At 39.8% G+C, this 144,179-nt stretch overlaps 1 protein-coding gene across 1 annotated transcript; it reads left to right on the top strand.

The window, feature by feature from the left end:
• The first annotated feature begins 27,841 nt into the window (after positions 1–27,841).
• Positions 27,842–143,945, top strand: LAMC1 (laminin subunit gamma 1). The gene is made up of 28 exons (XM_014850315.3): positions 27,842–28,396; positions 105,253–105,557; positions 109,477–109,607; positions 110,894–111,060; positions 113,381–113,569; positions 114,359–114,476; positions 114,852–114,950; positions 115,042–115,178; positions 115,528–115,650; positions 115,746–115,935; positions 116,248–116,360; positions 118,414–118,635; positions 118,757–118,945; positions 122,033–122,278; positions 122,770–122,923; positions 123,508–123,650; positions 124,624–124,802; positions 126,085–126,241; positions 129,653–129,858; positions 130,303–130,382; positions 132,128–132,265; positions 132,809–132,953; positions 133,988–134,137; positions 134,399–134,513; positions 135,531–135,730; positions 136,841–136,999; positions 139,234–139,333; positions 140,919–143,945. Exons 1-28 carry the CDS (start codon positions 27,982–27,984, stop codon positions 141,173–141,175), a joined length of 4,827 nt encoding a protein of 1,608 aa, XP_014705801.3. The 5' UTR covers positions 27,842–27,981; the 3' UTR covers positions 141,176–143,945.
• The last annotated feature ends 234 nt before the right edge of the window (positions 143,946–144,179 follow it).

Genomic DNA, 144,179 nt, shown 5'->3' with positions numbered 1-144,179 from the left:
ACCCTGGGCTGCCAAAGCAGAGCACGCGAACTTAACCACTATGCCACGGGCCGGCCCCTCGGGGGAAGCTTTGAAAATTACTGTAACTTATTATTAGTTGAAAGAAGAGTAAACCAAGATTCTGGAAGTTTTTTAGAACAGCTAGCGCAGGTAACTTTTCTGTTGATTTTTTTTCCCTCTTTCACTTTATTTTTTCTCTAGTGATTCACTTGACCATTCATAAAATTGTACTTTATGTTGACTTTTTGATCTCACTATTTATCTTCCCTACTAAAATGGAGATTTCCTTGAAGGTCAGAACTGTATACTATTTAGTTTCTCATCTTCAGCACCTAACATATAATAGAGGATCGCTAAATATAAGGACTAAACAAATGATTATATTCAAAATAAATAGCAATAATTATTTATACTTAATATTACATTTCACCTAAGAGTGCAGCAGTATTTTAAAGCCTTTGATTGAGTGGCCAGCCCTGTGGCCGAGTGGTTAATTTCATGCACTCTGCTTTGGCGGGCCAGGGTTTTGCCAGTTCTGATCCTGGGCATGGACATGGCACCGCTCCTCAAGCCATGCTGAGGCAGCATCCCACATGCCACAACTAGAAGGACCCAAAACTAAAATATACAACTGTGTACTGGGGGGCTTTGGGGAGAAGAAGGAAAAATAAAATCTTTAAAAAATAAAAAAATAAAGCCTTTGATTGAATAAGTCCTAATAATATTCTTTTTGAGAGTTAAACATTATTTTCCTGTTTCACAATCAAGGGCTTAATTGTCAAAAGGTCAAGTGGCTTACCACAAGTTATGAGGTCAGCCAGTAGAGGAAAAAACAGAATCTAGAGTTTCTTTTCTTATTACAAAACGATTACCCACAAGTTAAATGAACGCACATAAGAATACACAAAAAAAACCCCACAAAGATACTTTATCAAAACCAAGCAATATTGAAACACAAACATTAACTTGCGTTAACTTTATGTGAATAAGTTATTCTGAAAAGCAGCTAAAGATTGTGTTCAAAAACTTCTTTCCATGCTATTTTTGTTTTCTACACATTATTTTAGTAATAAAGGCGATATCCTCCCATGAGATCTACCGGGCGGATATGAGATAAGCCACAGATGAGTTAACTTGTTTTGGCTTGCATAAGGAAATGTGGCTGCTCCAGATGCTTCCATGCTCCAAACACATCGCATCTAGTAGGCAAAAAACTGGGCTAAGACTCAAAGAAGGGGGGGGGTGGTTTGAGCTAAAAGCAAAGTCTGCTCCTTCAGTGTTTCCGTAGATGAGGATTTTTTTTAAAGAAAAATATTATTACAACATAGTTATAGATTAGTTCTTAGAAACTAACTCTGACAAACGATGATCCTAGCATCTTGAATTTCTAACTGTACAAAGTTATTTTTTACTCTTAAATCTATTCCAATGACTATTTTTCCTCCCTCTGTTCATGGCTTCACCATCCATTGAACCAACCAAGCTAGAAACCTCAAATTTATTCTCCACAGCTCCTTCTCCCTCACCCTCACATGTCAATGGTTTTCCAAGTCCTGCCCATTTTATCTTTTAAGTAGGTATATCTTCATTGCATTTTCCAAAGGTTGAACCTCTTCACTTCTCTTGTGGACTATATGATAGTCTCCTAGGTGTTTTTCTGCTTCCAGTTTCTCCTCTTCCTACTTGTTTTTCACCAATCTGATAAAATTATTTATTTACCCAAAAACTCCCAATGGCTCACTCTTGCCTACAGATCAGATACAACTTCCTCCACATGATATTTATGCCCTCCTCAATCTTTATAATCATCTTATTTTCTTCTACTTCCTTGAAACCCTCCACTCTAATAGCAAGTTTCTTCTTGCCATTTCCCAGACACCTCCAACATCTCAAGTTCTTTCATGCTTCACTGTCCTTGCACATGATGTTCTCTTAGCCTGCAAAGTCCTTCCTCTGTATTCATCACATGGCCAACTCCTAGATGTCCTTCAAATCTCAGCATTAATATGGCCTCCCTGTGAAGAATTTCTTGACTCTCCCATATAATTAGTTAATCACTCATTTCACATCTATGGCAGAAACTCTTGCTCCTCACTGAATAGTCTTTTGGTGCCCCACATTTCCCAACTCTCTTTTAATGAGGTAGGGCTATGTGACTTCTTTTAGTCAAAGAGCTGTGAGTGGAAATGAGATGTGCCACTTCTGGTCCAAAACACTTAAGAATTGGTACATGACCTTCCACCTCTCTCTTCTCCCATTGGCATCTATGAAGGTCTTGTGATGAGATGGCAGAACCACAAGATGAAAATGGTCAAACACACCACATGAGACAAGCTGCTCTGGAAAGCCCTTTGAACCTGCATTAAAGTTCATATAAACAAGAAATAAACTTTGTTAGTTAAGTCACTGAGATTTGGTGTTCACTCATTACCACAGTATAACCTCACCTATCCTGACTAATTTAACATTTTACATATCTGTATTTAGCCTTTTATTATGCTGAATTATAACAGTGTGTTAATTATTTTTCTCCTATACTGTGAACTCTCAAGGTCAGACACTATGCCTTATCTTACACCTAACATAGTGTATGACCAAAAATGAACTTGTTGAAAATTGAATTCAGCATCTTCAAACTTTACCCCTAAACCTGTTCTCCTTCCAGTGTTTCCTATCTCAGTAAATGATATCACCATTAACCCAGTCACTCAATCCAGAATCTATAAGTATCTTTCTTATTGTCTTCTTAATCTTCTTAAGTAAAAAAATACCTAGGTGGTACTTATTCTACCTTCAAGTATTTCTTGAGTTTGCCATGATTCTCTATCCCCTTATCGATCATTATCTATCTCTTCTTGGGACAGAAGCCACCAGCTTTCTAAATGGCCCTCTTCCATTGCTCTTTTGTGATTCACTTTTCATCTGCAATAAGAGAAATGTGTTTTAAAACTTGAAAATAGCATCTTATTACTTCCATTCTTAAATAACTTCCAGTTATTTACTATTTAATATTTCCTTCAGTAACTTCCAGTTATTTCTATATTTCTTATATCATATCCCATCTTACTTTTTAATAATTATTTATTTAAATTTTTATCCTCCTCTTTTGGATGTTTTGAGACTCAATTTCTGTTACCACACAAAATTGGAGTTCTTCTACCTGATGCACACACAAAGAAGCTATTACGGCATCAGCTTTTGGAAAAGGAAAACAGCTTTATTGCTAGATCAATCTTCAAGGAGACAGGAGGCATATGCCCTCAGATCTGTCTTCCCTATCCAGAGCTTGGGGCAAAATTTATAGGATAAAGGGCAAGGTGGTCTAAAGTGTGGAGATAAATGATTGGAGGTAAGGAGAAGTGAGGTAATTGATGACCTGCACAAGCGTAGTCAAGCTTAATGACTCTTCATAAGATGCATGTTCATAAAATGGTGTTAGCATGATTTGAGGGCAGAGTTTTCAGCCCTTTCACACCGAAAAGGTCACTTATCAGGCATTTGTGTAGGCCCAGTTGATGGGTTGGTGCTCTCAACTGTCCTGAACTAGACAAGGGGTCTCAGTTCCTGAGAAACCACTCTTAATTACTCTCTTGATAAGATAGGGTCAGTTGAACTAGTCCTAGAGGACCTGTGGTTACAAATCCCCCCTTTTTGTTGTTCATTCCTCAATTTTGAGGGAAATGAGGTGAAGACTGTTCTAGTTTCTTCCTGCTGATAAGGGGCATAGGTTGTTCCATCTCATTGAACCAGTCTCTTAGTGAGACAGTGATGCAGGTGGGCTCCCAAAGTTAGGCCTATACTATGTAAGCAAGTGAACAGGTATTTAATAAGAAGCATTTCTAGAGAAACAAAAAGAAAAACAAAGCTAATGGTTGGAACAAATTATAAACCAGTTTCTGAGCCCAGAGGGCAGCCAGTCAAGAAGATTTCTAGATGTCAGGGTTGAAGCATCTTTTGCAGTTTGAAATGTCTCTGATGATGTCATTTGGTGTTCTGGTATCTTTCTGAGTGGCTTACACAGCAACAGGTATGAATCCCTCTTAAGTTTATATCAAATTGTCCAGCTTCAATTTGCAGGGCTTCAGGGAAAAAGGTGGTTTCAGTTCTGAATGATTCCAAATGAAAATCATGGAAAAAATTGAAAATGTTAGTTTGGAGATTTGTAGCCAGATAGTTCAGGAGACTAGAAGAATTCAAGATCCAGTCCAGTTTACAGATAGAAAACAAAAACCTCAAAGACCATTAACAGAATCTAATATCCATGAATGTGTACTATAACTTTTATTGAAACATAACTTTTCTCTCTAGAATCACCCTCATTTTTACCAAAGATAACCTAATCAAGACTCATTGGTTGGCAAAATAAATCTAGTTTAAATAAACTTGGCCCAACTATTTACCTAAGAACCAAGAATAGCAGTTGATCATATAGGCTCTTGTAAATCTGCTTTGCTGGAACTTTTCATAAGGAATCTCAGATTGAACTTTAAAGGCCTCTTGAGGCCAGGAAAACCAAGCCAAGGACTTGTCCTCAGACTCTACCTGCAATACCTGTAAATTTGGGTGAATTCGTCTCTTCTCTTGAGGTTCCCCAAAATATCCCAAAGTACTTTGCAGCTGCCAAGGAAGTGACCTTCTTTACTCACCTGGCAATGTTGCTGGGCTCCCTATAAGCAAGGTACCAAGCCAGTATTTCCAAATGGCTTTATTCCATTAAGTCAATCTTTGTTCCTCAAAGCTGTCTACAGCAGACTGCATATTCTTCTCATCCTGGTTTGGAGATATTTGTATTGGTCAATTGAAGTTGTGTGTCAGAAAGAGAGTTGAAACTCGCTCAGCCTGGTACCTAGAGATCCAAGAGTTTCCTCAATTTTTGTTGCTTTTCCTGAAAAGTAACTTAAGATCACTTAGAGGTTCACAGGAATACTCTTGAATAGAAATGCCAGCCATAAGCCTCCATGGCCACCCAATATTTGGATGATTTGGTCCTTCCATTTCCTGTTGTCTGTGAAAGGTGTTACCAGTTTGAGAATTATAAAAGGGACAAGGGGTTCCTGGATAGAAATTGGTACTATTTTTACTTGTGAGTGGTGTATGCAAGGTTCAATTCCTTTTAATTTTACTGAAGAATGTGTAACCAGAAGGACTTCATAGGATCCATTCCACTTAGGTTGCACCTGGTCCTCAGGGTGTGGACTTTTCCAAATCTTGAGGAGGACTCAATCCTCTGGGCTTATGCAATGCAGGGAAAAGTTGGTAAGAAACATTAATGAGCTAGAAGCATATTTATGTAAAGCAGATAAAGTAGCACCTAAAGATTGTACACATTTTATAGCATCCACTTCTTTTACAATATGGCTGTTTTCAAGATTTCCATAATACTTAATCTTAAGGAAGGGTTTCCCATATAATATTTCATAAGAGCTCAACTGAAGCCTATTTCTAGGAGCTACTTGTGCCCTAAGCAGGGTAACTGGCAAGACCTTATCCCATGTTAGGTTGGTTTCCTGACATATTTTGGCAATTGTTTTCTTTAAGGTATGTTCATCTTTTCAGTCTTTCCTGTAGACTGAGGTCTCCATGAAGCATGCAACTTCCATTGTATTCTAAAGGCTCCAGACAACTCCTGTGTTACTTAAGCTATGAAAGCTCCTCCACTGTTGCTTTGAATTGAAAGAGGCAGCCTGAAACAAAGGATAATTTCTTCTAGTAATGCCTTTGTTACTTCCGAAGACTTTTCTGTCCTGCATGTAAAGGCTTCAACGCATCCTGTGAAGATGTCCACAAATATCAGCAAATATCTAAAATTTCCCATGGCTTTTGGCATAACAGTAAAGTCTATTTGCCAATCATCTCCTGGTTCTGTCCCTCAGGTTTGCACCCCTGATTATTGGTGGTGTTCCAGTTTTAGGATTGTTTCTGGCACAAATCAAGCAATTTTGCACTACCTTTTGGATAGTCCTTTGCATCTGCAGACCAACAATAACCTTTTGTAGCCAATGACAGGTTATGTCTCTCCCATAATAGGTTCCTTGATGTAGGTGAGTAATGATTTTTTCCATTAAGTGCTCGGGTATAAGCACTAGTCCCTGTTCATTATAAATTCAGCCTTCTTTAGTTGTTTGATATTGATTACTATCTAAGCCCTGAGAGTCAGTATGAAATCCCCATTTGTATGCTCTGTTTAAATCTGTTTCTGAATACTGAAGCTTAAACAGGGAGAGATCCATGCTCAGGATGAGTGCTAGGGCCTTAGGACTTGGGATTTTGGTTCTGGCTGCTTGTTTTGTGGCCTGATCAGCCAAATTATTTCCTTTAGCTATATAACTATCAGTATTTTGGTGGCCCAGGTAATGTACTATGGACACTTTTTCTGGCATCATAACAGAATCTAATAAGGCCAGTGTCTCTTCCACATATTTAATCTCTTTTCTTCCTGATGTTAGTAGACCTCTCTCTTTCCATATAGCCCCATGTGAATGCACAATAGAGAAGGCATACTTAGAATCAGTATAAATGGTTACCTTTCTGTTAGTTCCAAGATGCAGGGCTCTCATGAGGGATATGAGTTTTGCCTTCTGGGCAGACGTACCTGGAGGGAGTGTCTCTCCTTCTAAGAGCTCCTGATGAGTGTCTATTGCATACTCAGGCCTTTTTTCTGTTGTTGTTGTTGTTGTTGTTGTTGTTTTTGAGGAAGATTAGCCTTGAGCTAACTACTGCCAGTCCTCCTCTTTTTGCTGAGGAAGCCTGGCTCTGAGCTAACATCCGTGCCCATCTTCGTCTAGTTTATATGTGGGACGCCTACCACAGCATGGCTGCCAAGCAGTGCCATGTCCGCACCCGGGATCCGAACCAGCAAACCCCGGGCCGCCGAGAAGCGGAACGTGCGAACTTAACCGCTGTGCCACCGGGCTGGCCCCCATACTCAGGCCTTTTGAAGTCCGTGGTCCATGAAGCTGCTCCTGTCAGTAAAAATTTCCATATCTGGATTTTCCAAAGCCTGGTCAGTCACATTGGATCTGCTAGAATAAACTTCTTCAGTTATTTATATACAATTATGGACAGGTTCTCCTGTCATACTGGGAAGCAAAGTTGCTGGATTTAGGGTGGATACTGACTTTAATTTCACACTCTGGCTGTCCAGTAGTATGGCCTTATATTTTCCCATTCTCCCTGAAGTAAGCCAATATCCACCCTTTTGTTCAAGTAGAGGTAGTGCAGTGTGGACTGTGCGCAGCAGTAGGCTGGCAGAGGGTAAGTTTTCAGCCTCTTGTAAAAGGTCACAGGTCATGGCTATAGCCCAGAGACAAACTGGCCACCCTTGAGTTACGACGTCCAGTTGTTTGCAAAAGTGAGCTACTGGTCTTCTGGCAGCACCAAAATTCTGAGTTAGCACACCAAGGCTTACATCCTGTCATTCATGTACAAAAAGTTCAAATGGCTTTCTAGTGTCTGGGAGACCAAGTGCTGGGGCTGTTAAAAGTTTCTCCATGATGGTATGAAATACCTTATGGCATTCTGCAGTCCAGTTTAATGGTTCATTGTCATTTCCTCTAAGAGCTTCATGTAGGGGTTTGGCCATGAGTCCAAAGTTAGGAATCCAAAAATGACAAAACCCAGCCATTCCTAAAAATCCCCACAATTGTCTTCTTGTGGTGGGCACAGCCACCCTAGCTAATGCCTCCCTTTGACAATAAGTTTCTTTGTCCTTTTGATAACTCAAATCCTAGATATTTTACAGTCACTTGAGAAATTTATGCTTTTCTCATCGAGATTTTATATGGTTTTTCTGCCAGAAAGTTTAAAGTAAGGATTGCATTTTTGTCTGAAGCTTCCTTAGTTTTAATGGCAATCAGTATGTCATCCACACATTGGTGTAAGAATCCCTCACTTAACTGGGGATCCCGTGAGTCCTTGGCTAAGGCTTCCCCGAAGATGGTGGGGGCATTTTTAAGTCCTTGTGGAGGTACCATCCAACAATATTGTTGTTTTACATTCGTCTCTGGATATCTCATTCAAAGACGAACAGTTCCTGGACTCAAGACTTAGGAGTATGTAGTCAAAAGGCGTCGTTTAAGTCTAGAACTGTAAACCAGTAGAAGTCTCCAGATAAAGTTTTAAGCAGAGTATAATGATTTGGTACCACCAGATGTAGATCCTCTACAATTGGTTAATGGCTCTCAAATCCTGTACAAAGTGGCAGTCTCCGGTCCCAGGTTTTTGTACTGGCAGGATGGGAGTGTTATACGGAGACTGACAAAGTCAGATTAATTGGCATTTAAGAAAGGTGGCTATCAGAGGCTTTATACCCTCTTTTGCATGTCTCTTTAAAGGGTATTGCTTCAAATTTGGAGTCTTGGTGTCTGGGCGGAGCTGAACTACTGTTGGATCAACTGTCTTGGTTCTTCCCGGCCTCCTATCAGCCCAAACATCTGCTCTTACCTCTTGCAGAATTTCTTCAGGGATTGAGGCTGGTCTCCCAACTGCAGCAGCACTGCTTGGAAGGCATAGGCTTGACCTGGGAGGGCTTTATGTCTACCTTTTCTGGTGAAAGAGTCACTTTGGCATTTAATTTTGTTGATAGATCTCATCCCAACAATGGGATGGGGTACTCAGGCATATATAGAAAGCTGTGCTTTAGGTCCGTCTTCCCTGTGTGACACTCTAGTAGTTGTAGGAAAGGCTTATGAGAGACCTCCTCAGATACACCAGTAATGGATGTGGTCTTGGGGGAGAGGGGGCCCCGTCTGGTGTTTAGTACAGAATAAGTAGCTCTGGTGTCAGTTAGAAAGTCTGTAAGTTTCTTTCCCACTGCTATTTTTACCCAGGGTTCCTTGTGGGAAATGTTGATGGAGCTAATGGAGTTTAAAGGAGCCCCCGGACCCTTTCATTCCTGGTCATTATTCCCAAGCTGTGGCATCGGGTTGGAGGTTTTGAGGCAAGCCTCTTCTCTTTCCAGCAGAGGAGGGTTGGGACATTCTCATTTCCAGTGTCCCTCCTGCCTACAAAGGGCACATTGTCTTGGCTCAGGCCTGAGTATCCCTTGTGGTTGGAAGGTGGGGGTCCTGGGGGTTTTACCCACGGCTGTCTTTTCTCATTGGCCTTGGCAGATTGTGACTGAGGGCTGCTGTGAGAAGAGTGGCTTGCTTTTGCATCTCCTGCTGTTTTTGTTTCTCTTGTTCCTGGCAGCTCTTGAACACCTTAAAAGCAAACTCAGCAAGCTGTGACATAGGGATTCCTAATCTCCCTTCGAATTTTTGTAAATTTTTCCTTATATCAGGGACACTCTGGCTGATAAAGGTCATACTGATCAGTCTCATGTTATCCAGATGCTCTGGGTCAATGTCAGTGTACTATCTGTAGGCTTCAAAGACACTCTAGAAAGGTCAAAGGATTTTCTTTTGGCCTTTGTTGTTCCTCCTGGACCTTACATATGCTCTTCAGTTTTGGGACCCCCTTCTGCATTCCAGTTATTAAACATGCTTTATAATGGTTTAATCTTGCCTGGTCTCTGGGGGTAATTGGGGTATGAGCCTGGGTCAACTCCAGGTACGGCCTATACCACTAGAGCCCTGATTAAATTGTTAGGTTGTAACTCATGAAGTCCCTCAGCCTTCTGATGAGCTTCATCCAGTGTCATCCTATGCTCCTCTGGGGAGAGAAGGGTGTTCATAAGGGCCTTAATGTTGGCCCAGTTGGGGTCATGAGTAACAAAGATGGATGTAAATAAATTTTCTATCTTTTTTGGATCGTCTTGATAAGTAGGGTTGTTGTTTTTCCAGTTGTCTAAGTCCAGAGTTGAAAAGGGAGCATGCACGTACAAAAATCCTCCGGGTTAGCCTTGGTCATCAAGACCTGCAGGGACTTGTCTTAGTGGGAATTGCTCTGTCTTGGGTGGAGCATTCCCTGGGCTGAACTGAGCACTCCGAAAGGGATGAGGAAGGGAGATCATTCCTGTCTGACTAGTAGGTAAAGAGGGGTGTAAAGCCCAGCCAGCGGCTTCAGGGAGGGCATTATACCCCTCCTGGTCATCTCCAACTGCACCTCCGGCATATAGTGGTGGCGCAGTAGGGGACAGCAAATGAGGAAAGACAAGGTCATCATCTGACTTTGATTCTTGAAGAACAGGTTTTTTTCTGTGGATCTTCCCACTGAACCATGATCTTACGTCTTTTTTCCAGGTTCTTATTTTGATATAGAGACATAAAATACTGCACATAAAGGATCTCATCTCATTTTTTTTCTCTTTTACAGAATAGGTCTAATTGCACGATGATACTATAGATCAGAGACCTGTTCTGGGGCCATACTTTATCTGACCCCAATGTGAATTGGGGCCAGCTTGTATTACAAAAGAAAATGATTTTCTTTTTCTTCCTGGGCTTATAACTGAACATTGCCCAATTTTGAAGAATGTATTCTAGTGTGTTACATTCTGCTATACAATTTTTATTTCCCATTTTGGAGGGGCTTGTATCAAGGCGGCCGCAAGAAACAAGGTCTTTCTAGGGAATGGTGTTTAAGGTCTGATAGTGTGCATGTGGGAACAGCTCCTCCAAGAATAGCCAAGGGGTCAGCTTTTTCCCTTGTGTGTTCTGGCACCCACAAAGTTTAGGTGATTGAGCCCCAGACAAGCTGCCGCCACTGACTGCCTCACCACAGACAATCAGGGCCCAATATGTTCTTCAGAAGGGGGTCCCTATGAGGCTGTTGCCCATCATGGGCAGATGCCCCGACAGCTCTGTGAAATCCTCAGGCACCTGGGAGTGTCCCGAAGGACCAGAGAGAATAGTGCCTCTTTTCTTTGAAGTCAGAAGATCCTCAGAAGATTAATCTAAAAAGGGAGTTTGTCATGATCACCGAGAAGCTCAGTCCCCAAGCAGCCAATTTTAACAAGTAACACAGTTAGCCATAGACAAACATGAACAGACACAGAAATCCAATATTCTAGGACTCTAACCTAGAATTTGAGCCTCCAACCCAATCCTTCGAGTGCCCTAGCAGCTGTAACCCTTTTACATTGTCTCCCTCGAACCCACAATTCTAGCCTTGGGATTTTAATCTGGAAAAAATACCTCCCACTGGGGAGATATGTTTCTCTTGATGAGATGGTAGACAATTTTAGGCACAGGCGCATTTTAACAAGGTCACTCACCCAATTATGAAGTCACTCATCTGATCCTGGAGCTGTTTCTTCTCTCAAAAGGAAAAAAATTCCTTATAGTCTGGAGTACCACAGTGGGAAATGGGAATCTGATCAGCTGAGTCTCTTCTAGACAAAATTGTCTAGGTAGCTGCTTAGGGTCAATGAAAAGACCCCACACCTGACTGGGGGCTCCAGAGCCTCAGGCAGGCAGTCCCTCTGTGGTCACCAAAATTTGTTACCACACAAAATTGGCATTCTCCTACCCAAAGTGCATTTAGAAAAGCCAATTATTATGGCATCAGCTTTTGAGAAAAGAAAAGTACTTTGTTGCTAAATCAATCTGCAAGGAAACAGGGGGCATTTGCCCTCAGATCTGTCTCCCCAATCCAGGGCTTAAGGCAAAATTTATGGGATGAAGGGCAGGGTGGTCTGAAGTGTGGAGATAAATGATTGGAGGTAAGGAGAAATGAGGTAATTGATGATCTGCACAAGCATAGTCAAGCTTCATGGCTCTTCCTAGGATGCATGTTCACAAAATGGTGTTGTTAGCATGATTTAAGGGTGGAGTTTTCAGCCCTTTGATGTCAAAAAGGTCACTCATCAGACATTTGAATAGGCCCAGTTGATGGGTTGGTGGTCTCAACTGGCTTGAACCAGACAAGGGGGTCTCAGTTCCTGAAAAATCACTCTTTTTTCACTCAGGAAGATTAGCCCTGAGCTACCATTTATGCCAATCTTCCTCCACTTTATATGTGGGTTGCCTCCAGAGCATGGCTGATGACTGGTGTAGGTCTGTGCTCGGGATCTGAACCTGTGAAACCAGGCTGCTGAAGCGGAGTGCATTGAACTTAACCACTATGCCATGGAGCTGAACCCCTGAAAAACCACTCTTTTTTTTTAAGATTCTATTTTTCTCCTTTTTCTCCCCAAAGCTCCCTGGTACATAGTTGTATATTCTTAGTTGTGGGTTCTTCTAGTTGTGGCATGTGGGATGCACCTCAGCATGGCCTGATGAGCAGGGCCATTCCACACCCAGGACTCGAACTGGTGAAACCCTGGACAACTGCAGTGGAAAGCGCGAACTTAACCACTCAGCCATGGGACTGGCCCCTGAAAAACCACTCTTAATTACTCTGTTGATAAGATGGGGTCAGTTGAACTGGTCGTATAGGGCTGGTGGTTACATTTTCAACATGGGGGGTGGTTCCCCACACCAACAAACAATTCTGGGACACCTGCAGAGCGTCCAAGAATTTTACACAATTCTGACACTTATCTACCTGGAGATAGCATCAGATTCCACAGGTTAGGAGTTCAGTCCCACAAGACCCACCCCAACTCCCTTTAGATACCAATCTCTAGTTTAGGTTGTTACCTGTACTTCTGACTAACTAGCTATAAATCAGAGGTTCCCTTGACCCCCTCCATGGGTTTGATAACTTTCTAGAGCTCACAGAACTCAGAGAAACAGTTTGCTTACTAGAACACCAGTTTATTATAAAAGGATATAACTCAGGAGCAGCCAGATGGAAGAGATGCATAAGGCAAGGTATGCGGGGAAGGGGTGTGGAGCTTCTATGTCCTTTTCAGGGGTGCTACTCTCCCAGCACCTCCATGTGTTCAGCAACCTGGAAGCTCCTCAAACCCCATACTTTTGGGATTTCATGGAGGTTTAATCACATAGGCATGATTGGCTAAACTGTTGACCACTGGTGATTGAATTCCATCTCCAGTCCCTTTCCCCTGGGGAGGAGGGGAGGAGCTTGGAGGGGGTACTGAAAGTTTCAACCCTCTACACAAGGTTGGTTCCATTGGCTATCAGCTCCCATCCTTAGGTGCGTTTCAAAAGTCACCTCATTAACATAACAAAAGACACCTTTATCACTCTTAAAACTTAGGAAATTCCAATGGTTTTGGGAGTTGTGAGCCAGGAACTGTGGACAAAGCCCAAATTTACATGAGAAATGTATTTCCGTCATCTGAATGACCAAATACATGTATTTCTTTTAAATCATAATATTGCACCTCCCCTTGGATTTCAAGCGTGTTCAGGGAATAGCCTTGTTCTGCCTGTTCACTGATATATTTCTAGCTTCTGACACCCAAACAGGCAGTAAAAAATATCTGTTGAGTGAACAAATGAATGAAAGCTTGGAAAACAGTAGATGCTCAATAGATGTTCCTTGAATAGATAAACAGCCAACTACTCATATATATTCAGGCAAATGTGAATTTCAATGCATTCTGAATTGCTTCATCAGTGCATATTTTAACTTCCAGTGCTCTTTCTCTTCTTTCACGCTAGCCACAACCCTGGCAACCTTTAACATTCTAGTCCATGGCTCACTTATTTACTATTTTATTGGGGAAGGAGGTTCTTTGCATATATAATTCTTATGCACTTATGTATTTGAGTTACATAAAATCATTTAAAATTTTGTGTTATTTTGTAAACGTGCTTGAATAATTTTTACATTTCTATACTCTATGTTGTTGACTGAATTATAAACTCACTTAGAATTGAAACCATGAACCCTGTTCGTTTTGAAATTCTTGCCTCCCCTCACACCCTATACCCTCCTGGTGCCTAGCAGTGTGTTTTGCAAAAGGGGATCACTTAGTAAGTAATAGTGACTGAAGGATCTGCACGACTTAGCCTACAAGAGTGAAAGATGGATGGGAGAAATGCTCAGCAGACAGATAATTGGAGTGGATTCCTGGCTTTGCCTCAGGGTAGAAATGAACTTTGGGGTTGGCTAATGAACTAAGGCTTGGGTCAGAGGTCTAAGGTACCTGGTGTTCATTGTCTTAGTTTTGTTTAGATCTATCCCAGGATGCATTTTTTTCCCAACAACTCAGTCAATTATGTTTAATGGCCCTATGTTACATGTAAGAGACCTTAAAAACAATATATGAAGAAGAAAATTAAGTTTCTCTAAGGTCCTTTTAAATTTACTGAAAACTGGCTATACCTAGGTAAACTGCATTTATTAATTAGAAATTAGTTAATGTTAAGATCTAACTTATCCTTGTTTTCTTACAACCTCCTTCCCATCAACATTTATTTTTATTTTTATGTATTTTATTTTATTTTTTGAGGAAGGTTAGCACTAAGCTAACATCCTCCATCAATCCTCCTCTTTTTGCTGAGGAAGATTGGCCCTGAACTAATGTGTGTGCCCATCTTTATCTATTTTATATGTGGGATGCCTGCCACAGCATGGTTTGCTAAGCGGTGTGTAGGTCCATGTCTGGGATCTGAACTGGCAAACCCTGGGCCATCAAAGTGGAGTGTACTGGGTTGGCCCCTTGGCATCGATATTTAAAACAAAACAAAAACAAAAACAAAAACAAAAAACCTTGGTCTTTAACTTCAGATGATCTGAAATATAAGACACCTCTCACGTAAATTAAATCAGGCACACATGTGAATGTATTCTCTGTGTGTCACTGACCATTAGTCTGACTCTGCCTGTGCCAAGAGGGACACTTTCTTGGCTGGTCTGCCACGGCAGTGGGAAACACATTCTATTTTTTGTAGCTCCAGCGCTGCTGTGTAATTACATATCTCAGATGAGGGGATAAGACTAATCAGCGGGCAGCCTGATGACAATGATTCTTTCATGTGCTCAACAGACATTGATATGATGTTTTTATAATGAGCTGTCTTAAGACGGAAGTTCCAGAATACGAAATACTCCAGTATTTCAGAATAATCTAAAGCCATCCTGTTACTTAAAGTAATTCTATACACAAAATGTGGGAAAGGTACTATAATTCTTAGTTTTTACAACTTACTTCCATGAAAATGTTCACATGAGTGAAGAAAATCCATTCTTAAAATTACTGAAATTAAGCTTTAAATAGCTAAAATAACAAGATTTCAGAGCCGGAACATACCTTAGTGCTGCAGGCACACAGCATTCTGGCATCTTGATGTTGTGACTACTTGAGCTTTACGGAGTTACTAAGGAGCTACTTTTATTGGTATATTTTAGAGGTCACTGAATATTAGATGGTGACAAACTTGGGCATGTTAAGATATAACTTATTCCTATTTCTAAGTTCCACAACCAGTTACCAAAAAAAGCAGATTCATCTTCAGCACATACAAAGAGTCACAATTTCTGAAATATAATAGGTTCATTTTGTGTCTACTGAAACAAAGGGAAGGTAGTTTTTAACAATTGTCGTAGTCAGCTCAGGCCGCCTTAACAGCTACCATGGACTGGGGGGCTTAAACAACAGAAACTAATTTTCTCACAGTTTTGGATGCTCGGAAGTCCAAGATCATGGTGCTGGCCAGTTTGGTTTCTGGTGAGACCTCTCTTCCTGGTTTGCAGACTGCCACCTTCTCGTTGTTCCTCACGTGGCAGACAGAGAGGAAGGGAGAGGGAAAGAGAAAGAGAAAGGGACAGTGTTTGCTCTCTGGTGTCTTTTCTTATAAGGGCACTAATCCCATCACACTGGGGCCCCACCCTCATCACCTCATCAACCCTAATTATCTCCGAAAAGCCTGTCTCCAAGTACTACCACTTTGGAAGTTAAGCCTTCAACATGTGAATTTTGGGGAGTGTGGGGGACACAAACATTCAGTCCATAACAGTCATTTAAAGGTTTTTTCTTTTCTTGAAGCACCTCTGGCTGTTGGGAGCTGCCATGGTGCCAATCTCCACAGTGTGTTACTTTTCTTTACATTCTGCTGGTTTTTATTCCCCAAGCTTTAGCAATTTGCTTTGACCTTCATCTTGTGACACACTGAGAAGAATTCTTTGGAAGTGGTTATTTTCTTGTTCTGCTTAGGAATCCATATGAAATATTTTTGCTTACTTGCCTTACTTAGTGTTTGAATGTTATTCCTGCTTTATAGCCTGGAGAATTTTCTTTGCTATGCAGTGATGTCACAGAGGTCCTTTCTATTCAGACTGTCCTTTTCATAACTCATTCCAGAATAAATGATCAATGCTTCCATTAGCACAAGTGTTCAGATGCTATTAAAAACAAAACAAGGGTGCCTTTTGCCAAAAAAGTTCTATTGACGCATGTGTAAACCAGACATCCGAAATATCACCCAGATCTTTGAAAGAAAATGTCATTCTTGTATTCAGTGAATACTCTGATGTCAAATTGCTTCCTGGAATGACTTTTCCGTAAAATCAATTTGAGTCAGCGTTCATTCTTGCTTTAGGAAAGCGTATCCTGTGTGATTAACAAATGGGAATAGTGAACACACACCAAAGATCAAGCGAAAGGTTAGTAGAAAACTATTATTACTCTAGTCAACTATGATTGGATAAAGGGTTTAAAGTCCTACACCTAAAATTGTGGCACACTAAGACTTAAAAGCAAGTTAAGGACTTCAATTACTGGATAATTTACTGAAGAGTTTGAAAAAATGGGATGTGTGGGGAAAGGATTGTTCGGGTTTGCTGTCATTAAGCTTAGTGGGTTATTAGGTGACCCTGTCTCTGGACTTGGGTGAAAATGGACCCTTTTCCCTTTCATGTGGAACTAACACCGAATAAGCTTTGTCACTACAGGATATTTATGAAGTCCTTGAGTGGTTTAACATTAAAGTTTAACTTTTAAACTTTAATAATTCAGGTTGCAGCCATGGAAAAAATAACCCGTGTGTGTAATTTAAAGCAAACTGAAGTTTTCTTTCCCTCAGCTGATCTTATCTCTAACAGTCATTTCTTTTTGTCATAGAATTCCATGTAAAAATATGTGTGTTTTTGTATAATAATATTTGTCCTAAACAGCATTGTTTGCAGGTTATTTCTGTTGTACCTATGAATTGTTTTTAAATTTTAAAAATTGGAAAGAACTTTATGAAGACCTTATTTATGAGCAAAGCATCCATTCAGAAATAAATGTCTCATCATTTCTGACATAATTATCAAACCTAGGTTAACGTTAATTACTGACGTGATTGACGCTGGCCATGTCCTTGCTAAGTCAGTATAGTTTGGGAGGCAGTATTATATAATGGTGAAGACAAAGACTCGGCAGCCAGGCTGTCCATATTTGAACCTCTGCTCTGCCACTTACTAGCTGTGTGATCTTGGGTAAACTACTGAGCCTTCCTGTGCTACTATATGCTTGTCTATAAAATGGGATAATAGTAAAAATACCTACCTCATGGAGTTATTGCAAAGATTAAATGAGTTAATATGCACTGAGCGCTTAAAATGTCATTGCTACCTAGAAAACCCAAATAAGCATTAATTATTATTATGCATAGTGATTAGGAACATTGGCTCCAGTGTCAGACATCCTGAGTTTAAATCCAGACTCCACCAGCAGCTGAATGACGTTGGACAAGTTACTTAATATTGCAGTGCCTTTGTTTCTTCATCTGAAAATGGGGATAGTAACAGACAGAAAGATTAACTGAATTAATAGAGGCAAAATGCTTAGGAGAGTCCCTGGCACATAGTCAGAGCTGAGTAAATGTTAACAATGAATATTATAATCACATTATGGGGACTAAATTATATTCATGTCTCCTAAATATCAAATGAAATATGATATGATAAATATGATGTCAAATGAAAAATGTTACATCCTGTTTCACAGCTTGGAGAATAACTTAAGGTCACTATTTTTAGTAGCAATATGACTCCAAACATCTACCCTGCTTGTTTGAGAATGTCTTTTCTTTTCCAGATCCTCATGTCGTGGTAAGTCCAGGAACCAAGGGGTTGTTATTCAGTCTCAAGGCGTCAGTTCCGATGACTGTTGTCTGCTACTGAGAGGCCACTGCTGCTCCTGTAGCGCTCACACCCCCTCAGGGTACTGCGTCAGAGAGGGTCTGATGCCAGCTCTCCTTTCCCAATTTGCTCAAACCACACAGTCCTCTTTATCACCTCTCTAAATCATAGCTATGAGCAGACTCCTTAATCCAATCAAGACAATCACAATAATCAGAATTACATTTCCTAAGGTCCCAGTTATTAAATTTTAAATAACAATATAAGAACAAACAGTATAATAACAAAGATAACTAGAAAATCTCCAAATGTTTGGAAATTAAGCAACACACTTGTAAATAACCCATGGGACAAAGAAATTGCAACGGAAATTAGAAAATATTTTGAATTGAATAATTATAATAATGATATGACACATAAAAACTCATGAGATGTAGCTAAAGTGGTGTTTAGAGGGAAATTTATATCCCTTGAACACATATATTAGGGGGGAAATGGCTGCAATTAATTATGTAAGATTCCATTTCAAGAAGTTAGAACAGGATATCAAACTCAAAGTTGAAGGACGAAAATAATTTAAAAAACCCAGAAATAAATAATACAGTAAACAAATAATAGAGAAAAATTACAAAGCCCAAAGCTGGTAATTTGTAACAATTATTTAAACCAATAAACCCTAGTAAATGAAAAAAGAGAGAGGGGCTGGCCCCGTGGCCGAGTGGTTGAGTTCGAGGGCTCGCTTTGGCACCCTAGGGTTTAGCCGGTTTGGATTCTGGGTGCAGACATGGTACAGCTCATCAGGCCGTGCTGAGGCGGCGTCCCACATGCCACAACTAGAAGGACCCACAACTAAGAATATACAACTACGTACCTGGGGGCTTTGGGGAGAAAAAGGAAAAAATAAAATCTTAAAAAAAAAAGAGAGAGAAAATACCAGTTTTAGGAAGAAATAAAGTTCCTGCTATCATTAAAAAGAGAATAAGAAGTTATCATGAATAACTCTATGGCAATAAATTTGAAATTTAGATGAAACTGAGAAATTTCTTGAAAAACCCAAGTTACTAAAACTGACTGTAGAAGAAATAAAAAATTTAAATAATTCTATATTTATTTTAAAAATTGAATTTTCTGTTAAAATGTCTTCTATCCTACTCTCCTCCTCCCCAAAGAACAGAACCAGATGGCTTCACCGGAATTATTTCAAACATTTAAAGATGAAATAACACTTAAAATAATTCTCCCAGAGAATAGAAAAAGAGGGATACTTCCTAACTTGTTTTGTAAAGGTACTATAATCTTGATATTAAATCCTGACAAGGATGTTAAAAAGAAAGGATGGTGGGGAGAACCTAAGAGGGCAATTTCTCTCATTAACATAGATGGAAAAAAATCCTAAATATAATATTAGAAACTAAATTCAGTGATAGATAAAAAGATAATAGCACAACAAAATGGGGTTTATTCCAGGAAGACAAGGTTGATTTAGCATTTAAGAATTAATCAACATAATTCAGCACATTAACAAAATAATATCATATGGTATGGATAACAGAAAAGTCATACGGGGGCTGGCCAAGTGGCACAGCAGTTAAGTGCACACATTCCACTTTGGCGGCCCGGGGTTCACTGGTTCGGATCCCAGGTGTGGACATGGCACTGCTCGGCAAGCCATGCTGTGGTAGGCGACCCACATATAAAGTAGAGGAAGATGGGCATGGATGTTAGCTCAGGGCCAGTCTTCCTCAGCAAAAAGAGGAGGATTGGCGGCAGATGTTAGCTCAGGGCTAATCTTCCTAAAAAAAAACAAAAAAAGAAAAATCATACGAATATTTCAGTAGATACAGAAATATCATGACCAATTTCAACATTCATTCATAATTTCTTAAAAAAAAAAACTTCTCATCAAATTAGAACTGTAAAGGAAATTCCTTAATCTGATAAAAGGTAAATATAGACAATGTACAACAAACAGTATACTTAATGGTGAAATGTTGAAAACTTTCCCTCTGAGATCACAAAGAAGATAAAGATGTCTACTACCACAATTTCTATTCAATATTATGCTAGATGTTCTAACCAGTGGAAGTAGAGAAGAAAAAGAACTAAAAGGTATTAAAGAAGAAAATAAGAAATAAAATTGTCACTGTGCAGATGACCTGAGTGTGTAGATGGAAAATCTAGAAGAATTTACAAACTATTGGAAATAAAAGTGAATTTAGCAAAGTTGCTGGATTGCTGGATACAAGGCCAACATAAAAAAATTAATTGTGGGGCTGGCCCCGTGGCCGAGGGGTTAAGTTCGCGCGCTCCGCTGCAGGCGGCCCAGTGTTTCGTCGTTGGTTCGAATCCTGGGCGCGGACATGACACTGCTCGTCGAACCACGCTGAGGCAGCGTCCCACATGCCACAACTAGAAGAACCCACAACAAAGAATATACAACTATGTACCGGGGGGCTTTGAGGAGAAAAAGGAAAAAATAAAATCTTAAAAAAAAAAAAAATTAATTGTATTTTATATTCTAGTAACAAACAATAGGATTGAAAAAACCAAGTACCCACCAAAACATTTAATTAAAAATGTGCAAGATTCTACACAGAAAACCCTAAAAGATTACCAAGATAATCTAAAGAAGACCTAAGAAAATGGAGCAATATATTAAAGGACAGAAGACTCAATATTGTGTAGATGTTACTTCTTCCCAAATTAATACATAGATTGAATGCAATCTCAAGCAAAATTCTGGGTAGATTTTTTTTGGTGGAAATTGACAAGCAACTTCTAAAATTATATGGAAATGCAAACAGCCAAGAATAATCATGATCTGGAAGAAACAAAAGTGCTGGAGAACCTACACTACTGGATATTAAGACATTATAAAGCTACAATACAACAGAACACAGATACCTGAAACAGACTACTCGGGCATTTGTTTAGTAACAAAGGTCATACTGCAGAGTAATCTCTTTTGGTGCTTTAGTAATAGGGTAGCCATATGGAAAAATATATTTTGACCTCTATCTCACACCACTCACAAAAATCAATTCTAGGTGGCTTAAAGATTTGAATGTAAAAGATAAAACACAATTTCCAGATCACAGCATAGGAGGATATGATAATAACCTTAAAGATTTTTTAAAATGAGATTACAGCAGTAATCTTCAAGTTGAAAATTAGATTACATTAAAACGAGGACTTTCTTTCATCAAAGGACAACATTTAGCACAACCAGAGGCACTCACAGCTAGAATATACAACTATGTATGGGGATGGGGGGCACTTTGGGGAGAAGAAGGAAAAAAACAAAGAAGATTGGCAAAAGATGTTAGCTCAGGTGCCAATCTTTTAGGAAAAAAAAAATCCAACATTAAATGAAATGGTATAATATCTGTGATTTTGCTTCAAAATAATTAAGTGGTAATGGGAGGGAGCATAGCTGAAACAAGATTGGTTATGAACCTTTTTAGAAGCTGGGGTTTCACTGCTTAATTTTCTCCACTTTTATTTATGTTTAAGTTTTTCCATAATAAAAGTTTAAAAAGGAGAGATTCTATTAAAGAAGGAAAAGACAAAGAGTGAAAGAAGATATCTGCAACACATAGAACCAGAAAAGGGGCCTATATCCAAAATGCATTAAAAATATCAACATATTAATAAGAAAAAGACAGTCAACCCAATAGAAAAATAAGCAAAATAAGTGAAAAGGCACAAAAGAGGATACCCAAACAGCTAAAAAATATGTGAAAAGGATGTAAGTCTAACTAGTAATCAAGGAATTAGAAATTAAAGGCACAATTCAGTACTACACACTCAATGATACAAGTAACCATCATTTGTTCAAATACATATATAAACTGGAGTGAGAAGCCCTTGAGTTTGGCACCAATACCATAATAATTTTAGCCTGGAATGGTTAAGATTTAAAACACTGACAATACCAAATGTTCATGAGGATGTGGTGCAACTGCAACCGTCATACACAGTTGGTGGGAGGGAATATTGGTACAACTAGTCTGGAAAACAGTTTAGCAAGATCTACCAAATTTGAATATGCTTGTCCCTGTGACCCAGCAATTCCATTCCTAGGTATATACCCATAAAAATGTGTGTGTGTGTGTGTGTATTTCCAAAGGACAAGTAAGAATTTTGATAGTAACAACTAATGTTGTTCATAATAGCTTCAAATTAGAAATGACTGATATGTCCACCAACAGTAGAATAAATAAACAAATCTTTGTTTGTTTATACAATAGAATATTATGCAACAAAGGAAAATAATGCTACATACATCAACATGGATGCGTATCAGAATATCATATTGATCAAAAGAAGCCAAGCATGCACAAGATAGATACTGTGTGATTTCATTTACATAGCATTCAAAAACAAGCAAAGCTAATCTGTGGTGACAGAGGTAAGGATAGATATTACATTTGGGGAGAAGGGAGGGGTACTGATTGTCAGGGGACATGATGAGGCTTTTGGGTTAGGGTAACATTTTATTTCTGGACCTGGGTAGTGATAATGCAAGTGTGTGCACTTTGTGATAAGAACTATGGAACTATACTCTTGGAATTTGTCCATATTTTTTCTGTATGTAAACTGTACTTCAGTAAAAGATGTCTATTAAAATACAATAATGATACGGACTAGGAGAGGAAATTCTGATGAATGAGAAAGTCATTTTAGTGTTGTAGAATTATGGATGAAATTTTTAAAATCTTGCTTTGATTTGATTGTTAAAGAAAATTTGGGGCTGGCCCCATGGCCGAGTAGTTAAAGTTCTGAGCATCCTGCTTTGGCGGCCTGGGTTCTCGGGTTCAGATGGCAGGTGCAGACCTACTCCACTCATCAGCCATGCTGTGGAGGCATCCTACATACAAAACAGAGGAAGACTGTCGCAGATGTTAGCTCAGGGCTAATCTTCCTCAAGCAAAAAAAGAAGAGGACTGGCAATGGATGTTAGCTCAGGGTGAATCTTCCTCACCAAAAAGATTAACATAGATAAAAAAATTTGAGTGGGAGAAAAAAGAAATTTAGCATCTGTTGAAATACATATATAAACCAGAGATGGAGGCTCTTGAGTTCCATGCCAGGACCACAACAATTTCAGCCAGAAAAAAATTTTAAAGCTGGTGTTATAACAGCCTCACAAAGAGTCTTGCTCAAAGAGCTGTGAATTACTAACTCTGAACAATAAAATTTCCAGGCAGACCCTCCAAAAAAGAAAAAAAAAGCTGTTGCAATATATATCTAGTAATTGAGGTAATGAACTATACGGCAGTTAAACGTTGAGAGAAAACTACAAATAATAATAACGTTAGCTTTGAATAGATTTGGATTTTTTTATTTGAGGTATAGTTGACATATAACATTATATTAGTTTCGGGTGTACAACATCATAATTTGATATTTGTATATATTTTGAAATGGTCACCACAATAAGTCCGTTGACATCTGTCACTATACATAGTTACAAATTTTTTTTCTTGTAATAAGAACTTTTAAGATCTATTCTCCTGGCAACTTTCAAAAATGCAAGAGTATTATTAACATAGCATGCTATACATGTATCCTTTCTTTCCAACAGTATTTGACTATTCAGGGTCAACAACTTATTAAGGATATTCTGAGTTCCCACAATAAAACCATGTCATCTGCACGTAAAAGATTATTTATCTCTCTATCTCTACAGTGGAGTGCAGCCCACATCTGGTTAGTGGAATAATACAGTTTTGGAGATGTGAAGTTCTCTGTTCCTTTCATGGGAAGATTTTAGGTCAGAGAGGGATTGGGCTTTGTTCCTCATTTTGGGAAATATTTCATTTTTTATTGTCTTTGTAATAAATTAAGTTCTAGTTTAAATGTTATGAATTATGATATGTGTCCTTTTCTCTCATTTTTAAAACCAGTATCACAATGTAAAGATGGTTTAAATTGGGTGTGTGGGGCTGGGTGGGAAGGAAGGGTTTTACTTGACACAAGAAGAGTCCTGTCTTTATCTGAGCATGGCCACAAAAGATATCTTATCTTGTTATGCTTGGACTGGTACCAAGTACCCAAGCAGGATCTATAAACTTAACACAAAGAATCATGTGTAGTTAGTGTGACTTTGAAGAGGGATATTGTAATTCTCTTCTAGTATCACATTAATTTTCACTTAATTTAAAATTCCCATATGATAACCTAAAAACCTTGGAAGTTCGAGATGGCTCTTCCTTTACCCTCTTCTCTACTGTGAGCTTTACACAACAGAAAAGGCAACAGCACTGGACAGGGAGCCAGAACGGGCAGGCTCCCGTCTTGTTTTGCTGCTTACTAGTCTACAGAGGCGACAATCTCTTGGTGCCTTAGTCTCCTCAACTCTACATAGTTAATATCCCTGCTTCAGAGTTGTTACATTTTGAAAAGTGTAAAACAGAATGCAAATATAGGTGAACATCATTATATTACTATTAGTAATTGCTATCTTTAGGTTGCATTCTAAATATGAAAGATAAAGCATATAGTATAATGGTGCTTAGGCTTGGGAAGAACATAAGGAAGTGAGGTCAGAAAGACTAAGGAATGGAAAAATAAACACACTTGTAATTATAAAAAGATAAAAAAAGGCAAAGTTGCAGTCTTACAAGGACAATATAACCTTTTAAATTATTTTCCTAATTATATCTTACATTCTCAATCTTGATGTGTAGACATCTGTTTTTTTTTTTTTTTCTTTTTTTTCCTGCCATGTAACCTGCCCCCTTCTGGCAACCTCTTTCCTTGGAGAACTGCTTTTCCCAGACTCCATGGTTTTCTGGTGGGCTGCTTAATCATAGTACTCTATTTACCTGGCCAGGGGTGAGTAGGCTCAGGGATTTGCAGGTGACCCAAGCCAGAGAAATCAGGGTCCTTCCTTGTGATTGTTTATATAGATCCTGATGGGGGAAATCTCTTTTTTTTAGGGTCCTAAGTGGGATTTTAAAAAATTTGGAGCTCTTTTGTCTGTACAATAAACAACTACATCCCCTCATTGTACCTTTCTTGCTTCATGGAGGCACCAGTGACTGGGCACTAAGATCATCTTTGAGGGATCTGAACCCACTTCTCTGACACCTTCACATTCTTCTCTATGCACCACACCTGTCTATCTGTCTACTAGACAATGGAGTTTCCAAGCAGTTAAGAAGCTGTATTAAAGGTCTCCGGAATTTTTTGAAAAAACAGGGTAACTTGATGTAAAAGGAAATCTCACACACTTTCCTCTTTTTTTTTTAAAAAAATACCAAGTCTATTGTGTCAACAGTGACATCTCCAGGTACCTAAATACTTAATTTGTTATCAAATATCTAATTAGTGTTCAAATTTCCCAAATTGTCTTAAAAAATTTGTTTTAACATTTGGTTTGTTTGAATCAGGATTCAAACAATGGAGCAAAGTTTTTTGTTAATCACCATTGGCTGGTTACATCTTACCTCTCTTCAAAATAGACATTTCTGGGGGCCAGCCTGGTGGCGCAGCAGTTAGGGTCGCACTTTCCGCTTTGGCAGCCCGGAGTTCGCCGGTTCAGATCCCAGGTGTGGACATGGCACCACTTGGCAAGCCATGCTGTGGTAGGCGTCCCACACACACAGTAGAGGAAGATGGGCACGGATGTTAGCTCAGAGCCAGTCTTCCTCAGCAAAAAGAGGAGGATTGGCAGTAGTTAGCTCAGAGCTAATCTTCCTCAAAAAGTAAAAAAACAAAGATATTTCCTTGTCACTGCAATACATTCTCATGAGCAACAGAATTTAGAAATTAATTCAAAGTCTCTTTATGTGCTTTACAAATACCAGATGAGGGCCTAGTAATGAAATTATGGGGTTGATAAGCACAAGTAATAGCTTGAAGTTACCCTTGGACATTAGAACCCAAAAGGGAGCAGTGACAAGGAAAAATTTAGCTGCTTTTGCAGCCTTTGGGGTCTCCTTACCTTTAAGTGTTTTGACTTGGTGGAAAATAAAAGGAGACCCCCCCCCCCACTTGGTTTACCAATATCTAATACTGAAAATTTATAAGGCAAATGCACTAACATATTTATTGAAATATATTTATTAAAAACAACTGTAGCTTTACTTAAACTAACCTCCTTGCCTTTGTTCTATATGCCCTCATTTGTTCTCAAGTACAATCAAGGGCTGAGAGAGAATATCATCCCTTCTAGGTATAAATGAGTATGTTTATTTAGCTTCAACTCAAATAAGAAAGGATTAAAACATGGTTACCAGTAGCCCCACAACTTTCTTCTCCCAAAGAGGAGGTGCCAAGGGTTGAGGAGTTAGAGATTTTTAGTCATGCATAATCTCCACGCATCTCATTAAATAAATGAACAATGTTAAGTGATCTATGTAGCTGCTAAACAAGCCCAGCATATTGACGAGTCCCCTAGGCCCCACCCCCAACAGACCATTATCCTTAAGGTCCTCCTGGAGCTAACACTGACCCCAACGATAGTAACCTAACATTTATCTATTCCATTTATTGCAGATCCCCACTATCCCTCTCTTAATGGGATCATTGGGTCCAAAACCAGGTATCTATTTTTTTTTTTTTTTGCCGTGTATTTATTATTCTCACTTTACTATTAAGATCTTGAAAAGTTTAAAAAAAAATCTGTTTCACGAGCATCCACTTTGTTTAGGAACTCCAAACGTTTAAAAACCGCCGCCCTCGGGCCATTCGCTCTTACAGCACCCTCCCCTCCGTGTCTTTGCTTGTCGTATTAGCACTGGGTAAGTGCCCAGGTTCTGATCTGGGAGTAAAACTCATGATCTTCTGGCTCAGGTTCTGTGAACTGAGTCATTCTGGCACCGAGAATATTCCGTGACTCAGCAGGCCCGAAAAGGAGGATGTCAGATCCAGATAATCTCGAGTCTTTTAAAGGCAAGTTGGGGAACATAAACAACACAATGGAAGAATTTCGCAGTGGGTCTGCGTACCCAGGGGAAAAATGTCATTCCATTCCCAGCCTTTTTACTTCCTTCCTTGCCCCTGTTAAACGACTGGTTACACTTTAATTTAGAGGCAGGAAATCGCTTCAGAAAATTCATTTTGATGCTGCAACCAGGCCCTTCATTCTCCAGGGACCGTGTCAGCCCCCTGGATACCCCGGGACCTCTTCTCGGAATGGGCTGGAGCGAGGCCCGATGCAGCAGGGGGCATTCCCGGGGCGGCCGGGGCGGGGCGAGGGGCCTGGGGGCGGCCCCTACCCTCGGGTCCCTCGGGTGCCGGCCTCGGGGCGCGGCCCTGCTGGACACAAGAACCGACACCTGGCGGGGCGGAGATTCGCGCTGCTTCGGCCCAGCTTGGCGCGGGGCCCAAAGGCCGACTCCGAGCCACCTCACCGACCCGGCGTCGCCCTTTGAAAGTCCCCTCCGCTCCCTCGTCCCCCAATCGGCAGTCTTCTGGGGACGCGAAGCCGGGGACCCCAGCGTCCCACTCGCGCAGAGAGCCGGCTCTCCGCAGCCTCCCTTCCCTCCCGGCATGCACCGGCCGCCGCCCCTCCCTCGCGCCCTCCTCCCGCCCCATCGCCCCTCTCCTCCCGCTCCTCCCTCGGCCCCGCTCCCCGCCCACCCCTCGCGCCCCTCGGGGCCCCTCCCTCGCCGACCGCGCGCCGCGGGCCCGAGCGCCAGATGCCGCCGCCCTCGCCGCCGCCGCGAGTCGCCAGGGCGGACGCGCAGTCCACGGTGCGCGGAGGGCGGGAGAGCGGCTTCAGGGGCCGCGGGAGCGGCGGCGAGGAGGCCGGGCTTGGGCTTTCTCCTCGGCCAGACCCCACCCCAGCCTGCCGACCCCACCCCCTGCGCCTTCCTCCCCGGGGGCGCGCGCTCGGGCACGCGCTCGGAAGTAGGGGGTCGGCGCGGAGAGCGGGCTGTGTCCCGGGTGGGTGAGGGAAGCGCGGAGGCGGCGCTCGTCGGTCAGCGAGCCGCGGGGTCCTTGGCAGCGGCGCCCGGGTCTCCAGCGTGAGCTGCCGCCACCGCCCGCCCCGCGAGTCCGGCCTCCGGGCCCCGAGGCTCAGCCCGCGGAGCGGCCTCCGGGGGCCGCCGCTGGGCGAGAGAAGGCGCCCGCGCCCTTGCCTTTGCCGTGGCCCAGCGCGCGGGCGGCGGGATGAGCGGCAGCGAGCGGGCCGCGCCGGCGCTGCGGCCCCGCGGGCGGCTCTGGCCGGTGTTGGCGGTGCTGGCGGCCGCCGCGGCCGGCTGCGCCCGGGCAGCCATGGACGAGTGCACGGACGAGGGCGGGCGGTCGCAGCGCTGCATGCCTGAGTTCGTCAACGCTGCCTTCAACGTGACCGTGGTGGCCACCAACACGTGCGGGACTCCGCCCGAGGAGTACTGTGTGCAGACCGGGGTGACCGGGGTGACCAAGTCCTGTCACCTGTGCGACGCCGGGCAGCCTCACCTGCAGCACGGGGCAGCCTTCCTGACCGACTACAACAACCAGGCCGACACCACCTGGTGGCAGAGCCAGACCATGCTGTCCGGGGTGCAGTACCCCAACTCCATCAACCTCACGCTGCACCTGGGTAAGCGGTGACAGCCCTGTCTCCTACTACTGCTCGCCTATAGCCCGGCTGCCGGGCCATCTTCACCCCCTGGCCCAGCCTGCGGGGCGCAGATCGGCGCGAGCTGGCTCTCTGCTTCCTAGCGTGGGCCACACAGAAATTGCCTTCTCCAACTTGTAAACTAGATCTAGCACTTAACATCCCGCGAGGGCTAAGATGCTTCGCGCCAGCATCTCTTCTGTTGGCTTTCCTTTTCTTTCTAATTTAACCGAATTCTCGCTCCCTTGATTATTCGCCATTTCGGCTGTTTCTGTCCCTCTTTTCTGAAGTGTTAATCAGAAGCCCACATCCTCGCTTTTCTCTCTCCCAGCAGGGCCATCATAACCCATTCTTGGATCAGAGACAAGAAGGTCCACTTTAATCGCTCTTACCGTGTTTAAATGTCTCTGCAGGGTTGAGGGTGATTGCTGTTTGCTCTGTTGAATGAGTTAGAGAGGAAGGAGTCTAAGTTAAGGGAATTTGAGGGGAGCAAATGCCTTTACTACCGGTATTGCCTATGTGTGATTAAAATAGAAACTCACTTTAAAGTTATTGTTCTTTAGAGTTGCTCAGCCTTAATGAAGAGCCACAAAGCTATTTCACTGCTAATCCTGGTACAGAGAACACAAAAGGAGGTGTCTTTATTCACTGTAATTGCTGGGCACGGTTTTGTCCCTGGGCAAAGAGGCTCCCCTTACTGTCTTTCCTTTTGCTTTGATTCAAAGCAAGTGTAGAGACATGTATAAGTGACCTTTTAGAAATCAGGAAAGGGATGTATTGAAAACTTCATTGCTGGGTGGTAGATGAGGATGGGCCTGTTTATCCTAAAGTATCAAAAATCATGTTTGATGTGGGTAAGTTTGTCTTCTCACTAAAATATATAAACAAGCAGAATGATTCATTATTGTGTTTAAAAGAGTAACATATGGTGAGAAACTGACATTTGATTTGTAGAGCTTCAATCCCCATTGCATTGAAAGACTTGATTTTACTGGGAGCTGGTAGTAATGAACTTCTAGAGAGATCAGACTACCCAAGCCATTCTTCCATCAAAGCAGGGTAGTTCTTGATGGCTAATAACAGTATTTAGTGGCCTTTGAAAGGAACGCTTTGTAGGCAGATGGTTCTTTTGGTCATGGTTTTGTGTTTTTCTTTCCCCTGCCCTCTGGTACACTGAACTTTATTTAATTGTCAAGATTCCAGAGAAAGAATATGACTTCCAAAAAGGGCTTTGAAAAATGGAGTTAAATTACTGTGTGTGGAGTTAAGTTTTAGAAAAGCGTATTTAGCACCTTTGTAGTAAATACCATTTTATTTCTAGCTAAGTCATTAGGAAGATGAAACTTTTTGAAAATAAGTTTATAAAGTGAAACTCTGAGGCACCGTTTTTCAGAGATAGAAGAAGTGAACTGCTGAGTTGAGTTTTTCAGAGGTAGTGGAAACGTATAGAAGTAGCAGTATCTTGGAACAGGTGCCTTTCTAACAACACCACAAGAGGTCTAGGGGCTCCTAAGACTTGGGCTGCTCCGTAGCTGTTCTCTCCTAAGTTTTACATTTTTAAACTTGGCCAAAGTTATTTTTGAAATTTATATCCAACTATTTAAGTTTAAATTTTGGCCTGTTAAAGTTTCTGTGTTGAATTTTGAATGCCCACGAAGTCTTATTTTATCTATTTTCAAATATTAAAATTTTCAAAGCAAAGGCATTGCCTTGATGTCTCAAAGTGCCTGAGATTCAGTTGAAGATTTCTGAACAGGAATCTCTTATTTAGATGAAAGTGGGGCTGTCAATCTCAGCCTTCTTGAGTTTTCAGCTCTGGGCACTATGTAGCAAAAGGTTATTTCAGATGATTGCAGAGGTAGATTGCTTAGTGATTAGTTCTCTGTTACAAAGGTAATGTGGTAGGTAAGACAGTATCAGTCAAGTTAGGTTGCTGCTACTGAGAGGCACATATCTTAACTTTGGGTCGTAGTGATTAAAAGTCAAAAGTGATCATAGAGTTCACCCAGTTAGGACTCTAACATGACTTTTTAACTCTAGAAATGTTATATGCTTGGCCTTGTTTTTTGCTGAAAAGTTCTTCGGTTTTTGGTAATCTTGGCAGGTGAATGAAGTTCATAAAACTTTGGGTGTAAAACTCCTAAGTAAAAAAAAAAATTATTTAAAGTAGCTTTCATACGAGTATTGTGATTAACTGTAAAAACATTTACTTTGAACTGTTCAGATACACAGTTTCTAAAAACTTGACTAGAACTTACTCTCCTTGTTCTTGGACCAGAAATGATGTCTTAGAGGAAATTGTGTGTGATGGAGAAGGTGGGGGGAGGGAGGGGGATCGTGTGTAGTGAGATTGATGTCTCAGTCTCTCTCTCTCCCCACCTTTTTGTAATGACAAGGATATATGTACACACGCGTGTTATGATCTATAATTTATGGCAAATAGGCAAGGCTTTATGTACCACTGTGTGTTTTGATGTTCGCTGTATTCACTCCCTCGCTCCAGTTACTCCGTGGGCTCTAGCTAACTAATTATTTCCCATGAATTCAAGTACCATGACTGTTTGTGCATCTATTAAGTCTCCCGTCCAGTTCAAATTTCACATACCCTTAAACAAGTGATGCATATTGTGCTTTGCCCTTACGGAGCATGTGCAACTCCAAGTGAGCATGAGAAAGAAGCAGGTCTAGCCACCGCTTTTCTAGCCTTCCTTTTAATGTTGAACTCTAAACACAGTAAATTTTTAAAAAGCAAAGTCAGAGTGTGCTTAAATAGTCACAAGAAACCTCCATGTTTTGGCACTGATCATAAGTCATTTTTTTATTGTAAAAATAGAACACGACATGGTGAATTAAAACAGTAAGTATAATGACTAGTGAGTCTCGTCATCTCCAGTTGCCATGTTGCCCCAGGGACCACCGTTCACAGTTTCTGATGTAATGTTTCATGCGTACACCTCTATATGTAAAGTTACATGATCATTTTAAATGGTACCATTTTTTGGGGGATGAGGCATCTTTTAACAGATGGCAAGTACAAATTAGGTCATTGTACCATTAACATTGCTTGTACAAAAGCCAGGAAAATCAGCGTTGATTCTGAAAGCAGCCATGTCTTAAGCACCATATACAGTAATCCAGCGTGCAGTGTATCCTCAGATATAATGAGTTAAAGTTGCTGTGGGAACCAGAACTGCGTTTTCTGCCTGTTGCGGAGAGAAATCTCAGCCAGGCACCCTTTTCTAAAAAGAAGTCTTCCTTATTTTGCCTTCAGCTTCTGGATCTTCTCTCCTAACTTCTGTACGGATTATTCAGTTGCTGTTTAAAAGTTTGGCTTTTGTGTTTTGTAATAAGCCGTAATAAGTTTTATCAGGATCAGTGGGGTATTTGATAGTAAGACTGTAGCTGAGGATTTGCCTTTTATGAAACAGACCCTTTTAATTAACTCGATAGTCACTGTGGATGGAAACTTGGCAGACTGGGTCTTGATCTTGGAGGGAGGTAGGTTCCCCTCTTTCTAAAAACAGATTAAGGAAGAGAGTGCTTATAAAACAACTCAATCAAAGTTTATGGAACTCCTAAAATTTACACCAAGACCAGATTAGTTTTCAAGCTCCTCATAAGCTTTAGGAACAAATAGTGATTAAATGATGCTTTTTAGCTATATGTAAATATCCTTTCTGTGTGTCTAAATCAGAATAATTGATATATAAGCATACTGCATTTTATTCTGTTGGGTCCTGTGAGTATATATTTAACATGAAAAGAACAGCATTTTTTTCCCCCAGGAAAATCTTTGCAAGGTAGGTTCTGACTGTGTCAGAGAATAGTTCACTCTGGTGACTTCAGTGTGGTATTTGTGCACCCTGAGGGGACACTATTTTAGTTTGTCTCACAAAGGCCTGACTTACATTTTGCAGGTTTCAACTTGAGAAGCTAAGGAACTCTCCTTTAATGGCCAGTAGTTGTTGAACAGAGTTTTATAAAGTTGCTGTCGGCTGTTTTCCTGTTCTGCATTCACTGCTTTTTCTGTAAATACCTTCTCCATGTTTCTAAAGCATTCAGAGAAACAATTTACACATCAGGAGAGAACTTGGTAACCACCCCCATTATTTTGTTAGTGGCCGCATTTGTGGAGGGGATAACGTTTGACTATTTCAATTCTAAATCCTTTTGGGAAGTTGGATGTGCCTTATGCTATGCACTCCTTCCCCCTGTGCATACATTCTCATGTTACTGCCAACTAGTCTGCAAACATTTTTTAAATACCTACTAAATACATAGCCCGGTACCTGATAGAAAGATCAGGTGGAATTTTCATACTCAGTTGTAATGTCATTATAATACTAAATAAGTGTTATAATATTTTACAGTTTGTAAAGCCTCCAGTTTATCACTCTTTAGATTTTCACAACTCACTGAAGGCAAAGATGAGGATCCTGAGGTTGTGATTTGCCAGAAGTCACGGTAGAGGTAGGGTTTTGACTCCATAGTCTAATGCACTATCCCCTGCAGCTCTTAGCTTCTCTAACAGATCTCTCAAAAGAATGACTAGTTTATTCCAGAGCTGCTTTAAAATACAAGTTCATGTACACACTCAGTCAGATCCCAGGCTCCCTTGGTTTTCCTTCTTTTCCCTCCGTTCCTTTCCACTTATGTTTCTGCATTAGTTTCTTTTTCATGCTACTCACTCTCCCTGAATGAACACCTCTTAACATCAAGGCTTCATTTACTGTGTGCAAATCAATAAATTCTGAAGTTGTATCTCCAGGGCAGCTCTTTCTTCAAACCTAGAGACTTGTTGGATGCGGTCAACTTGGGATGTCCAGAAGCCATGTCCAAACTAAATTCATTCCTCATCGTCTTACCCAACTCAAAGCTGGATCTCAGTGGCTGTTGACCAGTTTTTCCTAAGTCTTCCACCAAAAACAGCCATGCTTGGTAGGCTCTCATCAGTAAAGATTATTATGTTTATCTATAGGCGAGCAGATAGGATCCACTGCTGGGAGGCTGGTCAGTTCTTGGGCAGCTGTAACTCCATCCCTTTTCTTCCTCACTTGCTCTTGGTGCAGTCTGCCCAAGACTTCACTCTTACCTCCTACATCCAGACCCCGTGTCTCATGAATCTTTACCTCTGCCTTAATCAAGTTCCTTGTTGAATTTCCCCTGGATACTGCAACAGCTTCCTAACTAACTGGTGGTCTTTCTGCCTCCAGTTTTCCCCCTTCTTTTTGGGCAGCCATACTGTGGACTGAGCGGCAGTTCTAACATGCAGATCTGATGGTAGCATTTCGCAGCTAAAAGTCCTGCAGTGGTTCCTCAAGCCTTTAGGCTAAGGTCCAGACTCCTTGGCATGGTGTCTGAGGTACTTTAGGATCTGGACCTGTTTAACCTGTGGGCTGTCTTTTATCATTTCACATGCTCAAAGGGCTTCCCCTTTGGTTTGGCACACTTCTCCCAGGTGTCACCACCTTCAGGACTCCTTCCCCAGTTTCTCTCCCTCTGCCCTTTCCATCCTTCTCCCTGGTCTGGATTAGGTGTCCCAGTCACACTACCCTGTAGGTATTTACCACAACACTTATCCCATGGTATTGTTTGATTCTTTTCTTGCCTATCTCCACTTCTAGATCGTTAGGTCTTGAAGGCAGAGTCAGGGACTTACGCATCTTTTTAAGTTCAGTTCAGCATAACTAACATTAGTTAATTGTTTGTTGTGCCTCAGCACCATACAAATTCCTGGATGAATAGGGATTCATAGGACATTGCCCTGACCTCATGGAACTTGTAGCCCAGTTGTGAATACCTAGGTCTGTAGAGTAGGGGTAGGCAAATTATAGCCCACTGGCCAAATCCAGCCCAGGGCTGCCACCTATTTTTGTATGGGCCATGAGCTAAGAATGGTTTTTACATTTTTAATTGGTTCAAAAATCAAAAGAAGGATAATATTTTGTGACGTGAAAATTATATGAAATTCAAATTTTAGTATCTGTGAAGTTCTATTGGAAGACAGTCAAGTTCATTTATTAATGTATTGTCTGTGGCTGCTTTTGTGCTACAAAGGCAGAGCTGAATAATTGCAACAGACACTGTATGTCCTGGCCCACAAGCCTAAAATATTTACTCTCTGGCCCTGTACAGCACAAGTTTAGTGACCTCTGCTCTAGATCAGTCAGTACATTCAATGTTATACAGTAAGTTCTAAGTGAAAAGTGCATGCGCAGAGAACGTTCGCTTACTGTTGGACGGAGGCTGGAGGCCTTGTATCTCCAGGGCTTAGCAATGTGTCTGGCATAGTGTTCAATAAACATAGAGTCGGCCTTCTGTATCTGCGGTTTCCACATCCTCGGATTCAACCAACCATAGATTGAAAGGCCTACAATGGTTGCATGCGTACTTTTTTTTCTTGTCATTATTCCCTAGCCAATACAGTAAACAACTATTTACGTAGCATTTATATTGTATTAGGTATTATAAGTAACCTAGAGGTGACAAAGTCTACGGGAGGACGTGCATAGGTTATGTGCATATACCACACCATTTTATAAAGGGGACTTGAGCATCTGTAGATTTAGTATGTGGGGAGCTGGGTGGGGTGGGGTCCAGAAGCAACCTTCTGTGGATACTGAGGGAGGACTGTGTGTAGAGTGAGTGAATGAATGAATACCTGAGTAAGAATAAGGCCCCAAACACTGCACATTGATTTAAATTCTTCTCAGCAATGCTTTTCAGCTTGTATTTATCTTTATCAGTGCCGTCACGCCATTTTCTTGAGGTGTATGTCACAGTAACAGCTAATATTAAATGTCGCATGTAGTTGTTTTATTTCTGTACCTTAAAAAAAGTACTAAGTTAGGTATGAAACTGATACCAAATTGAGAGATCTATGACTGTCCTTTTTTGGGTAAAAATTAGGCTTTCATATAATTTGAAGTCAGATAAATTTTATGAGTAATTATGTACTCAGATTTAAATCTCACATGTGAGTATGTATTTCTGACATTTGAATGTTAATATTGTGTTTTTTCTTTAGCACTGGATGTAAATAAATTTTATTTTGAAGTATGTGTTCGCATGTCTACAGTTGAAATAGACTCTTAAAGGGTATTACTAAGCAGTGTGGGGAAGATCACAATGAACTATCTTATTTGCTTATTGTCTGTGGCATCGTTTTTAGTTGATTTAATTCATTAGGGCTACAGTGAGAGGACAGGCGAACTGAGGTATGCCTTCTCTGCAGGATGCTGAAGAACCACATAAAAGCATTTAGGCAGGTGAACAAGAATCTCTTACTTGTCTAGAGTTAACAGGCGACAGAACCAACAGATGCTTCTTCACTTGTTCCTTGTTTCCAGCTGTACTTAATTGACAGCCCTGCTGCTGTTCTGTTTGTGTTTTAGGGAAAAGTGTCAAAGTTTAGAGCCGAACTGTTTGTTTATTTTTACTGCCCAAAATTCCTGAGAAGATTTTTTAAAGTAAGGGATTAATCTGTCTCTTATCTTAAATTGTCAGTTTCAGAGGGTAAAATTTCAAGATGACGGTGTGCTGGTTCTGTTACCTTGCCTAAGTTGCTTGCTCTAAGATTTGTGAGAGGGCCTTGCTGGGGTTTGCAAGCATGTCCTTGTAAAATGATAAAGTTAGATGTTTGCTCATTTGGGCCTAAAATTGACAGCTTGCTCAAAGGGGTTACCAGCAAACTCATTTATAGAAATGTCCCTGAGGTTTCAGAATATCGTGCCAGACTGTGGCAACACTAAGTATATCTGCTGTTCTTTCCCTAGGCTCTTCCAGGGGGCCAGCCTAAAATAATTGGGCCCAGTCAGCCTGGTGCCCCATGCAGCTACATATTCATGAAATAAAATAAAGCCGACTTATCTCTTTCTTAGACAATGGCCCTCTCAGATCTCTTGTGGGAGGAGAACCTTGTCGCAAGGCTGTGAGATGAATTAGGGGATTTACATTATTCCTTTTAAAACTTTAGGAGTTATATTCCCTCAGCTCCCTTCTTTTACTCTTTGTTTCCAACTGTGTGGCTGCTTCCTGTTGTATTGAAGGCAACACTGGGTTTTTGTTATATCATCTTCTTTGGATTTTTGTTATTTTAGCCTCTTTTTGTTTTGAAAGTTCTTGGAAATATTAATCCAGAATCAGCCTCCTCACGTTTCTTTTTTTTATTTCTTGAAATAAAAAATTACAGATGGTCTTGTGTAGAGTGAGGAACTCAGTGCATTTTGTTTCATGATGATAAAGCACAATGTATGTGACAGTTTCTCCCAACCAGAATGATTGCCTATGGCGGTCACTGCAGAGGCGCCTGCCAGTGTTTTCAGAGACGCGGTTAATGATCAGTCTTTTTTTTCTCCTTTACACTTCTGACTTCATGTTCTGTATCTTGACCTGGGTGGAGGTTACATAAGTATGTATACATATGTACAAATTCAGAGCTGTACCTTTAAAATTCTTGCACTTCGTTGTATGTAAATTATTCCTAAAATTAAAAAGAATTAAGAAACTTTTCAAAATTATATTTTGTATTATACAAAATAATGTATAAGTGATTTTGTTTGTTTTTGGTATCCTTTTGGCTTAAAAGTAGGAGAGCACAGAATCTGAGGCTTAATTCTCTCAGATATATGTCTCTCACCGTTTTCCTACCCTACCAGCAGTTGCTGGCATTAATAGACGTAAACAAATATTTGTTGAGTGAACTGACAAACAGGTGAGCCAGCTGACTTTAATAGAGGTCTCAGCTGGTTTTAATGGAAGTACCTGCAGTGCCTTCGGAAAGCGTTCAGGTGAGCTTTGTGGAAAGTCTCAGGACCCCGAGTATGGGCAGGGGTGAGGGAAGAGCAGTTCTCTTTGTGCTTCTCGCTCACCTTTAAACAGGTAATGGTTTTGGTCAATGCTTCCTGCTTTGAAGTGGTAAGATGGTAGTTTGTGTTTTTTGCTGCAGGTTTAGAGAATTCTCTAAGAATGTGTCTGTGTGGCATGTGTTTTAGTTACAGTGTCTGGTTTTTATGTAACTTACTTAAATCCTATGATGAAAATAAATACGAATTACTTATAACGTATAACATGAAGACTCCATCTTCGTTTCTTTGACATGTTCTAGGTAGTGGCTTTCTATCATTGAGCCTTTTAGAAATAATGTCTGAAGCTTGAATTGTGTGGCTTTCTTAGAGAAGTCTATGAAATTTTGTGGAGTATTTCCAACTAAATGAAAAGACCTACGCGGTCAAAATGAGGAGAGTTTATTGGATTGTGATTCTAATTAGTTAGCGGACAAAGGTCTTATGTAAATAAGGCAGCTGCTGAAAGAATCCTTCATTTGTGGGCATTGTAATATGTGATATGTGGGTAACAATGTTGAAGCTCTTTCTTTATCAGGTAATTTGTAACGTGAGATGAGACAAACATTCATGTACAGAAAACCAACGGGGGACTTTAAGGACAGTAAAAATAATTCAGTTGAATCTTCTTAAAGTGCAGAGGGAATATCTGCAGAGCACTTTGAAGAGTGTGGATTGAACGTAGCCAGGAAGAGCTTCTTGGGTCTTGAAGAAAAGTAGTGGACAGGAATGGAGACTTTCCAGGAAGAATGACTTGTTTGCATAAAGATCTAAAAGTAACCAGATAACAGTGAAGGCATTGTTTGCTTTTGTAGAGTAGTAGAGACAAGTAGGATGGGTTCTGGGGAGATGAGAATCTTGAAAATTAGGTGAGAAAAGAAAGTGAGTTACCTTCTGTTGAGTGCCTCCTGGTTCCCTCTTTGAATCCTTAAACAATCTTGAGAACTATTGTTAACCCCTGTGGAATAGTGATAAAGATGACTAGTGACTTCTCTGCAGTTGAACAGGCTGAGTTTAGGTTGGAATCCAGACCTGTTGTGGATAGATTATATTCTTGCTACTATACTATGTTAGACCTGAGAAGTGATAGAGAATTATAGAACGACCTTTAATTGGGGAGTGAAATAAAGTATCCCAAAGCAAAGAACCGAACCTGGTTTCTCTGACAGATCTCTGCTTGAGGATCCCTGGATTTCGATTGCTTCTTTTAAAAAGGGCTTTGCACTTATTTGTGAAGAACAGAGGATTGTTGGCAATGGAAGAATTTTAGGTTTTGCGTACCTATAGTTTTGGAATATTTAGCTGCTAATGCTTCTAGGAGTTTCTAAGGAATTTATTGAATTTCACAATGAGATCCTGGGTTTTGTCAGTGTCTGCTGATGGAAAGTGTACTGCATACCCCATTTCCGGAAGGGTGGTCAGGGGAATGCCACCTTATCTCCTTTCTACCTTATCCATGGCTCCTTTCTGGTTGTTGAGAATTACTGAGTTCAGTTCGCTTGCTTACTTTAGCTGACATCCTTAAAGATAAGGCTGCCAGGTTCATCTCCAGGTTCTATTTCTTTTCTCCTCTACTCCAAGTAGGTTCTTACACCGTGGCTTTTTTGTTCAGATTTGCTAACTGAATAGGTCTTAACCAGCTACTGATTGACAGATAAGTACTGTGGTCTCAGGAGATTTCTTTGTCACTTTTATCTTTCAGGCTGAGAAGTGACTCCCTTCACCTTGATTTCTATGTATCTTAATTTGTAAATCTATAACTCAATCTAATCTACTTATCTATCCATCTATTCAATCTGTATCTCCCTAGTTACCCCAGAGCATCACTGAGCTAAGGTTCAATCAGGGGACTCTTAGATAACTTAAAACAAATTATTTTCTTGCTTTATCTCTGAGGAAAGAGGTCATAGTTCCTGCGTAAGACTTTGTATGTTGTGCTGCTCAGTGACTGCGTACTGTCTCCACTTCTAGATTCAAGATTCTAGGAGTGGTTTTTCTTTACAGGTGTGAGTTGACTGATTAAATTTTAAGTGTTAGTGAATCACGGTCCTGCTTTCTCTCAGACCTGTTTAGTACACGTTGTGTCTGTGTGATACATGTGGTTACATCATCATATCCTAGTGACTGACGATTTTTAAATGTGCATGCTTGATTTCCTTTCTTATGGGGAGGTTGGGTGGGATGCACCCACTGCTAAGTTTGAGCACTGAGTGTTGAGCTTAAAATGCCTGCCCTCCCTGCTTTTTGCCACTTATTAAAATATAGAAGCATAAGTATTTTATCGGGGCTTTTTCATCAACTATCTTCAAAGACAATGAAAGGATCCCAACTATTTCCAAGAGAAGAGCTTCACAGTTTTTGCAGCTTGATGAAAATGAGTTGAACAGCTTTTATTGGGCTTTCTATTCACTGGCAGGAACTGGGAAGTGATGTTTTCCTGCTCTGGCAGCACAAATCCTGATTAGAGGCAGGAATGATCTGCCCAGATGTTCTCAAAATCCGAGGTCATCTTATTATCAAAAACTATTAAGGAATAAGTGACAGTATCTTGGCAATGTGAAATGATTAGATCTAGATATGAATTTTGTTTTCTGACCCTATCCCTTACAACATTTAGTTTTCTGAAATGTTGGTGTCTAATGGACTTTTTAGCATGTGGCTAACTAGAGTAATAAAATTATGAAATTTTGGAGTTGAAAAGAAACTTAGGAAAGTTTAAGCTGTAAAAAATATGTTTTAGGGATGGATCCTGGTTTAATTTATTTAATCTCTTACCCGGGAAGTTAGAGCGTAGCTGTCTTGGTTTAGCCGTTTGTCTGTACACCTGTCCTTCAGTGCTGCTGCTCCTCCTGCGGTGGTTCCTGCTCGCCACGGACCTTATTCTGATAGGACTGATGACTTCTACTGTTTTGCCGTCATTAAGTTTTTAGATTATTATTTTTTTAATGGCAGATCATGATCTCATGGAGTTGAGCGAGCATCCTGGAATTTTCATTGGAATCGTATGCTCTTTTTAGGGGGTGGAAAGAAACAAGGGGCTGAGAGTGAAGATTATGGGGGGAGAGGGGGAGTTGGAAGCCAAAAGAGCAATTGTGTTCTTTGATTGCCTTGGTCATATGATTGCCCCTTAGTAGAAAAAGGGTCACGTTCTGTGGGATTGAGTGTCCAGGATTGACTTTTAGAGTGGCTCTGTACATAGTTTTGAATTAATAGAGAGTATTTTACATACGTTCATGAGGTAGAAAGTCTATTGAAGACTAAATTCTTAGAACTCTACTGCAGAGTGAACGCTTGTGAGAACATCTGTAACGCAGCTGTCGTAAAATTTGTTTACTTTATCAGGATTGCTTTAGAGGCTCATGCTGCTTTGTTTACTGCTGTTTTCAGCATTTTTGCCACATGCCAAGAAATAAGTTAGCATCAACTCTGGGTAGAATTGGGGATCATTCAGCTTTGTGGCTGTTCTAATAAGGTTTTGGTTTTAAACTTATGCGCACGTTAAAGCTCTTATATCCTGGCACAAGAAGGACATGGATCATGAATCCAGGGGATCAAAAGATGGACTGATTCTAGAAATTAGCATGCCTCCCAGATGTTTGGAGAACGTAGGCTTGTTTTCTGTGCTTTTTGTGTATTTTTGTGTGTGTATCTATATCTGTGCTTTCCTGTGTTTTTATAGGAGAGCCCCTTGGAGAAGAGGGGATCTGTGTTTTGGATTGGGAAATAAAATAGATGTTAAATTTTTTCATGAAACTTTTTATTTTTTTATTTTTATTTTAAAGATTGGCACCTGAGATAACAACTGTTGCCAATCTTCTCCCCCCTCCCCTGCTTTTTTGCCCCAAATCCCTCGAGTACATAGTTGTATATTTTAGTTGTGGGTCCTTCTATTTGTGGCAGGTAGGATGCCGCCTCAGCATGGCCTGATGAGTGGTGCCATGTCTGTGCCCAGGATCTGAACCAGTGAAACCCTGGGCTGCCGAAGCCGAGCGCACGAACTTAACCACTCAGACACGGGGCCGTCTCCTCATGAAACTTTTTGAGTTGGTATTGCCATTTCTGTGAGAGAAAGGAGAGGCAGCTTTGTTCCCATGAGGGAGTCTGTTGGGGAGGGTAGTGTTGGGATGACATTGTGGAAGTAACTAAAAACAGATTTATTCACATCTCTAGTGATTTTCAGTTATGAATTGGGCCACTGATGCTCTGAATCAGCAGCCTTTTAACCATGCCTGACTAAATAGACCTTGTTTTGAAATTCACAGTAGAGCCTAGATCCCTGCTGTCTTTTTGTCTGTCCTGCTAACACCCAGCTGTTTTTGTTCATACATCATTTTGTGTTCAACTGCCTGGTTACTTCCTCAGGTCCCTTTTATGGTGAATAGTGGACACATGGGAGTTTGAACACCCAAGTGTGTGGTTCTTCAAACAGGAAGTCTCAGGGAAGCACAGTAACCTTCTCAGAGGAACAAAAGATGGAACAGGAAAGGCCATTGATGATTCTAGGTTTGAAACATCTGCAGGGAAACATCTGACAATTTCAGAGATACAGACATTCTGCAGCTTACAAATGGGATAGTTTATTTGGAACTTGTTCCCTTTTTTTTTTTTTTTTAAACGTGTGGAGTATTAAGTCCTACCTGGTCCATAAAATAGAAACGATGGTGAAAAAAGAAGTAATGTGGCATCATTGGCATTAAAAACAGGAAGGAAGATCCACCCGCGGGGATGTGTGTGGGTGTTAGGAAAGAAGGTGCGACAACTCATCTTTACCAAGGGTAACAATAAGACTGTACCCAGGAAAAAGCAGATGGTGGGAACTTGACGGGGACTGCTGGAGCTGATGAATTGGATTAAAAGGTGATTTTATACAGAGCTTTTGATTATTGAGCACGGCAAGAATATGAGATAAAGAATAATGTGGGTAGTACATAAAGAGCTTACAGTCTAGTGGGAGAGCAAGAATGTGTGTGTCTGGGACAAAATATAAAGTGCCAGAAGAGAAAGATAAAAATTCCCTGTGATTGCAGAGATCTGATTATAGCTGATCGAGATAAATGACTTCCCAGAACATTTATCTGGTGACCTTTCAGATTCCCACCAACTTTGAGATTCTTCGATTCTGTCAGAGAGGACTTTTTAGAACTAGTCAATTAGATCCTGATTTTAGATTTAAAAATGAAAATTAAATCTGAAAGTTAAAGAAGGGAGAGTGCTGGGTTGGCGGCAGTTCTTGTTAAGCAAGGAGGGTGATGCAAATGCTAAAGAAAAAAATTCAGTTTGAGGCTTAATGGAAGCCATAGTATTTGAATCAAAGGAATACTAGTTATGTTCATTGTATGATTGGAATTCTGCCCTTAGTTCCAGTCGTTGTGAGTGTGTTCACACAGCATGAGTGCTGCATCTTTTCCTAATTCATTTCTTTTTTGGTTTGTTTGTTTGGCTTCCTCCTAATTGTCCTTCAGAACTCATGCCAAATTTCAGCTCTTCCAGAAAGATTTTGTTGATTTCTAATTCCTCCTGCCCCTCTGTAGCATTTGCTATGTTGTTCGATGTTCATACATTTATTCATTTCTAAAAATCAATAAACATTTTGCATCCCTGTGATGTGAGAAGTGCTTTGTTTGTATTGTTTCTCTGTTTCCCCCAGTAGACTGAGTTCATTGAGGACACGATGAATTTATTGATTTCTTAATTCATTCACCTAACAAATATCTATTGAGTGCCTGTTATGTAAAAGGCGCTGGAGAGGCTGGAGACGGGCAGAGAAGACCTAGAGCTTAGCTTCTGGGTGAAAAGCATGCAGTGCAGAGGACCTGACCCAGGGAGGATTTCATCCGCTTGCTTTTTCCCTTGGATTTTATATCCCTAGTGTATTGCGTAGTACCTTTTATATAGTAGTAGGTGCTCAAAAGTTTGCTGAATAAATGAATTCCTATTTCTATGAGGCTACGGCCGCAGAAAGCAGATGGGGGTGAGAAATGGCACTTTTGCTTAGTTTCCCAAGGTGGAGTTTGTTTTTTAGAGAGGGTTATTGAAATTGGAGGGGCCAGCCTGGTGGCGCAGCGGTTAAGTTCTCATGTTCCCCTTCGGCGGCCCAGGCAGGGTTCACTGGTTCGAATCCTGGGTAAGGACATGGCATTGCTTATCAAGCCGTGCTGTGGCAGGTGTCCCACATATAAAGAAGAGGAAGATGGGCATGGATGTTAGCTCAGGGCCTGTCTTCCTCAGCAAAAAAGGAGGAGGATTGGCAGCAGATGTTAGCTCAGGGCTAATCTTTCTGAAAAAAAGAAAAGAAAAGAAATTTAACAGGTAGAATGGGATGGCTAGTACATGGTGTAGCTTCCTCACCAGTATTGTTAGCTGAAGACTAGGCACTTGCAGCAGGACCCTCCAGTCAAAATACTCTATTATTTCTGCAGTGAAATGTATTCACACTGAGAGCTGATTAAAGGCTATAATGGCCTCACACTAGTTCGTCATGTTTTGTTGTCAAATGTTATGAAAATCCTCTGCTGTTTAGAACTTTTTGAATTTAGAGTCACAGCTAAAGGATTATGGACTTGTATCACATTTGATTATATGTTTTACCACTTTTACAGATAGTGGTAATAGAATAGCTAAAGACGGTAAAAAATTGGCACACAATACACATTTGATAAATTGGTTATTATCTAAATAAATGAATAAAATTCGTTTAATAGAAACTTTTATTTTATTGAAAGAATGAATTTTAACAGATTTATTCTAAGACAATTTGAGTGGATGGGTTATTAAATTACAGTAAGAATATTTAGAAGTATAAATAGGGCATTGCATATATGTTTAAAAAAGTAGTAGTGGTTGAATTCTAACAAAAAATTACCTGTTCTAAGAGGAAAGTATTTCTTTTTCTCTGTTGACATTTGTTCATTTTTTGTTTGATTTTTTTGTAAAAATGCAGTTGCATCTCCAGTGCCCATGACTAATTTTGTTAGGAACCTGGCTGTGTTAAAGCCATTTCATTTGAGACAGTTTTTGAATGGGAAGTTAGTTCTGATATTCATGTTCTCAGAAGCAGTTAATTTCCCTGATGTCTGTGTCTTTCCTCTCCACACACTTTATGCATCTCCCTATCTACCTACCTACTTGTCACTGATTTTTATCTTTCTGTTGTTTTAAATCAGTGTCTCTAGGAATCTTTAAAGAATCACGCATGTTGAAGATGTCTATATAAATGGTCATAAGTGATTGCTTTTGCCTGTAGGGTTTTCTCAGCTTGGTTTTTGCTTTCTGAAAGATTGTGGGGGCCGGCCCCATGGCCGAGTGGTTAAGTTCACAAGCTCTGCTTCGGCGGCCCAGGGTTTCACTGGTTCGAATCCTGGGCGCGGACATGGCACCACTTGTCAGGCCACACTGAGGCAGTGTCCCACATGCCACAACTAGAAGGACCTCCAACTAAAATGTGCAACTACGTACTGGGGGTCTTTGAGGAGAAGAAAAAAAAAAGATTGGCAACAGTTGTTAGCTCAGGTGCCAATCTTTAAGATTGTGATACCCTTTTTTTTCTTAGTCAAACTCATTGTCTTTATTTGCTCAGAATCCTTTGCTGTCACCCTTTGCCTAACATATATCATGTTTTCCTCTGTTCTTTATCATGCCAATTTCTTTTGGAAGGGAAATTACTGTCTCTATAAATTCTTTTCAACATTCTACAAGTGTCATACAACAGTGCTTATTGTACCACTCATTGGTCCCTTGAGCATACCATGCTGTTCTGAAATCTTTTTTTTTTTAAGATTTATTCTGAACTAACATCTGTTGCCAATCTCTCTTTTTTTTTTTCTTCTCTCCCCAAACCCCCCCAGTACATGGTTGTATATTCTAGTTGCAGGTCCTTCTAGTTCTGCTGTGTGGGCCGCTGCCTCAGCATGGCTTGATGAGTGGTGCTAGGTCCATGCCCAGGATCCAAACTGGCAAAACCCTGGGCCACTGAAGTGGAACGTGCGAACTTAACCGCTTGACCACAGAACTGGCCCCTGGAATAGTTTTAAAGTGTATTTATTTCATTTCTTCATATGAGCTCATTGAGGACAGGAGTGATGTTTTAAACCATTAGGTCAGCAACTTAGGACTAGGGACTTGACTCATGAAATCATAGGCATTTGAATATTCTTTGGTTGTCTCGATGAATCAGAAAACTAATTCTAAACTGCTGGAGAAGCATAGAGCTAAATTCAACGATTAAATATGTCCAGACAATGGGTTTGGGAGAGTGTTTGAAAGAGGTGTGTTCACTGATCTTTGGAGAAAGGCCACAGAGCCGTCTTCTCAAAATTTAAGACATCATCCTTGTGTGGACAATAATAACAGGAGACCTGCCTGTTTGTTCTGCTGAACTTTCTTTTAAGAATAGGAAAATAGCTGAAACCAACCATAAAATTTCTTTTATGAAGCTTCGTCTTCCTTTCCAGGATCCACAATGCCAAGTTAAATGCCTTTCTTTTTTTAGGATAGCGGAGTTTCTCAGACTGAGACTTTAGGAGTTTCTGTTTCACTAAGTATAAGTCTTGTTAAACAGGTATTTAAATTCCTCCTTCATGTCATTTGAAGGTTATTACAATGTAACACTTCCCTTGTAAACTCTTAATACCGATTGCCAGTGAACACAGGGGTTATTCCTCAGGGAGGAAATCCTGTTGTCATATAGGCTAGCAGTTTTCAGATAGTCGCCAGTAACAAACTGAATCACCTCTGGAGTTTTCTGTGTTGTTTTATTTTGAAATAATATGGTCAGCTATGGATTACTATGAAGTGATGTTTTGTATTTATAGGTAAATACAAGATAAAATAGGTAATTCTATTGTTTGTGCAGTAGCTGTTCTGTTTTAGTGCACAGAAATCTGGACTAGAAGTGGAAACTTGTCTATGAAGTCGATGAGTAAGTCTAGGAGCACTTCTTCCCAGCCTCCCCACCCCAGGTATCCACTGCCTTAGATTTTGTGTTTTATTCTCTTGCTTTTAAAATAAAATAGGTTTATCATCCCTAGATGATTTATTGCTTGTTTTTGATTTTTACTATATGTAGTCTTCTGCAACTTGCTTTTTTCACTCAATACATTTCCAAAATGTAGTTGTAATTCATTCATTTTCATTTCTGGGTAGGATTTTATTAAGTTATTATACTAGAGCTGAGTTACTGCTTATCCTGCTGATGGACTTCTTGTGGTGGTGGTTGTCACGAATAATGTTCTGTGAGCACCCTCAGCATGTGTCCTGGTGCTAATGTGTGAGAGTCTCCCTACCTGGGTTGCTGGGTTGTAAATGAGTATCTTCAATTTTATGAGATAATGCAAATTGTTTTCCGGAGCGGTTGTGCTGGTTTAATGCTCACCAACAGTGTTAATAGGCTGTTGATCCACATTTGGTACAGTGAGAATTCTTAAATTTTGCCCATTTGGTGGTGTAAAGTTGTATCTCAGTGGTTTTATTTATAAGGGTGAGTATCTTTTCATGTGTTTATTGGTGTTTATATTTCCTCTTCTGTAAAATGTCTTTTCACATTTTTTGACCATTTTTTATTATTGATTTGTAGAATTCTTCATATATTCTGAATACTAATCCTTAAATTTTCCATTTCTGCTACCGGTGTCTGATTTCCCGTTTTGTTTTCTCTGTGATATCTTTTGGACAAAATTTCTTAACTTTAATGTGATCAAATGTATTAGTATTTTCTCTGGTAGTTAGCCTCTGGTGTCCTATGTAAGAAATCCTATATTTTCTTTTAAGGATCTTCTAAAGTTTTAAAATTTGACTTTACATTTAAGTTCTTAATTCATCTGGAATTCATTTGTGTGTTGTCTTTGTCTCCTACGGCTAGTCCCTTTCAAACTTATTCTTCCTTTTTAGACATATCCTAGCTGTCTTTGGGCCTTTGCTCTTCCATGTAAATTTTATCTTCAAGTTGTCAAGTTCCTCAGTGACCTCCATTTGGATCTTGATTGAAATTGCATTGACTTTATGCATCCATCTGGGTTGAATTGACTTGTTGACAATATTGAGTCTTTCTGTCCATGAACATAGTATAATTTAGGCCTTCTTTAATCAATTCTGGTAACATTTTATAATTCTCTCTACATGAGGCTTGTCCTTTTTCTGTAAGATTTATTCCTGGATACATTTTATTTTTTGTTGCTGTTAATGTTTTTTCTAAATTTACATTTTCTAATCTTTGTTTCTGGTATGTAAATATATAACTGGTTATTGTATATTTAATCTTATTACCACTTGCTTAATTCTCTTATTAATGCTAATGATTTTTCATTAGATCCTTTGTTTTTTATATGGAGATGGTCATCATCTGTAAATAATGACAGTTTGTTTCTCCTTACTGATCCTTAACTCTTTTATTTTTTCTTTTCTTTGTTGATTAGAAAATATTTAAAGTTCCTGTTCAGACAGTCCCCTAAGTACCGTGATTTTACAAAGCCTTGTTAATTTGATAGATGAGAAATGTTTTCATTTTAGGTTACATTTCTTTTGTAATTGTTGAGGCTTTTAAAAATTCTTTGCAAAGAAAGAATTTCTATAAGCTACCTCACTTCTTTTTTTTTGTAAAGAACTGTATTGATAGAACATTTTTTTCGGCTTAGTTTCCAACTTTTTTTGCTGTTAAACCACTTTAAGGGATACTGTGGGCACAGGTTTCAATGAATTACAATAGATCTAAAATGTTAAATTTAGTGATACACAGGTATTACTCACCTCTTTGGTAAAATTAGTTACCAAATTAGTTGCTCTTCATACTGTTTGACATGATAAGTGGTAATTTGGAAAATGAAAACATTGCTGTTTATAAAATTCACTGAAGACAATACATACGTTTCCCTAAAAACCAAAAAGCAAAAACTGTCTCAGTGGCAACTCCAGGAAGCACTGAAAGAGGGACCAGAGTGTGATTTTGGTGTTTATGACTGAATCAGTCTTGATTTCAGAGTTTGATGAATTTCCCAAGCTCTTGAGATGTTTTAGGCCACTCTTCATGGTTTCCCTGTCATTAGTGTGGTCCATATGCTTTCAACTCTTTTCCCCTCTTCTCTTTAAAACTGTCTTAAGACACCCTGAAACCTTATTTATAATCTGAGAAGTGGATTGAATTTAAAGGTCTTGGAACAAAGAATGATGAGTTTATGGGACTTTGTAGAAAGATTGTCTTGTACAATGTAAAATGTGATAAATGTGAGTCTTTTAAGTTCTTGGGTAGATAAACCCCATGTGTTATTCATCTAGAAACCCCACAGAAGTGGTTTTCAAAGGAGTGTGGTACTGTCCCTGTAGGGGCATTTAGTGGACAGGAGGCAGAAGGGGTGAAACGGGAAGGGAAGGGGAGGGAGTCCCACAGAACAAAGACTTGCCCAAATCCTGCCCAACTTTGGGATTTCTCAAGGGACCTTTGTGCTATTAAAAACCCCGATTATAAATATCTGAGCCTAGAACATAACTTTGTCTTTATACATAAACACAGAGGTTTTTTTAAAAACATAACTTTATTATACACAATTTCCCATGAATACAACCACTATGTGAATAAATATTTTTTGAGCTTAGCAAGAATTCGTTTACCAATTAAGAAAGTCATTTCTCTGCCAACAGTGCCTCTAGTGGTGTTCACGTTGCCCATACAACACACGTTTAGATCACTCTGCATTTCTAGCACTTACAGTCAGAGTGATTCTATGTATGTTTTTGTATATTCTTATTTAGCCTCTTTTTTCCTAAAATATCAAATGTAAAGAAAAGTGTTGATGATACTCAGTTGAAATTTTGAAATTTGATGGTACAGCTTTTCCTACACATGAATAGTTACCAACATGTCTATCCTGCCAACGTGTGTTTTCTTATGGAGCAACAAAACCATTAAGATAAAGTGAATATTTTACAAGGAAACATACTCGTAAAGTTGGCAGAGATGTATCATTCTTCCTCATGTTCTCCACTTTGACAGTCTGTAATTTGTCCTGACATGTTATACCTACTCAAAGTGATATTCCTTTTTATCATAAAACATATGTAAATCTGGTCTTTTATTACTTCTAACATAACTTTTATTGCAGTGGCCACCTGTACTTCTACCCCTTCATTTTCCTTTATGTCTTGTACAGAATGGCATCCAGTCTTATTTTTAAAAATGCAATCTTATTTGTTATTATAAGTGGGTAGAAGTGTCTGACGGCTTTGTTATATGTTCTAGTGTAGTAATCTCCGAGCCTTTACCTATTGACACATGTATGTTTCCTTTTAATTTCTGCTTTATATTAAAGTTAGGGCTACGCCCTCCCCCCACTTGGAAGTTATATATATTGCAGATTATATAACTTATGGATTTCATTTTTGGATAGTAAAGGGGAGGCATTATAAAATATTGGTTATGAAAGGGCGCGTGAGTCTGGTGGGCTTGAGAATTGTCCTACAGCAATTCATCCTCACAAGCGTAGTCGTTAACTAGTCTCCTGCCTCCAGGTTCTCTCACCTCTTTCTGAAATACCAGATGTTACTTCCTTAAGTGCTATCTTGCGTTAACTTTTTGGTTTATATACTGTCCCACCAATGGGAGGCATGGTAGACATGGACTGTATCTAAAATTTCTTTGTGTTGCCAACTTATCATCATAGTTCTTGTGCCTAGTGTGTACTCTAGAAGTGTTTGCTCATATTTCTAGTCTACTTTTCCCTCTTTATTGTAGAAACTAAATTTGGAGAAAGTTTCCCATGTTTCCTTACTAACTCTCCCTATTTGTTGTTCACAACTGCTCTTTAAATGGTCTCAGCAGCGAGTATCATAGTATTTTCCATGGTGGAGAGGCATATACACTACTCCTTAATGTACCGATGCTTAGAAATGAAAAGGCCTTAATACTGTTCTAATTGTAATTATAGTGTTAGAGTAAGTTGTGGCAGAAGTCTTTTAAAAAATTTAATTGTGGTAAGCCTTAGTTTTTAAGTTTAAACTTAAAAAAAGTTTATGTCAATACTACATTCTTGATTTTTGTTTTGGTAGCTATTTTCTCCAATTTTGAATTTGATTTATTGTGCGCATTTTGTTTTGAGGAATATTAGCCCTGAGCTAACATCTGCTGCCAATCCCCCTCTTTTTGCGGAGGAAGACTGGCCCTGAGCTAACATCCGTGCCCATCTTCCTCTACTTTATATGTGGGACACCTGCCACAGCATGGCTTACCAAGTGGTCCCATATCTGCACCTGGGATCTAAACCCCGGGCCACCAAAGTGGAACGTGCAAACTTAACCGCTGCACCACCAGACTGGCCCCTATTGTGTGCATTTTTGGTTTTGTTTCCTGGTGAAGAAATAGGTTTCCTTTTTCCTTAAACATCATACTCTCCTGTTCTCATCATATTAAAAAAATCATTCTGGACCTTCTTTCTTCTGTGTAAGTTGTATTTATTTTTTAACCTGGGTGGTAACAAGGAGAGTTTGGGCAGTATTAATAGTAAGGTACATCTGTAGTGGGTAGCATTTTACATGTGTTTCTATGCATTATTCTTTCAAATTCAGTATCACAGAAACACATGTAAAATGCTACCCACTACAGATCTACTTTACTATTAATACTGCCCAAACAATTCAATATCCTTGCCTGATATACAGTACTTATCATCCTGCTTGCTGGAAATATAGTTCCCAGTCAAGATAGTATTATCTACTCATTTATCTTTATCCATCAGATTTCAAAGTTGCTGTTGATCACTGTGTAGGATTTTACTACTTGTTTACTGTCCATGTGAACTTTATTACAGTGTTTAATCTTCTTTTAAAAGATACTTTTGTCTGTATTTATGTATTTAACCCATCTCTTATTAGAAATATAGATTACTCCTACTTTGTGACTATTGTAAATAGTACTTGATATATTTACCTAACTTTATGTGCCTTTCTGGTTGTTTTCTTAGATTAAATTCTTAAAGATAGAATTATTGAATTAAAACACGTGAATAGGGGCCGGCCCCATGGCTGAGTGGTTAAGTGCACTGCTCTGCTTTGGGGGCCCAGGGTTTCGCAGGTTTGGATCCTGTGTGCGGACATGGCACTGGTTGTCAGGCCATGCTGAGGTGGCGTCCCACACGCCACAACTAGAAGGACCCACAACTAAAATATACAACTATGTACTGGGGGGATTTGGGGAGAAAAAGCAGAAAAAAGAAAGATTGGCAACAGTTGTTAGCTCAGGTGCCAATCTTTAAAACAACACACGTGAATATTTGTAAGGCCTTTAGAGTTTCAGCCTTAAGCTTTGAGTAGCAGGGTCTGAGTGTATCTGTTGCTCTGGAAATTCCTTTTCCCCCTCTCCTTTTAGTGTGAGGTAGTAAATGAATTTTTCTTCATCTGAGTTTTTAAAGTTCCAGTATTCAGTAATTTGCAAATCATGGCTGCCTAGGATGTACCTCTGATTTTGGTTGTTACAATGGATTAAAGACCACCATAGAATCTTTGATACTCCTCCCTTTGCATGTGGGCTGGCCTGTGACTGCTTTGGCCAATATGGGATAGCAGATGTGATGATGTGCCAGTTCCAGGCTTAGCCTTTGAAGGGAACAGCAGCTTCCATTTTGGACTCCTGGAGCCTGAGCCGCCGTGTAGAAGTCCGACTACCCTAACACCACTTGTCTTGAGAGGACATCGATAGGCAAACTGGTGGGTATGTCCAGCTGTATCAGTCTTCCATGCATCCCCACCAAGGCACAAGGCATGACCAGCCCAGCTGCCAGCTGAATACTATCTAGTGACTTCAGTTAATGCTGAATGGAGTAAAAGAGTCACCCAGCTGAGCCCTTCCCAAATTCTTGACTCTCAAAATCGTGAGATATAAAAGTGGTTGTTGTAAGCTGATGAGCTTTGGAGTAGCTTGCCATGCAGCACTAGACAATTGGAACAGTGATGGAGTCTCTAGGGTATTGACTTGGAGAACCTAAGTTGTTTTTCTCCAAGGGGAATCAGCCTTTATTCCTTCCTGGAATGGTTGCTTAAAAAGAACTTGGGGACTCTCAGCAGAAATTGCACTTCTCCTTGGCTTCAACTAGAGAGCAGTGGCAGAGGAGCCAGAGGTATCCCGAGGCTGCGCATTTTTGTGTGAGAACTGAGACTTGGCAGAAATTTCAAACCAAGTTAGTATCACAGGAATCTTGTTTCTGAGAGAGCAGACTCGTTTCTGGTCAGTATCTTTTTGTGTCTACTGAGTGGGAGGCAGGTATGGGGACTCATCTTTAAGATGGTCTCAAGGAGAGCCATAAATGTGGGTAACTATAAGAAAACAAATGTGTTCAGGTTCTTGATCCGTGGGTTCCTGCCATTCCCCTTAACCAAAAAGCGTCCCTTTCATTGCCTACCAAAGGAAATATACAGCCCCAGTTGCTCTTCAAGGCACTCTGCACTATGGGCCCAACGTGTAACCATAGTTTTAACTCCTACTGTTTTCCTCCAGGTGTCCTGTTAGCTACCTATCCATTTTTATGTAGCTCTTGTGCCTTTTCTTTGCTGTTTTCTCCTCCTTCGAAGGCACCTCACTTTCCACTCCTCATCCTTTCTCTCCCAAACTGTGCCAATTGATAGTCTGTTCATACTAAAAGGCTAATTTCACTTGCTTTGTTTTTCTTAAAGTCTTTCATTTCTTTATTTCTCGTACTCATGTCCTTCCCTCTCCCTCACCTTGAGCACAGTCAGCTTGGCTTTTTGGGTCTTTGTCTTGTATCCCTTAGATTACAAGCAGTTTAGGATAGAGGAGGTCTTATTCATTCATAAAACAAAAGTGTTCATTATTTGAATTAAGTAGAAACCTTTTCTGTATTTGCATTTTCTTCTCTCTTACTCAGAGAAGCTGCATGAAAGTTCTGTAGGGGTGTAGTGACTGGGAACTTAACGGAATGATTGTCTTGAGAGCCTGTGGGTTTCCTTATGCAAATATGGGTAAATGAGGGACGAGACTTTAACAGTGATCACTCTGTTCTTCCTGACGTTGGCTGGACTTGTCTGTAATTCTGCTTCCTGACCAGGGAGGGTAAAGATCAGTCATTTCTGAATTTATTTGTTTGAATTTATGGTACAAGAATGTTGTAAATCAAATCTCTTGTTAGGGTTTTACAGTGCATTAAATGTAAAAACCTACAAAATTTGTTTAAAAACTTGGTTTCTGGGCCTGGCCGGGTGGTGTATTGGCTAAGTTCAGCATGCTCTGCTTTGGCGGCCTGGGGTTTGTGGGTTTGGATCCTGGGTATGGACCTACACTGCTCATTAAGCCGTGCTGTGGCAGCATCCCACATACAAAACAGAGAAAGACTGGCACAGGTGTTAGCTTGAGGCTGCCTCTCCTCAAGCAAAAAGAGGAGGATTGGCAACAGGTGTTAGCTCAGGGACACTCTTCCTCACCAAAAAAAACACACAACAACTTGGCTTCCTTGTCCATTTTTAATAGATCAGTTTTTCCCAGATATTTTTGACTATAGCCCATTATAAGAAATATATTTTACATTGCAGTACATATATACATAGTCAGTACATATAACCAAAACAGGTCTTAAAACTAAACCATTATTTCATATGGTATTGTACTCTGATATTTTCTGTTGTAGCCTCTTTTTTTTTGAACGCTAGTCTTGACCTACTAACTTTTTTTTCATTTCAAACTAATGTAGTGTTTGAAAAATACTAATTAGATAATAAATGCTTGAGTGGTAATGGTCTGATTCTGAGGCTAATCAGCTTCCCTGGGAGAATTAGTGTTTTTAAAGACCTCATTGGTGGATGAATCTGATCAGAAGAGTCACATTTTGTAAAGACCTTGTATAATTCACAACTTACATAAAAGGTAGATTTTTGGGGGTAAGAAACATAAGGTAGATGGGGTCTCTAGTCTTTGCTCAAATGATGCTTTGTATTTTCTCCACGTTATCACTAGTTTGCAAAACGCTCTCTCAAAGTAACAGCACTGCCTGCTGAGGCAGTTGTTTTTGTTGTTCTTCAAGAAATAGCTTTATCACCTCCAATTTTCATATCAAAGCTGTTGGTTTTCAAGTGTGTTTATAGCACCAGCATCATTATTAGTGCCAACACTTAACAGCTGGCATTCATTGAGCAGTTACTCTGTGCCACACCTGGCGCTGAATGCTTTTCTTCTATTAATCTTCAGAGCACACCAGTGGGGATGGTAAACTCTCCTGATTTACAGAGGAGGAAGCTGAGGCACAAAGTGGCCACACACCTTACATGTGTGGAGCCAGAACGTGTACCCCAGATTCTGGTTGCAGAGCCTCTTCTGAGTCACCCGTGATTCTGCCTCTCAGAATAAAATGCCTCTTACACAATGTGGCTGTACTGTTCATGAGTTACTACTTGTAACTCATCCCTAAAATTTGAGACTCATTTCCAGCAATGGCAGCGACACTGTACTGCTGCCTCTTGGATATTGATTTGCTGGGATTATGTTAAGAATGGAACAGGGATATGTAAGGTCTTTTTGATATTTCAATGGACCTGGTTGCTTAGGGGCTTAAGCTTAATCTACCTTATATATCTCACAGTAAATAATTCTATCTGAAGTTTCTCTTAGCTTGTTTACTTAGTTGATAAACATTGAACATTTTATTTATTGTCTACCGTATGCTAGACGCCATAACTGGCTCTAAGATTACAAAAATGAGTGTAGAAGATTTGGTCTGATTAAAGGATAAGGCATTGATTATTCATGGACTCCTAGGACCACAGGCACCTGAGAGATGTTTTCACTTAACCTCCTTCTACCGATGGGGAAACAGGCCAGGCGGTGAGTGGCTCCTCCAGGTTATCAAGGCCCTTGTTCTTTACGCTCTGCTGTGTTGCCTTCTCTTCCGCCATCTTAGTCCTTGGACTAGTGAGACCCTTGCACATCCTCTTTTTGATTGCTGTTTCTTTTATCAGTTGGTGACATGTGGTGGGAGATATTTTTAACCATTGACTAGTGATTGATTCAGCTGTGGTGTTGATGCTCCTGAGGGTGACTCAGCCCCTCGAAGCCTCAGTTTTCTCTTTTGTAAAAAATGGGGTAATAATGGCACCTATTGACAAGATTGATATGAGGATTAAATGAAGTAAGTGCGTTAATAGTGTTTACGTGATGTTTGCCACAAAGCAAACATATAGTCATCTATTATTTTTAATGAGCTTTACTAAAACTGAGAATCTAGTTGGGGACACTTAAAGGATATATTAGATACTATAAAGTCAGTGTTGCAACAGAAAAATTTTGTGTATGAAATGAGAAGTATTATTTTCATATTTTTACATTCCAATCTTCTTTCTTTAGCAAGACTTGACTAGAATTGGCCCAGACCTCTCTCTGGCTGCCCAGTGCTATGGAGGGGCAGTGTGGTGCAGTGGAGAGAGCATGGTCTGTGTAGGCAGATGGACCTCATTCCAGCCTTGCTTCAGCAGCTTGCTACCATGTGACCTTGGAAAGGTCTCCTCAGGTTTAAAATTCCTTAATTTTCTTGGGTATAAAAAATGAATCCTAGTGCTTCCTTGATGGGATTGTAGGGATTAAATAAAATAGTGACTACAGAGCAGCCAGTGCAGTATTTACCACATGGTCCACCCTCTGCTTCCTTTTCCTTTTCCCTGACACTTAAGGCTGGTCATATTCTGGCTCCTCCTTCTCTTAATGTCCATTTCCTCCTTGTATGAACACCTGACCTTATAAAATCTGGTATATTTGTTATCCAGTATATCTAGTACATGAGTACCACTGTCTTTCAAGCCAGACTTGAGCCATCTTCATCCTTGAGGGTGTCTTCACTGCCCCCATCCCCACCTTGTTGATCTTACCCTCCCTCTTACCACTTCTTGGGCACTTAACCAGCCCTGTGAGGCAGCATAAAGCCACCTCAGAGACCTCAGTAGTCATTTCACTGACCACACTCATTTTACAGATGAAGTAACTGAAGTCCAGGGAAGATAGTGATTGCCTAAGGTCAGCTTTCCCGCTGCTACTCTAGTGCTTGCTCCACTACTCTCTGCACCATCTCAGTTTTTGTGCTTATTTAAAACAAGCAAAAAACACACACAAAAAAATAGAAATAGGAGATTATGTACATAGTCCTGTACCTCATGGGACAGAGAGCCTCTTCCAGGTGTGCGTCCTGCTCAGAATCTATATATGTTTTATTTAGATGGTAGGTATGATATTTGAGTAATTCTGTCTTATTTAAAATCACAACACAGGCATTAATAAGCTTACATTAACTAAGCACCTGCCATGTGCAAAGCTTTGAGGATGGCAAGTTTTATAAGTCTGTGCCTTTGAAGAGCTCACCACCTACTGGGCTATTAAAAAACCATGGGGATAAGGAAGACTGCGAAGCAGGACCAAGTGTTGAGTTTGCTAAAGTGTTGTTTTCCCATAAGACAGATTCAGAGAAACACAGATTGGTACTCACCTTGTTCTCTCCCCTCAGCTTCTCCAAGAGGAGGTATTTGGTAGTGGCAGGTGTGTTTGTGTATATTTCAAAGTCACACTCGTGCCCACTTCATAGGTTTCTGGATGCTGCCAGGGACTTTGTTTGGTTAGCGCTTATTCCTTACCCTTAACCATCATTGATGGGTAAACCGATTTCATCATACAGGCCGATCTCCAGTTTGACTAGGTTGCCTGTGTCTCTGGAAACTTCCTGGGCCATCCCAAACCATGTAGAAATTTATTTAAAAATTTTACCAGCTGTCAAATGTAGCCTAAGCTGGTAGTGTTGGGAAGTAGAAAATATGTGTATATATTCACCTTCCTTTAGTCTCTGTTGAATTTTTCTTTTTTCTCTTTCTACGTAAATAGTATATGCCATAACTAAACATATTGTATTCCTTTAATGTGCAATTCAGCACCTAAGAAGTAACTAAGTCATTATTGAAAGTCATCTTTAGAAGAATTTGCTCTTGCTTAGCAAATAATAGCAGACTTCATCTCTTCCTAAAAATAAACCATCAGTTTGTGTCATTGAGTATATTTGACCCTTCTAAAAAGAGGCTCTTTCTCGTTCTAACATGAGAGACATTTATTTTTTTGTCTGTGATGTAGTTTTCCACAACTTCATCACTATTGGCTGCTTCATTTCTGTTCTAAATTTAGTAAATTCTTGGAAGTATACTTAAAGAGGCAATTTAAGGATTTTTGTCTCAAGCCTACTGATTGTGTGGTTGAGAGGATGTGAGTTTTGGTCAATTGTTGTATTTCATACCCGTAGCTTTAGGGATGTGGGGGTTGGTGACTGAATTTTACAATGCTTTGTGGTTTTCCACACCTTTGTGTCTGTCTGCTTCTTGAAATGAATACATTACTTTTTGTGGTGAAGACTCCTCTGTGGTTATTTTAATTTGGTTGGGAGGTGTAAATTTAAGTTTGGTCTTGTTTCTTCTCTGCAACTATTTGATAATGGAGAACCATAGTGCTTTTTGTTTCCAGAAACCACCTATTGAAGTGGAGAATGATGGATTTGTGATTTAGGAGTCTGGTGTGTGAAGGAATCGTTAGAAATCACATCTTAAAGGATTCAGATTTAAGTTTTGTAGTTCTTATACATCTTTCTCATTTTCCTGTAGCATTTTCTTATGTCTCAATATGTAAATATTTTATCTTTACTCATACTAGTGTTTCTTGTTAATCAAATTATCTCCTAAGACTGTTTATGTAAACTTGAAGTATTTTTATGTCTCTGGGTGTGGGTGTTCTAAGTACCTCCCAGAAAACCTCCAGGAATTTTTGCCCACCTACTTGGTTTCCCTGGAGGATGAAAGAAGGTGATTAATGAAGGAGGGAAAACACACAGAAAGCCATCAACAGAAAGCTGCCTACATGTTTATTAAAGGCAAAACCCATCAGCTACAATCTTAGCAGCCAAGGGCTCTTCAAGTAAGGTAATATCTAGATATTCTGTTTTATGACATGTAAAATTTTCTTCCCTTGGAATAAAGTCTCAATAGATTTTCTTGAAACATAGCTGTGCTGTGACATCCAGGATCTGTTTTTGTTACGTGTCTCAGTTTACTGTAAGTTTAATGTAAGTAATTGCTTCCGTGGTGTTCCCTGCAGCCTATTGCTTATCTTGTGGTTTTCTTAGAGTCACCTGGTGGTGAAGTGGCCCCTAATTCAACCCTTCACAAGCAAAGCGTCCATGGATGCTTTGTTAGTATGTGAAGGCTCTTAGCAGAATGAGAAACCTGCTCAGAGGTTAAGAGGGGAGGCTTCATTGTTGATGATTTTGTTAACTCAGGCTTGGCTTCCTCTGTTGAGAGATGTTTTACATAAATGTTGATGGATGGACTATTAGTAAGTTGTATCATGTTGGACCATGGCATCCCAGGCCGTACGAGCGCACTTGCCCTGTTATATACCAGCATTTGCAGTTTGTATTAACCCCAAGTGTGTGGCAGGAGACAATGGAAGTGATCTGAGAGACCGTCTGGTCTAATTCTGCATTTCAGCCAAGGAAACTAGCCAGGATTAGGTGACTTGCCCAGAATAAGTCAACAACTATTTTGTGGCAGCCCTGGGCATAGAACCCAGGTCCTGCAGCAATTTACAAGATAGGCACAAGAGAGGACACGTAGATGTGGAACAGGGAGAGTGCAATTCAGGGTAGGCTTATGTGTGGCTTAATGGATGGAGACCACGGAATCTAGAGTTGGGTTTGAGTGGCATCTGTCACTTAAAAGCTGTACGATATTTGGATAACAAACTTAATTTTTCTGACTGTAAGTTCCTTTATCTCACAGACTTTGTAAAGGATTAAATAAGATGATGTATGAAGTGCCTGGCACAGTCTTTGGCACATAGCATGTGTTCTATAATGGCAGCTATTATTGTTCTGGTAGTTTAAGCGGGAGGGAAAGCAAGGAGAGAAATGTGAACATTGTGGTAGTTGGGAAATGTGTTAGTCAGGGCTCTCCAGAGAAACAGAACCAATAGGATCTAGTTATCTGTCTATCTATATGAAAAGATTTATTATAAGGAATTGGCTCACGTGATTTTGGAGGGTGAGAAGTGCCCTGATCTACTGTCTGCAAGCTGGAGACCCAGGAAAGCTGGTGGTGTAATTGCAGTCTGAGTCCGGAGGCCTGGGACCCAGAGGAGCCAATGGTGTAAATACCATCCAAGGGCAGGAGAAGACAGATGTCTCAGCTCAAGCAGGCAGACAGGAAGCAAAAAGTGGTGAATTCTTCGTCCCTCTGTCTTTTTCTGTGCAGGCCCTCAATGGATTGGGTGATGCCCACCCACACTGGGGAGGGCAGTCTGCTTTACTGAGTCCACGGGTTCAAATGCTAACCTCATCTGGAAACACCCTCACAGACACACCTAGAAATAATGTATGATCTGAGCACCCCTTGGCCCAGTCAAGTTGACATGTAAAATTAGCCATCATAAGAAGGCCTATTCATCTTGAGAGTCTTTTCAGAGCTATCCTTTAAAAACCTCACATCAGATCATGTCACTGCTTAAAAATCATCCTTGGCTGCTCATCACGTATCTAGAAGTTCAAGCCTACGTGAATGTACTTTCCAACTTTACTTCTTGTATTTTAGTCATGCTGAATCTCTTGCAGTTCCTGGAATGTGGTATGCATTTTCATTTTTTTCTTAAATAGCAGTTGCCCATTTATCCTGTCCCACCACTCCCCATTAGTCATCCCTCCAGCTTAATTCATATCTCTTCTTCTGTGCAGTCTCCTGGACCATGGTCTCTCCATCTCTTACCTTCCCTTACGGTGAATCATTCCTATTGTGTTTCCATAGTACCCTGTACACAGTATTAACAGTAATTACTAAACTATGTCCTCATGCTTTGTTTACGTGTCTGACTCACTAAATAATCATTATGTTCCCTGAGAACAAGGACCAGGTCTTAGTCATCTTTGTATCCCTAGCACTAGATTGGTGCCATACACAGAGTAGATGTTCATTAGAAGCTTGTATGAATGAATGAATGAATGAATGAGTGAATGAATGGAAACAGAAATTACCCTAATTAGAGGTTATCCTAAGTTAGTTAATAGCATGAGCAAAGACAAGGATGCAAAATGAGTGTTATTTTGATGGGAAGAATGAGACAGTTTAATTGGAGAGAGGGTTCATGTTGAGAAGTAGGCTTGTGTAAGAGAGAGAGGAGGATGTGCTCACTTCATGTGGAAGGCTTGGAATGTGAGGCAGAATGGTGTGTTATGGAAAGGAGCCACTGTAGGTTTTTTGTCAGAGGAGTGACATGGTTACATAGCAGAGTTACAGGAAAATTAGTCTAGTGGCTGGATGGTTTGGAATGAGGAAAAGTTTAGATCCTGGGGTACTAGTTAAGTTATTGTAGCACTCCAGATCTGAGTTAATGCGGGCTGAGATTCAGGGGATACCGATCAGAAAGGCACGAGGAGAGACATTGAAAGCAACAAACTAGAAGACTCTGGCAAACTAGTTCACTCATAGGTTTCCTCACATTTTGGTTTGCCAAGGTGTTTTTTTTTTTTCCTTCCAAAGTAATGTCATTTCCATTTGAGTTTTTTGGTGTTAGTGTCTAAAAACTTCACCTAAATCTGAAACTCTCTGATTTTTTAAAGAGGAACAGAAGTTCTTTCTGTAATGGCTCGTCTTTAGTTTTCTTTGTTTGTTTAGGTTTTTTTGTTGTTTGTTTTTTTGTTCTGGGCTCATCTCTGCTGGGCTGTGGGCCCAGAAGGAAACTAGGGAAATAGTTTGTCAGTTCTCTTTGGCATTTACACGATGTTCCTATATGCTCCTTATTTTGTTTTTGATTTTTATTGGCCCTGAGCTAACATCTGTTGCCAGTCTTTTCTATTCTCCCCAAAGCCCCCCAGTACATAGTTGTGTATTCTAGTTGTAGGCCCTTCTGGCTCTGCTGTGTGGGATGTCACCTCAGCGTGGCCTGATGAGTGGTGCTAGGTCTGCGCCAGGATCCGAACCAGTGAAACCCTTGGCTGCTGAAGTGGAGGGCACGAACTTAACCACTCAGCTACGGGGCCAGCCCCCCATAGACTCCTTATTATAGCATGGCTTCCTGACATTTTGTTACAGTTGTTATTGACAGTGCTTATTGGAAAACAGTGCCTACATCTTTTCTTTCTTTCTTTTTTAAAGTGCCTATATCTTTTAAGTTTTATGTTGCTTTGAGATATTTCCTGTAAGGTCTTTTTTTCATGGATTATGAAAATGTCAGAGGAATTCTAATCAGAAGTCAGTTTTGTTCTGTGAACTTGTACATTGAAAAATAAATGATCTAATTGGTAAACTTCTGTTTCTCATTTTCATTTAATATTGAGGTAAATACACACAGGCCTTCTGAGAGGGGAAGAAGAACTGATATGAGTGTCTACTCTGCCCCCGTGGTGGAGCCGGGTGCTTCACAGACATATTGAATGCTCACAACACCTGGTAAAGTAAATATTAATAGTTTACCTTATTAAGGAAATTAAGGGTTTGGCCAATTAATTGTGTCACTTTGCATGATTGGGAAGTGGTGGAGAAGGAAGACCACCCTTTTTTGAATATGCCCAGTTGACCCTGCATATTTGCATACAGCAATTCTCAGACTTTCTTAGTAACAGGACCCTTTGTCCAGTGAAATCGAACTCCTGATACATAAAACGGGTAAGATTAGTGTTCAGTTATATGCATTTATTTTATTTGGCACACTGAATTTCAGGTTGAGAGTTATGTTTTGGTCTCCCATCAGTTTCATCTTATAACTTATTTCTATATATATTTTGTTTCCAAAATAAAGAATTCAAAGTCATGTGGATAAGATAATTCTAATAGCTTTTTTTTGGGCAGCATCAATATCATTATTGTTTTTCTTGTCAGAAAGTGCTAAAAATTACAGTGTGGATCTTTAAACGAATAGCTTTACAATAGCTTGTCGTGCTATTTCGGGGATGTGAATGATCGTACTGATCCAGAAAACTTGAAAGAGGAAGTACTAGGAAATTTTCTTTAAAGGTGAATTGTATCTCCCGATGTCCACATTCCTTATCAGTTAAGTTCATTTGCGAGGAGGCAGACGGGGCCTTAGTGAATGCCTCCGCATCCAGTTTCCTTATTCCTGGTTTGGCAGGAAATATTTTTGAATATACCTTGTAACATTTTAAGATGTTCATTGTTACTTAAAAAAATCAAAAGCTCGTCAGCTTTTCACTCCAAGTTTCAGGATAGTCAAATTTGTTTTACTTCACATGTTGAGTCCAAACTAACAGTTACCTGCAGTCCTTAGTATAGTAAGTTTGGAGCTTGTTCAGCAGGACAGGCAAGTTAATGCATACATGTTTTTCTTTCAGATAGTTGATCAATGGAATTTATCAACCAAAAAGTGATTTTTAAAAATCTCAGTAGAGGGCTGGCCCTGTGGCCGAGTGGTTAAGTTCGTGCGCTCCACTTCGGCGGCCCAGGGTTTCGCTGATTCAGATCCTGGGTGTGGACGTGGCTCCGCTCATCAGGCCCTGCTGAGGTGGCGTCCCAAATGCCTCAACTAGAAGGACCCACAACTAAAAATATACAACTATGTACCAGGGGGCTTTGGGGAGAAAAAGGAAAAATAAAATCTTAAAAAAAAAAATCTCCGTAGAAATAGTCAGATCAGCACATTGGCCCAGAACAAATAGCGAACTTAGGTGTGAAAAAAAAGTTGAAATTGTTATGTATGGGTATAGATAGCCTGGAAAAAGAGCATTTCAAGATGGCTTAGTGAAATTGGCAGCTTTTATGGCATTGTCCATTGCTATGTGGAAGATGCTGACATCTGATGTTATTGCCCACTTGGACACATTTTAGTGGTCACTTTTGCATGCGCCGTGCTGCTCCTAAGGTCTTTCCTATCATTGCTTTAAACAGTACAGTTAATGACTTGTAAATCTTCCTAATATTTTTTTCTGCAGAAACATGTTACAAAAGCAAGCAAGACAGAGGCACATCTCTCATATCAAATTAAATTGTTATAAAGAATGTAGCCAGTTTCAGACATGGCATGAATTCATCATATTCAAAGGATGCCCTGCCTTGGAGTCTTCCCTGGGTGGTGTTATGAGATAATGCTATTACTTTTCCATGATAGCATGCTCATTCATCCAACTTGATGCTGTGGAATTTTCTTTTTCTTTTTTTTTTTTTGGATAATATTTGCTTCTCACATAGCTCATTCTGTGATACAGTAATTAATTTTCAATGAAAAAGTACTTACATTTTTATCGCCAGATTTTAAGTATAAAAGACAGTAAGACTTGAAACTTTAAATCTGTATTAAGGTATTAGGGAGTGAGGTGGGTAACATCTTTATTCTTGTAGAATTGACTTGTACACTGTGGCAGGTGCAGGCACCAGGTGAGCAGGTTTGTTCAGGCTTTCCCTGGCATTTGAGCATGGCACACAAGGACAGCGATAGTGTGCATGCCTATAAAATTTTGCACAAGTGAACAAGCCCAAAACTGAATTTGCATGAAGACAAAACAGAACTATAACCAACCCCATTAAAGGCACATGTGTAAGTTCACATATACCGTGGAGATGGAGAAGAGTTTTTCCAGTGTCTGCATAAAAAGAAACTAACTTGTCTACATGAGTTAATGCATGTGGTGGTTCAAGTTTTATATGTAGTACATCTAAGTGTATGTGTGAGTCAGGGTTCTCCAGAGAAATGGAATCAATAGGAGATATATACAATATATATTTTACATATATATAATACATGTTTATATATCATGTATCTATAAATCAATATATACATATATGCATACATAAATATATATGTATGATTAATTTATTTTAAGGAATTGGCTCACATGATCATGGGGACTGGCAAGCTTGAAATCTGTAGGCAGGCCAGCAGACTGGAAATTCAGGTAAGCGTTTATATTGCAGTCTTGAGTCTGAAAGCTGGAAACTCAGCCAGAATTTCTATGTTACAGTTTAGAGGCAAAATTTCTTCTTCTTACAAAACTCGCCTCTTTGCTCTTAAGGCCTTCAACTGATTGGAGTGAGGCCCACCCACGTTATGGAGGATAATCTGCTTTACTCAGAGTCTACTGATTTAAATGTTAATCACATCTAAAAAATACCCTCACAGCAACATCTAGAGTGACGTTTCATCAGACATCTGGGCACCATAACCTAGAACAAGATAACACATAAAATTAACCATTGCAGTGTGTATTTTTAATTATAAATTTCGAAGCAAATAAAAAATATTTTAAACATTAAATTTTGTTTAATGTGAGTCGTCTTTGGAAGCCCAGAGCTCTGAGAAGAATGAAAAGTACTTTGCTCTGAGAGGCAGTATGGTATTGAAAGAGCCAAGGATTGGAGCTGGGCATCTTAGGATCAGATCCAGCTCTGTCATTTATAATTTGTGTGCCTTTGGTCAGGTTTCTGAAACTTGAGTCTCAGTTTCCCCATCTATAAAATAAGCTGTTACTTCATCAGACTATTTTGATAATTAAGTGAGAGAATGCTCATAAAACTCCTGGTGCAGAGACAGGCATATAGTGGCAATCAGTACGTGATGACTTATTGTCATTGTGATTATTATTATAGACTTAACATTTATATTGCATTTTAAAGTTTTTATTTCCGTTTATGTCTTTTACACTATAGCCTTATACACAAGTGTCCTGAGTACATTATAAGTATTGTTTATGGGGGAAAAATGGAATCAAAATCCAGCGTCTTTCAATTTTATCGTTCTTCTTTTTTTAAAGAATATTATAATTGAACAACCAAAAAGACAAATGACATTATGACCTCAGAGTGTTGGCATGAAGATTAAATGAAATATTCTGAAAAGCATCTGCTATAGAACTTGGAAGAATAAGTTTATTGTGTTTTTAGACATTGGTATATAATTTTGTTGAAATCATGGGTTACAGTTAAGTAAGTTCTAAGAGTGCATCTGAAACTTAATTTCTTGTTTTGATTACTATTGTTCGTTAAAATAGAACCATGTTTTCTAGCAGATCTTTAAAGCAGGTCATATGCTTACAGATTTCACATCTGGGTCTTTGTCTAACTTGTTTTTTTTCTTTTAAAGATTTTATTTTTCCTTTTTCTCCCCAAAGCCCCCCAGTGCATAGTTGCATATTTTTTTTAGTTGTGGGTCCTTCTAGTTGTGGCATGTGGGATGCTGCCTCAGCGTGGCTGGATGAACAGTGCCATGTCCACGCCAGGATCCGAACCGGCGAAACCCTGGGCCTCCGAAGCGGAGCATGTGCAGTTAACCACTTGGCCACGGGGCCAGCCCCCATGGTGTTACATTTTAATGGGTTATCCATTTTGTCTTGTGGTTTGTTTTTGTGAAGAATGACACTGGATACAGTTGTCCCAATCTCAGATGCTTAACTGAATTTAACATATAAGATTATTATTTTCATGTAAATTAAAGTAGCACCTGGGATATTACAGTCCAAGGTAAGAAATAGTAAGCTAATACTCACTTATAGTGCAGAAGCAAAGAGGGGTAAGTACATCCATTGGGGTGGGAATGAAGAAGAAATCAAAACTAGAAAGGTTTTAGGGGTATTGGTGCTCTTCAGATTAGCCCAGGAAGGCTGGCAGTGGCCCCTGACTCCTAAAGAGGACCTGCTGTGTGCAGGCATTTTATGTTCGTTATCCTCAAACCACTCTATGAAATGGATACTGAATTATTGCGGGTCTGCAGTCACTCTTCCAACACCCTTGGGGCAAAACATGTTCAGAATTCATGATTTTTTTGATTTTTAGAAAGTAATGCAATGTGTATATTTCATATTATGTGCTCCCCCTCCCTCGGCAGTTTTTGGCCAAGTCCCCCCTAATTGAACACATGACTGTTTCTACAGTGAAATACAGAAAAATTCACGCATAAGTGGGATAACGACTATAAATAGCTCCATGTCATTCAGGGCAGATTTTGCTACAAATAAGTTTTCTGCCAAAGAAATGTGCTGCTAACTGTAATAAAAAAAAACAACAAAAAAACTGGTTTACAGAGCTTTTTAAGTTTCAGATTTGAGGAAAAGGGATTATGGACCAGTATTTCTATGCTTACAGTTAAGAAGGTGATGGCATGGAAAATAATTTTCCCAAGGATACTTGAACCTATACTCACACATTTACCACTCAGTATAGTAGGATATGGTAATTCTGGGATAAGAGCAGATACATACAAATAATGCATTTCATTTTTTTGTCTACCTTTTGTCATAACCTCAGTGTTTCTGATTATTTATATGTTGTTGAATTCTAGAGACAGGATGAGTCAGTAGTGGCTTTTCCACCTCATTCTTTTCCATCTGAATTAGTATGCATTTTGACCTGGTTTTAGTACAATTTTGGGAAAATAGTGTACTGCAGGTGAAATTAGGAGATTTCTGTTCATTATTTTCTACAAGACCTGAATTGTTTCTGTTCTGTGCACTTTCAAAGGTTCTTTATAGTCTTTCCCCATGAGAGTATTTTGTTTATTTTCCACTGGTGGGTTTTTATTAACCATCTCTTAATTTTGTCTCTTTTTCATAAAATACAAAAATAGCTTATTTGACAGTAAACTAGTACATGTTTACTAGTTTGTATATAGAAACAACATGGTGTTTAAGACTTTGCTCTGTTTTTCTGGGTTCAAAACGTATCTGTTAGTGTTTTCCTTGGAAATTAACGACAATATATTTACCCATAATTAGTGTTTACTTTCTCGATTTGATTTGAATGGAAAAAATTGAGAAAACCCTGAATAGACTAATGATGTCGGGGAAAAGATTTTGTGGGCCTTACAGACTAGCTGCCTGGGTTCTAATCCTGCTGTCATCTCAACTACTTATGTTTAAAATGGGAGTATTAATACTACCTATTTCAAAGGCTTTCGGGAGGACTAAGTGAAGAGATGCTTGCAGCAAGTTTAGTGAGACGCACAGTGAGTGCTCAGTGTTAGCTCTTAGCATCATCCCAGGGAGAGTTAGGTTTTAACCTGACAAGGTTTTGTCAGATTTGCATTTAAGTTTAAGCATTTTGTTGTTGATCTCTCCTCTCTCTTCACCTTCAAGTAAGTGGCCTTCTCAGCCATTCTCCTCCCCCACCACTCCTGAGAGCTGTAGCATCCATCCATGACTAGGCATGGCAGTGATTCTCAGTTGAAGGAGACGGCGTGTAGAGAGTGGAGAGGGACTCCATCTGGGGATGTCATCTTAGTGTAGGGACTCTGTGGGGTACTGGTTGGTGTCTGCTCCATTCCCTGGGAGCCCCACCACAGAATCACTGAATAACAGCAAGTGTTAGTGAATATGTTTGCTAAGTTTCTTGTTAAGATGTTTTCAAAAATATTTAAGATATTCACCTCTGATGAAAACTGTACCAAAATACTATGGTCTGACGATGAAGAATGAATTTAAAAATTTTTTCTTCGTGTGACTCTTACTTCTCAACTGAAGAGAGAAAGCAGGACGTGAGTTTACACCTCTGTATACTTGTAATATTTCAGCTCTTTACCTTTAATTATATAAACTACACATCTTTTTGCAAGTTGCTTTAAATTATACCTCTAAGTATGTCATGTAGGTATGGATTTCAGTCAGTCACAGCAGCTTCTGATTCAATAAAAGTCAAGGATTTGGGAGTCCTTGCTAGTTTACTTGTACAAGTGTTGGGTACCTGTTATGTGCAGGCCCTTGTGGTGAATGCTTTTGCTTGAAGAGATGATTTTAGATGCTGGCTTTCAGTATAAAGGTAATGAATTAGAAGCAAGCTTTTCAAGACCAAATTGTGAATTTACATAATATTTCTTGAGTAATGATTTAAAAATGCTTTTGACACAATTCTAGCATTTGTAAAACTGAATTGGTTAAGCATTGCATGTTGAACTTTTCTAATCCCCATACCCTTCCTTTTCTTTATCATGATGATCTTCATCTTTTTTTTTTTAAGTCAACCCCAAGATTAGAATTGTTTGCCACATAATGCTACCCAGTACTTAACATAACCTTGTGCTTATTGGTTTTTTATAGACTTTTTGAACATGATTTCTTTTGCTTTTAGAGAATATGTCAGAAAGCTTTATTTTGAATAGTTTTGCTGGGTTCGTTCACTAATTTGTCAGTAAATAAGAAATAGACATCATGTAATATTTAAATGTAAGTATGCATTATGAGCCATTTTTCCAGTCTGTTATCTACCATTCGGTTTGTGTTTGATTTCATATCAGATTCTTCTTGTACTTTATGTAATGCTCTGGAGTTGAAGTCTTTGAAAGCAAATGTAAACCATCCTGAACTAATAATGAAGTTAATTTGTTCCCCTTTTAGATGAGCAACTTGTTTGCCTCTTGGCTACTAATTCTATTTTGTGGCTCTTATTAGGCTGTGCTATTTCTGTAAAATAAAGAATTGTTGTGGGGCTGTCCTGGTGGTGTAATGGTTAAGTCCACATGCTTTACTTTGGTAGCCCAGGCTTCGCCAGTTCAGATCCTGGGTGTGGACCTGCACACTCTCATCAAGCCGTGCTGTGGCGGTGCCCCACATAGAGGGACTTCGGAAGCACTTAGAACTAGGATATACAACTATGTACTGGGGCTTTGGGGAGGGAAAAAGAAAAAGAGGGAGGTTGGCAACAGATGTTAGCTCAGGGCCAAACTTCCTCATGAGAAAAAAAAAGGTCAATTTAAAAAAAAGAATCATTGGGAAAGATGGGCTGGCCCGGTGGTATAGCAGTTAAGCGCACACGTTCTGCTTCTTGCGGCCCGGGATTCGCTGGTTTGGACCCCGGGTGCGAACATGGCACTGCTTGGCAAAAAGCCATGCTGTGGTAGGCGTCCCATATATAAAATAGAGGAAGATGGGCATGGATCTTAGCTCACGACCAGTGTTCTTCAGCAAAAAGAGGAAAATCGGCAGTAGTTAGCTCAGGGCTAATCTTCCTCAAAAAAAAAAGAATCATTGGGAAAGAGTGTCTTTGGGAGGAAAGATCTAGGTGGCTCCCAAAGGTGAGGATCTCTTTGATGTAGGTATGTTCTCATCTTTTGGGTGGAGTAAGTGAGGTTCTTGTTAAGTAGCAGGAATCTTAATAGGCAATTGAAAAGGGTTCTTAATAGGAAATTTATTAAAATTAGTAATATTTCAATAATGGTGACTGGAGAGCAGGGCCAGATGATGGTGAATAGCTTAAATATATTGATAAATATTTGTGCCTCAAGGTGGAAAGAATAGAAAATGAAATGCAGTTTCCAAGTTCTGTTCTTTTTATCCTTAGAGTGAGAGTAGGAAGTGGCAGGGGTGGAGAGAAGCGGGTATTTGCATCCACAACTCTTAGACTTGGTCCTCAAGTAATTTTAGTACATTCATTCATTGATTGTATAGACATTTACTGAAAGCCAGCTGTATACCAAGTATTGCAGGAAGTCCTGAAGATATGCCTTTGAGGAACTCAGCCTAGTGGGGAAAGTCTGAATGAGGAACTCTTATGCACTAGTTGGGTAAGTGTAATGAGAGGAGTGCTCTGGGTACACAGAGAGGGTAGGCGTGTAACTCAAGAGGTGTTAGGAAAGGCTTTCTAAAAGTTCTGTCATCTCAGCCTCTTGAGAGAAGAGAGTATGGGTTGTCTGAAGAAGATGAATGCTTACATCATCCAGTGACTTAAAAATGACATGATTTCTCTTCTCATCAGTGGCATCCCCATCCTGCAGCTCAATGGTATCAAAAAGTCCCTGGTCACAGTCAGTGATAATTTGTAGGTAGAAATAGTGTTCTCTTTGATGGGGAAAGAATAGTTTTTTTCAAGAAATGATGCTGGGACAACTGGATATCTGCATGTGAAAGAATGGAGATGGACCCCTGCCACACACACACACAATTTTTTGTACTCACAGTTAACTCAAGAATGCATCAAAACCTAAATCTAAGAGCTAGAACTATAAAACTCTTAGAGGAAAACATAGGTTGGTAAACCTTTGTGACCTTGGGTTAGGCATTGATTTCTTAGGGAGGATACCTAAAACACAAGCAACCAAAGGAAAAAAATAGATAAAATGGACTTCATCAAAATTAAAAACCATTGTGCTTCAAAGGACACTATCAAGAAAATGAAGATAGCTTACAGACTGGGAGAAGACATTTGCAAGTCATATATCTGATAAGGATCTAGTATTCAGAATTTATAGACTCTTAGAACTCAACAATAAAAAGATAACTAACTATAAAATGAGCAAAGGATTTGGATAGACATTGCTCCAAAAAAGATATGTAAAGGGACAATAAGGACACGAAAGGATGCTCAACATTATCAGTCACTGGGGAAATGCAAATCAAAACCACAATGAGATACTACTTTACACTTGCTAGGGTGACTGTCATAAAAAAGATGGATGATAATAAATGTTGGTGAAGATGTGGAGAAATTAGAATCATCATACGCTGCTGCTGGGAATGTAAGATGCTGCAGCTGTTTTGGAAAGCAGTTTAACATTCAAGTTAAGCATAGAATTACCATAGGACCCAGCAATCCTACTGTTAGGTGTGTTGGTTTTATGTGTCAACTTAGCTGGGCCATGGTGCCCAGATATTTGGTCAAACATTATTCTGGATCTTTCTGAGGGGATGTTTTTTGGATGAAATTAACATTTATGTTGGTGGGCTTTGAGTAAAGCAGGTTGCCCTCCATACTGTGGGTGGGCCTCATCCAATTAGTTGAAGGCCTTAGGAGAACAAAGACTGATGATGTCCCTTGATCAAGAAGGAATTCTGCCTGCAGACAGCCTTCAGATTTGAACTGCAACACTAGCTCTTCCTTGGGTCTCGAGCCTGATGGCCTTTGGCCTTGAACGGCAATCTCAGCTCTTCTCTGGGTCTCCAGCTTGCTGGCCTATCCTGCAGATTTTGTACTTGCCTGTCTCCATAATTATGAGAGCCAATTCCTTGAAATAAATGTCTCTCTCTATATATACATAGCCTATTGGTTGTGTTTTTCTGGAGAACCCTGACTGATACAATACCCAAGAGAAAGAAAAACATGTATTCATACAAAAACTTGTACACAAATGTTCATAACAGCATTATTCATAATAGCCAAAACATGGAAACAACCCAAATGTGCATTAACTGATGAAGGGATAAACAAATTGTGGTATATACACACGATGGAATACTATTCAGCCATAAAAAGGAACGAAGTACTGATACTACAGCATGGCTGAACCTTCTAAACATTATGCCTAATGAAAGAAACTAGACGTGAAAGGCCACGTATTGTAGGATTCCATTTATATGAAAAATTTGGAATAGACAAATCCACAGAGACAGAAAGTAGATTAGTGTTGCTAGGAGCTGGGGGAGAAGGGAGTAGGGAATGACTGCTAGTGGTTATGGGGTTTCTTTTTGGGGTGATGAAAATGTTCTGGAATTGGATAGTGGTGATGATTGCACAGCCCCTTATGAATATACTAAAACTCACCAAATTATATCCTTTAAATGGATGAATTTATAGTATGTGAATTATGTATGAATAAAAAAAAAGACTAGTGTTCTCAGGGAACTTTCACCAGGTATATTATACTTGGCACATTATTCTAAATCTCTTGGGCTGTGTAAATTTTTTTATTTGTACAATAAATATTGAGTTAATTCAGTAACCATGTCCTAGGTACTCTAGGGAATAAAGAGGTACATCAAAACACAGATGTCAGCTTATATATTCTAGTAATAAAGTAACCCATATTTATGGAAGGATTTGTCATTTATAAAAAAATTTTTCACATATCTTATCTCAGTTGATCCTTACTACAGTCCTGTGACTTAAGTAGGACAGAATTAATTGGTTTCTTATCTGTGTGTTCCAAAGTCTTTTCATACCTTTTACTTTTTCTTCACAGCAGTATATCTATTTACACGTTCTTCTTAAAGCCATTATTTTTCTTGTCTGTCAGCTAGTAGGAACTCAGTAAATGCCTAGTTACTGGAATGATTTATCCCCATTTTCTACTTCAGGAGATTGAGACTGGAGGTTGAAGGGACATGCTCATGTTCCCACACTGGGTAAGGGCACAACTGTGGCTTGGAGCCCAAGCTGTGATGAGATCTTTCCATTTTTCCTCGCTTGACCACATACAAGAAAGAAGATAATTATATGTCATGAGGGAAGCTGTACCAGAGGATTTCTGAGAGTTGGAAGTGAAGGCAATAAGTTGGGAAAGGAGTTTTTGTTTTTTAATTATTTTATACAACCATGTATGTGGCGGGGGGAGGGGTTTGGGGAGAAGAAGGAAAAAAAGAAGATTAGTAACAAATGTTAGCTCAGGTGCCAATCTTTAGGAAAAAAAAAACAAGTAGAAGATAGGGCGTTCCAGGTAGACAGCGCGGGCAAAGGCACTGAGTCCAAAAAGAGAATGGTCCAGTCGAGTAACTTTAAGTAGTTCGGGATGGCACAGTGCCCAGCGTACAGTAGCCTCTTCATAAATAATTACTCAAGGAATGGTTGAGTGAACGGACAGATGAATGACTGTGCTGACTTGTAGGGTGTGTGTAGAATTAGGTAAGAGATATGTAGACTTGGCCATGAAAATCTTTTTATGCCATATTTTAAGGAGTTTTTTTTAAGTCCAGAGTGCTTTGGGAAATTGTTGAGAGATCTGAACATGGGAATAAAGTGACCAGATTTGTATTTTCTAAAACTTGGGTTATTTTATTGCCTAATAAGTCGTCCATCCATAGCCCTTTTATGAAGCAAACACACAGTCATATAGTTCAATCTGTGATTCAGTAGTTATATTAGCAAATCATTTAATCTCTGGATCTGTTTCCTTACCTATAAAGGAGGCAGTTAGACTTGGGAACTCTTATTCCTTCCACCTTAGAACATCTATGATTTTAAGTAAAGGGGCAGGGACCAGTGCTTCTGTTGGAGCTTCAGAGCTGAGCCCCTTCTGATGAGTTCTGTGTCCTGGCTCTCTAAGCATCACTCGGGCCTGTCATGGAGATAGATGACTGAGATGCTTTGTGGATGCCCAGATGTTCCTGGGATGCTTCCAGTTTTGTGGGTGATGGGAACGTGTGTGTGTTCTTCCTTTGTTGTCTGGATCGTGATCTCATGAGTATACCACTATTTGTATTTATTCACACACTTTGATCTCTGGGGTAGTGAGATAAAAACTCCTATTAGATTTTTATAACTACAAATGGAATAAATGCTGTATCTACATGGTAATTAGGGAAACCTCTTTGGAGGTGGTTAGGGAAAGGGTTTAACAGTTCCTTGAGATATTAATGTTATTTATTTATTTATTTTTATTTATTTTTTTTTTGAGGAAGATCAGTTCTGAGCTAACTGCTGCCAATCCTCCTCTTTTTGCTGAGGAAGACTGGCCCTGAGCTAACATCCGTGCCCATCTTCCTCTACTTTATATGTGGGACGCCTGCCACAGCATGGCATGCCAATATGGTGCCATGTCTGCACCCAGGATCCGAACTGGCAAACCCCAGGCCACCAAAGCAGAACGTGCGCACTTAACTGCTGTGCCACCGGGCTGGCCCCAATGTTAAATTTTTAAATTGGGGGCTTAAGGAGAAGATAACGCTTTTAACTTAGAGAATTAGGAAATTTTTTTCCTATTTAAATTCAGTGGGGTCTTTCTCACGGTAATGTCACCCTTGGCAAATTTCTTCTGTTAATATGTAAGGAATTGTTAGACAGGTGGGAAGGGTAACTGAGCACTGGGTAGGGATGAGCTAAAGGAAGAGAAATCCTGCACATGATGGCTGGTTAGATGATAAAGATGTGGGATTGTGTGCTGATGTGTTCCCTGTGGTGGTCTGCAAGTTTGTGTGGGAGACATTTGTTCTCATTTCCTGTTTCATCACACCCTGCCACCTGCTGTGTCGCTATACAAAGTAACAGTACTTTTCAAGATTGCTGTTTAGGAAGTCATGTTTGTATGTCAGGAAGCTGATTTTTTTGTTCCACAAAAGGCTGATCCAGGAAATGTCTCTCAAGACTCTAAATTAGAAAGTTGATGTGTGTATGCATATATGTTTGTGGTCAAGTCAGGGACTTGGTGATTGATGCAGGAAGAGACATCATGGGTAGCTTGGAATTGTGTGTATAAAGATGCTTTGCTTACGCGGGGGAAGGAGGAAAATACTTTGTGTTCTGTAGCTGTTACCCTGTGGGGTTTCTCACTTGAAAGTTGAAACTGTATGCAGATACAGTTGTAATTTAAAATAATAATGATAGTACAGTCTGTGGGGTTTTTTTGGGACACTGGGAAGACTGAGACTACGCCTGTGTTGCTGTTTGAGTTCCATGTGTAGACTCTGTACTGTCCATCCTCATTATTCACAGATTTGGTATTTGCAAATTCGCCGACTCATTAACTTTATGTGTAACCCCAAATTAATATTCACGGCATTGTTGCAGTTATTTGGGGACATGTGCAGAGTGGTGAAAAATTTGAGTTCCCTGACACACACTTTCTCAGCTGAAGTTGAAGAAGGCGGTGCTTTGCCGTCTTGTTCCAGCTCTCATTCTGTAAATGTGTCCTCATCATGGTCTGTTTAGTGCCGTGTTTTTCACATTTGTGTGCTTGTTTTTGTGATTTCACTACCTAAAATGGCCCGCAAGTGTCTAATGTTCTTAAGTGCAAGAGACTTTGATGTGCTTTAGGGAGAAAGGACGTGTGTAGGTAAGCTTTGTTCAGGCATGAGGTTATAGCACTGCGGCCATGAGTTCAATGTTAATTAATCAACAATGAATATTAAGTAAGGGCTCCTGAAACAGGAACACACATAAAACAAGGTTAGGTATTGATCTGTTGATGAACTCTTGTGACCGGAGGCTTGGAAGAATCTACTCCTGTATCTCCCCTAAGAGCACTGCTTCAGTATTCACTAATTCAGTGTTCGCAGTCACTTTACAGAACGTAACTACCAGGAATAATGAGAATTGACTCTATTTAGAGAAGCTTATTGGTCCTACTCGTGGTTCTGATGTCTGGGCGAACATGGGAAATTTTTATGCTTTTCAAAAGATTAAAAAAAATCCTCTTGAGAATTAAAGGAACTGTTTAATTTGGAACTAAGAACAAATAATAGCACATAGGTGAAGTTTGACTTTCTGAACTCTTTATTTAAAGTTTGACTTTCCGAAGTCTGCTTTTTGAGGGCACCAACTGTGATAATGTCACCATGGTGAGCTTCTGAATATAGACAAAATCTTGCTACAACACATTCCAAAGACCGCAAGGCTTGGAGACATTTAATTCAAGTGGTCCTTGCAAGGTCTGCAGACAGTTCTTTGAATATCTTGGACTCCAGGTGTTGGCTGACTGTGGTTGTATCTCTGCTTCATTAGAGGTTCTGAGTTGACAGCCAGGGAGCCCCTTCTTCCACTGGTTTTCAAACACCATATTCCTTTTACAGAGCCCTTCTTCATAGATATGGTCCTTCCAGAGTGAACACCTAACTTGAATCTAGGAAATGGTGGGAGAGAGTTTTCCCACATTATTATTATAACTGCTGTGAGAGAATGTACTTAGATAGGGTGATTGGATGAATTTTGGGAGAGCACGTTAGAGGACAGAGTCAGTTGGACATCATTATAGTATCATTGCTTGGTGTTTTCTTTTAGTAGCATTAAAACTGAAGTTTTGTTCTTTAAATTTACCAGTAACCTTCGGTGTCCTTCCTCTTTATTTTCCCTCATTTACTTTTGTCTGAAGAGTATTTCCTTAAACCAGTCTTTAAGGTCAAATATATTTAAGAAGTTAACAGAAAAAGAAGATATTAGTTAGGCACTGTCAAACTAAAAATGCTATTTGTATAATTTCATCTAGAAGATGTCCTTTGACCATATGATAAAGGAAGTTAGCGGAGATATACCCACTTTTATATGAATCAAATATCTAGGAGTCAGTCTTCAACTTTTGCCTGAGTGGGATATCCAAATGTTAACCGTGATTTACTTTGTAAATTTTTTTTCTGTGAAAATTGTTAATGTAAGTCAGCTTCCAAAATCTGTTTGAAATGATACTTGTTATGGACTGAATGTTTGTATCCCCTCAAAATTCATATGTTGAAGCCAGCATCTCCAATGTCTTGGTATTTGGAAGTGAAGCCTTTGAGAGGTAATTAGGTTTAGAGGAAGTCATAAGGATGGGGCCCTAATAGTGGAATTAATGCCCTTATTAAGTGGAATTAATGCCCTTATTAAGAAGAGAAAGAGAGACTAGAGCTATTTCTTCCTTTCTCTGCCATGTGAGGAAACAGTGAGGCTCTGCAAGCCAGGCAGAGGGTCCTCACTCAGAACTAAATCTACCAGCACCCTGATCTTGGACTTCCCAGCCTCCAGAACTGTGAGAAATAAATGTCCTGTCTAAGTCACCCAGTCTGTGGCATTTTGTCATAGCAGCCTGAGCTGACTAAGACAATACTACATGGGCAGTAATAAGGAATATATAATGTCATGGTCCTTAGTTCTTGACACAGAACTTCAAAAACTCTGGATTTCCTGAGTGTTAGGAGTTATGCTGATGAGGTGACTCATGGTGGGTCTCTAGATAGCATCAGGATAGAGGCTGGTCACTAGAAAGACCAACCATGTGATTAGAGGGGTGAGAGTTTGGGCCAGCCTGACCTCCGGGGAGGGTTTAGGGACTGGAGATTGAGCTCAGTCATGTGGCCATTGATTTAATCAGTCATGCCTGTGTGATAAAACCCCAATAAAAACTCTGGACACTGAGGCTCAGTGCTGCTTCCTGGTTGGTGAACACATTGATGTGTTGGGAGAATGCCATTCCTGGATTCCACGAGGAGAGTGCACAGGAGCTCTGCGTTTCCCCCCAGCCCCATCTCACCCTGTGTGTCTCTTCATTTGGCTGTCTCAGATCTGTAATTATAAATGTAAGACTTTCCAGAGTACTGTGAGTCATTCTAGTGAATTATCAAACTTGTAGGAACCCCCAAATTTATAGCCAGTTGGTCAGAAGTGTGGGCATTCCTGGTCAGGGAACCAAAAGAAATAAAAGAAGTGTGGGTGGCCTGGGGATTCCTGAAGTGCATCTGGCATCTGAAGTAAGGGAAGTCTTGTGGAGAACTGAGCCTTAAAGCTGTGATGAAAATGGGACACTGCATTTATGTTCAACACAGTGGACAGCTTACTATTAGCTCATATATTTGATAATACTTTATATTGACAGATCTTTTAATTTTTACCATTCACATGGGTATAAAATGGTACCTCGTTGTGGTTTTGTTTTTTATGTCACTGATTAAAAATCTTGAGCATCTTTTAATTTGTTTATTGGCTATAAATGTTTCCTCTAATCCTTATACTTGTGACGACTTTTTCTTTTGTGCTACCTAGGGTTTCTACTATGATGTTAAAGAGTTAGGCATCTTTGTTTTGCATTTTTATAGAATTCACTTTGCCATTGAGTATGATTTTGTTAAGGATCTTTGTTTTTTTGGTCAATACCCTCTATCAGGGTAAGGAAGTTCTCTTTTATTCTTAGTTTGCTGCAATTTTTAACATGAAAGAATTTTGAATTTAATCAAATATGCTTGCTTTGCCTATTGAAATGATTATATTATCTTTCTTTAATTTCTAGCAATGATAGATTACATTAACGTGTTTTAAAAATTGTGGAACCAACCTTGCATTCCTGGAATAAACCCAACTTGGACATAACGTAATATCTTTTTTATGTGTTACTGGAGAGGACTTACTTCTGCCTCTGGTAATGTTCAGCTAGGTTTTTTAGCATAGTCTTTCTGAAGGGCAAAAAACATCTCAATGCTAACAAAATAGGTAGGAATTTCTGGGTATAAACCTAGGAAAAGGCAGAAACCACAGAAGGAAGCCTTGAATGCATTTTCCACTCTGAAAGAAACAGCTACAAAACAAAGGTTTTGGCAGCCTCACAGGCAGGGGAGACGGGGTCAAAGTCCAGGACCTGTCAAAGGTAGATGGTCTGATACCCCTTCTACACCTTTAAACCGGGTCCCTAAAAGGCTTTCATCTTCTGGGTAAGGGGAAAACAGAAATACCATCCCATGAATAGGCTTCAAACCAGCTTTGCATCATCTAGGTAATCCAGGGACACTCAAGCCTTGAACTTGGATTAAAGTTGAGCCAGTTTGGTGTCATTCCTAGTGCCTGGAATAAGCAATTGAACGTTGTTTTGTAGGAAGATACTAGGGCTCAAATTATTCATATATGTATGTGTGTGTGTGTATACATGTATATGTGTATTTTTAAAATTAAATGTCCAGCACATTATCAAAGATAACCAGGTGTATAAGAAAACAAGATATAATGAAAGAAAACCAGCAAAATAATAGACAAGAGAAGCAGATACACAAATTTCACATATTGAAATTATTAGACACAGTCTATAAAACATTTGTAAACTCAGAAAAAGGACAAGTTTGAAGACTTCTTCAGGGAAGAGGAAACAACAAAAAAGTGATAGATTAGAAAAACCCTACATAATTCTAGAACTAAAGAAATACATTGCTGGATGTTTTACATCTATATTCACAAGTGATTATGGCATTTTCCTTATTCATCCTGCCTTTCTCTGATTTGGTATCAAAGTTATACTAGTTTCATAAAATAAGTTCAAAGTATTCTTTATTTTACTATTCTCTGGAAGAATTATAAAGAGTAATTGAAATTAGTTAGGATATTACTCAAATCAGATATATAGTGACATTAGTCATGTGTGTCTTATGTAGACTTACAAGTTAGTGCCATTGAGTGTGCATAAATTTGTCATTCATTTAGTATTTTCATAAAGAAAAGTGATGAATTTAATTGTATTTCTTATGCTCTTATTTTCTTAAGCTCTATGAACCTACAACTTAGAAAAGGTTGAGTACTCAAAGAATGATATTTGCACTTGGAAAACAAGAGATGTTGTCTAAAAGGTACATTCATACAAGTTTACCATACGGTGTGTGGTTCACTCTTGGATCGTGCATGGAAGGTATAAGCATATAAACCCACATAGGCATGGTTTATTAAACATTCCTCCAGTCTTCACAGGGTCCTGGTTTAAAGCTGAACTGTCAGGTTGTGAAAGACTCCAGTCCATAGGGACCTTGAGGAGAGAGGACATTTTCTGTATGGACGTGTTTGTGTAATAACATAGAGCCTGAGATACGTGTGTTATTAATGAAGAGGAGGTTGAGTACTTACCTAAGGAAGAGCTGGATATAGAACACCTTTTCCGTCTACTCCGTTGCAGAGGATTTTGACACTTTATGAGTTAGGAAAAGTTATCTTATTCATTCTGGCCTGTTAATTTTATATTTTTAATTCACAATCTTATTGGAGTTTATAAGAAAAAATCTTGGAAATTCCTTATTCAGTGCTGCAAGAATGAAAGATGAAACTTTACCTAAATATCAGGCAACTGAATAGAAGTAATTGAAACCTCTTCCATTTATCTACCTTTGGCCTTTATCTTACGTAGGTTTAAAAAGAAAACTTCTTTCCTCCCAAATTCAAACACAACTTCAACCCCACTTAAGTCTAAAAGAATTGTACTGAGATAAGATTTATCCTTTTCTTATATTTTTCTTGTCCAATGGGAAATGTTTTTTATTACTAAAACAGGTTGTTAAAATTTTGGATGCATTTGAGCAGGAGTGAAAGGATGTTAAAATTAGGAAGTGAACTCTCAGATTATCTCAAAGTCCTACCCAGTGTTTGAGTCTCTTCACAAGCCTGGCTTCTAAGTGGCTTTCTGGCCCTAGGGTCTCTAAACTTTTTTGATCAAGCACACTAGTAGTAAAATATTTCTTGGCAGTTACCCATAATGTATGTATATTGATTTATTTGTAAATGATACACGTGCTATAGTAATATATTATGTATGTTCTGTACATAATAAATGGAAAGTTTAGAATGATAAGACAAAACTAAATAGAGTTGCTAATATTTTCTTCCCACACATCCCAATGGACCATCTTGTTTGCTCATTTTGGATAGCAATGACCTGGCCTCCCCTGTCTTTCCTCAGAGACAGGGAATTTACAACTTCTAGAGTTAGCCCATTTTAGGTATGGTGTTAATTTGTGTAGTACAGTGATTGAATGAATAGCTCCAAGCATTTGGTAGAGAAAGCTCTCATATTCTTGGAGAGTTTTTAAGACTTCGTTTCCTTTAAAGCAAATCCTCGATATTCTGAGTGCTTGAAATGATTTGGCTTGTGACTCTCAGCTGCCTCCTGTGTGGAGAGGAAGGGTAAGAGATTGTACAGGAACAGAGTTTCTTAATCTCTTGGCACACTGGGACATATGAATCAGTGGATTCGACATCATGTTGTCTGGCCAATTTCTATAAATGCTTCTGCAGCTGTCATATGCAGTGTATCAGAAAACCTCATTCTGTCATTTTACCAGATCTTAGCTATTAGAGGGAACTTTCTTTTGTTGGCCAATTCCTTTCCAACAGTGAATCTGTAAATATACCTCCACAGTGGTAAAGAAGGATGAGAGGGAAGAATCCATTCACCCTTTGAAAAGCTGTGCGCTTTCCAAGCTTTTTTGTGATTGTTAGGTAGGCTTCTTGTTAATGCCTTCAGCTCTCTTTCTTTTGACTTTATCCCTGAGTAGGGAAGAAGGACATTTTGTCTAACTGAGCTTTGTCATTTTTATTTTTTAGCAGTAAGGACCAAAAGAGTGCTGTCATGGGATTTTTGATGAAAAATAAGAAACATGAGGGAAAATGCCTCAGTAGTTGTATTTTATTCCATTATCATGTCCAGTGACTATTTATTTGTTTGTTATCCTTTGCCATCTTTGTCTATCAACATAGAGAAACAGTGGAACCAAGCTGGGCATTGGGGTGGTGAGGCAGGAGGTGTTCTTTTTTCTGTCTTCCCTTGTTCTGTGATGGCTGAGTACCAACCTTCACACATCAGCGTGTCCTACTTTAGGATCATTGCAGACCTTTAGGATGAGACAGTGTACCTGGACCATAGTTCATCTACTACCACATCAGGGGCTGGCTCGGTGGCGTAGTAGTTAAGTTTGTGTGCTCCACTTTGGCAGCCCAGGGTCCACGGGTTCAGATTCCAGGTGTGGACATACACACCACTCATCAAACCATGCTTTGGTGGCATCCCACATACAAATTAGAGGAAGATAGGCACAGATGTCACCTCAGGGACAAGCTTCCTCAAGCAAAAAGAGGATGTTAGCTCAGGGCGAATCTTCCTTACCAAAAAGAAAACAAAAAAACTACCACATCAGAGCCACGTTAGTCTCCACTTGTTTTCCTTGCTTTTCTGCCATCTCAGTCATCCATTCATTATGTGAATGTACACTCTAATTAATGTCATAGGTTTGATCACTGGTTATTGAAGCTTTGGTGTAAATTTTGACAGAAACTCACTCGGCATTCAAAGCATTTGTGCACATGCAAAAAAATAAAAAAATTATTTTTCGCTTTGAGACTCCAGAATGTCTCTCCCCACCATCTAATGCCTTGTTGTAAATATTTAAACACAGAAAAATATTTTAACTTCATGCCCAGCTAGTTAAAGAAGGGCCTGTTGATTTTAGTTGTTACCTGGTGACTGACCTTTTCAGTGCCTTCTCTTGAAGGAGCCTGACAGGCCGAGGTTGTGCTTCCTGAGTTCGTTTTGGTAACTGGTATAATTAGGAGGTACTTTGGGGGAACAGTGTGGCTTCTTTCTAATTTAGAGAGAACAGAAGAAAGGACCTAAAAATGCAAACAATCACAAACCTAAGTTGCCCCTCCTTTTCTCCTTTTTTTTTTTTTTTGAAGAGCCGGTACACTTGCTGAAAGTTTTGGGGAAGTGTGGGGATTTGTTTGAAGTACTGGGAAGTTCTATAGCGTTTTCTTTTTACGCTATGAGCCCAGAGATAATCCTCTTGAATCGTTTGGAACAGGGGAGACTCATGGTTGTGGACGATGCTGACTATTTGCACGAATGCCTTTTCCAGAACCCTCTTCCCTGGTCTGTCAAGTCTCTTCTCAGTACTGCTGCTGTGTTGATTACCTCTTACCAGTTTTCTCTCTCATCTCTTCATTTGAAGAGTTCTTTCTTAGATTGCTTGAACTCTGGTGTTATTTTTTTCCTTAACCTTTAAAAGTTGTGTTTTGCTTTTTGTTTCCTGTGTGTGTTTGTGTATTCTAATGCACTTTTTTCCTTAATATTTTCAATACAGATTAAAATTATGAAAGGTGTTCAGAAAGATTATTCTTTACAGGGACTTTATCATGTTTGTTATTTATTTTTGACTAGTTATGGATCCAATGAATTTCTACATCTGGAGATAAGGTCTTAACTGGGAAGATGCATATTACATTGGAATGTTAATTGCTTTTTAAAAATTATTTTATTGAGCTCATATGGGCTTATAACATTGTGTAAATTTCAGGTTTACATTAGTATATTTCAGTTTCTGTATAGACTGCATCATGTTCACCATCAATGGTCTAGCTTTTATCTGTCACCACACATATGTGCCCCTTTATCCCTTTCACCTTCTCCCACCCGCTTCCGCTCTGGTAACTGCCAGTCTGTTCTCCTTATCTATGTGTTTGTTTATCTTCTGTGTATTATGCTAGGCGAAATAAGTCCATCAGAGAAAGACAAATACCATATGATCTCACTCCTGTGTGGAAGTTAATTGCTTTTTTGAATGCACTTAAATCTAAAAGCTCGAGTAATGAGATCAGCTCCTTAAATGCCCAAATCTGGAGTCAAGGTGAGAAAATTAAACCTATAATAGATGGAGTAATTTTAACTCATTTTTATGTTATAGTTAAAGGCAACATTGCAGGATTAAGGGAATCATGACATCTGTAATAATTTTTAGTGACATACAAGGAGTATTGATAAAGGAGCAATGAAGAGTAAAATTTTAATGTGTTGCATTCTCTGGGAGAGAGAGTGCTCTAATTTTAGACAACCGGTCTGATTATTTTTAGAGAGAACTATCTCTAGACTAGAGAAGGGCTGTTTGCCATAATTTGATAGAACTATTGCCTAAGAATGTTCAGCTCCCATTTGCTCCATTTCTCTGATTACCAGGCGACCTTCTGGTCTCTAATGTGGTCTTCTGTGAGGACTTGCCCTGTGCAGATAACTGCTCCTATTGTTTTGACAAAAATAGCTGTCATCAAAAATGGACATGTGATTGTTTATGGTATATAAATCAGTTTGGTTGAGTCCGGTTAGCACAAGTCAGTTCCCAAGAGCCTAATTCAGCATTTGATGGACTGATGAAACTTAAATTTCTGAATTTGAAAAGCTGAAGATCACATGAGTTTGCTTGAAATAACTAATCAGTGTTACTAGTCTTTATAATAGATTCCATGGAATTCTCCTGACTAGAAGCATAAATGTTTCTATTACTGTATGTAGTCATCTTATAATGACACAGGATATCTTATTAAGGACAGTGCCAAGAAAATGTAAAAAAAAAAAAAAAAGTTTTTTATAATGCTGTAAATTTTTTCCACAGGTGATATTTAAGATACCAAGATAGTTTCTAGGCTGTATCTTTCATCTTTTGTTATCCATTTCTAGAGAGCACTACACTGAACAATGATGAAATATACATGGGCAAACCTGAAGGTGTGGACGCTTGTTTTAACTGTAGCTCCTGAGGGAGCTGGATGGCATGGGGCATATCCCTGGAGTCCTCAGAGGATCAGCCCCACCTGCCTCCATCCACAGTGCTATCCCCTGGACCTCCCTGTGGAAGCTAAGGCTTCCCTGTTCCCTCCCTTATCGTCTCGGACTGCAGACTTGGGGCTTAGGACCATTGAGAGTACCCCCACCTACACTTGGTGGTCAGTGGGTTGAGTCACACCTTCGGGGGATCAGGTTTCCTTTCTTTTTGTTTGTTTTTTCCAGATTCAGTAGCTAGTATGTTAAATCTCAACCATTATAGTTTGATGCTAGTGTTTTAATACTAAGTTAAATAGAGAAATTTACGTTAGATTGTGTGATTTTATTAGTGTTGTTTTATTTATTTTGTTAGATTGGTAAGATTTTATTTTTTAGTTGGCTTTTTATTTGAACTTAAAATACTGGCCTTAGGACAACTTCTTGGCAGTACTAATGTTCTAAGATTTTAATATTTTTGAATGAAAAGCCTTTGAAAGACTATAACAAAGTTCATTTGGCTTCTAAAAGAAGTCGTTTAAATGAAATTAGTAACGCTCTTTTTTAATTAACTAGTTAATTTTTTTGTGAGGAATAGTGACCCTGAGCTAACATCTGTTGCCAATATTCCTCTTTTGCTTGAGGAAGATTGTCGCTGAGCTAACATCTGTGCCGATCTTCTTCTGTTTTATGTGGGACGCCGCCACAGCATGGCTTGATGAGCTGTGCTAGGTCTGCACCCAGGATCCAAACCCATGAACCCTGGGCTGCTGAAGCAGAGCACGTGAGCTTAATCACTATTCCACTCAGCCATCCCCAGTAATGCTCTTTTTTAAATTAATAGACCTTATTTTTAGAGCATTTTTTGGTTAACAGCAAAATTGGACTGAAAGTAAAGTACAGAGATTTCCCATGTACTCTCTCTGTCCATCCACAAACACAGCCTCTCCCACTGTCAGCATCCGACGCCACAGTGGTCCATTTGTTATAATCGATGAAACAACATTGATACATCAATATCCCCCCCAAATCCATAGTTTACCTTAGGGTTCACTCTTGGTGTTATACATTTTATGGATTTGGACAATGTTTAATAACATGTCATCATCATTACAATATCACATGGGATAGTTTTACTGCCCTGAAAATCCTCTGTGTGCCACCTGTTCATCCCTCTCTCCTCCCCAATTCCTGGCAACCACTGATGTTTTTTTTGTCATCGTTGTTTTCCCCCTTCCAGAATGTCATGTAGTTGGAATCATACAATCTGTAGCCTTTTCAGATTGGCTTATTTCGTTTAGTGATATGCATTTAAGGTTCCTCCATGTCTTTTTGTGGTTTGATAGCTCATTTCTTTTTATTACTCAATGATATTCCATTGTATGGATGCACCACAGGTTATTTAATTCACCTGTGGAAGGACATCTTGACTGCTTCCCAGTTTTGGCAGTTATGAATAAAGCTACTATAAACATCCATGTGCAGGTTTTTGTGTGGACGTACGTTTTCACCTCATTTGGTTAAATACCAAGGAGTGTCATTGCTGGGTCGTATGGTAAGAGTATGTTTAGTTTTGTAAGAAACTACCAAACGGACTGTATTATTTTTAATCCTAACGAGATTGGCATGCTAAATGTATTTTTGATGCCTTCCTTGTGAGGATATCATTTTGTCAAAGGACTATGAAGTTTGAAGGGTCAGGGTAAAAGAATTGTGGTGTGTGATGTGTGTGAGTGTGAGTGAGTGTGTATGTGTGCATGGGTGCCTGAGAAAGGGGAGGTGAAGGGCAAGGACTTTCCAACATCTTCCCTTTTCCAAATTACCAGCTCATCTAGAAACTGGGTCTTACATTTTGGAATCATTGTTGGAAATAGAGTCATGTCGTTAATGTGATTATAGCACTGATGCTCTGTCATTATATTGGTATTGATGATGAAAATATCTGTGGCATTTTAGGCATGTACCTGGACCTCTAGAGATGGCTTCATTTGGGTTTATTAGAGTCAGCGCCAACCATATCCCAGTGCTGGGAGTTGAAGTGAGAACAGTGACTTTGGGCAGTGCTCTTTAAAGTGAGGGTAGTTTTCTGGTGGGTTCTCTCAGGAGTCTTGATGTGGGTAATATCATCATTTGTCCTGTTAGTGATACAGTGCAGCAAGGGCTCTCTGGCCTTAGATAGCACAGCTTGTACAAAGTTAGTCAAGTGCTCAAATGCTCACCACTTTCCTGCTGTCTGTGCTACTGACTCTTCCAATATTTTTGCCCTTCACAATGACTTGTGTGGATGGGAGGACTTTGGAGGAAGCAAAGAAAGGTGATAGTTTTTTGAATTGGTGCAAAGCAAGGAAGAGAAAAAAAAGACTTTTCCCTAACGTTTTTCTGTTACCATCAAGGGTGCATCCCATACTATTGCTCTATATTGATCTCTGTACAGATGCTCTTTTCATTGTATTAATGTTGATGATAATTGATCTGCGTTTAAAGTTGATTTTCCTATTTAAAGTAGGAATCAAATGGGAAGGGAATGAAGAGTCTCAAGCAGGGCATCGTTCCATTTGGGTGACTTGTAGGGACTGTGTGGGAATAGTAGGATTCATACCTGGACGAGTGGCTGGCCTGCCACCCACATGCAACCTGAGTTGTGCTGATATCTTCTGGGACTGAAACTTTGGTGTGGGTACTGCTCTGTTAAATATTGGACAGTTCTAATACAAAATCTCCTTTGGGCTGCCATCTTGTTTCTTTTTGAGTCATAACGTGAAATTTACCATATGAGTATGTGTAGAAGACAACCCCCAATATTGAGCTATTTCTCATTTTCCCTTTTAGAAGATTTTTAAAACAGTTTTTTGCCAACTTGAGTATATGACAATTTTAGGGATATAGGTGAAATAATCAAATGTCTATATGAAATATTTAACCTGCTAACTTATGTGTTTTAAATAACATATATAAAAATTAGGATTGTTTTCCACATTCGTACATCTTATGGAATCATTTTATTCCAGTTCTTTAGATACGTCTTTGACATCAGTGATTATTAAAAATCACTTTTTAGCCATCAGTACAGTTTTCCAGAACATATTATATTCATTTTCATGAATAAATTGTTTATGCTACAGTACTTTTTAAATTCTTGTAAGATTGCTATCATTGGAAATTTTATCTTAAGCCAAAAATATTGATTCATACAATATTAGTATACATGTTTTTCCATTTCTTCTTTTGGTTTATTCGGGATCTTCACAATATAACCACTTAGACTCCTGCCTAATAAAGTATTCTTTAAAAGGCTTATTATTTACAGTGTTCGGCACTTTTAATTTTAAAGCTGTAGCTCCCAGGGATAATTACATAAAGCTGGGTTAATTTCCTTGCCTCCTAAAAAACGAAAAACAAAAAAACCTTCTATTATGTGTCCTATATAAGCTTCCAAAACTTGTATTACTTGAGGTCATTTCAAACTAATTTGATTTCCCCACAGTAATTTCTGGTCTGAAATGAAGTAATTGGGAAGCTTTGTAAGAACTAGAATACAAAGCAGTTCTCCCTTTTCTGAAAGGATAATGTAGTGGAGAAATTCTTTTATAATATCCAGGCACATGTAGTATTTAGAACTAGTCTCTGTCCTTGTCTGTACATGTATTCACATAAGTTCTCTGTGCGTTCCTTACAGTGCTCCCTTTTTTTATTCTGGCATTAAGAGTGACAAGGCCAGGCATTTTACTCCATGTGAATATTCTTAAAACTCATATACTAAAATATCAGGAGAGGCACTGAAAGAAAATATGGTTCAGGGTATATATTATGTCGGTCTATTGTGTCAAAAGCACCTAAATGTATTTTATCAATTATTCAGAAGAAGAAATCTAAATTTGTCCGTGGCTGCTTTTTAAAAGTTTATGGACTCGTCCATTTGGGATCCGTCTGCCCTGTGTATATTTTTGCTAAAACTTAGCACATCAGTTCTGTGTCACACTTTGATTTGTGGTTCCACTAGATTGTCAACTTGTTGAGGGAATAGAACACGTTCATCCTTATATACTCTATTACTCTAGGCATTCAGTAGGTGCTTAGAAATTAAATTAGAAAGTAGGTGCCACGGGGTCAGCCCCGATGGCCGAGTGGTTAAGTTCGCGTGCTCTGCTTTGGCAGCCCAGGGTTTTGCCGGTTGGGATGCTGGGTGCCATGCTGAGGTGGCGTCCCACATAGCACAACCAGAGGCACTCACAACTAAGAGTATCCAACTGTGTACTGAGGGGGCTTTGGGGAGAAAAAGAGGAAAAAAAAAAAGATTGGCAACAGTTGTTAGCTCAGGTGCCAATCTTTAAAAAAAAAATTAGGTGTCACTAAAAAGGGTTTATAAATGTACTTCATAAATTCTAAAGACAGAAAACTGGTTTACGCTCATGCTGTCTGTCCTTTTGTTCTTGTTTTCTACCACTTAGCCCCTTTCCCCCTTCTCATATGCCTTTCATTTTTCATAGTAATATTTTCCTTTTTAGGTTTTCACTGGACATTTAAGAACTTGGAGTGTTTGACCATTAACATGTGTTCACTGAGTCAGGCCTTAGGAGGGCTCTCGAAAGGGTTGGAAACAGCACTAAGTATAAGCAGACAAATTAAAAAATGTAATGCCTGTATCTATTTAAAACATATAGACAGGCCTGTTTTATGCTAAATTACACATCTATGTTATGTGGTGTATTTGAGATTGTATTGCTGTGGAAAGAAGGAGAACAGAGAGAGAAATCTAGAGAAGGCTCCCTTGACTTATCAGGGTGGAATCACTGTGCGGTAATGTGCTACATGGCTGCATTGCAATTCTAATCCGCCTACATGCATAAGTCAATGGGGTCTTTGTTTCAAACTTGTGGAAGAATGCATGAGCCAAGTAGTCGTGGGAGTTCAGTTTAGTTCCACTGTTTCGTAGATTGGGCTAATTTTCAAAGGGATCCAGACATTTACTTTTTCAAGTGAGAGAAGCAAGAGCAGAAAATCCATTCTTTCTTGCTATGAGGAACTTATTCTAAAACATTACATGTCACTTGTCCCTCATGGCTAGATCTGGATGGAGACATTTGATAATTTGTTCAGAACCTGGAGACTGAATAACTTCATCTTTTGTGGACACAGAAACCAAGAGTTATCTTTTTCTCATCCAAAGATGGAAGCAACTATTTGAGAACTCTGTGCTCAGTCATTAGAAACGTTTTAACCTTAAAAATGGAACCTTAGGGGCCAGCCCCGTGGCCGAGTGGTTAAATTCACGCACTCCGCTTCAGTGGCCCAGGGTTTCACCGGTTTGGATCCTGGGCGTGGACCTTGCACCACTCATCAAGCCATGTTGAGGCAGTATCCCACATGCCACAGCTAGAAGGACCTACAACTAGAATATACAACTATGTACTCAGGGGGCTTTGGGGAGAAGAAAAAAGAGGAAGATTGGCAAAAGATGTTGGCTCAGGGCCAATCTTTAAGAAAAAAAAAGGAACCTTAATTTCTATCTTTTGCAGATTATTCAATATTAGCTCACTGGCAGCTGGGAATATAGGACTTGACCGAGCACGGAATATGGGCAAGACCATTGTATAGGTTCAGAAAATTATTAAAGTCTATATAGAACTGAAGTTAATTGGAAACCAGCTGATATTTCAGTCTCTGATGTCATTTGTCTTTGTGAAATTGGTTCCTATGGCCTTTTAGCACCTCCTCCTTAGAACTGTTGCTGACACAAGATTGTAGAATGAAACTTTTTGGATCTGGACGTTAAAGTTCATCTTGTCAAAACTATTTTATGGATGAGAAACAGATTTATGGTTGCTCCTTACCCCTAGTGCAGTACTTCTGTCACTTTGCATTTCAATTATTTGTGTCTTCCCTTATATATTGTATGGAATTTCTTTAGGGCAAGGACTGAATCTTATTTCATCTTTGTATCTTTAGTGCCTAACCAACTGCCTGACACGCAGTAAGTTTTAGCATATTTTTCCAAAATGAATGAGCGAATGAATCAGTGAATGAACGAACCAAACATCAAACCCGACTTACCTAGATCATTCTCCAGTTGGGTTGGTGCTTTTGTTACAAACCAGACACTTCTCTCCCTTTAACAGGCAACAACAAAACTGTACCTCAAAGTGAAAGGGTTACAGGGGACCAGACAAGAGTCTTGGTCTTCAAAAACTTACTCTCGTTTGTGTGTGTTGCGGGGGCGGTAGGAGAGGATATAAACAAGCATGCTAAAAATAAGTGAGATAATTCCAAGTACTGATAATCCATTGAAAAAAGTGCCATGACATGAGACATTGAGGACTGAGTTTCCCAATAAATATACCAATGTCGTCTCCTTAGTAGAAATCTAACCCCCATCACTGGGCATCAGTCCATCTACTCCACAGACAGGAAATCCTTGCTACTACCCTGAAGGCTTATCACATACTCATGGCTGAAGTTCTTCTGGAACCAGAGCTGCAAAAAAGAACTTCTTTGGAAAGATTAGTTCAGGCAGGATTGATGGCTTCTGGCCCTCTTAGGGATGCCATGTTGATGAATGGAATTTTTGCCTGTTAGCTTTAGGAAAAAGTTGGGTTGGGGTTTTTTTTTTTTTGATCTTGTTAAAAGCTGCCACATACAAAAGTTGTTTTTTATATTGTCCTGTTTTTAAAATAATTGGACGGAGGTCTTGAAAGGCATTACCTTAAATTTTGTCAGTATCCAGAAAATATGGTTTCATTGTAGAACTCTGACCTGTTGAGTGTAGTAGGTGAGTCCAGTAAACACATATTTATTGAGCACCTGTTTTCATACCGAGGACGGTGCCTGAGGGATTGCAGAGTAGTGCCTTCCACGTTGTGAGCTACAATCTCCTAATGTCATAAAATCAATGTAGTGAACTGTGACTAGCATTTTTTAGCAAATGGAATGGAGAATAGAATGTCAGATTGCATCATAGATAATATTGCATTGTTTTATCAAACTTGTTTCAGTTGTGTATGTGTGTTCAGGGTTGCAATGTGTTTTGTGCCGTTTTTACTGTGTATCATGGTTAGAAAAGCTTGAAAAATACTATTGTAGAGGATTCTCAAAAAGTATGCTTAGATTCCTTGCTTTTGAATAAGTTAAACTCTCATGGGGGAAAATACACGAAGGAGCAAATACTCAAGTACTGAATTATGTGGTTTGGGATAGTAGGTGCTGTGTGTTCTGAAAAGTAAATTGATCGTACAAGTTGGAAGTGTCATGGAGACAGTGGCACTAATCCTGGAAAACTGGGTAGAATTTGGAAGGAGTGAAGGCTAGAGAATGACTTAGAAGTGAGAAATGGTATATGGATAAAAAAGTTGGCAAGACTGGAGTAGAGGTTTCAGTTTACATTGGAGAGTTTTAGGATATGGTTTGTAGGCATGAAATGAAGCGCAGTTGTTCAGACTAATGAGTGCCTTGCAATAACAAACCTAAGGAGTTTGCACTCCATCAGGTAACCTGCACAGATTCGCAGGCTGGGGAGTGATATGATGTAGGGTGGGTTTATAGAATATTTTCCAACACCTTGCCAACTCCTCTTTAGTCATGGAGCTCCCGAGGGAATTGCTTCTGGGGGGTGTTGGATACCAAGTCTCTGGCATCAGATCAAAGAGAGCTAGGAAGGACGTTGGCTGTTCTCCAGAATGTAAATACAAAGGTAGAACAGGTCCCATTGTGGTGCATGTGAAATACTCCCGTGGATGAGAACTGCAGCACTGTCTGTTTGAAATATGGTGAAAGATGGATTTGAAGAACATTTCTTCTGATATCACTGCTAAATGTTTGCTCTCAATGTAGAAGAAAAACCAGATAAGAAAGCCTCAAGTTTTTGAAATACTGGGAATCTGACCGACCTACCTGAAGTATGCTATGTAAATAATTTGTCAGATGATCTTCTCTTTGCCCTGCACGTCCCCTCACTGCGTGTGGTATATATATAATTTGTACAATGGTTTCGGGAGTGATCACAAAAAGTTTCGTTGAAACTCTTTACTACTTTCTAATTGAAGAGAAATTTAAAGCAAAGAAGTTTCTGAAATTATAATATACATTAAAGGAAAGTTGATTTAACTAGGAAAAAAGCATATTTACATGCAACTATTTAATCTGTAACACTAAATACACCAATAATTTGATTGACTTCTGGTTGGAAGTTTTGATTCTTTGTTGTGGTAGATTATCAAATGTTCTAAATTGAGGCTGTGCTAGAGAATATTCAGTGTTTAAGTCATTAGAATAGATAAGCAGACACTTTCATCTAGGAATATGAGATTACTTTCAAATAATCTAAGGAGATTGCATGCATCTTAGATTTTTGGTAGGGGGCATAATTTAATCAGGAATGCAATAGAAGTCCAACCACAGCCCATGAAAGATGAAGGGACATGAAGATCACAAACTTTGGTTTCTAAAGGATCGTATGTAAAGCTTGCATTTCCCTTCCTCTGCAAAGAGGGTGGATGAATGAAAAATGAAGAAGGGGGCGTATTTGTTTATACTTATCTTATGAAGGCATCTGCTCACAATCAGTCGCTTGTGGAGAGAGTGCCAGCTGGCAGAATATTTTCATGATGTAGATTGTCCATCCGCTCCGAAGAGCAGAAGTACAAGGAGGCCTGTGTGTAGGACTGAATTCCTACCCAGAGGACAAGGGAGGGAGGTTCCTGCAGAGGTCTAAATGAGGTCTACTCGAATTTTCTATTTTATTTGCAGTTTTCAACATGTCATTTTTCCTACTATCCTAGCTCTGATTGCTGTTTGAGTTGGCTAATCAGTTCCCTCCTTTCACTGTTATTACTCCTTATTACATCTCCACTTGGGTGGGTCTGAGAGGGGGCACCACCGGAAAAATGGTGCTACTTTTTCCAACAGTGTCGTTTTCCTTGTCTTTCTGCTTAACTGGTTCACTTTTGTGGGCTGTGTAAGAGCTAAAGGTTATTATCACAGATTTGATTTTCGAAATGAATTACATCTTTATCCTCTCACCTTTTAACTGCTAATCTTTTTGCCTGTTCATTTACCAGGGAAAAAGAAGTGTTGTTTTAGTCTATGAAATAATAAAATAAGTAATTCTAGGTATCAAATGTATTTGAGTTGTTATTACTTTTGTAAAATTTCCGAATTAGATGTCTTGCTCCTTCCGTAATTTTTGTGACGATAGAGGACAAATTCAGATTTCCTTGGATCAAATTTTAAAACAGTATACCTTGCAGAAAAGAGGTAGAAGAGGGTTTAGTAGAAATCTTTGTTTTTATAGTCTTTGATTTCTTAGATCAGGATTGGCAGATATTTTCTGTAAAGGGCCACATAGTAAATAGTTTAGGCCATGCAGCCTCTCTCACCATTGCTCAGCTGTGCTCTTGTAACAGAAAGCAGCCATAGACAAATTGCAAATGAACCAGCATGGCTTTGTTTCAGTAAAACTTTATTTACAAAAATAGGTGGCGGGCTAGATTTGGTCTGCGGGCTCTAGTTCGCCACCCTTAGATTCTAAACTACTAAAGGTGTGTCCTAAGGCTTGAGTCTGGAAGGAGATGGGAATACCTAGAAATACATAGCGATACCGCAAAGTATTTCTAAAATGAGAAGAAAGTAGATCAGGTGTGAATGTTGTGAGAGAATTTAAAATCCAGAATATCAAGTCTGGATTTTTCAGTGTTCCTGTAATTCTTCAGTCTCTCCCCTCTTCCTCTCCCTTGCCTCCTCTCTCCCCCTCCTCCTCTCCCTCTCTCTAATACCGATATGAATGTCTCCTACTTTGCTCTAGCCCACTTTTATATATATATATATATTTATTTATTTATATATATATCTTGTATATATTTTTAAATTAAATACCTGAAATTTCTTCTCTGAAAAGTAAATATTTCTACATTGGTCTTTAACCAACAGGATGTAACACCCTCTCTGAAGATACCAACACTACTGGACACAGACTGGGATTAAACAAGTCTAGGCTTCTAGACAAAGAAGAAAAAGTGTTTTCTTATCTTTTTGAGTGTATTGAAGCTGAAGTTAACTCTTTGCTTCCAGATTTGTTCCTTGCCATTGAGAATTGCTGTTGGTCTTGCATCATTTGATTAAATATTAGTCATTGTTGGGAGGAGGAAGGAAGGATGGGAACCATAGGGGATGGGGAATTTGGTTTACAGGGAATGCAGACCAATATCTGCATGAAAAGAGCAGCATTGTGAAACCCCCGGCAGTAGCTGAGTTTTCTCAAAATCAAATGTATATTTCTACTTGCCTGGGAAATAGGGCCTTGAGGATTCAAGTTCAATGACAGAGGAAATTGGCATGGAGAACAATATTGGGGAGTGTGAATTCAGCTGGCCCACTTACCCCAAGCCTCCTTGGTTGTAGAGTTTAATATCTATATGTGTCTTTTTTTTTTTTCTTTTAAAGATTTTATTTTTCCTTTTTCTCCCCAAAGACCCCTGGTACATAGTTGTGTACTTTTTTTAGTTGTGGGTCCTTCTAGTTGTGGCATGTGGGATGCCACCTCAGCATGACTTAATGAACAGTGCCATGTCCACGCCCAGGATTCGAACTGGCAAAACCCTGGGCCTCCAAAGCAGAGCTCGAGAACTTAACCACTCGGCCACGGGGCTGGCCCCTATATGTGTCTTAAAGAAGATAGACTCCTATTATTCTGGTTCACTGCTCATACCTGCACAGTTAACACTTACAATTAATTTCATTTTGAAATACGTGACACGTGAAAGTCAAAGTCACCACTCATGAGTGTCTAAGCTCCTTCTGCAGTGTAGCACCAAGATCAAAAAAAGACTTTTCCTACCTAAATCTTTAAAGGGTGAGAACCAAGACAGAGAAGTGTTTACAGTAGGGCAATATTTCTCAAATATAATTGTATATAAAAATCACCTAGGCCTCTTCTTCTTTTTTTTTGTTTTTGGTGAGGAAGATTGGCCCTGAGCTAACATCCCTGCCAGTCTTCCTCTCTTTTGTATGTGGGACACCACCACAGCATGGCTTGATGAGCAGTGTGAAGGTCTGTGCCTGGGATGTCTGAACCCTTGAACTCTGGGCTGCCAGAGCAGAGTACACGAACTCAACCACTAAGCCACTGGGCCAACCTTTTTTTTTTTTTTTCTTGATGAGGAAGATTGGTCCTGAGCTAACATCCATTGCCAGTCTTCCTCTTTTTTCTGTTTGAGGAAGATTGTTCCTGAGCTAACATCTGTGCCAGTCTTCCTCTGTTTTGTGTGTGGGTCACTGCTGCAGCATGCCTTGATGAGTGGTGTACAGGTCCACACCTGGGATCCAAACCTGTGAAACCTGGACCGCTGAAGCAGAGCGTGTGAACTTAACCACTGTGCCACCAGGCCAGCCCCATAGGGTTCTTTTAAAAGTTCGTATTTGGGGAACTTACCCAGAATCTACCAAAACGGAACTTTTGGGTATGAGGCTCAACAATTTGCGTTTTTTCCAGAAGCTCTGTAAGTGATTCTGACCACCAATCTGGTACCCTGTCATGGGCCAGATTATGGGAACCACTCTAGCAGGAAACCTAGACCTGGGCTGGTACCTTCCAGTGCTCCTGTGGTTTTAAGCCGTTTGGGTACCAGATGATTCTTTTTAGTCTGGATCTGAGGGAAATCTTTGGGAAGACTCTCTCAAAGAACTTTACTGTGGACCAACGTGGATCTCTTTTACCCACTCTAATCCATCTACACCACCAGAGATGATCCTCACTATCAGTGTAAATTCAACTCCTACACTGGGTCATTCCCATCGATTTAACACATACTGTCTTCCCACCTTAAGCAATTTTTTCTTGAACTCCCTCTTCTCCCCTCTGGCTGCCACCTCATTTCTTTATAGCAAAATTACTTAGAAAATTGTCTTTATTAGCTGTCTCCAATCTTTGCTCCCTCTGCCCCCCGACATTCTCTACCTTCAATCCCTATCATTCTACCAAACCAGTTGTCAAGATGAGCAGTAACCTCCAGGTTGTTAAATCCAGTGGCCAATGCTCAGTCTTCGTCTTTCTCGGGCTTTCAGGAGTATTTGACTCAGTTGATCATTGTTTTCCTTTTGAAAAGTTCTTTAAAACTTGGCATCTGGGATTCTGCTCTATAGATTCTGCTTCAGTGGTTGTACCTTGTGAATCTCTCCTCTGCTGGGTCCTCCCTGTCTCCCCCATCTCTGAAAGTTAGTATGTCCCAAGACCCAGATCCATTCCTCTCATCTGTCTATATCCCTTCCCTAGATGTTTCCATCTAATCCCCTAGATTTCAATGCTGTCTGCATGCTTCCAGGTTTCTCTCTCCTGCTTGGACCTCTCCCTGAAATCCAGACTTGTATATCTTCATTGCTGACTTGATATCTCCACTCAGATCTTTCATAAGCATCTCAAAGTAAATATCCAGAACTGAACTCCCAGTTTCCTTGCTCTCCATCCCCACACCTGTTCCTCACATATTTTTCACTATCTTAGTAAATGGCAGCTTCATCTTTCTAGTTGCTTAAGCCACAGCTTACACCCCAATCCAATCCATCAGTAAAACTGGCCCACTCTACCCTCAAAATATGGTTAGAATCTGCTCACTGCTCACTGCTTCCACCCTGGACCAAGCCACCATTATCTTGTGTCTGGATGATTGCAAGAAACCCCTAACTGGCCTTCTTATCTCCCTCTAGTCCCCTCTATAGTCTTTTGTCAATAAAGCATCCAGAGTGATCCTTTTAAAATACTAGTCAGATCATGTTACTCCCTTGTGCAAAATCCTCCATTGGGTTTTCGTCTCATTCAGAGTGGCCTATAAGGCTGCATGGTCCGCAGTTCCTCCTTGCCCTTAGCTTCTCTGACCTCATCCCTAGACTTTCCTTCTTGTTCACTCTTGCTTCAGCCGCGCTGGCCTCCTCACCATTCCCTGGAACTTGCCAGCATTCTCCTGCCTCAGGGTGTTTGCATTTGTCCTTCCTAGAATGCTCTTCCCTCATGTCTGTTTCACTTGCTTAGCATCCTCCTGAGATGTCACCGTATCCATGTCTGTGAGGCCACCTCTGATGATGCTGTATTAAATGGCACTCCTCCGTGCTTTCTATCCCCACTTTGTTCATCACCACATCATTTATCATCTGACATGTAAAATTTGTGTTTTTATTTTTGCTTTTTCTCTCTCTCTTACCCACTCCCATTCCCTACTGCACTGGAAAGCCCTACAAGGTTGGGACCTTGTCTGTCTTATTCTCTGCAGTAGTCCCAGTGCCTAGAACAGTGACAGAGTAGGTACTCAATAAATATTTGTGAATGAATGGAAGAATTTGGACTTGCAACTATCAAGACTAGTTATGGCTGTTAACCTTGACCTAATGGGTGGCTGGTAAGAAATTAAGCAATTGTAAAAACTGAGAAAGGCATTTTAGTATTTAAGGTATTTTAGGTAGTTGTAGTTATTTCTTCTCTTAAGAACAGATGCAAATAGTATATGATCTAGGGGAATAAGGGGCCAAGTTAATTAGGAATTAAAGAAACTGGAGAGTAAAAGGCCTTCTAGCAGAATGGAGGATTAGCTATTTTAAATCGCTTGTCATGGTGGACTTTCACTTAAATTCACTTAGCAAATAGTTGTTGAATAAAAGTACACTGTTGGTTAATTTCTGTGACACTGTCTGTGTGTCAGGAGGATTTACTAGAGTTGATCTGAGTCTATTATTGCACCATTATAACTGTATATTAGAATCTCTTTTTCCCCCCAGATTTTCTCACTATTTTATCATTCTTCACTCTTCTATTATGAGTGAAAGACAAAATATAGCCAGTGCTCAATAGTATATGGATATCAAAGAACAAGAAATAGCTTCCCATAAAATTGTGGTGTCTTTTTTCCTTTTCGTATTTTAACAATTCGACATTTTTAAAATATGGGTTTTACGTATGCAGCTTATATTTCATTACTTCTTTATTTTATTCCCTTAGTATTTTAGTTAACTTCTTTGCTTTCTTTATGTGACTCCATTAAATCCCACGTGTCAGTCACTTCCTTGTAGTTAGGACTCTTGTTCAGCAGAGTGAATTTTTTGCCTTGGCTTGGATGAGTGGGAGTAAATGCTGGCTTCATTCCTTTCACTTGGCTCAAGGATTTCAGGCATGCTTGTGACCTACTAGCCTGAATTAAGGCTGGTATCGAGTCTTGTAAGCCTGAGGTTTAGGTTAATAAGGCATATGCCCAGTACTTGGCTTGGAATTTCGCTTTGGAATCTTTTCTGGTGAAGGTTTCAAATCAAATGACAAAGATATACAAATTGGGATAAATTTCTCTTATGTTTTGACAATGGAAAAAACATGCGCCTCTAACAGTAATTTGCACCTATTTGGAATTATCCTCTAAGAGTGTTTGATGTTCTAGTGTTCAATTAAGAATTCTCTCTGTTCGCATAATGGCTGTCTGATGATCTCATATTTAATTAGTGTGTTAAGCCAAATCAGTTTTGAGCCTTCAATTTGCTGAAGAGGATAGGGCGATTTTGGATATTGCAGTTGGGCAATATGAGCAGAAATTTTATTTTTTGAGGATTGCAACACTAGGTTACTGCCATGGTCTTATTCAGTATTAACATCAAGTGGTCATTTCAGGAGTGGTGGGGAGAGAGCAGGGCTGTCTTCTTTGGCTTAAACTTTAAATTTGGTACTTTATGGAAACATCTAGTTTCCATAAGAGATTATGGATTTATCTTCCCCAAAATCATACCAATCAATGTCAAAACTTTTGTTTTCCCCTTAGCTCCATTATAGCCACACTGTTATTTTATAATTAGCCTTTGGTATAGAATTTTAGTAGCTTTTTGACAAATTCTAAAATGATTATCTTCACTTCTTCTCGTTTATCTACCTGCTTTGTTCTGTTCTGTTGTGGCAGCTTGGAATTAAAGCTCTCCATGTTCCAGCACTTACTCATCTCAGCATGTCTTCCTGTCATGACAGTGGCACATGTGTGATAGGAAGGGCTTATTACATGTATGTGGGAATTTTGAACCATTGAAGACTTTTGTTTATACATTTGAAAGGGCCTCCTCACATGTATATTCCATGGTATCTGTTTTAATAAATTTGATGAAAAATGACTATTTTTTACAAAGCTGTAAAGCTTACTTGTCCGCATTCATAAGTTGTGCTGATTTAGATCTGCTTCCTTTGGGGTTGTCTCCCTTGTACTGTTGGCATTTAGCTGACTGACAGGAGAATGGCCATAAAAAAGGAGCACTGAAATTTAAGGGAAAGGAATGGAATAATAAGTTTTTGAAAATGTATTTTGAATATGAGTTTTAGGCACTAGAAACCAGCCTTTCAACAGGCAATTAGGACTGCGTTTTCTAGCAGTTGGAATGCCTCCATGTGCCCAGACCACATCAACACATTCTGTATGTGCCTGACTGTTCTCTTCATGCTTTCTGATCATCAGTCTGTGTCTACTTGAGGATCCCACGTTCAGCATTAACTTGGCCCTGGGTCATCTTGATTGGTGAGGCCGTATTTGTACAGTCTGTCTGCTGAGGTGGAACGATAACAGCTGGTACGCAGCTGTACATGTTGTCCTGGGAACTCTTATTTCAGCCAGCAGTTATGCTAACAAAATTAAAAACATTTTCAAATAGTTGCTTTCTGTGACTACTGTTTGTGTTAACGTTTGGAGAATCTCATTTAGTAGCCTAAACGTCTACCATCTCTAACTGACTTTATGTACTACTACCTTATTAAAGTTCTATATTCCTAACATATAGTCTGACTGTAAGAACAGTCGTTTTCTTTTTTTTTTTTAAAGATTTCATTTTTCCTTTTTCTCCCCAAAGTCCCCTGGTACATAGTTGTGTATTTTTAGTTGTGGGTCCTTCTAGTTGGGGCATGTGGGATGCCACCTCTGCATGGCCTGATGAGCAGTACCATGTCTGCGCCCAGGACTCGAACCAGCGAAACCCTGGGCCGCCGAGGCGGAGCGCGCAGGCTTAGCCACTCGGCTACAGGGCCGGCCCCAGAACAGTCGTTTTCTGATTCTAAGGAGTTAGCACCTGAGAACAATAGTGAATCAGTGACTCCTAACTTTATACTTTAGAATGTACAAGTTTTCTTCATCTAATGCAGGCCACGGAAGGGCATTTGAAGTTTTGTAAAATTCTGTGCGGCCACTGTCATTCATTACTTCACTGTAAAGGAGGCTGTTTCACAGGATCCTCATGGAATTCTTCTGAGCTGCACATAACAGAGAAGCATTTCTGTTCTCCAGCAGTCAGCACTTGAATCCCATTCTAAGACAGGAAGGGTTTCTTCCCTACTCAGAGAGATTAGAAATACTTCACTATGTAGGAGGCTTAAGCAGAATTCCTTGACTTGGCCCTTCATGAACAAAGGCTGGATTCTCATTGTTCAGGCAGCCCCCTTCCCTTCTCTTATTTCCTCAGCCAGCATGAACTGTAGGATTCAGAGCAGGAAGTATTAGTTAATTTTGTGTGCTTCATTCTGAACATCTGCACTTGAGTCTCTTTGTTTATGGAAAGAATGTGGCGGGGTTGGAGGGAGGCAGTAGAACATTCAGAAGCTAAATATTTTCTTGAGGGTGTGTATATATCCATGGTCAGTCGTCTTGTGCGTGAACGTGAGGTGAGGAATGGAAGGTGTTCTAGTTGTACCATTGCTGGAATACTTTCCAGACATGTACTTACTGATTTTCTTAATTGTTTGGCTTGGCTTCTTTACCTTAAAGTCATACTGTCTACTTTTGCGTGCTCTCAACAGTGTGAAGACGGTACAGTAGCTGTCATTGCACTGGAGAATAGGAGGCCTGGTCCTGTTTTCTCTTCATCTACCGTTTAACTAGATCATTTTACTTTGTCAATTGTGAATTGAGTAGGATGGACAGATAAAGAGTAGGAAAGTATGGTGAGAGAGAGAGCATGCATGTGGTAGGTCTCAACTGTAGCTGTTTAATGAGGTAAACGCTAGCTCCTTAGTTTTCCAGTTCTTGATTATCCATGGTTACAGGTAATTCCGGATAGCACAGATAGCTCAAGCCTTGACTCTTCCACCCATTTTCTGTATTTGCTTCCTTATTTAATCAGATTAGATTCCAAATTCCTTGAACTAACTTCAGTTCCCTTGTCTTACTGTCCTTTCATTGCACCTGGAAAGGGGGCGCTAAGTGCCGCTGTAGAAAATCACACCTCCACAAAGATGTCCATACAAAGGCATGCCCTCCCACCCTCTTCCCAGCAGCCTCGTCTCTGCCCAGCAAACCTTCTTTTTCTCTAGTCAGCTCTCTCTGCTAGTCTCTACAGTGGCTCTTATGAAATTTCTATACTCTCTTTGAATATTCCCACCCAACACTCACCACTGGCTTTACCTCAACCCCTTAGCAAGTGCTCTTTGATTTTACTGCACAGAAAAAATGAAGTCAACAGTTAGAGCTCTTTGAACTTCTATCCTTTAAAACCTACAGAATCACTTGCATTTGCGCCCAGATAGAAAGCAAGGATGCAGGTTACCTCCTGTATGGAGCCACTCCTTTCACCAGCACCGAATTGCATTCTGGTTCCCCAGCCTTGTTTCCCCATTCAGTCTTTCCCCCTCTGCTGACTCAAGCACAACGGCATATAATACAACCTTGTATCTCCTATCTAAAAAACAAGACAGAAAGAGAAAAATCTTCCTTTGACCCTATATACCCTCCAACTATCGTCTTCTCTTTGTCCTCCCCTTTAGCCAGATGTCATAACAGGTTGACTACACTCATGTGTCTACTTTCCTATCTCCTATTCATTCTTAATTCAAATCCATCATGATCCTTGCCCATGGGACTGCTCTTGCTAAGCACAGCAACAAGCTCTTTGTGACTTAAAGCCAATGGGTACTTCTTAGTCCTTATCTTACTTGACTCTCTCAGCAGATTTTAACACCATTGATTATTTCCTCCTTAAAACCCAAGAAGGTTTTAAGCCAAGAAGGTTGCGTGACATTTGTCCTCTTTTACTTGCCCTCCTCCCTCTGGCCTCCACAGTCCCCTCTGTTGTCTCTCTTCTGTCTGTGATTTATTTATTTATTTATTTTCCTGCTTTTTCTCCCCAAATCCCCCCAGTACATAGTTGTATATTTTAGTTGTGGGTCCTTCTAGTTGTGGCATGTGGGACGCCACCTCAGCGTGGCCTGATGAGCGGTGCCACATCTGCGTCCAGGTTCTGAACTGGCGAAACCCTGGGCCACTGAAGCAGAGCATGCGAACTTAACCACTCGGCCATGGGGCCGGCCCCTGTCTGTGCTTGAAATGTTGACACTCCTCAGCGTGATCTCAAAAGTCAGCTCCCTTCTCATTCAACACACTTGCCTCGTTGATCTCAACCATACCCAAATCTTCATTATCCGTCTACATGCTAATGAATCCTAGTTCTATATATTTAACTCAGATGTCTCTCTTGGCCCTTAACACCACTCCCATCTAATGCCCTACTAGACCTGTCGTCTTGTCTAGATGACCGCAGACACCTCAAAACTAGTGTATCCACAATTGAGCTCATCTTCCTCTCCTACCCCCTGCCCCTGCTTCCAATCCTGCTTAACCTCCTCTTTTTCAGTGGGTGGTAGTACTCTCCATTTAGTTATTTTTAAACCAGAAAACTGAATGCTGTTTTTAATCCTTCTACCTTATGGAATTAATAAAAGAAGCTTTGACAATGAAACAGAACGTCAACAGGGTAAAAGAAGAGGAGGCTTTCCAGTGGCTCCTGTTCCCCATCACCCTCCAGTTACTGAGTTACTATTGACGTCTGCTTCCTGTGTCTCACCGAGGTCCATTCCTTTCTCTCCAATTCCAGCTATCCCTGTTAGTTCAGCCACTGTCATCTCCAGGATTTCTGCCACATCTTCTTAACTAGTCTCTCCACCTTTAGTCCTTTCCCTTCCAACCTAATCTCCAAACAGTGGCCAGAGTGATGTTTCTGAAAATCAAATCTGATCATGTATTTCCTGACATAAATCCTGCAATGGCTTGCCATTGCCGTCAAGTTGGAATTACTCTTTAACATGGCCTTAGTCCTGGCACGCTCTGCTTCCTAGTTAGCTCACCTTCAGCCACTGTCTTCAATACTAGCCATACTGCACAAATCTAATTCCTCCAGTGGTCGATCCTCTGTGTCCTCTGGGCTTTCGTGCATGCTGTTTTATCTGCCTGGACAACTGATCCCTGTTTGCTTAGCTAATTCCTCTGCATTCCTCAGCTCTTGGATTTAGATGTCACTTCCTTTAGAAAATGTTTCTTGACCTCTCAAATCTGGGTTAGGGGACTTTCCTCCATGTTCCCAAAGCATTATGCACTTCCCCTGTCATAGCACTCATCACGTGGCATTGCAGTGGGCTGTATCCCCTACTGGGTTGACTACAGCTCCGAGGGCATGCACATGGCTGTCTTGTTGTGTGGGATGTGTGAGCCTCCTTTACAGACTGCCACAGAGCCATTTTTCTCTTCCCACTGTGGCTGTAGGTTAGAATGAGAAAGACAGCTCTGAAAACGAGGCTTGGTGAGGTAAGGCCAGCACCAGCAAGCTAGGCTGCTTCAAAGTTTAATGCTAGCAAAGTTGCTTTCTTAATGTCCTTTCACCCATTGCTCTTTGTCTGTGGCAGCAGTGGGAGTGACCACATGTGCCCGTTTTCTCTAGAGTGTGGCTTTGTGGTGCAGAGGTTGGTCTGGAACACAGGCTTCCCTGACCCACTTTATCTTCTCTCCTTTGATCCAGTCTCCTGCAGGTTGGGTTGCTAAAGAACAATGAGGTGTCAGAAATGTAGACAGAGTGGAAAAGCAAGGGTAATCTGTGATCCACAGATTAGTGAGTAAGCCTTCGAACATCCCAGGTCACCTACTCCTGAGTAAAACTAAATTGTTTTACCATTCTGGAATGTCTTAGTCTCAGGAACGCCGTGGAAACTGTATTATAGCCTTGCCCTCATTCAAAAGTGACATCTTGACATTTTTGACACAGAAAAGAGATACAGGTTAAATGTGCATTCTTTTAACAGGAGGGTTATAAACCATATTTGCATGACCTGTGTCCAGGCCAAATGTTGTTCTGCATCCTAGGTAGAAGCTCTGGATTTGTATAATATTCTTTGGCAACTGTACCAGGTAGCTCCTGGTACAATCAGGCACTTCTGTATGAACATATCCAGGATCCCAGTTCAGGAATTTTCTTCTAAACCCTATTATAATAATGCTTTATATTTGTATAGAGTTTTACAGTTAATCAAGTATATGTAAGATCTTAGTTTGACTTTCCAACAACCCTGAGGTAGGAGGCTCAGGGATTACCCTCATTTTTACAGAGGGGAAAATGGCAGAGCAGAAATCACACAGCTGGTGATTGAAGGAGTCAGGACCTGAGCTCAGGTCTCACAAATGCCCAGTCCTGTGTTCTTTCTGTCATGCCATATGCCTTTGTGTTCAGGATTGTATGTGCATGAGTACGTTTCAAGTATATAGGGGACAAGTTCATTAAACCTCTCTTTTAAGATCTGGACAAGTTGAGAAATACAGTCAGATCAGTAGAATAGTGCTGATCATATTCTTTCTGCATCAAGAAGTAATATTAGAGTTAATAAAGAATGAGTTTTTAGGGGCTGGCCCAGTGGTGCAGCAGTTAAGTTTGCATGTTCCGCTTCAACAGCCCGGGGTTCGCTGGTTGGGATCCCGGGTGCAGCCATGGTACTGCTTGGCAAGACATGCTGTGGCAGGCGTTCCACATATAAAGTAGAGGAAGTTGGGCACGGATGTTAGCTCAGGGCCAGTCTGCCTCAACAAAAAGAGGAGAATTGCCAGCAGATGTTATCTCAGTGCTAATCTTCCTCAAAAAAAAAAGAATGAGTTTTTAAAAATCTTGAAAGTACCCAGAAGATCCATTTAGAAAGTCAGCAATTTTCTTTTCTGTCTTTAATTAAGCCTTTACAGAAGCACCAGCATTAAGAATAAATGCACCTTTTAATTGAATTTTATTTTTCTTTAGTAGTGGAAGTATGGTACTGATAGATGCTACCATTTTTCACAGCAAACGAACTTTCAGCAATGCATGTGATAAACAGGCTTTTATGAGCCAACTTATGAACACAATCATACCTTGTCATTTCTGCGAAAAAACGTGCATTGTTTCCAGGTTTAGAGTAGCCTATTGGACGCAACCAATGTGTTGTGTGGTCTGGAACCTTCCTAGTCTAGTGTGCACAGGGTGGTTTATATCCTCTTTCTTTGTCAAGTTCCGAAGTGAACTGGGGATAGAGGGTATTTTTTTGCTGCATCCATATGACCTTTGATGTATTTGTTCCACAGGAAAAGCCTTTGATATCACATATGTGCGCCTCAAGTTCCACACCAGCCGCCCGGAGAGCTTTGCCATTTACAAGCGCACGCGGGAAGATGGGCCCTGGATTCCTTACCAGTACTACAGCGGCTCCTGCGAGAACACCTACTCGAAGGCAAACCGTGGCTTCATCAGGACAGGAGGGGACGAGCAGCAGGCCTTGTGCACGGATGAATTCAGTGACATTTCCCCTCTCACCGGGGGCAACGTGGCCTTTTCAACCCTTGAAGGAAGGCCCAGTGCCTACAACTTTGACAACAGCCCTGTGCTGCAGGTAGGCATCCGGAGGTTGGCGTGGGAGCCAGTTAGTGCTTCCATGTACAGGATGCAGGAAGATTGTTGTACTGGGGATCTTTGGTCCCACTGTTGAGGTAAGGAGTAGGAGTAGAGTCCGCTCCAGCAAGATAGACAGCTGGATTCTGTTCTGCTCTCCTGTGAACTCTTAATAAGTGAAGGAAGTAGTTTTGTTCCTGCTACCTAGTTGGTGTTTGTTCTTATGTTCTCATGCACTTGCAAATGTATTCTGGGATGTATGCTTTACACATTTTTTAAAGAGTTGAACAGTTTTAACTTTAGCGTCAGTACTTGAGGTGGAAACATTTTGCTTCTGACCTTTTGAAGAGGGTATTTGAACTAATCTGTCCAGTTTTCTTGCATCCTTTCTTCTTTGATTTGACAAAATAATTATTTTTTTAAAATTTGCAAGGGAGAATGACTGAAGCAAGATATTTAAGAACGCCACCTTCCTGCAGTATTGTGCAAGGAAATTTTGATTGGGTTTGTCTGGCATCGTTGCCAATCATTATGAAAACTCTTCATCACCTAAAAGCACTGATATTTGTAACAGGATGTAAATTTATATAAACCGGGTACCCCTAGTATAGTGCTTAAGCTTTGTGATAGAAACTTTTCCCTATTTGACAATAGAAAGAATTAAGGATTTCTTTTTTTCTCATTAATTCTGTGTGCATATTCCTTATACACCATAATATGGAATCTTTCTGTATTGCTTATATTTCTGTGAACTTTTCTTACATTCAGCCTGTTTGATTATGGAGAGACTGGCGAGCCTCATGCCATACTCAGCACCTTAACACAGAATTGGAGATGCTTCTATCCTATGGCTGAAGTTAACATTCTAAATGGGGACAGCCTGTGTTAATTGAGACAAGAAATACTGAATGTGGGTTTGCAAGTGCTGTGTACATTTTATGAGAAGCTGTTGTGATTTCTCAGTAGGGAATCCCCCAGTTTTTCTAGGTTTTATGCTTTTGTGTCTCCTCATTCTTTCTTTCTGGAATTTATTATGTTTAAAGACTCTTTTTCTAATTTGGTTGTATGGTTTTGGACACTGGCAGAAGATGAGAGTATATTTCTCTGTGGGTCCAGTTCTTCCCTTCCATTGTATTTCTCTAGGTTGCTAGGAGATCATAAATCTTGATCTTGGTAAACTCTGAGGTTATAGTGAGCAGTGAATATGTTTGCAAAGGCCTTTCAGAAAAGTATTTCTTGCGTTGGCAATAAGATGTGTTCAAAATAAATGGCAGAAAGAATCGCCGACTTTGATAGATGAAAAAGCAGGAGATTGAATACCTGGAGAGACGTGATCTCCAAACACTCTTTAAGTTGATCACCTAGCAAACATTTGCTGGCTTTGTTTCTTCCTACACAAACTATTGTATTTACTGTCCTAGAGAGGCAACAGTACAGACAATAGGAAAAAGCCTCGTGACGTAACGCGGTGACTGTAGTTTTCTGGCACCTTTGCTAACTGTATGCCTTGTCGGCCTGTCTTGAAGCAGTTCCTCCAGCTATAGGAATTCTGATGCTTGTTACTTTTTATGCTGTAGGAACTTAGGACACTAAATGTGATTAAAAAAAATGCTATGGGCATCTGCCGTAGATTTGGTCAGTTGTTACCGTTATGCAAAAACACTAATTATGTGTCTCTGGATGTAAGAGCTCTGGCTCTGATATCCAATTGCCAAGGAGGTTTAACTGATTTGACTTTTAGCTGATCTGACAATGAGGAGAGAGGGAGTCGGCCTCTCACCTCATTGCTCTCTAAGCATCTGTACAGATGCTGTGTCATCTCCCAGATGGGAGAGGAAACCCTTCCTGGTTTCATTGTATATGAATATTACTATGTATGTATTGATTTATAATAATTAGCATTTACTATAGCACTTACTATAATGTGCCATAGTATGCCAAGCATTGTTCTAAGCCCTTTAGATCTATTAGATAAATTAACACGTTTAACCTTCACAGTACCCATAAATAACCCATAAGGTGCTTTTATCATCTCCGTTTTACAGATGAGGAATCAGAGGCCCAGAAAGGATAAAAAAAACTTGCCCAAAATCACACAGTTTTAAGTGGCAGAACTGGGATTCAAAACCTGAAAAGTCTAGCTCCAGAGGCTGTTCTTTTTAAGGTGCCTATTGGGGGAAAAAATGGCTTAGATTCAGCCCTGAGAAGCTTTTATTCAAGGGGAGCTGATGAAGATGAAGTCTGTAGAAGATGTAATAAGCATTAAACACAGAGATATGTTTAGCTATTTACATTACGGACGACTGAAAGATTCCTAACATTGTGGCCCCGAGTGGGAGTTGTTATTGGAGTTCCAAGTTTGGATACAGTGAAATCATCATCTCTTCTCCTTTCTAATTATACTTGGAGGCTTCATGGAGATTAGCTTTTATGAGTTACGTTGTTCTATACACCAGGTGTTTGGCATGGTTTAAGCAGTGGTTCTTAATCAGGGGCGTGCCTCCCAGTCTCATGAGGAGCCTTCGGAAAACATCGATGCCTGCAGCTCTGCCCTTGGTTCTTACGTCTCTGTAGGTGATTCTGATGTGCAGTCCCAGGAGAGGATTTAAAGTGGAAATGGTGTCTTTGGGTGGTTAAGTGTAAGACACCACTCCAAAACTTAATGATTTCTCATGATTCTGTGTTGGCCTGGGCTCACTCTCTGGCAGGTCAGCAGGGAGCTGTTTCTCTCTCTCTGTGGTCCTTACGTCCTCAAGGAGACTAGACTAGACTTCACTTGATGGTGGAAATAGTCCAAGAGGGAAAGTCCCAGTGCACAAGTGCTTATCAACTCTCTGCTTGTGTCACACTTCCTTATGTCCCCTGGGCCAAAGCAAGTCACACGCCCAAGCCTAGAATTGGCGTGGAAAGGGACTCCACAGGGTGTGGACACTGGCAGACATGATTCATTGGGATCATTCCAGAAACAGTCTACCACAGATGTAAACATCTGTCTAAAATTAGCTCAACGAAAGGGCATTTATTGTAAGGGCTTAAATCTCATAAAACCTAAGGAAGGACTGTATAACCTTCATTCTTGTCCCTTGCCATTATGGTACACTTGCTAGATTGATCAATTGTGATTTCTTCAAATTTGTTCATTTGTCAACAGATGTTATTTGAACACCTACTGTATGCTAAGCACTAGGGAAATTGTGATGGACAAAACGAAAAATTCCTGCCCTCGTGGGGCTTACAATCTGCTGCTGGTGGTGGTGGAAACAGACAATATAAATATAACAGGGAAGGGAAATAGGGAGTTGAGGAGGAGGGAGCAATTTTAGATAGAGTGGTCTGGGAAGGCATCTCAGAGAGGTGACATTGTGGGAAGGGTCTTGATGAACAAAGACTGCATCTGATTGGTCCAGGCCGGTGTAATGATTTCTTACTTTGTACTTGGATGTGTCTCCCAGATCTGCCAGTAGTGGTTTGGGTTTGGAGGGAGAGAGAGATGGTACAAAATGGCCAGGAGGAGGCAATGACCAGCATATGTAGTACAGATGTGGTGCTACATGCACTCTCTGCTGGTATCTCTGACTGGATTGGGGTGTAGATACGGACTGGAGAGAAGGGACGTGTGTATTGAGTACTGCATTTAAAAATCTATTTTGTTTAAGCCTCTCAATAGCCTTGTGAAGAAACTAGTATTATTCTTGCTTTTTGAGAACTCAGCGGTAAAGCAACAACTTAGGTCAAAGAAGGGAAGAGTCAAGAAAGAGAAAAATATCAGGAAATTAAATGAGTCATGGGTATTATAATAGATTTAATGCTAGAAGAGGACATTAGTTAAATGATACATTAACTGTTTACAAAATTTTGTCACATTTATGTCTTCGTCTCCAGTCCCTTTACCTGTCTTTTCTGTTTTTATTTTTTGACAGGAATGGGTAACTGCCACTGACATCAGAGTAACTCTCAATCGCCTGAACACTTTCGGAGATGAAGTGTTTAATGACCCCAAAGTCCTCAAGTCCTATTATTATGCAATCTCTGATTTTGCTGTAGGTGGTAGGTAAGTAAACTATTAGATCAACCTTGAAAGTGATTAAGCTTTGGTTTAGAAATGAGTGTAGCAACTTGTTTACAACTATTTTGATAATGTTGTTAGACCTTCTCGTTATTGGAAACAAAGTAATTAGGTTTTCCAAAACCTTGTTAAATCAACATACTTAGTGAATTCTTATTGAGTGTTTAAGTGCAAAGCTCCATGGTAGGCACTATGAAGATACTGAGGAAGTGTAAGACTGACCTTCACCTACTGAGAAGGACCCAACCCTCCAGGATCCTATAAATGAATGGGGCAGGTGATTTATGAATATGTGAAAAATTAAATGCTACTAGTCACATGTTTTAGATAAAAAGATCAAGCAGCACTAGAAAAGATGCCATATGTCAGAGAATGATACCGAACTGTCGGACTAGAGAAGCAGATGGGATCTGAGCCAGATCTTGAAGAATGGGTAAGATTTGGATGAGTAGGGAGGATGTCTGGGTTGGGTGCAGGAGGGTGGGCATGTTTTGAGCAAAAGTTTAGACCTGAGAGAGTATAAACTTACTTGACTTAAAGAAAATCTCTTATATGAATTTGTAGAGTTGTAAACCAGAGAGAGAGAGAGTGGTGGCCAGAAACTAGACAGCAGGCTAAGAATCTTGGACTTACCTCCCACGTATTAGACTATGAGGTCTCAGGAGCAGAAATGTTATTTTTGTATGCAGTGTTCCTGGTATGGGATCGACGCTCAGTGAAAATTAATGGAAACTGTAACCAATGAGAAATTATGTACTTTTTTGGAGTAGAGCCATGATATCAAAACAGTGGGTTAGGAAGATTAATATGCGGACAGGGTGAAAGTAGAGTGTGATCGAGAGAATTTACATTCCTGTTACGATTCTGTATTCTAGGTGTTAGACGACAAACGCCTGACATTAGGGTGGTAACGGTAGGAGGGAAAGCAACATAGAGATGCATTTTATTGTGAAGGAAGAATTATCAAGCCTTTAATCAAAGGTGATTTTAAGGTTTAGTGATCAGGAGAATGGTTGTACCATTAAAGTAAATGAAGAAGATGAGCTGATTTGGGGAGATGATAGATTTAGTTGTAGACATAAAATGTAGACATAAAACTCAAACAGCCATTTCTTAATCTTGCTTATTAGTTCCTCAGTTTACAGTTTTGAATGGTAAAACTCAAAAACATTCTGAGGTTGTTTTTAGTTCTCTGTGTGTATCATTTTTTGGCATCCATTTCCGGGACTTTGTAGCTGTTTCATATTTGTGAACGTCTCTTCTCTTCCTAGATGTAAATGTAACGGACATGCAAGCGAGTGTGTGAAGAATGAATTCAACAAGCTGGTGTGTAATTGCAAGCATAATACTTATGGAGTAGACTGTGAGAAGTGTCTTCCTTTCTTCAATGACCGGCCATGGAGGAGGGCAACTGCAGAGAGTGCCAGCGAATGCCTGCGTGAGTGCCCCTTGGTGTCAGCCTGTTAAATTGCCTTGAGGACTTCCCGAGGTGGAAGAAGGAATGGGTGACTTCTTTTTATTCCTCCTTTGAAAGGAAAATTCTGAAAGGCAGTGCTGCTTCCATAATTTGAGAGTGTAGAACAGTAACTGCGTGCACGTTGGAGGAAAATCATAGCTGAGGGCGATTGGCTGTAAATGTAAACTGTGCTGGGTTTGTGTTTCCTTTATGAACACACCTACCAGAGCGGGAGCAGCATCTTCAAGGTTTGGAACTTTACTTAGATCCAAATACTGGGCCAATGTAGCCTTCTCCAAAATACCGTTTCTCTAGTCTTGTCTTTGTTGCCCTTTAAAATATTCTTCTTCCTACCAATGCTCATTTACTCAAGCAGCCAAAGTCATTGATTAACATGGGTCAGGTGTGTTGAGTTCTAGACTAAGACCGTCATTCAAAATGTTATTTCTCAAAATTATTTTTCCCTTATCTCACTAAAGAGCACAGTGGGGAGAATTCTCCCCTTCCCTCCATGCAGAGGAGAGTGGCTCCGGGAGGAAGAGTAGATGCCAGTATTCCTAGGAAAGGGTAGAATGAAAAAGGTTACACGTTGTTTATCCCTGCATAATGGCCTGGTATATTTCAAGAAAGGAATCTCAGGAGAAAGGAACCATGAAACCATGTAATCATGATTTGCCAAGGGCTTAATAATAAGAAACTTTAAAAGGAGTTATAAATTTCTTGTGTCCTTATAAATATTTCTTATCATACTCTTTTGGGAATAAAGGGAATAAGAAAGAAGACCCTGAACTTGCAGGAATTATTGGCAGAAATCTTGAGAAAGGACCGATATCTTGACTCATGACTATTTCCAACAACTGCCTGGAGCAGATTTTCTTAATCATCTTTTTCCCTTGGCAAATCTCAGATTTGCAGATAAATTTTACAGCCTCCTCTTGCATTCCTAAGTACTTGCTTGAGCTTCTTTAATTCTTTTACTGAACTGTAATATCCAGTGTTAGAAGCTACATGATAATGGTTGGTAAAAGAATGAAATACTCCTAAGATGTGACATCTAAATAAATGTACACATGTGTTTGAAAGGTATTCTGCTTAATGATGTGGTTATATTTTGTCAGGATGTCAGGATGCTGGGATCGGGAAAGAAAAAAATTACAGCTGCCTTCTGTCTTACCAGCTGATGATGAGGGAGACACAGCATCTGTTTTAGCTGTGGATTAGGACAGTGTAGACATGGGAATTGCTCTGCCTCATAGTCTCAGAGCACCAGATGATTTGGGTGGGGATGGGCTGCATTGACCGTGGGATAGTCTTGGGAGGCTTGAGGGAAGAGAAGTAAATAAATAGCTAATGAAGAAGGGAAAGGGAGCTATAAAAGTTACTTAACACAACTCTAATTTTTGGTGCCAGTGATTCCAAGTTTCTAAAAAGTTTTCAAGCATAATACTATAAAAGAACTGATTGTAAAGGAAGGGAGGGGGAAAAAAAGAGAAAATACATATATTCAAATATTTTTTTAAAAACAACTTCCTGCTCTGAAATCAAATAAAACTTCATTTTTATTTAGTGCTCAAGATACTGCCTCTACTTTGGGTAGAGTCAATAATTCTGAGAAAATCACCTTAATATGAATATAATAAAGAATTTCTATGACTCCATGTACTTGTTCTTAAAGTATGGTTGTGCCCTGTGGGGAATATAGTTCCTTACCAGCTGACCCAGTTGGCATCGTGGCTCCCCCGTACATGGGTGTATGTGGTGGACTAGATTTCCCTTCAATTCCGCTTCCATCTACGGAGGGACTAATTTTAACCCACATGTCTCAGGTTACCCCTGTCTGGATATGCAAGTAATCTAGCCCTTTGAAAGTTGGTGTCTTAATGTATTTGAATTGTCTAAGGCCTGAAAAGTTAGGTAAATTGAAGTTTGCCTATAAATCGGCACCTTGTTCTTGGAGTTGGTATTAGAATGAAGGATAAAGATTCAGAAAAATTATTTGACTTGGCTTTTACTTGCGTATGAACAAATACCTCGAGATTCCTTTCAAAGTATAGGAATTCCTTGTATTTTATGATAATGCTCTTTTTGATAAGGATGAACATTTCTTTGTAAGCTGATACCTGGCTACCTAAACTATTGACGTACTGTTTTTTTTTAATGAACAATGGATCTGGTAGTCATTCTTATTCGCCTATCTGTCACAGAGATGTGGGAAATTATGGTTTGGTGTTCTTTGAGTCTTTTAAAATGCTGTTTGTAAAGGAGCATGAATCTGACTTAACTCATATGTTTTGGCCGACAGCCTGTGACTGCAATGGCCGATCGCAGGAATGCTACTTTGACCCTGAGCTATACCGGTCCACTGGCCATGGTGGCCATTGTACCAACTGCCAGGATAACACAGATGGCGCCAACTGTGAGAGGTGCCGGGAGAATTTCTTCCGCCGTGGGAACAGTGAAGCCTGCTCTCCATGCCACTGTAGTCCTGTTGGTAAGTGAAAAGCAGTGTCTCCTTCAGCCTGATGAGTTGAAAGACAAAGTAAGCATTCCCTGTACCCCTAGAAAATAAAACTTTGTTTCCTAGGGATTCAGATAGGTTAAGTATGGAAGCATGTACGTTGTACCGTTGAACCACGTAAATGATTCGGGACCTGCCTCTACCTCCCACCTCCCAGCTCTTTAACCAAGTTGAACTCCCAGATGATTTTCTAGTGTGTATAAAAGTGTGGAGTTGGCCTGAGTAATGGTTTTGTAAATAATTAGCAACAAGATCATAGAGACCATTTGAACTTTGTCTGTAAAATGTTAGCTTCTTCGTGAGTTCTTCCTTGTTAATGATTTTGTTTAGTCTAACCGCCTTAGAGGGCTGAAAGTTTTCATCATTTAGGAGTGTGTTCAGAGATGTGAAGCGCTCTTAGTCCGTACTCTTCCAAGAGTTTGACCTTTGTTGTTGTTGTTTGTGCCTGTGTATACTTAAATTCTAGACATGGGCCTTACAGAGCCCGTGCTTGCCCACAGAGCAGTGACTGGCCTTGGGTGCAGTCACTGGGTGCTGAGTGACTTGTTAGTGTTTTGCAACTTTGATTAGTGTGTGTCTGGAAAGTTAAACTGTTATGGCTTAAAAGGGTCTAATTTTGAGAGAATTCTGATTTAAAATTTGATCTTTCTTCTCTCTGTAACCATCTAGAGATTATGTATGGATTTTCAGGCATGGTTTTCTTTCTTTGACACATTAATTTTACTTACATATCGGGTGGTTGACAAGCTCTTTAAATTTTAGGTTCTCTCAGCACACAGTGTGATAGCTATGGCAGGTGTAGCTGTAAGCCAGGAGTGATGGGTGACAAATGTGACCGTTGCCAGCCTGGATTCCATTCTCTCACTGAAGCAGGATGTAGGTAAGATGTTTTCAAAATCAGAAAAAGGGGCCAGAATTTAAATGTAGTCTGTTCATGATAATCGATCTGGTGCCTTATCTGCAGCAGTATAAACATTTCCAAAATAATTGTCAACAAGATTCAAGTCTTTAACTGTAATGGTGATTCGGGATTGGTTTGTCAGAGAGTAAGCAGAATTTTAAATATCTAAATGTGATGGGTATATTTAATGAAACCAAATCCAAATATAAGAATGACTTTAGGATTCCTTTTGCTTTATTATGTATTCCTTTAAAAAATATCTATTAGCATGTAAAACAAAAGGTTGCCTTTAAGAGTTGAATTTTTTTCCTCCTTTCTCTTCTCTCATTGTTTTATCCATTTTCCATCCATTAGGCCATGCTCTTGTAATCCTTCTGGCAGCGTAGATGAATGTAATTTTGAAACAGGAAGATGTGTTTGCAAAGACAATGTTGAAGGCTTCAATTGTGAGAGGTAGCTCATTCTTTCTCCACCTGCATTGTGTTTTCTCTGTTATCCTATTTCAAGTACAAAAAATACCTGACTGTATCTTTACCTTTTCCAGATGCAAACCTGGATTTTTTAATCTGGAATCATCTAATCCCAGGGGTTGCACACCCTGCTTCTGCTTTGGGCATTCTTCTGTCTGTACAAATGCCGTCGGCTACAGTGTTTATTCTATAACCTCTACCTTTCAGATTGGTAATTGAGACCTTTCCTTCTCTTGCATAGAAATGTAAGACTAGACTTACAATATTTAAAAAGATGAGGACTTTTTGGTGGTGGCAACACTTGATGTTTTTTAATGTATATGATTTTTCTTGTTTGGCTTTTTAATTTAATGAAAACGTACATGTGGTTTTAGAGTTTACCGTACGATAAATGTTACATAAAATAAAGCAAAATATAGCTTGAGGGGTATAGCATATATAAGTACTGTTGTAGTACTTTTATTGATGATTTTCTATATGTTTTTGTGGAATAGAGAGGACCTGAATTCAGGATGTTTACGATGTAATGGGGCGTTTGTGTTTTCATTCTCTGCTTGCAGATGAGGATGGGTGGCATGCGGAACAAAGGGACGGCTCCGAAGCATCACTGGAGTGGTCCTCTGAGAGGCAAGACATCGCCGTCATCTCAGACAGCTACTTTCCTAGGTACTTCATTGCTCCTGGTAAGTGAGGCTAGAAAGCAGTCTGCCTTGATGTGGGCTCCCATTTAGTCTCATTCTCATTCTCGTTCTTGTACCCCATTGTGTCTGCATTCCAGCGAAGTTCTTGGGCACGCAGGTGTTGAGTTATGGTCAGAACCTCTCCTTTTCCTTTCGAGTGGACAGGCGAGACACTCGCCTCTCTGCAGAAGACCTGGTGCTTGAGGGAGCTGGCCTCAGAGTGTCTGTGCCCTTGATCGCTCAGGGCAATTCCTATCCGAGTGAGACCACTGTGAAATACGTCTTCAGGTAAGGTGGTCTTCTTTGTAAAATCTGACTTGACCAGAATTCTAAAAGTGATTTCTTTATCTAAGCTTATCAGGGCTCAAGGTTTATGCTGAAGAAAAACTTCTGGTTGTCAAGGTGACTTTGTGAAAGGGGGCCTTCCCTTTGTTTGCCTGTACTGTTTCCACTTGTACTGTCAAACCAACAGACTCATTTCTGACTTGGTTAGTTTGTCAGAGCATTGCATTGCTTGTGGCATAAATGAAGTAAGAAATGATTTCTCAACACTCAGACTTGTCCTTACAGAGGTTACAGTGGCCCTTTCTTTCTCTCCAGGCTCCATGAAGCAACAGATTACCCTTGGAGGCCTACTCTTACCCCTTTCGAATTTCAAAAGCTCTTAAACAATTTGACCTCTATCAAGATCCGTGGGACATATAGTGAGAGAAGTAAGTTATGATATAATTTAGGGGAATTGTTTAAGATGTTGATTAGGTAGAAGCATCCATAATAATGCAAAAATTTATCTCTAAAGTCCTAATACATAGCACTGACCTTAAAGAAGTAGTATAAAAATACCTCATTATTCATAAATTATGTATAAAAATAATGTGTTTTTTAACTACTTTCAAGGACCTAGAGAAAATTAGCTAAAATTAGTAAACAGCGTTGTTTTATAATGAATAAGCCTATTGAGTTTGCGTTACATATAAGTAGATTCTTCTAAGAATGCTGAATATAGTTCTGCTGGCTTACTTTGCTTAATTTTCATTTCCTTTTATTTATGCTATGTAATTATCAAGTCTTTTTAACCATTGGCTAAATTATGAAAAATTATAAATTATCAAATAGAAGTGTTAAAATTTTAGATGAGACCGTTTTAAGTATGCCTTTAAAATTTTTTTCCTATAAAACTGTCTTTTGATGATGACCTTTTTCTGTAGAAAGGTAAATCTGTTTGGGGGAAGTGGAGTCAGAGTGGTGGTGTAGCATTGGGAGTGGCATCAGCAGCTTGAATATGTTGATTTTTGAGATGCCTGCATGAATATCCAGATGAAAATGTCTTTATAAGTAGTTAGAAATATGGGTCTGGGGTTTAGGAAGAAGTTAGGACTGGAGGTCTAGAATTGAAAGGTTGTCAAGGTATGGCCAATAATTTTTAAACTTGGAGATGTGATCAAAAAATATAGAAAGAGAAAAGAAGGTGCAGTCCTGGAAACATAGTTGCCTAAGGACCATGCCCTGAGACTTAAAGGAGAAAAAGAATTTTAAGGAGGAGCAACAATTAAAAGGTTTAGGAAGATAGCACCATTGGATTTTGGATTGGGTGACTGAGGACTCATTGGTGAGGGTTTTTTTTTTTAAGAAGTGTTGAAACTGTGGTTAGATTGCAGTGCTTTGATAAGTAATTTGAAGGTCATGAAGTAAAATAAAGATTATTCTTTTAAGAAGTTTGACTATAAGAAAAGGAAAAGAGGTGGACCGTGATTTGGGAGTAGGGACAAGACTGAAGAGTACTTTTAGCATGGGGAGACTTAAGGATGTTTAGAATTGGAAGCACATTAATCAATGGAGATGCATCTCATGATCTAAACAGGGAAAAAATCCAAAAACATTAAAAGTTAACTAAGTTCAAAGCAATAATAGAAGAGATGTCTTTCCACCTCAGGTTGTTGTTTTCTAAGCATTATATAAACAGCAAGTGATATTTCATAACATGGGGAAATGCACTTGAAGCATAAGTCTACAAAGAGACAGGACTGGAATGGAAATTAAAGGGCTGTACGATGACATAATCAAGGACTGCCTCTTCTGTAGGATGTTCCTGCTGAGGCTATCACTTGCACTGTTGGGTTGGATGGCCCATTGGTCTAAGCCAATATAAGGCTTCCTCTATTTTTATTTTTTTCTGGAAATAGGAAAGCATTGTGATATATGGCATAATGGCTTAAGAATAATTGTGTATTTGTTGAAGTAGCCCTGAGTATTAGAACTTACTTATTTTTGCTATTTTATGCAGGGCAAAGAATATAATTGAGTGGTACTTGTTGACAGGTGCTTTCTTTGCTTTCTTCTCCTGGACTTCTCCGATCAGTGCCTGCTTTTGTGGCAAAAGAACAAAACCGCTGCTTAATGGCTGCAGACCTAAACTCTTCTTGTCCCCCACATTCTTGCTCTTATCTTTTCTTGCCCCGGATTATTACCCAATGCTTTTCATTTTTCACGTTGGTGTTTGGAAGAACTGTAGAATCCAACAAATCTGGGGGTGTGTGTGTGTAAAAGTATGCATTTGCTGCACTGCTATTCTACATGCTTAGTATCAAGTACCATCTGATTGTTCCAAATGCGATTTTCTAGTTATCTTCTCCAATAAATGAATTAAACTATGGTTAATTATCTCTGGAATTTTGGGTCTAGTTACTCTTTAGCATTATTGACTTTTTGTGAGCTTTTGGAAAACAGAAGCCAATTCAGTGATTTTCTTTTCCACATCAAACACAGGTGCTGGATATTTGGATGATGTCACCCTGGCAAGTGCTCGTCCTGGGCCTGGGGTCCCTGCCACTTGGGTGGAGTCCTGCACCTGTCCTGTGGGATACGGAGGACAGTTCTGTGAGATGTGTCTCTCAGGTTACAGAAGAGAAACTCCAAGTCTTGGACCATACAGTCCATGTGTGCTCTGTACGTGCAATGGACACAGCGAGACCTGTGACCCTGAGACAGGTGAGAAGATAATCTGGGGGGACTGCTAGACCTGAGTTCTCTTTAGCAGCTGGGTAGGAAATGCTTGTTGTCTTATTTGCTCGTACACTTGCCTGCTTTCTCATACCCGCTCTCCAAACAGGTGTTTGTAACTGCAGAGACAATACAGCTGGCCCCCACTGTGAGAAGTGTAGTGACGGGTACTATGGAGATTCCACAGTGGGCGGCACCTCTGATTGCCAGCCGTGTCCATGTCCCGGAGGCTCAAGCTGTGCAGTTGTCCCTAAGACACAGGAGGTGGTGTGCACCAACTGTCCTACTGGCACCACCGGTAAGTCCATGCTTTCCATCTGCTTTCAATGTTCTGTCCTATAAAGCTATCTCGGACAGACAAGCTTTGGGTTTTTTGGACTTTTGTCTTTTTCTTGATATAAAGTGGTAATTTTTAAATTCTTTGTTTTCTCTCCAAATAGTTCTTTCAGTGTATCAGAGCCCATCACATTTAGTTGGGAAAAAAAATATTTTTATAGCTTTGGATAGGGCTCTGTTCCCATTCTCTGAGTTTCTTTTCGGTAAGAACATAAAACTAGATCTTCCCTAGCTACTCAGGGAACTGCCTGTGCTGAATGACCGAGGAGACTGAGGCTCGCTGGTGCCTGTTTCCCCTCTTCCCGTGACTTCAGCCTCCACGTAATGGGGAGGGTCCAGCCAGGCCTGATACAGTCTTTGACTCCATGACAAGCTTTTTGTTCAGAAGATTTTACTCTAGAGCTTGAAAATAAGTAGAAACCAAAACACTGAGCTAATAATCTGTGTCTCTTGAGCCTCATCAACATATTTCCTTAATCATTGGGAAGCATCAAAATACTCCTTTTGCCACCACTCCACTGACCTCACACTGAGCTCAAGGACCTTGCAACACAGAGAGATATAGTCATTTGTTTAAGTTAGTTGAGAAAACAAGGGGTAAAAATTAGGGTTCTGTTATCACCTGGCTCGAGTGGAATGATCTATAGCAGTTCTAGAGGATATTAATTAGTGTATAGAGGTCTCTGAAAAACAGCATAGACTTTGTAAAAAGTAATACCATCACTCTTTATTTCTATATGCTACTTTAGTTTTTAACCATTTGCTATTTTTATGTTTATTCAGTTGTTTATTGTCTGTTTTCTCCCTTCACTCCTCCGCCCCTAGTTTAAGCTCCATGAGAGCAAGGACTTTTGTCTGTTTTATTCACTTTTGGGTCTCTAACAACCCAGAATAGTGTTTGGCATATGTGTTTATTGAACGAATGTGCATGTTTACTGAATGAATGGAGAGAGATTGTAGGTACAAAGTAGGATGTTCCTCATTGAGAAGACTCTTGAAGAATATGAATAACCACTGATAGGCCCTGAGATCTTCAGGCGTGGTATGCTTCTGCATTTAATCTTTAAAACAATCTTGAGGTAAATTAATTATACTCTTTTCAGCAAATTTTTGAGCACATGGCTTTGGGAATACAAAGATGAATGAGGAATGATCCCTACTTTTCAGGGGCTAAAATATGGAAGGAAGCACACAAAGTTAGAAATTGTTAGGTTCTGTTAACTGCTCCCCCCCCCCCCCCCCCCCCCCCACCGTGAGGCCCAGGTTAGGGAGCCTGTGGCTACTGTTCCAAGTGCTACGCTCTCATGTGGTTTCCATGACGTCTGCCCATACTTCTATGGGTAAGATCTTTATTAAACTCTCCTTGAGTCTTGCTAATTTGAATGTGCCATTATTTTCTGCTGTGATCTTGAGTCATATGGCTAAAGGAATCTCAAATTTTAGCAAATCTAAGCTAAATCTTTGATTTCTTCCCTTTTTCTCCGACTCAACCCTGTTCCCTCCCCAATCTTGTTCATCTCAGTAAAAATGCTACCATCCACCTAGTTGCTCAATCTAAAATCCTAGACTCATCCTTGCTTCTTCTTTCTTTCATTTTCCAGAAGCAACTAGCCCACATGTATTAATGATTCTATCTCAAATCTGACCACTTTTCACTACTCCCACTGCCACCGCCTGGGTCCACACCCCTGTCATCTCCCACCTGGAATATCCTCCTTGGTTCACTCTGCTCTCCTACAATCCATTCTCCACACAGCAGTCAGAGTAATACCTTTAAAATGTAAATCAGGTCACATCGCTTTTAAACTCTCATCTCACTGCACTTTGATTTAAACCCAAATTCCTTACTGTGACCTACAGTGTCGGCTCTTACTGCTTCCATACGCTTGTCTTGCTTTTCTGTAACATTCTTTCCTTGGATATTATTGTGGCTGGTTTCTTCTGTCTTTCCATTGTCATCTCAAGTGTCTCCTCTTTACAGAGGCTTTCTCTAACCACCCAATCTAAAGTAGACTTCACCCTCTTACTCTGTCATGTTGCTCTGTTTTAACTTTTTTATGCTTATCCCCATCCGAAGTGATCCTGTTTGTTTGTATGTCTGTGGATTCGTCTCCCCCACCTGTAGCGTAAGCTTTGTGAGAGTGGAGACATTGTCCACCTTGTTCATCACATCCTCCTGTCAACCTCAAACAGTGTCTGTATATAATAGATGCTCAGTAAATATTTGTTGAATGAATAAATGAACAAACCTCTGTTTCTGCAGAAAGTTTAGGCTAATTCAGGCCCTGTTGTCTACAAAGATGTCAAGAAGCCAACTTGAGCCAATAATGGTGAGAAAGTGGAAAAGGAAAGATAAGGAACAATGAGTTTAGTTGGTAGAAGGAGACCTGGATTCTAGCTCTGTCTCTCTTACTATCAGCTGTTTGGTTGTGGGCAAGTTAACTTAACCTCTGTTCCCCAAACTATAATAGAAACAGGTGGCAAATGATGATCTCCAAGTTCTCTTCTAAAATGCTCTGATTCTGTGCTAGTTGACACTACTCAAGTAAGAATTAGCATATGCCTTTTATTTTTTAAGAGAATGATCCTGCTCACCCTGTTGTATAGGAAAGTTATGGTATCAAGAGTCATCTTTCACCTTTCTTAATATCATCACAAAAACAAATATTTATGAATGTGGCATCCCTTGGGACTGAGAGAGGGTAATAAACCCTGAGCCTGACTCATTTACAAAGCACTTTTAGTGCGTGATTTCAGTTAGTCCTCAGAACAATTGAAGTGAAGTAGGAAAACCAGGTGCTGTCTTTCTAATGAGGAAATGGAGATGCACCCAAGGTCACTCTGCTGGCCTGGCACAGTGCCAGAACTACAGGCCAGGTCCTCTGCTCTCCTAGGCTGCTGCCGCATCCCCTGCACCCTGTTGCCTTGCATCTCATTGTTACACTAGCCTATTAATAACCAGTGTTAATTTGTAAGCAGACTGTGTAATCAGTAGCACCAGAAATGCCTAAGGCCATTCTTTCATAACATCAGATTGTCTCATGCCCAGGTAAAAGATGTGAGCTCTGTGATGATGGCTACTTTGGAGACCCTCTGGGTAGAAATGGCCCTGTGAGGCTTTGCCGCCTGTGCCAGTGCAATGACAACATCGATCCTAACGCAGTTGGAAATTGCAATCGCTTGACGGGAGAATGCCTAAAATGCATCTATAACACTGCCGGCTTCTATTGTGACCGGTGCAAAGAAGGATTTTTTGGAAATCCCCTGGCTCCTAATCCAGCAGACAAATGCAAAGGTAATCAGCCATCAGCCAGATTCTGTCACAATTGTACTCACTTATTCTGAAATTCATTGTGTGGTCTCTTTAAATATTTACAGTTGTTTGGTCTGATGCAGCACTGTTCAATAGAAACACAGTGCAAACCACTTAGGTAATCTAATTCTTTGTAGTAGACGTATTAAAATTAAGAGAAGCAGGTGAAATTAGTGTTAATAATATATTTAACCTAATATAGCTAACATTTTCATTCCAATGAGTAATCAGTAAGGAATTGTTGAGATGGATGTTCTTTTGTTCCCCCTCCAAGTCTGCAAAATCCAGTGTGTATTTCACATTTACAGCACATCTCAATTCAGACCAGCCACATTTCAAGTGCTCAGTAGCCACGGGTGACCAGTGGCTACTGTATCGAACAACACAAGTCTAAAGAATCTGTTTGTATTGTTTATATTTTAGTATTTCTCTCAGGTGATTTGCATCTTTTGCTGTCTGTCTTCCTGCCTTAGCCTGCGATTGCAACCCCTATGGGACCGTGAGGCAGCAGAGTGGCTGTAACCCTGTGACCGGGCAGTGTGAATGTCTGCCTCACGTGACCGGCCGGGACTGTGGAGCTTGTGACCCTGGATTCTACAACCTGCAGAGTGGGCAAGGCTGTGAGAGGTAAGACATCAGCTGCTTTTGGTGGAAATAATCTTTGCTTTTTGTATTGTAAGAGATGAATTTTTACGAGTTATGTTTAATAGTTAGCTTCACTTTATTCAGGAATTATTTGAATGCCTAATTGAGACAAGGCACCCTTAGAGGCAATACTGGAGAGTTATAATTAAGCTGATGGGGGAAAAGAGTGGAATGCAGTGGCTCCAGCTGTATCAGAGTCACCTGAGCAACGTTTTAAAAAATGTGAATTGTGAGGTTCTTTTTGAGACATTTAGAATCAAGCTTCTAGGGTTGCAGTCTGGGAAGTCCTGTTGTCAGAGCTCCTGGTCAGCACCTATATGGTGCCAGGTTAGAGGGCCACTGGTACTGGTTTTAGTGGTGGGATAACAGTGCTTGTGTGGGTTGGGTTAGAAAAAGAGGTTCTGAATAGAACTCATGAATATTACTTGAACTTCATAGAATGTTAAGAGATTAGAAACATCCTGTTTTCTAACACAAACTACATCAGTCCTATGCTGAGAGAAAAAAAGCAAGTTTGCTTTAAGTCTGTTTTTCTTACCTGAGAAATGTCACGTGTTCATTTTCAGGTGTGACTGCCATGCTTTGGGTTCCACCAACGGACAGTGTGACATCCGCACTGGCCAGTGTGAGTGCCAGCCTGGCATCACCGGTCAGCACTGTGAGCTCTGTGAGGTCAACCACTTTGGCTTTGGACACGAAGGCTGCAAACGTAAGGGGTGTTGGTGGCGTAGAACTCTAAGTCTCCCCTAATTCCGGTTAGAACCGTAAGTCCAGGAAGGAATTTGGCAGCCTCAGTCTAGCCACACGGCTTAGAGTCAGGGCTGTACCCAAACCATCATAGATGCGTTATTTGATGAAACTCTGGGGATTGAGAGCTTCTCTGGTTTCTTTGCAACCACTTTATTTACATCTTCTTTTATAGTGCTTCTGATTTTTTATTTTTTCAGTCTTTTGTTTTTGAAAAAAAAAATCTCCCTTTGATTACTGAGCCTTCCCACTGTGCTTAATGAAACTTTTTTATTGATCGCATTCTTAATGCAGATGATGAAACAGTGAGAGATTCTGCTCACAATGTGTTTGTTGACTTACTGGCTGCAGTTGCTTCCCACCCTTGGGGCCCTTTTGGTACGGTTACGTATAAACATCTGCTGCTTCTTGGCATAAACACTTGCCTGGAATTAGGCCTCAGAATAGTCTGGGGTTTTGCTTTCTGAATTCCTTCATTTCTCCTGTGGAATGTAGCATAAGTCATTGACTCAGTTCAGAGAACAAAGGGAGTAAACAAACTATAAAATAATGCAAAATAAGCATTAGTGTTTGGGTTTTCTAGTTCCTTAGTGAGAGGGAATATTAAACAGTAGAGAAATGAAGGTAGAGGTGAGTTCTTGAAGTGTACAGAAAGGGCACTGATTAGTTTACTAGACTAATTTCTATAATTATTAAGTAAGATGAAATGTGCCCCCTCCAAAGGATGCACATTTTACTTTAAAACTTACTTTTGATTAAAATATTTGTCTTCTCTTTGAAGTGGACTTAACCATTTAAATTCTCATAAATCAGCTTGTTTTTCAAAAAATGTCTACTCACCATGATAGTACAGTCAGCTTATTGATATCAGTCTGAATTACAAGAAAATGTCCTGTTCCTTCTTTTCCTTATGTAATTTTCCCTTCATTCTGCAGCCTGTGACTGTCATCCTGAGGGATCTCTTTCACTCCAGTGCAAAGATGATGGTCGCTGTGAATGCAAAGAAGGTTTTGTGGGAAATCGCTGTGACCAGTGTGAAGAGAACTATTTCTACAATCGGTCTTGGCCTGGCTGCCAGGAATGTCCAGCATGTTACCGGCTGGTGAAGGATAAGGTAAGCTGTCAACAGTGCATGCATGCATTCATTCAGCAATGGGCACTTGCTGTGTGCTAAGCTCTAGAAAAAAATGGTGAACAAGATAGACACAGTCCCTGTTCTCAAAGACTCGTGTTCCACTTGGGAGACAAATAATAAAAATTAAAGAAAGAAATACTGAGGTAAGTGCCAGAAAGAATACAAACAGAGAATAACTGAGGGGAACTGCTTTATATACGGCCTCTCTAAGGAAATTCATTTAAGGTGAGAACTTAAGGATGAGAAGAGCAAGCCAAATGAGAAGTAATGGGTAGGCTGTTCCATGCAGAGGGAACAAAGGCCTCGAAGCTGGAGGGTGTCTGGAGCCTGATGAAGGAGTGGTTTGTGATAAGACTGGAGAGGTTGGTAGAGATAGCTTTTGTTGTACCATGTTGACCATAGTAAGGAATTTAGATTTTATTCCAAATCCAATAGGAATGCAATGAAGAGTTTTAAGCTAGGAGATCCAGTTTATATTTTAAGAAGAATGCTCTGACTGCTATGTGAAGAATGATTGTTAGGAGTGGGGCCAAAGCTGAAGCGTAGACTGGGTTGGTTAAATATGTGTGTTTGCAGGGGCATGGCATTACAGGGGACGAGGATAGGGAAAGAGGAATCAAGGATAGATCTTGGGTTTTTTGCTTAAGGTGGCTGGAGGCATTATTTATTGAGATGGAAATGACTTGGAACAGATTTAAGAGACAAAATCAAGAGTAGGGTTTTGGAGGTAAAGTTGAGATACCTATCAGAGAGCCAAGTGGAGATATCAAGAAGGTAATCTAAAATGCAAGAGAGGAGTCAGAACTGGAGAATCATCCGCGTAGAGTGTTTAAAGTCAAAGGAATGGGCCTGGAAGTTTTTCTTTTGTTCAAACTCCTTTTTTTTTTGGTGAGGAAGATTGTCACTGAGCTAATATCTGTGTCAGTCTTCCTCTTTTTTATGTGGGACACCACAACAGCACAGCTTGACAAGCAGTGCTAGAGCCGCACCTGGCATCGCAACTGCTAATCCCAGGCCACCATCGTGGAGCATGCAAACTTAACTGCTATGCCACCAGGCCAGCCCTAGTGTTTGTTTTGAAGCTAGAGAAATAAAGAAAAACTACTCATGCTCTCTGTTTAAAAATCAACATACATAGAGTGTATAGACCTACATATTTATAGAGTGCTCCTTTGATTATTATTCCTGGAGAAAGTACAATTGAGTTCTTCAGGAATATTTGTATGTCCTACGTTTCCTTTTCTTCCTTTCTTATGTTTAGGTTGCTGATCATCGAGTGAAACTCCAGGAATTAGAGAATCTGATAGCAAATCTTGGAACTGGGGATGAGATGGTGACGGATCAAGCCTTTGAGGACAGACTAAAGGAAGCAGAGAGAGAAGTTATGGACCTCCTTCGTGAGGCCCAGGACGTCAAAGGTACGTATGGTTAAACAGTGGGTAGCTTCTGGGAGACGGGCCACTCTTTAGATGTGGCTCCTAATTCAAGGTTAATTAGTATGGTTTTATAAAACTCTCTCAATTTTTAAACCATTTGTAGAATATGGATCATTTTACATTTTAAACAATATATAAAAATTCAAGAACTCGTCAACTTAGTGTTTTAAGATATAGTAAGCATAAAATAATTTTCCCAACACATCAAAAACTATTAGATGTTAAAATTCCAAGCGTTTTATAAATCTCTTCCATTATAGTGTTTTAAAATAGTTTTAAAAAAATCATCAAAGGTATGCATTTCGAGTGTGTGTTACTGTAAGTAGAAAATTTGAACTTTGATTTTTTTTATCATTCTAGTGAGTGAGAATTTATTTTACGCACCGCTTTAGTTCCTTAGAGAGGACTCTCATAAGGAAGAATTGTGGTCTTCAAGTGTTGACTGAACAGCTAGCTACTAAATATATAGCACTCAGTATCTATGAAAGTAAAGATTAGAAATTAGTGCCTACTTATGAAATTTTCTGTCTTAGAGAACAAATGTGCTAATACTGTTATATAGAAGTATATATTTTATGTATTGTGTGCGTATTTAATCTCCTTTGCAATTAGCTCAGTCCTCTGTACGTTAGCTGATGACACTGATGATAAGCAGAAAAGGGGTTGACTTAAGATTTAGAAAATTTATTTTAAAATACTTTATTGTCTTTAAAAGAACCTGAGGTTTTAAAACTTTGAAAGTGAAAAAGACGCGTTATTTTAAATAATTTACTTGCTTTTTAAATCACTTTAAAATTTTATTATTTCTTACTCTCTGGTTAAGCTTTTTTTCTAAATGTGGGCAAGTCCTTTTCTGCACTTACTGAGTGCCTGTAGTACGCCCAGCATTGTGCTAAATGCCAATAATGAAGAGATGCCTGAGACACTGCTCCTTCTATCAGGATGCTCCCCCTCTGGCCCAGGTCACTTTCGTTTGGGGGCTTTGTGTCATTGAGATCCAGGTGTTCACAGACAGTCACAGTGAATGTGCATTAATGTTAGTACATGTGGGACCCCAGTGTTCGACTTCCCTATTGAGTTGATGAATCTGTATCCATTTAGAGTTAGAGAAATCTTCCTTTCAGAGTATAGGTCAACAAAAACTAAATATGTTGCTTATTTCTTATTGTAAATATCCCTAATATATAGAATTTTGATTTTATAAAATTATTGAAGTAGAGGAGGAGGTAATTGGATGCATCTCGTTTTGGCCAGTATGTTTGCTTTTTATTTGAGAGTCTAGAAATCATTTTATGAGGTAAGTTTTTAGAAATTGAAAAATAAAACGAGAGGTCAATAGCTTACATTAGCTTTAGGAGTTTGTATTTTGTTTTGGTTCTCGGTACCTTTTAAGTCTTATAGCATAGATTAAGAAGAATTTAAATGTTTCCTGTTCTATATAAACAATAGTGGTTTTTTTAGGATGTTCATTTTTCAGCAACAACTTTTGACGTATGTCTTTCCATTACGGTAATGCATTCTCTTGTAACAACAAATTCATGTCTGTCCTGCCATATACACTGAAGAACTGAATGTGGCATTTAAGTGCCAATCAGTCCACCTGAGAGACGGAGTTTGGCACGCAACTCTGGTGCCAGCACCATCAGTAGGTGGGCGTAGTCACGGGGTGAGAAAGGAAGGGTCAGCCAGCACTGCCATTCATCTAAGCCCCACATCTCGGGGCAGCCCCAGTCACTTCTAGCTCTTTTCAGCCACAATGACTACCTGCTTTCCTCTGCCCAAGCAGGTGATTCTGTTGGACAGAAGCTCTGATAGGAGTCATGGCCATCATACCTCCCCTCCACGGCCGCAATGACTACCTGCTTTCCTCTGCCCAAGCAGGTGATTCTGTTGGACAGAAGCTCTGATAGGAGTCATGGCCATCATACCTCCCCTCCAGCAACCTGGGGGGTGGGGAGCATAGTGGGCTGCTCCTTCTGATAGCTTTGGGAGCACCATAGTGAAGCTGGGTTGAAATCCATTCCTACTAAGACCAGATTCGTGAAGTTCTTGGCTGATCTTTCCTACTTAGGTTCAATCTAGCCAAGAATAAAAATATCGTCATAATGATTTATCTTTTCAGATTATCCTGTGTTTTTACTTGCAGTTTAAACTTGGGTTTATTCTGTAGCTTTGAAAGAAGACTACATGATGCAATTACATCTTGCTGTTAGACACTTGGCATTGAAGGCATTTGAAGTGATCTTACCAGTTAGGTCATCTATACTATTTTCACATACTATTGTGTCTCTAAAGAACTGGCCAGAGAGATCCGTATCTTGAAGGTCTCAAGAGAAGGGGCTTCCATAACTTCATTGGCTGCTTATGCTTCCTAAATCTGAATGATTTTTCCATGATTTCACCTTGTTTTTATCTTTTGTATTTCCTTAAAAATGTTCTTAAATATCTTAAAAATCTATCAAAAAATTGTTTAAGTAATCATCCAGTCAGGCCCACTGTGTATAGTTAGGCAAGAGTTTTGCAGCACACCAACTTTGCACGTGTGTTTGGTGGCCCTACTTACAAGTTGCTATTTTCCAAACTTGTATTCGTCTTTATTGACCTTAACTTTGACCTGTCATCTCTTTTACATTCCTTGGAAAATTTAGATGCCAATATTAAGCATCATGCTGAAATAAGAACTGGTCAATTTTGAATAGGACTGACTTATGGTTCTTGTATATTAATATAACTGAATGACATGAGAATTTTAATGATGACAATTATATTTGCATGAGCTTGTATTTATCTCTTGGTTTATTAGGACCCAGGATTGAGGTTTAAGTTGAATGGGCGTAATTAATAACAATTTGAAGAACTGTTCAAAAGCAGAAATCAATTTGAAAGAAATTACATGAATATGCCAGGGAGTGAAGGGTGGCAGCAAGAGTTTGTTTAGTTTAAAATACAAAATGAATTTAATTTGCCATACTTGAGCATCTGTTTTGAATGTAGTTTTTTCCCAGTTTAGAAAAATGTCCAGTTCTTAGAACTGGTAGTGCTTTTAATAACATTGTGTTTTTGTGACTAAATCTGTCATGCACTTGAATATCAATTTTTCCTTCATCAGGCATTTCTTGGGTGTCTTCTCTTGGCCAGTCACCATATTAGGCTGGGGATGTAGTGATGAAGGAGGAGCTCATAGTCAAGTGGGACAGACAGGCACACAGTGTAACCATGGAGGTACTACTGGGCACAGTAAAGGCTGACCAGGTCTGCTGATGGGCTTAGGGAAAACTGGTCAGAAAGATGCTGTGTTTGGAAGCATAAAGAGAAGTGGTGCCTAGGATTTCATATGAGGTATGTCCCCCACTTCAGATAATTTATGGACTTTCTTCTGCAATGCCATTGCAGATGTAGACCAAAATCTGATGGATCGCCTCCAGAGAGTGAATAACACCTTATCTAGCCAAATTAGCCGTTTACAGAATATCCGGAATACCATTGAAGAGACTGGAAACTTGGCTGAACAAGCACGTGCCCGGGTAGAAAGCACAGAGCAGTTAATTGAAATCGCATCCAGAGAACTGGAGAAAGCAAAGATTGCTGTTGCCAATGTGGTGAGTGATTGCAAAGGTCTGAGGTGGGGGTAGGGGGGAGTCCCTTGGTAATGTGTAGCAAGTCTGTTAGCAGTGGAGTGCTTCTTCAGCTAAATCAACTCCTTGTGTCTTTTTGTCTCTAAGCATGGAGCAAGAAAGCCACATTGCTCATAGTTGTCATGAAATAGTTATCATGAACTGGATAAAAACCAAAGGACAATCTGGGTGCTTTCTCTAGCTTTCTTCCTTCTATGAAAGCAGTCAATTTAGGCTTTCTTTATCCTTTATGGAAAATAGAAATAGTCTGCAGTCAAGGATGCTGATATTAAGTAAAAGTCTCTGAAATTAAGGAGGGGCCTTCTTTTTGCTAAGTAATGCTAATGAAAATTTACTTTTGGCACTTGCTTTATTAAATTTAAATAATTCAGTCCTTTGAGATTAGCGCTTTGTTTATTTCCTCTGAAGTCGATCACTCAGCCAGACTCTACGGGGGACCCAAACAACATGACTCTTTTGGCAGAAGAGGCGCGAAAGCTTGCTGAACGGTAACCTCCAGACAATGGTTAAGTTATGGCTGTCCTCGTGGTGTTTATGTGTCATCTTATTCTATACCCACAGACACTTTCCACAGAACCCACTTTTGCAAAGTTTGCTCTCTTTTCTGAAATGTTACCAGCTAAATGTACTCTTTTCTTCCCTTTACTTTGAAATTAAAATATTTACTTTGAATATTAGAATATGATGGTTTAGAGGGAAGTTAGATTTGCACATCTCAAAGAAAACCATAACATTTTTAGATTTTTAATTTTGAAAAAGTTAATAGTTAACTCTAAGAAGTTCAGTACAATTTATTATTTTTTTAAATTTTTAACAGAAATGTATAGTTTTCAAGTTTCAATAGAGAACATTTACTAGCCCATAGTACTTTTGAAAATCCCTGAAAGAAAACAGACCATTTTATTACTGACTTTTTTATTAAGTGTAAGGTAATTTCTTAAGAAGACTTTAAATTGTGGAGGGCATCAAGTTAAAAAAGATTTTTTTAAATAAAATTACTAGAATGTTGGCTCCATGAGGGCAGGCATTTTTGTGTGTTTTATTCACTGCAGAAGTCCCAATGCCTGAAACAGTCTGGCATGCACTAAGTACTCATAAATGTTTGTTGAAAGCATTGCAGAACAGCTAGTAAACCTCATGGCTGTAGGGTGCTTAGGAAAGCCTGATGTTAGAATTTTAACCTCAATGTCCAGAGCAATTACATTGGCTTCTTGCTTTAACTGGAGCTCCTTTTCTGTTCTTTGTAACTGTAAATGTGTAAAGTGTGTAATTTAGTTCATAGAACATTCATGATTTCAAAGCCAGATTTTCTGATTAAAAGAAGACAGCTGAAAACATTATGGAAAGCTCCCAGGAAAATTAGGTCTTGGAGAAAAATTAATTCTGGTGTACTTCATAAATGAATTTGGAAGGAAAGTTTATCATACCCAAAAGAATGGCCACGTATTGCAGCACGACAATGTAATATGAAATTTTAGAGCTAAAAAAAACCTTAGCAGTTACCCAGCTAAAATGCACTATTGGGCTGGAGTCCCTGTTGACACGTTCCTTGCCGTTTGTTGTTGAGTTGCTTTTCCTGGCCAGTGATTAGGTTCTATGTGAGAAATCTGAATATCAAAGCTATTTCAAGACTACATAGTGACTGAACCAGAGTAGTGATTAAAGATTAGCTCTGGGATTTGTGTTTATGACTAGATAAATGAGTTCTGGCTAACATAAATGGTTTTTTATATCAATTACTCTTAAATAACTATATTTAAAAGTAATTTTGGGGGGGTTAGCCTGGTGGCATTAGTGGTTAAGTTCATGCGCTCCACTTCAGTGGCCCAGGGTTTGTGGGTTTGGATCTCAGGCATGGCCCCGCACACCGCTCATCAAGCCATGCTGTGGCAGCGTCCCATATACAAAATAGAGGAAGATTGGCACAGATGTTAGCTCAGGGACAATCTTCCTCACAAAAAAAAAGTAATTTTTTGAAGAAATGTAAAACATTTTCCCCCATAAATTTTATACCATTAATTTTCTTGGAAAATAACATTTTCTCAGATTACAGAATGCTGTTTGTAAACTCAGCCCCACTGAAATGATTGCAAAATTCCAGATTTTCCAGTATTTGTAGAACTCTGCCCACATTAGTATATGTATATATAATAAGGTAAGCATTACCTAAATGCTTTTTCTTTCTCTATTAGATGGTTCTGTTTCATGGTTTATTTGTTCTTTTGTTATACAGCCATAAACAAGAAGCCGATGACATTGTACGAGTGGCAAAGACAGCCAATGAGACATCAACTGAAGCGTATAATTTGCTTTTGAGGACACTGGCAGGAGAAAACCAAACAGCATTTGAGATTGAAGAGCTTAATAGAAAGTGAGTGTAATTTAAAAGTGGCTTGTAGCCCTTCAGTTGTTCTTGTAAATAACACCAGTTCAATGAAAAATTAAAGGGTGGTGGATTCAGGGCATGCATTCATGCAGTAAGATTCTTTTGTTAATCATGCTTTTGCAATGGCACAGTAATTAGAACACAGGATGTAGAGCCATCAAGATTTTATTTGATCTAATTACTCTAGCTGCAGAGAATGGAAACAAGACTAGCCATGATCCTTAAAATTCTGCATAAATGAAAAAAGAAGATAAAAAAATCATAAAATAGAGAAAATATACTTGAGCTACAAATATTTAAAAGGTATCCAAAATAAAAAAGTATATGGTAAACCGTATGTTATAAATAGAAGTAATGAGATGAAATATAAGTTTAAACTGTGTTGGTATTAAGTAATAGCATTTTCATATAGTGTTTTCTTTGAGGTTTGGAAATAGTCACAGTGATTTAAACTGGAATGAACCTGGGTAACATTAAGATGCTAATAGCAACTAACTTTTCCATTAAATCATGTCTTTTGTGCCTTAGGTATGAACAAGCAAAGAACATCTCAGAGGATCTAGAGAAGCAAGCTGCCCGAGTACACGAGGAGGCCAAAAGGGCTGGTGACAAAGCTGTGGAGATCTACGCCAGCGTGGCCCAGCTGACTCCTGTGGACTCAGAAGCGCTGGAGGTATGGGCTGGACAGCCTGTATGCAGAGGCCTCTGCTGTCACTGCCATCACCCATCCACAGTCCCCACCCTCACCCCCAAACATACACACCCCCCTCACGGTCTGGGTGAGAGCTGTTCTCACTAGATAGCTGCAGCTGTCACTAGCACCCACCTCCTCTGTCCTCCAACTTACTCCCTGGTAAAGCTGAGTTCTATTTTAGATATGTTCATAGACCTTATGGAGGTAAAGAATCCTCTGACTATAAACATTAAATCTCAAAGACGACTTTAGTGATATGCATAATCACTCCTAAATCTTTAATATAGAGATCCAAATTATAATATATCTGGATTAATTAAAGCAGATTACAGCTAGACCCTTACTCCCAGGCACTATCTGCTTAAGAATGAGAAAGAAATGAAGGGGAATGGTTTAAATGAAAGAACTGTATCAAGATGCCCTGGGGCAGGTAAAATATTTTGAGATTGGTAATATTTTATTTCATATGTACTCTCATCATGAACCCTCATACCAGGCTCAGTATAAATGGTGTATTTTTTACATTAAACTTCAAATTTGTTAAGTTTCACTTCTTACATCTGAGGCGTGGACTTGATTTTTACCATACAGGTTTGGGTCTCTTCAGACATGTACATCCTGTATGATTCCACGTATATGAAACTTGAGACTAGGCAAAACTAATCTATGATGATAAAAACCACACCAGTGGCAGCTGTATTGTTGGAAAGATGGGTGTGGAAATTGACTGGAAAGAGATGCAAGGGAATTTCCTGGGGTGGAAATATTCTGTATCTCGATTGGGGTGTTGGTTACAGGGGTAAATATATTTGTCATAACTCATCACACTAAACACTGGGCATTTCACTGTGTGTAAAGTACACCTCAGTTTTTAAAAAAGAATCCTTAAAACCTTGACCTGCACTGTTCTTTCAAAAATACCTATTGAATGTTAAATATAATTGAGTTATTAAGCTTCCTTTTTCATCAATTTATTTTCTCTAAAATGTAATGATTTTAATTGCTTTTCTCAGAATGAGGCAAATAAAATAAAAAAGGAAGCTGAGGATCTGGACCGTCTGATTGACCAGAAGTTGAAAGATTATGAGGATCTGAGAGAGGACATGAGAGGGAAGGAACTTGAAGTAAAGAACCTTCTGGAGAAGGGAAAGACTGAACAGCAGGTTGGTTTGATATGTAGGTTGCTTCATTTCTTGAGGCAGAATTTGAAACTGTCCAAGTGGAAGCTGTGTCTGTCATGTCGCCACAGTTGCAGAAACAGCAAACCACAAGTATTCAGAGGAGGGCCTTACGTGGGATGCCCAGGCCCAGCTGGCTGTGTGCTGGGATGTCTCAGCATGGTGGCTTAGGGGTGCCTGCCCTCTTAGGAGAGAGAAGGGATTTACCCTGGAGGGTTTGTCCTCTGATCTGCCATGTGTTTGCAGACTGCTGACCAGCTCCTAGCCCGAGCTGATGCTGCCAAGGCTCTTGCAGAAGAAGCTGCTAAAAAGGGACGAAATACGTTACAAGAAGCCAATGACATTCTCAACAACCTGAAAGGTATGAAAGGGTCAAATAGGATAAATTTGTATGCTTCCTCCATTAGGGTGATTTCCTTTTTTTTTTTTATTTTAAAAAAAATTTTACCATGCGACTTTCTGAACATACACAATGTGAAAGATAATAGTATAAAAAATCCCATATACCTCTCATCCAGATTCGACAGTTATGATTTTTACTACACTTACTTTGTCCCCCAACACCCACCCTACTTTTTTTGTGCTGAAGCATTTCAAAGAGGAATCCCAGAGCTCATGTCGTTTTACCCGTGTATTCCTCGGTATGAAAACCACAAAAAGGGAATTTTTTTTATGTTAGGATAATTCATGTAACCAAAATATGCCTATTTAGCTGACTTATGTTGGTAAATGGAGATTATCTTTAATTTTCTCTGCCAGTTGCATCTCAATCTTTGTGTTTCTTTCCTCACCCAAGATAAAAAAGAAAGGTGCTCACTTCAGTGTGCGGCCCTGGACTCCGCTCTGATAAAATTGCCGTAGGTTCTATAAACATGGAAGCCTTGCAGGACAGTGGTTGAATGTGTGGACTGTGGTGTCAGTGGGATTCAGTCAGAATCCCTGATCCATCTCTTGTGTACTGTGACTCCTTGGGGAAATCGTCTGCCTCTTCAATCCTCAATTTTCACACATATAAAATGATACATTGCCTGCATCACAGGCCCTAAAGCTCTTCCCTCAGCACCTAACACGTAGTAAACACTGAATAAACTGCAGCTTTTAATACTGGTTGAGGTGGTAGTGATGACATCCTCAGTGCTCTGTGCAAAAATAAATTTTTCAAGTAAGAGTTTGCTTTCCAGAAACAGATGTTCATTCATCTGAATCTTCCGTGAAGGGCTGTGTGCTTTGTTCTTCTAGGATTTCAGTCCATGCTGTTTTTTGTTTTTCTCCCCTGACTTTCGTTGTTCATATAACAAAATCCCATTGCAGCTCCCTGAAGGGTCCCTTTTGGCTTGCCGAGAGTTTAGTTCACATGCATTCCTTGAACTTGTTACAGATTTTGATAGGCGCGTGAACGACAACAAGACTGCTGCCGAGGAGGCGCTCCGGAGGATTCCTGCCATCAACCAGACCATAGCTGAAGCCAACGAGAAGACAAGGGAGGCACAGCTGGCGCTGGGCAACGCTGCCGCCGACGCCACCGAGGCTAAGAACAAGGCCCACGAGGCAGAGAGGATCGCCAGCGCTGTCCAAAAGGTGTGCATTTCTCTGAAATAAAGTCTTTGCTCATAGATTTCTCTCACCATTGTCCACTTTCTTTCCAGACCCCAAAAAGCCTTTGCAATGTTTTTCCTTGACTCCAGTAAAATTATCTTAAACCATCCTCGTCGTTTATTATTTTTTTTACTCGGCGTTAGGATAGGTAACCACCTTGACTGAGGCGGGAGAATCATTGAAATCATCCTTTACCCTAAAATTTCTAGCATGTCTCAGTGGCGGGGTCTGCGTTGTGAGGATGGAGATGGCTTCGGGGAGCCATAGAGCCCCCTCCCACCAAAAAGTCAGACTCTTCCTGAATAAACACAGCTCTTTGACATGGACAGTTGACATTTTTTTCAACCTTGCACAGAGTGCCAAGTCAGTACAACTTTCGAGCTGCTCTTTCAAGCATATTGCTGTATCTCAGCCCCACCTATTTAGTATTTCTGTAGCTGCCACTGCTAGGATTCTTTCTGCTCATCTTAAAGAATAATTTCTGTAGGCTGGCTTTTTCCTACTTGAAGGTCAATCTCATTGCTTTAGTTGAAGGGGAGATTGGAGCTGATTCTAAAATTATGTGTTCGAGAATCACACATTTTTTAGTTTCTTTAGAACAGTTGGATTTTGGATTAATTATATTTTATAAAATACTCATATTTCAGGATTATGGTCTTTTTGTCCATTACGATAAACTGCTAAGTAGAACAAAACTAGCTTTGAATTTAAAAATTAACCAAATGAAAGAGTCTTAATCACTATGGTGTGGTGGCAAGTGTACACCATTTAAATGTTTATCATTTGCTAGCTGTATGACCTCGACTGAAAATGGCAATAATAGAACAGGAAGTTTTAAGGATTAAATAAGAGGATACAAATGAAAGTACTTTATAAAATATAAAATGCTATTATGTTAGGTGGTAATGTTATTTTTTTATTACTGCTGTTTGGAGCCCAAATAAATAAGTCAACATATGGTATAAATTACTGCTATGTTCTTTCTGGGTTGTATTTTTTGAGCCATTTTACAGATTTTAAAAGGAGTGGGAGCATATTTTAGAAAAAGGAAAGCTTTTTTTTTCCATTAGCAATTGTTTGTTTTGGGCCTAGAATGCTACCAGCACGAAGGCAGAAGCTGAAAGGACTTTTGCAGAGGTTACAGACCTGGATAACGAGGTGAACAATATGTTGAAACAACTACAGGAAGCAGAAAAGGAGCTGAAGAAAAAACAAGATGATGCTGACCAGGATATGATGATGGCAGGGATGGTAAGTGATTCTGGCTTGTTTGCTCATAGGCAGGAAGTGAAGGGTGTTTAATCATAAAGATCCCCAACTTGTTGAGAAGAGTCTCTTTCATATTTCATTCATATTTCATCTTCTGTTTTTCATTGCATTTTCTGGTCAAGAATTGGGTTAGTAACTTACATAGAAGACAAAGAATTTGGATTTTCTGCCAGGTTGTTGCACAATTGTCCTATCCCAAAGCTACTCTGAGTTAAAAGCAAAATGTTGTTTTACACATTTGAGGTTGTAGGACTTTTAGAAGTATGTATTTATATTTTTGAATGGGTAATTCATAGATGTTGTAAAATCAAAAAGGAATACCACGAAAAGTTAATTTATTTCCTACTCCTGTTCTCCCAGCAACTTGCTCCCTCAAGGCAAAGATCAATTTCTAGTGTAAAAGGACGTTTTTGAAGATGACAAAACATACTAAACTTAATATCCAATTTAATCTTCCTTTTGTGATGATGTGTCTACATAACACCATTCGTAACAAAGTTGACTTGTGAATGCATGGCCCGACAAAGAACTAGGGTCCATTTTTCTGTTTTATGTTGTGTTTTGCTTTTGAAAGACTTTAATGGAGTCACAATGGAAATATTCCTTTCCAGTTTAGTCTGATTACAATCACAGTAATGACAGACGTGAACTTGTTTAATTGGGCACTTTCAGTGCAAGGAAGGGACGCTTCTTCCTCTCCTGCTAAAGAACAGACCCTTCACTGTGGATTATTTTCCCCTGGGATGGAAAGGAGAAATACTAAGCCTATTAATCTAAGTAAAGAAGACTCGAGGGAAATGATTACAGGAAGCCTTTCTATGCAAACACCTTATTTCATTGTGCTTTTTTGGGGTTTGTGTGTGTGTGTGTGGATTGTCCTATTTTTCTGTAGCAAGGTATGGCTCAAGTCCAAGTTCCCATATAGTAAAAATATGTATTTCTCATTTGTGCTGAGGGTGTCTAGATTTCATTTTTAATACGGTTGTAGAAATGTTAGATTTAGAGCCTGTTGAAAGAGGAAAGGATATGTTCTCTATGGGCTTCCACAAAGTATGGATTCAATTCAAAGGGTGGAAAAAAGATTAATGTTTTTGTTCCTTTTGGTAAATAACTTCTAAGGAGCACAAAGCACTCTCACTTGCACTGTCCCAATTATATTTCTATCAACCCTGAAAGGTCAGCATTGGCCAATTGAGTCTGAACATATTTTTTGTAACAGAAAGAGTGAAGGCTTATGGTTGTTCTGGAAGAGGAGGCTGGAGACGACAGATTGAAGGCAGTAGTGTTGCTCTCAGCAGACCTTAACTAAGTCCTTTACCCTGCTCCTAGTATACTCGCAGAAAACCCTGTGAAGCCTCAATAAGAACAGCTGTGATCTGGACTGAGATTAATGATTTATTTGTGAAGGTTTTTTCCCTTGCTTTCTTTTTCTTTTTTAAATTTTCACCTTGCTTCTATCCAAAAATTTTGCATTGTCTTGACCCAAAAACTAGGCCAAACAATTATGTGGTAGGGAGCTCAAAGCCACTCATTTAGATCCTGACTGGATTTATTTGTGAAAGCATCTGTTTTCTGATATTTAGACATTTCCTCTTCCATTGCTGTTTCCTGTGACTCATGCACAGTGTATTTGTTCAGGTTTCATGGGATTTTCCCAAATATATTTACCGTTGGTTGACTTTTTAAGCGTAAATTGTATTACCCCAAGTGGGGTCTGGGTGTGTGTGTGTGTTTGCAGGGGGGGAGGGAGTTACAGAAGAGTGTCACTTGATTATGAAAATTTCCTGAGAATAGGACATTTCTAATCAAGTCCCTAAGACGGTTCTGAAGGACATGTTTTAGTTCTAAAATGTAGTTTTTAGACTCATCCTTAAAAAATAACTTGTTTCTGCTTGATGGATTTTATTATGAATACATCTTCATGTGTTCCAGAGTAAAAAAAGGAGATAATATTGATTTGTGAAATATAAATACAGTCAGTGCAGGCAAACTGAATACCTGTTCATGACTATTATATGAATTAAAAATAGTGACATCCTGAACATGAAGATATGACCCAAAAAAATTAAACAATGAGAGATTGTCTTTTCATGAGTTAGGAAAGGGGAAGGCATCTGGAAATTAGTTTTTTTGGTTCATTGGGGAAAAAATATTTCAAGAAGATGAGAACATACCATCAGGACTATTTGTGTCATTTATCCTTTTTACTTGTACAGGCTTCACAGGCTGCTCAGGAAGCCGAGATCAATGCCAGAAAGGCCAAAAACTCCGCTACCAGCCTCCTCAACCTTATTAATGACCTCTTGGAGCAGCTGGGTGAGTAGCTGTAGGGTCATTTTAGGCAGTCTCTGAATTCTCTGTACCATCCTTGGCATCTGGTGTAATTGACTCAAAAGCAGATGTTATAGTGTGAATATTGTGTGAACTGAATCATGACTTCAATAAACAAATATTTAGCAGATCCTTCCATGGAATCTGACCTGAGTATTGGAATCGGACCTTGGTCCGAGAACTTATAAAGTTTTGAAGATATGCTGCCAGCTGGGGTGGCCCATTTATGGTCGAGGTTTATGATACAGTTGAACAGTAATTGTTCTTAGGTCATCCTGCCAGCAGAGTGTCTTTAGAGGATTTAAAGTTGAAGGATTTCAATGATAGAATAAAAGAGCACTTTAAACTGGTGGTGACTTCACTGCCTGGAATTTTCTTCGTTTGCTAATTAAAGGATAATCTGATGAGGTGATGTTTTTATCCCATGAGAGAGAGAGAGAGCTTAAATTTTCAAGGAAATAGAAGCATAGTGAAAAGCTCTTTTAATCCGTTTTGATAGGGAGCAGCCTTCATTAGGGGACAGATGCACTTTTGTCACCAGCCTCCAGTATAAAGTGGTCATACTGTAGCCACTACAGCCCTGGAGCAAGGCACTGTAGTCTCATTTGCTGGCCTTTAGAATTTGGTCAGTGTTTTGTTTGGGGGATGGGGGATAGTATATTTTTTATCTGTCTCAAATGTCAAGAATAATAAATTATGGCCTGCAGATGGATTTTAAAATGAAAGTATGCTAGAAAGTATGCTTTTTGTGGCAGAAAGAGCTGAATTTTAAAGTTAGACTTGGGTTGGAATCTCACTTGGTTGCCTGTAAGCTGTGGAGATGGGCAAATTCCTTAACCTCTGAGCATTGCTGATGTAAAATGGTCTCGTGGGCATTTAGTTAAGTACAGGATGCATAGAGTGCTAGCCGTTGTGTGGCTGTCTGCTTTCATTTATTATGGAAGCAATTCTTTTCAAAAGAACCTCTTTTTCTTGCTAATTTTAAAGTGAAGCTTTGCTGAAATTATTGCAGCATTTCAACCCTGGCCGTTTCCGTAGGAGGGCAACTAATAGTGTCTGACTCCTGCGAGCAGGGCATGACTCCCAGAACTAACCCAGCTTCCCCGGAATCTAAAAGCTGCGGGGTTAGGATTCTAGCTTAAAGATGTTTATGTTCCTTACATGGCACTAACATGACTGACAGATTACATATATAAACATGAAAAAGGTATTAAATGTTACCAGATGACCTTCGAAACTTCAAGTGAGGCTTAAGGTCTGAAACATGGTAGCTGTGTATTTAGAAAACCTTTTACAAAAATCATTTTCTCAGAAAAAAACATCAAGCCCAATATTCGTTATACGCTGTGACCCATCCCCGCTGGGTTCAGTCAAGTGTTTGTACTTGGTTTGCGTTGTGTACGCCCTTGTACGACATGAACAATCTGCAAGTCACATTTGCAGGCTGCCTTTGCATAGTGGCAGCTGCCGGGCTTCGTTTATAGAAAGGCTAGTGGAGGAACTTGTGGAGTGATGTTATAATTCTTACTGAGTGCGTCTGTTCTCTTCTGTGTCCTTTCTGACTCTACAGGGCAGCTGGACACAGTGGACCTGAATAAGCTAAATGAGATTGAAGGCACCCTGAACAAAGCCAAAGATGAAATGAAAGTCAGTGATCTAGACAGGAAGGTGTCGGACCTGGAGAATGAAGCCAAGAAGCAGGAGGCTGCCATCATGGACTATAACAGAGATATTGAGGAGATCATGAAGGACATTCGCAACCTGGAAGACATCAAGAAGACCTTACCGTCTGGCTGCTTCAACACGCCGTCCATTGAAAAGCCCTAGCGTCTTCCTTTAGGGCTGGAAGGCAGCACCCCCCGACCGGGGAGCCATTGTGAGGCCATAGAGTGCCTTAACACAAAGATTACATTTCAGACCCCCACTTCTCTGCTGCTCTCCACCACTGTCCTTTTGAACCAGGAAAAGTCACAAAGTTTAAAGAGAAGCAAATTAAACAACGTGAATCGGGAACAAAGGGTTTTATCCAATAAAGTCTCTCTTCCACTTATGGCGCTCCCTTACCCACACTTTCCCTTCTGAGTTGTGTAAGGACGTGGCATCCTATGTCACTGTACAGTGGCATAAATACTTCGTGGGAACCGTTGTATGCCAGGGCTGAGCAAGTAGCCCTCCCCTTCCCAATGACACCAGCAGAACCTCCTCAGTCTCAACACTCTTGTTTCTATGAAGGAAAGTTTGGCTACTAATAGTAGCATTGTGATGGCCAGTATATCCAGTCTGTAGATAAAGAACGTGCGCCTGCATCTCCTGCCCCTCCTCCTTGTAAGCTAAAGAAAACAAACATCCTGTGCCAAAGGTATTGGTCGTTTAGAATGTCGAGAGCCATCATCAGTTGTTTTAGCTATTTTGAGTATAGGACACTGAGCCATCCACGGGTAAGGATGCAATTATTTATGACAGTCTCCAGGAGAATATGAGACTGCAGAAGTAGGTTGAACATTTTCTCAATTGTTAATAGTTGACTAGGAAGGTAAAATTTTTCCACATCTTTGGGCAGCTGATAATTTAAATCTGGGTGGGCAGCTTGCACTCGCCAATAGACGTCTTTTGATATTCCTACAAATGGAATTTATTCAGAAGAAATAGGGATATGATAACCACTAAAGTTTTTTTCAAGATTAAACTAATTCTTAGAGCTTTTTTAGTATGTTACTCTTGGAACTAGTGTTGTTATCTGACAGAGAACAGTCGGTCCCTAAGATCTTGACAAACAAAACAAAAGGTAAACAACCATCCTTGTCTTGGTCTTTTCTAGCAAAGGGATAAAATTTAGATGCAACTTGTATTGTCAGGTTACCATATATCCATTTTTCTTCCATTGGGGAGAGAGGAACCATTTGACCTTTTGCCTCAGTTTTCTTCTCATGTTCCCATCTTCTAGAATCCTGCAAACACATTGTTTGCCAAATCCTGGTGGCAAATACTTGCACTCAGTATTTCACACAGCTGCCAACACCATCTAGTTCCTGCACTTTGTGATTTAAACCCACTCTGAACCTTCCCTCTAAGTGTTGAGGGAAGAGCCTTATGTGGAGTTTCCTAGTGGGCTTCTCAACTTTTGATCCTCAGCTCTGTGGTTTTCGTTTAAGATCACAGTGTGACAATTCCCTGCCACACAACCCCTTCCTCCGCCCAGTCCGCCTTCGAGATTCATATATAGCCTTTAACACTATGCAACTTTGTACTTTGCGTAGCGGGGGGGAAGAAACTATTATCTGACACACTGGTGCTATTAATTATTTCAAATTTATATTTTTGTGTGAATGTTTTTTTGTTTATCATGATGATAGAGTAAGGAATTTATGTAAATATGCTTGGTCCTCTTTCTAGAATGGCACTGTCCACTTTTTCACTCCATTTTTCCTCTTCACTGGCATGATGTGTCTGCATACCTCCTTCCCTTCCATCTGCAATTCTTCGGATTGTGTTTGTTCCCCATTGCTTTGCTCTTTGCCTTGTGTTTGCAGCATGTCCATTCTCTAACACTAGTGTCAACCTGCTTTCCTCCACACACAGCCACTATACAGAGGTACCTAGAACCCTCTTCGTTGTGCTCATGGTGATCCTAAACTGCAGCACAAGGTTGTTCTCAATGCCTGCTCCAGAGCAGGAACGCCAGGTTGACAGGATAGGGTGAAATTAGGAAATTTTGCCAAAGGGTATCTTTGACATCAATGTGGATCTAGCCGGGAATGAGCTAGAAATGCCCTTTCTGGCAGTTATTTGAGCTGGATGGGTCAAGTCTATAAGGAAGGGCATCAGGGATAGGCTACATGTAGGTAGAGTGGGAGAGGTGGTGGAACTTAGTTCTTGCCCTTCCATCTCCTCCTCACATACCGGAGTTGGCTACAAGTGTCTTGACGTGGCATACCTCTAAGCTTTCACTCTTTGCTTCTCTCAGGGCTCTTCTGCTGTCCCAGGAGGCATGGCTCTTTCTTGCCAAGTTTTCACATCAGTGTTTCCTAGCTAGTTCCTCTTGCTAAGTGGCCACATCCTAACAGAGACATTTTGGTCAAGGTTGCAGGAAAAGGACTGAAGATAGATTGCCAGGGTAGTTTTCCATCTAGCCTCTGGGTCAGGTTCACTCCAGTAAGTCTTAGGCCACGGGGAAATTTCTTGGTTTTGTTGGTTTTTTTTGCTTTTCTCCTCCATCTGTATGGTGTATTTTTAAACAGAATTTTATTTTTAAAATAAAAATTCTTTATAAGACGATACCTTAATTACACTCCTGCAATATTGCCATTATTTTATTGTATAGTTCCAGTTATCTGTATTTTATGTGATAAAATTGACAGGGTGGCTGCTGCAGAATGCTGGGTGTCACAGGGAACATACACAGCTGTTCCCTGGAATTTTTCCTTTTAATTCCAACTGTGACCCTTTTATATGTGCCTTCACTTGAGCTGTTTGCCTTAATCTCTACAGTCTTGCTCTCCAGGGTGGTGAAGAAAATGCAACACTCGGCATTTTTTATGTTAAAAAAAAAAAACCAGTATTTTATTTATAATAAAATCTGAATATTTGTAACCCTTTATATTTGGTGTGTCCTGAGTCTGGTACTGGGGACAGAAGATGTTTTGAAAGGTATGATGAAAGGGAAGCTGCTCATGTGGCTTCTTTGGGTTACTTATTTTCTTGAGAGCAATCCGATATGTGTGTGTGTGTGTGTATATTTATATATATAATTTTTTTTTTACCCTTCTCAGATTGGGATACTTTTGTATATATAGTCCAGAGGTTGGCAAACTTTATCTGTAAAGAGCTAGAG

This window comes from Equus asinus, chromosome 25, assembly GCF_041296235.1.
Source record: "Equus asinus isolate D_3611 breed Donkey chromosome 25, EquAss-T2T_v2, whole genome shotgun sequence".
NCBI lineage: Eukaryota > Metazoa > Chordata > Mammalia > Perissodactyla > Equidae > Equus > Equus asinus.
This window is presented reverse-complemented; position numbering and strand designations above follow the sequence as displayed.

Bases quoted from the DNA above. Each gene is read 5' to 3' on its own strand.
- LAMC1 (XM_014850315.3), top strand. From the start codon at position 27,982: ATGAGCGGCAGCGAGCGGGCCGCGCCGGCGCTGCGGCCCCGCGGGCGG. The intron at 28,397-105,252 runs GTAAGCGGTGAC...TTTGTTCCACAG, and splicing joins CAACCTCACGCTGCACCTGG to GAAAAGCCTTTGATATCACA. The intron at 132,266-132,808 runs GTGAGTGTAATT...TTTGTGCCTTAG, and splicing joins ATTGAAGAGCTTAATAGAAA to GTATGAACAAGCAAAGAACA.